This window comes from Bradysia coprophila, unplaced genomic scaffold (assembly GCF_014529535.1).
Source record: "Bradysia coprophila strain Holo2 unplaced genomic scaffold, BU_Bcop_v1 contig_176, whole genome shotgun sequence".
Classification (NCBI taxonomy): Eukaryota; Metazoa; Arthropoda; class Insecta; order Diptera; family Sciaridae; genus Bradysia; species Bradysia coprophila.
Window position 1 is genome coordinate 195,058 of NW_023503442.1, and position 135,801 is coordinate 330,858.

The window sequence follows — 135,801 nt, forward strand, 5'->3', positions numbered from 1 at the left end:
CGTATGGTATCGACGTCATAATTAGGTGGACATCAATTGCCGAACCTTCTTGTTTCTCCATAATTGCACTTATTTTCGAATTCATGTCGGTCAAAGTTATGTAGTGCCCCTTGATGGGGCTACCACTACTAAGTGTCAGAACATATAAAACATCGCAACCACTCTCTCTGTCAGTGTGCTCTCAATATATGCAAGTCGAATGAGTTGCAGTTATTGAGAGTGCTCGGCAGACGGGTTTCATTCCTTGTTCTGCTATCGTAGTGATAACAAGTAAATTAGTTACGAGCAATAAATTGTTAACAAAATATATAATCACCGGCGTTTTAATTAACATAAAGTCACAGGCTTTATAGTATCAACGTCATTCTTCATTTCAATTAAATATTCAATACTCTATTGAATATCCTTTATCATGCCCTCAATGACTGGCCATTTGCTGTGCGAATTGGCGGAATATGATTTTGAATATTGTCCGAATCGCTATTAACTGAAGCCTCAAAACCTTGATCATTGGCAGTTGGCATCTTGAATGTCTCGTGAACTTCTCTTACGAGTTTTACGTCCGATATTGTCCATTTTAATTTTTTTTCAGCACTAACAATGAACTCAATTTATTTTCATGGCTACTCGACTAAATCAAAGATGTAACAACCTTTTAGATTTCATCAACGTGGTAAATGACGACTTCAACAGCAAATTCAATAATAAAATAAATGTTTTTAAATTATTCCACCGAAATTCGAAAGGATAATCGATGAAGCGACTTTTAATTTTAGTAAATGACAACGTCATTGAGTCTTTCACATACGTATCGGTATTATCGGATCTATTACTTCTTTTGATCCAAGTCCAAGGTCATTCAAAAATTTTCGCTTCGCTTCTTTGAACATAACTTTTGCTAGATAAGATATAAGACCTCATTAGTCAAACCTTATCGTTTAACTTTTTGTCGTTATCTATAACAGATGAAGAGTTAAATAGCACTAAGCATTCGTAAAGAATGAATAGTTGTTTGCAATTGCAATGATAAGGGATTGTTGGTTTTCAGTATGTTAGTCCGTGCTGTGTATAAGAATATTGTGAATGTTGCCTGTCAAGTCCACATATGAACAACCATTGAAGTTCCTCACGCAATCTAACTGGAATTGGAGCTTCATCCAATTGATTCACAGAAATGATAAGCACGGCGCCTTACGGCTGGGATAGAACACGCCAATTGGCCTACTCCAATTTTGGATCAATGACAGTGACAGTATCAAAATAAAAACTGCAGATATTCCTTTCTAACAATAATGACTATTATTTTTGATTATTAAACTTACTTCATGCACAGTTGACATTCCAACGCAGTCGCCACCAAACGCCCTTAACATTCTAACTTCAGCAATACTTTCATACGTTGGACCTCCAACACAGACATAAACCTATGAACAGAAAATAAATAGACGCAAAGTAGAAATTCCGTTAAATTCAATTTTGCAGTTTAAAAATGTGTATTTTATAGCTTACGCCTTCGTGCACACATTTTCTGATGTTCATTTCATCGACGATATCTAAAGCAAACGTTTTCAGTACTTTATCGTAAGAATTATTTGCTGGCAGAAATCGCGGCCCGAATCGCGATTCGTTGCTTCCACGCAAAGGACTTATGCCTGATAAACCCAAAAAATTTATATGATCTTTCAGCAACACAATATCTCCAACGTTATAGTTATCATTTAAGCTGCCAGCTGCATTCGTAGCTACCAAATGGGTAACACCAACTAAATTCATCACACGAATTGGCATACAAACTTTGGCCAGTGAATATCCCTCATAATAATGGAAACGGCCCTGCATACACATCACTGTCACTCCGTTTACTTTACCGAATATCATTTGACCACGATGACCAGGAACTGTTGATGTGGGAAAATGCGGAATGTCTTCGTATGGAATAATTTCAGCATTTTCAACACAGTCTCCAAACGCACTTAGTCCTGAGCCGCAAACGATTCCGATTTTTGGGCGATACTTTGTTTTGTTCAATAAAAAGTTAGCTGCTTCTGTCATCAATTCATACGTGCTAAAAATAAAAAAAAATGATTTTTTTTCTTCGTTTAAGTTCTTTGGAAGAGAATTCGGTTTTATTGCATGTTTCTGGAATTCTTACACTTCGGCATTCATTTGATTTTCGCCGTGGAAATAGGGACTGGTCGTGGTACAATTACTCGACGGAAACGGTTTGCTCTCTGCCATTTTTACGAATGAATGAAGAAACTATGAATTGTTTTTGTTTTTATGATGTTTTTTTCATCTATTTGTAACTCCGGTTGTTATGGCAGCAACGAAACGTAACTAACAAAAAAATAAGGTAACGAACAGAGAATTGCGGCGACACAACAAATTTTAACTCTGTATGTCATTTCTGTAGCGGTGATTACAAACGTACAAAGTGCGTTTTGGTATTATTCCAAAGATTAATTCTTTACCTTTATGATTTGAGTAAAATATAATTAAATTTACGCAAGGTTTGATCTTAAAAACGAATTTAGTAAATGAATGCAGAGCTTTGGCATATTAATGTTGCCATGAGTTGTGCTATGAATTCCTTTTCATACAATTTCTACACTCGCATATTAACGATGATCTACCTCAATTCTCCGTCCGTTACCTTACGAGAAAATCAATAAGTTGAAGTCTCAGTTCAAGTTCAACTTATTTTCATGAGAGTAACCGAGCAGACCGGATAAACTTTCCACCGAAACAATATCGAAATAAATGGAATTAACCATCAATTCACTTGGCTTATAATATATTTTTTTTCGGTATTTATCAAAATTTTATGGCCGTTAATTACAACACCGAACTTTTGCACATTAAGGTTTTAATAGCTTTCATATTCCAAATTCAATTTTCGTTAAGTGTTATCTGTGTTCCGATAATGTTAGACTCTATAACCAAACTGCTTTTATCATACTTTTTTCCGTTTACATGATTCACTGTACATGATTCAAAGAAAAAAGTTCACTTACGGAACTGTTAAAAGAATCAATTGATTTTACACAGCGCAACTGCCAAATATGTACACACCCAAACTGTAACTGTCAGAATCAAATTAGTTCGTGAATTTCATTGGAGCTAAATATGTAAATTGGCGGCGAACAATGCACATAAAAATTGAATTATTGTTAATTTTAGTGTCATTTGTTCTCGACGAAAATGTTGTGAAACATGACGATGCAGATCAAAAAGTTACTCAAATAGTTTTTGTATGAATGAGTGACCAGATTATTTGGTTTGCAGAAGCATTTTAGACCTGTACGAAGTACCAAAGTCTGATACGTTTGGTACTACGTACTTTCAACCAGTAGTTTGGTACTACGTTTGTAACACGTCAAGTTCGAATTTCTGAGTAACGTGGAAAATATCTGAACTGACAATCAGGAGAAACATTTTTGCCAAATTTATCCGTACAGTGAAGATAGGCTTTTTTACCTTTATGTAGAGGTAGTCGAGGGGCCATGAAAGGTGCAGAGAATGTGTTAATTGATTCTGGTCCATTTTAGTACCTAGATTAAGGAAAACAGGAAAACTTCATTTTTCGGTGTTTTTGGACATGAAGTTCAACAGATAGAAAAAAAATTTCTTCGGCAATATTATAGGATATTAAATTGTGCATCTTAACTCCGTCGACGAAAATTCTGTAGAAATTACAGGGTGGGCCACAAAATCGGACAAAAGTGAAAATATGTAAAAAAAAGGGCAATTTCATACGCTTCTTCGAATTTTCTTCATGAACGCTTTGTATCATAGAGATCGTAATCACTGTGAGATTGCTCATCGTGAAATTCTATACAAATTTAGTATTTTACCACTTATGAATACAGGGTGGCCCATATTTTTCTTTAATTAAAACAATTGAAACAATTGCAGCATTAAGTAACCTTTCCAAGCAAATAATTTCGATTTGGTACAATATACAATTGCTAAAAGTTTCTCATGTGCAGAATGAGCACCAGCTGAATATCACCAGCTGGTGTACAAACAAAAACACTTTGTATTGTATACAATTCAAAGACAACCTACACACAGGGCGGCATGTGATTTTTCTTCAGAAAATAGTGAAAAAGTGATCAAATTTTCCGAAAATAGTTGGTATTCTCACTATCGATTGATTTATAAAAAGTGACCGAATAGTGAACAAAAACCAGCTCTAAAACGTGAATTTCAAGCACACACGTTTGCTTTCTACTAAGAAAGAGTAAAGTACACTTTAGCGCTTGTTAGCAGCAGGCGGGAGGTTTAAAAATCTTGAAAAAGAAGCACGAAATTCGATTATGATTTATTGGTTACTTTATTGAGACAAAGCCTTTTTCTTTATCACAAAGTGTGATTGGGAGATCAGAAAATAGTAATAAACTTATTTTTGACGATTTGACTAAGAACTCATTGTTATCTGATTACTTGTATTTGTCCCTTAAACTGACATGACTCACAAAATGCAACTTTATTTTTACAAACATTTTTTTAGAGCAAATATATACGAGACGATGAGTTATCAAAATAACTCCATAATACTTAAAACTCAACGGCACATGTTTAAACAGACACTTTTATTAAATCGATAATATCTGAATGTACCATAAAGGACAGTAAAGGAAGGTGATCAAAAATTTAGAATTGTTTATGGGAAAGATAAAATATCGAAGTTATTTCTCGCTTACCTCATCAAACTGAAAGATTGCTAAAAACAAGAGTGACTAGTCCTTTAAAATTGTTTACCTTCGCTTGATTCAAATAGTACATTACTTACCAATGGAACAAATGCTGGAAATGGCACTGCTTGTGCGGATTTTGGCGATCGAATCGTAGCCGAGGTTGGTAAACACACAAGAATTGCCATTTACACCATTTATTCCATTGCCAACTTGGCAATGCTAAGTAAGGTATTTAACTCAAAAACTTGATTTAAAATTCGAAGCCGAGGTCGAAGCTTGTGCGGGTAAAAGCAAAATAAAATCTGGTTTTTGACAGTTGAAATTCAATTGTCAAAAACTAGACTTGATCGTTTTATTTTGCTTTAATTTTATTCCGAAAACGTACGAGTAGAGCCGTAGCTGGCACAGCAGAACATAGCTCATTTGAGAGGTATTTCAATTCATTATAAAGTAATAGAAGCATTGGAAGCAGAAACTAAGTTTTGTATTGTCAAGGTCCAAGGTCAAGGTCCTCTATTTTGAATGTGTTTTTTGTTAAATACAATTGAATTTATGTCAAAAAATCGCATCAGCTGGAGGTTTTCCAGGAGATGATTTTCTCCATTCATGTATAGTCACCCTATTTTTGAACCTTGTCAACACAAAAACTTAAAATGTTTTAAATTTCTGCTTCTTAATATATTTTTGTTTGAATTTCGTATGGGGATGGGGACATCTAGATTGCGTTCACAATAAAACCTTTGCAGAAGCATCTGTAGGATACTGGTCGTCTTACCAGTCCCAGAATACAGCTACCTTAGGCTACTTTCTGTTCGACTAAAAAAAATTCTCAGCGAATTTTATTTTCACATGGGATAAGTGGGCTACCGTAAACTACTCTACGACTAAAAAACAGAAAAACTGAGTTGCCCTAATACGTAGGAAAATCGGAAAATTTTCATATAAGGTAACTGACTGAAAGTTGACCTAATTTGACAAATCTCAAACACATTGAATCGTGAGTTGTCCTATCTATACAAAAGTCATAGGACATATCACGGTTTATTGAATGTTGAGTTGACCGATAATTTTTTCTTCATACAAATTTACACGGAAAACTTAAGATCACTTTTCCACTAGGTCAACTTTCAGTCAGTTACCTTACTACGTACATCTTTGCGCCGCAGGCAAATGTGATGTCTTTGTGTAATAAATATTTAGTTGGAACAAGAAATGGTTCCGATTTTCAATACTTTTTCCAAAATAGTTAGAAAAGTAAAAAACAAAAAAAAAGTAATTCACTATCGCTTCTTTAAAAAAAAAGTCGGAATTAGTGAGAAAAGTAAGTCACATGCCGCCCTGTACACACCGTGCATTTCGTTAACGTCATCTACGCGCACATAACACGTATGAATGAAGTAAACACATTGTTAAGAATGTGTTTTGATTGTTTATCATACAATAAGTGTGTGTTAGCAGATCCAGCTGGTGATATTCAGCTGGTGCTCATTCTGCATATGAAAAGTATTTACAGGCTGTAGCACCGAAAAATGAAGAAAAACAGAATTTGGGCCAAAATCTTACCGATTACTCGAAAACCGCCAGGAGTTCAGCTCGGCACCCGAACTTTCCATAATCTGGGTACTAAACTGGACCAGAATCAATCAACATATTCTCTGCACCTTTCATGGACACGAGTTGTTCTATGGCCCCTAGACTAAGCAACATGGCCGTATCTAGATGGGGCGCAGGGGGGGCGGCGCCCCTCCTAGAGAAGTCATTTTTTCATTTTTTTTTAATTTTTCCCACACAAAATAATTTTTTTGGACCTTGCGCCCCCCCCTAGCGCACTCGGATTTTGAAGTCTGGCTACGGCCAAAAATTTCATCCAATTTTCATTATTTTCGGCGCCGGAACAAAATGTCCACTAGTAATCATTTTGGATTTTAGTAGAGTCGGAGCAAAGAGGGTATTATTCAGGGACACGGTTTTCTGTGAAAGAAAACAAATTCTCTTAACTTTTTGTTCATAGCGTTCAGAAAAGATGGTTGTGCTTCGGCCAACTTCTACGACTTTTTTCCTAATATAATCGCACATTGAAATCATTACCTACCACATCATCCAGTATTCAAAGACAGTGTAACGACTCCAGTACGTCCTGTTTTTGACGCCTCTTGCAAAACAGGTCGAGCTCCATCATTAAACAATTGCCTGATTAAAGGGCCAAATAACATCGAATTGTTATCAGATACGTTAATGAGATTCCGGATGAAATTGGTGAGAGGACTAGCAGATATCATAAAGGCATTCCAGATGATAGATGTGGATGATAATGATCGAGAATATTTACAATTTCTCTGGTGGGAGGATGCTACACAACGAAAAATTATTTGTTTACAACACAAACGAGTAGTATTTGAGTTGATATGCAGTTCTTTTCTTCTAGCAGCTGTTCTATAACATCATATCTTAGCCGCACCGGAAAAGAAAATCACGAACCTATGGGCGAATCTGAAGAAACGAAAGTATTGGGTATGGTATGGAACAAACGACACGACACTCTCTGCATTAGCGTTCCGACAATCGAAATTCCTGAAAAATTCAAAAAGCGAAGGATCGCATCCGTTTTACATAAGTTCTTCGATCCAATTGGCCATACGTATCCAGCTTTATTACAACCGAAACTTATGCTTCAGAATGCTTGGAAGAAAAATGTTTCGTGGGATTGTGAATTGCCAGAATTATGGAGAAATCAATTCCAACGGTGGTGCGATAAGGCGGTTCTTCTGAAAGAAATACAAATTACACGATTGTGCCAAATTCCGAATCCGTCCAGTCAACAACTTCATACGTTCACTTATGCAAGTCAAGATGCACATGTATGCGGCTGCGGCAGTTGTATTTTTACGAACAGAGAAAGACGGCCAAGTGGAATTACAACCAATTTAAGCGAAAACCCGAATAGCACCGATAGAAAAAGCAACAATTCAAAGACTTGAGCTATTTGCATGTTTGGTTGGCTCTCGTCTTGGCAACAGTGTCATCGAAGCACTAGATTTGAAGAATGTATCAACGTATTATTGGAGTGACTGCACTACAGCCCTTGCATGGATACGACGGAATGACAACTGGGGAACATTCGTTGGGAATCAAGTGCGAAGAATTCTGCAGACCACAAACGAAAATCAATGGAATCAAGTTCGTGGCACACTAAATCCAGCTGACCTTCCATCCAGAGGTTGCAATGCAAAAGAATTGTTGGAATCAAGATGGTGGGACAGCAAAAGTAAAAACGAGATATGAATGTTCGATACGACCGCTGCAACGACTTCATCCATTGGAAATGTCAAAATCTGATTCAAAGTCGAAAAATATACCAATTCAAGCAAAATGTCAGGATGAAACCGAAGCAGAAACCGAAATTGTGACGGTGAAAAATTAATTGAAGGAAGATGAAACAACCACCCGATCTGGACGAAAGACAAGGAAACCTATCAGATATGGATGGAATGAATAATTATTTTTTTGAATTGGTGGGAGTATGTTAGATTCCAACCCTTTTTTACTTTCAATCACTTGCTCATGTAAAATCACTCTCTAAATTATTTGTAAATCTACTAAATCAAAGTGTTCTTTTGAATTGAAAGTAATCTAGCAGACTATGAGTTCGCCTATAAATACAATGTAATTCATAAAATAAATTCATTCAAAAACGAATAATCAAAGTGTTCATATCGCGGTATAAGTAGAATATTGGGTAGAAGTAAGAGTTTAACGCTTGAGAGCGGGGACAATATCCCAATAGTATTTGAGGTTTGTGTTAGAGATGTGCGGGGCGTTCCGTCCAAAAATGTCGGGCCTTCCGAGTTTTTATCCGACCCGACCAGGCTCAAGCTTTGAACGAAAAAGATTGGGCCGCCCGAAAAAAATTAAAAATGTAAAAATAATCTAAATCTACATTTTGGAAATAACTAACATATGCATGCACCATCATCGACTATCAAACAATTGTAAACACGAACTTGAAAACAAAAACGACGACGATTTCATCCAACCTCAACTTTTATTTGTAGAAAATTGAGCTGCCGTATTGCTCAGTGTCGAATTTCACAAAGTTGTATTTTTTCTATAACATTGCAAATATTGTGAAATTTGTAAGACACTTCAGCGGAATTTTTCTTTTCACAAATTTGCAATTTGTCTAAAAAAATTTATAAGTTTCATTTGTTGGAAGTTGTGGATTGGCTGCAGGATATTGCGGACTTACAATAAAAAACAACTTTGCCTTTCGGCTGTTTATTGAAAAGTGACTAAACACAATTTTCCTCTTAACTAGGGTTACTTAGTCCTCAAATTCATTCGGTCTACTTCTCTAAATTATCAAGTACAATTATAACAAGTGCATATTCCAACATCATTAATATTCGGTCGTATCAGTCAGCTGACCTCATTTGATCTTGTAGACTGTAAATTATTTTCAGATTGAACTGAAATTTATCCGAACTGAATCTGATATGAAAATTTTGATCTGATCTGATTTAATCTGAATGATCTGAAGCGATCTGAAACCTTCTGGTATTAATTTTCAGCTTAGAAATACTAGAATCGAATTGGATTTGAAATAAAAATTTTGATGTGCACGGGTGAGACACGAACTCATAACCTTCAACTTGCCGGGCTGATGCTCTAACCAATTGAGCTACCGTGGACATTTTTATTTCAAATCCAATTTTGAACCGTTGGTACAACACATGATGTGTATGTTCTTTCTTCTATGTGTATTTCAATCTCCATTAGATGTGTATGTGTTACTAACACATTGTGTTAGTTAGTATACATCATATCGATATATTTTTCAGAAACTCTAAACACAGAAAACACCGCTTGCAGTACAGAATGTATTGGAAATATTTGCAAACCACGTATGGTCTTAAATTAAAAATGTAAAAAATTAAATCTTTTCTTACTTATTTTGTATTTAATCAGTTCCTCGTTGCGCGTAGAGCGTAGGCATGCAAGATTTTACAACAAAATTGCATTTGTTGGGTCGTAACGGTTTTCAGATTTCAGATTGATCCGAAAAATTTCAGATCAGATTCAAATTTTCAGATTTCAGATCGTTCTGTTTCATGTTTTCAAATTTCAGATCAGGTCGCTAGAGATCCGAAACTGAATCTGAAAATTTCAAATTGCATTTTTTTAGATACAGATCAGGTCAGAACGAACTGCTCCGAGCCCTAACTGTAATCAAATATGACTTACGTCTAAGTACTTGAAAGTGCGACGATGGTATACGATGGAATGTATTAGTTATACGTCTCCTTTTTCAAGGTTTAAAAAATGAATTTCGGGCCGGGCTTCGGGCCGGACGGGCTTCAAGAAAACCTCGGCATCTCTAGTTCGTGTTCGACCTGTAAGAAAGATAGTCTTTGAGGTTCGTGTTCGACCTGTTAGGAACATAGATTCTGAGGTTTGTGTTTGACCTGCAAAAAACACTTGTTGAGAAAGCCGTTCATACTTTTACGAGGAGGTAAATTTCACTGAACGCAACAAATTGTAACAAATTTGCATAATATAAACAGAAACGAGCTACCATAAACATGTCCCTAAATTGAAAAACCAACTATTTTCCTATGTTCCAGTTTTTTGTAGCAGGTTTAACAAATAATCAAAAAATTCACCAAGTGTCAGATACACTTACAGTGACGTCAGGACGCTGAATAGGTGCCATAAGATCAGCCAAACTATCGTAGTGATTCCATCTTCCAGGAAAACCACGGTACACAATTGAAATGTGTATATCTGTACTACAGATTCTGTAGTGACGTCCCCATTCGTTACTGTGGTATGGTACCCGCGCTCCCGGTACACGTGAATCACACACGTGAAAATAGTTGCTAGAGCGAGTAGCGACTCAGAAGCGCCGTAAACCCTGTCTCGTGATAGAATCCGGAGAAAAGTGTCGAAATCAATGCTCCGGATGCCAGTTTGATATGTATGAAATTCATCTCTCATCCTCAGTCGAACCAACTCTTGATAACGATAGCCAGTGAAATGCGGCCGCGTGTGATCGACAACCATGATTCGCAGAGCTCTTGTGTGAGCGATATGCTGAGCAGAGGGTACGGGAAGCTGAAATAATTAATGACATACGGCACCGAACATGCAATTCCCGTCGCCTGGAATGGTTTGCACTTTGCCGTCTAATGTTACTCCCTCCATGCTACAACACGATTTGATAGCTATATGAAGTTATGACTAGAATGAAACATGAATGAGAAGCAGAGCTAAATCGAAGAACAACATTACGTATGTACACACGTGAATGATGATAACGGTATGGAAAGGATTCTATCTTTAATGAATTGCGATTTGATCTACGGATCTTGGAACGAAATAATGAAATGATGAATCGCAACGCGATAAAGACAAATAACTGAACAGTCAGAAATAGACAAATAGAAGAGAAAGAAATCAGCCTACTCACGATGATAAGACGATAAGATGTTAAACAACGGTAGTAAACGCATACACAGAAATACGTGAACAAAACAGGACATTTATTGTCACTAGCTTAGTGCCACTAAGTTGAATTCAAAACGTCCAAAAACTCCAAGCAATACCGATATTGCTTCTGCATCTCCTCCACTCTAGTGGTAGATTGAAAGTAATGTATAAATAGATACCATTTCAAAAGCACAAACTTACAGGCAAACGAGGAAAATCTTCCGTTGCGTGATCCAACCGAACACGAACATGCAAAGAATGAATGCACTGCAGATGTGACTGTCGATTCTGCACCACGAGCACGGGATTGCATACGTGCATAAGCCACTTCGGGGGACGAGTGTAAATACACTGGTGAGAAAGGTAAAGATTACAATGGATGCTGATGAAAAATGAAGAAAACAAGAACATCGTACCTATAACGTGAGGATGGGCCTTGAAGTCTCTTAGCATCTGATCATACCACAGGTCCAGAACGCTTGCCGTGGTGGGATCAATGACTCCAGTGTGTCTCATATGCTCCAGGAAAACGTGACTGTTCAGGAATGTGTGAAAAGGTTAAGGGTCGAGTGACAGTGCTGTGTCGAGGTACCGTGAACTGAGCAACGAACGCTCAAGGATGCGCACTTCCTTGCTTGTCTCTTTCTGACAATTGTCGTATGTGGTCATGCCGGCGTATAGCTGGAATGGGACACCCCAACGTGATGGGTCCTCGTAGAATTTAGACTGTGAAGATAGTGATGGGTGATGTAGTGTAGAAAGTCTTAGCACATTAGATTGATTCAAAATTACCAGCAGGTTGACGCCATTAACATTCTCCCATTTCTCTACGGGCTCAGGATAAACGGCGTAGTTCGGCAAAGAAGCACAATATCCGAGAAAGGTGCTCTATTCCGAACCAATATTACCTTACACTGCGACTCTCATGCCACTTGCACTTGAATAAGAACTGGACACGAATATTATATAAGGACCGAAAACCGTGGGATATTGCGAAGTATGGTGTGTCAATGAATGAAACAATGAATGGTATGAAAATGAATGAAAAACAAGATTTAAGTACTCAGGACACTATGATTGACAAACAAACAAACTTGAACAGAATGATCATTGACACACGACAGTGATTAGTAAGTATGTGGGTTGCGGACTAAGGTAATTCACTGTAATAAACTGAAATGAAAGTAGATAGTCCGACCATCTGAATCAATACAGCGTGAATTCGGTTTTACCAGTCCTGACTGACTTGCGTGCTTTCAAGGTAGAGGATGAACATGTACTGTGTTCATTGGATTATGAATCAATGTACACGAACATTGATGTCGACGGTACGCTGACCATCATTATCGAACTGTATTACCTCATCGAGTTAAGCACGACTGTACCATGCGCTGTGTTCGTTAAGTGCTTGAAGTTCTTCATTGAAGATGCAGCGTTTTTCGGAGCTCTTGGTCGGATATTCTCACAGCGAAAAGGATTGGCGATGGGTAACAGGCTTGCCCAGTCACTAGCCGCAGTCCGTACGGACCATGCATTGATCATTGCTTTAAAGAGTTTCGATGCCTCAGCTATTTCGTTTCTTTACAAGTATGTCGATGACATGTTTGCATCAATCCATCGTGATTTCGTGACTCTTGTATGTCAGGCTATTTCCAGTGCAACCGGTATGACTCTTACGATTGATGCTGAGAATGATGACTGCGAGGTAGTCTTTCTGGATTGCACTTTCAATCGTAACCGTGACGGATCTATCACTTACAAGTGGTACAAGAAAGGCTGTTCATCGCTCCAAACTCTAAATTACCACTCGCACCACAGCTATACAGTCAAACATGGTTGTACCTCGAATCTCATCGAATCAGCGATCTTACGCACCTCGAGCGAATTCTGTTACCAAACGTTGCAATTGACAAATCAGGTTCTTCTCAACAGCAGTTATCTGGCAAAATACATAACGAAGTTGCTGCATGGCGTCACTACGCTGAAACCAGTGCAACCTGAGAAAGCTTATGATGATGATAATAGTGCTCGCTATGTCTCTTGTCCGCTTTTCGAGCCTGTTGTGAAAGGAGTGAAGAATGTTATCAAACGAGCGCAGCTACCAATAAGGATCTCTCAATGCCCGTTCGCAACCAACGCGATAAAGATTTTCTCTAAGCTGAAGGATCCTGTGCCAAGTCATATGAGAAAGAATTCGCTTTTCGAGGTGAGTTGCGCCGATTGCAGTTTCACCTGTGTTTTGACTTCCACGTCTTTTGACGTTGGTGAGACGATTAAACGCAGTCTCGCTTCTGATGTGCCAAAGCTGTCTTCACATCTACGGGTTTTCCCGAGTCACCAGTTGAATGATGCGGTCACCTTGATGTTCACCTTCCGCAACGAATGGACCGCGTTACGTTCACCCGAATATGTGCCAGGAATGCTTGCCTTGTTTTCACGCTGTAAGTGAAGACCTTATACTGGATGTGAAAAGAAGGATTTTCTGATTAAAATGGTTTACGCTGCTGAATGGTTCTTGAGTTTTCATTTTTCGGAAGGACTTTTGAAATTGGCGTTCCTAGTACAATTCTTGCAGCTGGGAATTTTCTTTTTCAAATTGACAATTTGATCGCTGATGTCGTGTGTCAAAAATTCGTTTGTGCTGCAACGGGGTCTAACCTACAACGTCTTGTTCTACTTCTTCCGTCCGTTAATCAAGACCTGGCTTACTGTTTCGTTGCGCTGCTGTTTTCATCTGGATTATTATTAAGTCATTCTTGGATTGAACGCTCGGCTCTTGGTTGCAAAACCAGAATTAAGTGGTGTGCTTATTGTTTGTTTTCTGCCTATGCGCACGACGTTAATGCTGAAAATGTTTGTTTCTTGTAGTTAAAATGTCGTCGGTAATGATGTCTGATGGGTATCGTGTAACCATTGCGAACGGCAATGGAAAGAATGATGACGAGTTGGTCTACTCACCGAGGATCCTGCGCGAACTAGTGCGCTCAGTTGAAATGAAATTAAATATAAAAGAGGCAGCATGCAAACGGGACGCGATTGCACGGGTAATCAATAGACCAGTGTTGTTCCCCTACGACATCAAACACCCTGACGCCGACCTGAGCGATTGTGTGGACAAGTTGCTGGGAAAACCTGCGAAAGTCCAGCCGACCTTTTTCCTTTCGTCGGAACTGAGCCGTCGCAGGATGGATTTGTCTTCGGATTTAGCGAAACTAATTCGCGAGTCCAATGTTGTGGCAAGGTCTTACGCTACGATGATAAATGCGACCAGTGCAGCTATCTCGCGATTTTTAAGCAGTCTGGATTCAGTCCTGAACCCTTTTGCTGACAGAAAAGCGAATCGTCTAGCTGAGTTGGCCGCTGATGAATACTTCACGAAGATGCGTGTCAAAGACATGCTTGAGGCTTTCCTGAATGATGTCAATGCGAATCCGAACGCCATGGTGTTGTCTGACGAAGCGTATAAGAGTGTCGAACCAGAATTTGGGTCAATGTACTCTGTCAATCGTTCTTCGCCTGTAATTGCCCAAGTCAAGCGCATGAATTTTTCACCGTTGGGATCACCACCCACATCACGACCAGTGCCAGTACCGGCGTTATCCGTGCCAGTGAAGCGTAAGTTGGAGGAAAGTTGTGAGAAAGCTTCTGTGCATATTGGAAAAGAGAGTTCGCGTGGTGACGCAACCGAGTCAACGAATCCTGCTGTTGAATGTGGGCGTATGACCCCGAGTCAGGTGGTAGCTGGCGTCAGTGCTGGAATCTTTGCGGATTTTTCCGCTGATGATCTGAAGGTGATACTCACCTCGATCAAACATAGAGTGCAGCCGGATGATTTACTCTGAAGGCTGGATCGCTGTTCCTGCTTTCGATTATTTTTTAATTTTTGGGTCTCTATGACCTGGGCTGTGTATTTTGTTGGTTGTAGAGATTTGGAGGTTTGAAATAAAGATTTGTTCCGTTTTTGCTTGAATGTTCTCTTTTGTTTCGCTCGGCTCTGTTTCTGTCTCACTCGTGAGTGCTTGGTTTAAAAGTTGTAGAACTAAGTCGACGTGCCAGCATGCCATGAAATTGAATTTCGTCTTGCTGTCCGGTTCTTTCTGCCGTTGAGTTTCCGATGTGGCTTTGCTTTCCGCTTTTATGAATTTTTGTGAGTTTCTGTGAGGTGAAGAAAGTCGAGCGGGGTGCGAGTTGATGTTGGGTCTGTTTCCGAGGCTCAACCTGATCGAGGTTTCACTGCGAGGATCGAACTAGGATTGCGTCCATGGTCACGAGTGAGTACGTTTTGTTGTTGCGTTTATTCTCTTATGCTTTGTGTTGTGCTATTGATGAGCCAATTGCCCGTCTTTTCTGTTCGGTCTTTACGCTGCGCTATGGTTTGGGATGATTTTCTTCATAGCAGCCATCGTTAAACTAATTTCCTCCATCAGCAGATGGCACGTTGTTCTCTTCATGGAATCATTTACCACTTGTTCAACATTGTGATTCCACAGCTGTCTTGTGTAAGGGACCAGCAGAAGCAACTGAAGATGGCTAGACCACGCTAGCCTCAGACCGCTGCTGGTGCCCGAGGTCGAAACAGCCGTTCTATTTTGTTCCACTTCACGTGATGAGTGGGAAAGGGAAGGGCCACTGCCCCGTTCGTTTGTTTTTTCATTGTCTTTTCATGGTTTTGTCTCCCGTTTATTGGTGTTTCGGTTGTCTAGTCTGCCCCTGACCTGTAGACTCCCAGCCCTAGACTAAGTTGGTGACCAATAAATAAGAAAAGGAGAATTGAAACGGTTTTTGATTTTGTTTTTATGAATAAACGATGAGGAAGTGTTCGTTTTGTCGGTTTTCATTTTTCATTTTGGCTTTTCTTAATAAATTGAACGGCTTGTGGTTTTTGGTGTTTTATTGTCTGTCTGATAGGTCCTGACTACCCACTGTTTTTTGTTTTGTTTTGTTAATATGTCCTGTCTGAGCTCCTTGTATGTACAGCAAGCCCGTTGCTAAAGCGTAACGTACAAAAAACCCCGGTACTTCAAAATGGTATCTATGAATGCGACGGTGATTGTTGTTAGCATGTAAGTCTACTGCATACCGAGTAGCGACCCAGCGCTTTCTTACTGTGGATTTACATAGCAACGTAAAAGTGACAGATGCAAAAATTTTCTCATACGGCAACTCGAAATTTCATTCATAATTTTAATTTTATGAATGAAATTTCGGGTTGCAGTATTTAAAAAACATTGCATCTGTCACTTTTACGTTGCTATGTAAATCCACGGTTAGCAATAAGAATTGTGAGTGTAAGAGGGAAAACTCTCTGGGAATGTCCACAGGGGCCAGCTCGGATGTTGCTGTTGCAAAGTCAAGGTCAAGGCAGGTTTAACAAATAATCTGCTTTAAAAAATGACCAAAAGTTTTTTTTTACAAAAAAATTCTCATTTAAAATGGCTCAAATTTAACTTGGCATGTTAGATGATTCATTCGATTGATAAAATATCGATTATCGATATTTTCGAAAAATCAATATCAATTAGAGATGTGCCCAGCCCGGCCAAGACTAATTTTTAATGCCCGAGCCCGACCCGACCCGTGAATTTTATAGTAAAGCCCGGACCGCCCCGACTCGGCCCGTATTTTTTTACTGAACGAAAAAACCTAAAATTGGCGCGCCTAACAAGTGGAAATCGTTCGGTTACCTATCGTTATAATAATGTAGTCTCACAAATCTATCGAACACTTGAAAGTAGGCTTACGTTCGGACGTTCGTTAAAAGACGCACAAAGTCTGGCCGGGCCGAATCTCTGTTTTTGAAACCCGAGCCCGACTAATTTTTGAAACCTGGACCGAAGCCCGGTCGGGCCGGGTAGGTGAATTTCGGACGGCCCGCACATCTCTAATATCAATCGAATGTTTCATCGATAAATATCGACTGACAATCGATAAATAACGGCTAATAATCAGTAAATATCGACTGATGATCGATAAATGTCGACTGATAAATCGATAAATATTGACTGATAATTCTATTATCAGTTGATATTTATCGTGTATCGATAAAAGATTCTGTATAAAATCCATACGTTTCTTCTCGACTCGATAAGGAATTTTATTGATTTTTATCTTTGGCTACAATTTTAAATGTTTACAGTCCAACGGCTATAATAATAAGGAGAAGGAAGCCCAGTTTTCATTTACAACACCAAAACCACAGATATCGCTGGTCGCGCATATGATTCCGACGTTTGGAAAAATTTTAAAGTAGTATCTTCGGGGAAGTAGTGGCTAATTAAATACTGAACAATACTACAAAGAAATATTTTATTTTCAGAACACACTTTTACAGATATTCATCAAATGGCTTCTTCAATTCAAGCACAATTTTTAACGTTGCAATTTGACAACGGAGTAAATAGACTAATATGAAAGACCGAAATTCAACCACATCTCCTCTTTCCCTTACCCCATCATTCACGTGAAGTGACTTTGATGAAATTAGTCACCGAAGCAAAGACACTGATTCGGCCGTAGACAAGGTAGTGGCCCCAGAACAGTATAGGACTGTTCATCATCAGTCGTTGCTACCGCTCCGTTAACGAGACAGTCATGATTTTGTATAACATTGAAGTAGGCTGTGAAGGAGTGCGGTCGCGAAAATTTTTGCTCCGTGAAAATAAATTAAAAATTCAAATAAAATCGCCTAATTTTTATTAAATATTAATCTTGTGGTGACACAGAAATCTAGTGTGCCAACTAAATGTAAACAGCCTCAGTAATCCTCGTCTAGGGTATAAATACCCAGTAGCTTTTCTAAATAAATTCATTCAATATTCATCCTCGAAAGAGGAAACATCTATGAGTTTTCCTTGTAGTTAGTTGACTGTAGATAGAATATCATATATGGTCGAGATTAGCTCCCATAATCTCGGAAGTATCTTGGACAGTTGGCCGCTATGTTTAATGGTGAAATTATATATGATCTGTTGGTGTAATTTGCGTGAAGCGCCGCTCGATTTGTTGTTTGTACTGTCGACTAATTTTCGGTCCGTTTTGATAAAAGATTTAAGATTCACGAAACTATGTTAGAAGATTGTGAGAGATAACTGCTTCATTCTGTGCATAAGCGAAATTTTTGAGCACCAGCTATTTTGAGCTCGAGCAGTTGGTTCATCTTCCCACTGCCACTTAGGATGGGGATCCATTATATGGATCCCCAACTGGACTAGCATATTTTTTGAATGAATATTTTTTGCCAGGCGCAAAGCATTTTAAAGAAAAATGAAAAATGAATACAGATCGACCGTGCTTCACCTGGAATTTACCACTTGTAGACGCTCGAATGAAAATTGACAGTTAACAATCAAGAATAAAGCAATAACCACAAAAAAATGAAATGAAATTTATGCACATTGCACATACATACACGGAAACCTCTGATTCCGAATAATTATCTAGCAGTCCCAATTTAAGCTTCACACTCTAATGAAACAATGAAACAGGAAAAACGATGTTACTCACGGTATCGACATATTTTTCATTATTTAAACTTTGACTAAATAACGAATGTAATAATAATAACGCTCCTGTAATAATATGAAGACCTCTTCCTAGCTTCTATGAACTTTCACATGTAAACATAATAGACAGGAGCGGATCGTATATTTGACATGTTAACCATGATTAGAAAACTTAATACTCCGCAAGGAAATTAGATCGCTCCAAACAGGTCTCGTGCCATCCGTATTATAGAAAACTATTGAATATTGAATAACATACAACCTCTGAAGTCTACAATAACAAAAATCGCCCATTTCAATTATCAATTTTCAATTCAACGGTACAACTGCCTTACTGGAAATAAAGAATCCATTAATTGACTCCAGGGAGACAATCCATGTACCAGAGGTATCAATGGAATTAACGCTTTAATGTGACAGGTAATGGTGGAGATGACGGAAGTGGAGAGGTAAATAAACTGTAACCGAACATTGAACTTAGAAATTTGTAGATAGTCCAACCTTAAGTCGAGCAACGGTGGTTGTTGTTAGTTGTCAATGTATTCCTACAAAGACATATAAGTCAAACGCATAGCAAGTGGCGACCCGGCACACCAGTTAACTAGGGGGGCAAAAAGGGAGTTCATTAAACGATGATATGGCAACGTTGCATCGTTGGAAGTTCTCACGTTCAAGCCCTACCAAGTCAAGTCAAGTCAAGAACAAACTTTTGCAAATTAAAAACTACACCTGAAGAAAAATTGGAAAATCGGAAAATTTAGGGAAATTTTAGGATTCTGAAAAAAAGCTTGGACCTTCCTCTTTCATTTGAGCTATATATGACTACGATATGTGAAGAAATCAGTTCACAATAATTCATTAAAGTTGCCTCTACAAAGAAAACTTTGAATAGGGGTGAAGGGGTTAAGGGTGGGTTTTTAAGGACTAGTAATCGTTTTTAAAATCTATATTTCTTTATTAATCACTGGTCCAAAGCACATCATTCCACTATAATTTACACTATTTTTATGCGTATGTAAAACTCCATAAAAGCACGACAAATTTCAGAATTGGCAGAGGTGTACGACAGGGTGACACCATATCACCTAAGTTATTCACATCAATTCTTTAAGGAATTAAGGAATTTAAGGATCTTTAAGAAATTAGACTGTAGTGAAATGGGTATCAACATAAATGGAGAATACCTGAGTAATCTCCGTTTCGCAGATGACATGACATCAGCCAGATGGCAGCTGATCTGATCATGTTACAAAAGTTGAATTTGAACTTTAGAATCCCTAATTTTCTCCTTATTTTTGCTCTAAAACCTCGTAAAATCCTTAATAAGGTAGTCTGTAAGGCCTGTAAGTTGATATTTGTACTGAAAATGGTGCATGTCCCTTTGTTGGTTACAGCTGTTTTAGTGGATGAACCAATGAGAAAGACAGCTAAAACCCAGTATTGCACAGCATTCAAACACGTTGATTGTGCTTTTAGACCCGTAAAAAGTACGAGGGTCTTATGTGCTTTCTATCACGTTTGTAACACGTCGAATTGAAGTCCTTGAGTTAGGGGAAACATTTAGTGGTTACCTAGAGACGCTAAATTAGCGATAAAAAAATGTCCGCCTGTCTGCCTGTCCGTCCGTCGGCATTCTAACTTGAGCGTCTTTAAAAATAGGGTCGGAAAAGTGATATTTTGGTGGCCTATTGAAGGTTTCTGGCATAGCATATGGCAAAAAGCTACCGGCAACAGTGATTTACACTATTAATAACAGCTATTGTGCGTATTAATCAGGGGAAAAAAAGTTTGTCAAATTCGGAGCAGGGTATCAGAAGTTTGAGCTCATCTAGTGAACTTGAACAAAGCTACTCGGCCGTACAGTGAAGGTATTGTTTTTTGCCTGTAGCTCGAGTCATCCGATATACATGATTTTTTTTGTTTGAAAGGTATTGACAACCTCAACACTTTAAAACCGTTTTGAGTGTCCTAACAAAATGTCCGCCGGCCGCCATCTTGGATTTTAGTAAAAATGAAGTAACTTCGTTAAATTTGTACATAGAAAGTTCCTATAAAGTAGGAAGTGATTGGTTACGTGTTGGATGTGTTTTAGGCATCCAGTGCATCGACAGCTATATACTATACAACTATATACAGTGTCACGAAAAATCGGGTTTGTTGAGAACCAAAAAGTTTTTATAAAGCAAAATATAGTGGTACCGATACTTAGGTCAATATAACTGTGGCTATAGCTATTTGTATAGTCTTTTACTATATAGTGCTGGCGTTCTTCGTGCGGGACTTTCAATATCACTTTTAGCAATTTTAATAGGAGATAGTTTAGAGATTCGTTAAAATGGAGCACCTAATGATGCAGTGCTGCAGTGTAGTTTCAATATAAGGCAAATATATGAATTGAGTACACATTGTCAATTCGTGCGGGTTCCCGCCATGTTTTCAGTAGTAAAGTACTTGACATCTTATCAAATTATTACTAAATTTATGGCGCAACGTTTTTATAAGATAAACTTTTATTTACTACAGCCACTTAGTTTATTAAGAACTGTGCGCCTGTCTGAGTCGACGCATTCGGCGGCTAAACTTAAGTCGATGGGCATTTGTTTTGAGAAAGATTTCCAAAACTCACTGATGCTTTTCACTTCCACATTCCCACTGAAAACAACAAGTAAATCTTTTTGTCGACATCAACTTCACATCTTACAGTTTTTTGGACATATTGAAGGATTGAGTGTTTCTCCACTAGCTCTTCAAAAAAATTCATTTTTCTTTCACGTGACATCGAAGTGACGACTGAATCCGGAACATGTTCTTTGGTCCATTTTTTAATTAATTGGAACGCAGTTGTACCCGTAGTTCTGAAGAACGTTTTGACATCTAACAAATTTTGACACCGTGGATCGAGCAGTGCAGCAACCGAAATGAAATTTATATAAATTTATGTGTTATTGTTTTAGTCGACTCAGCCGCCGAATAATCATCGGCTTTGGCGGCTTATAGACGAATCGGCGGCGGCTATCGACTTAGGGTAAGATCGGCTAGCTCGGCCGGCGCACAGTTCTAAGTTTATTAATATTTTTATATCTGAATCTGAAATGTATACGGATTCGCAGCAAAACATCTACTTATAAAAGCTATTAACTTTTGAAGTGATTCGTAGTTGTTTTCCAACTTTCTTTGTTGTAAAAATGAAAAAAAATATTTTATTCGCAATTTGCATTGTCATCGGAGCAAAGGTTACGATAGCATGCAACCCAACTCCGACTAGAGTCAAGGGAACTCATGCACCAGGTCAATTCTGTTCCGGTGATTTGATCTTCGAAGACAATTTCGATACTTTCGACTTGAACAAATGGCAACATGCAGTGACGATGGCTGGTGGAGGAAATTACGAGTTTCAATGGGTTGTTAATGACCGAAATAATACGTACGCATCCAATGGAATTCTTCATATTAGACCGACTCTAACTTCAGATTTGTTTGGTGAACAATTTGTTACGTCGGGAACAGTTGAAATACCTGAATGGGAATGGTGAGTCTTTGTTTTTGTGAAATTATATTTCGTCCTATACAAAAAATCAAATCTTTGAGTGCAGTACCGACGCATCGAATTGGGGTTGCAAGAAAACAGGCAGTCCTAGTAATCCAATTCCTCCGATTCGAAGCGGTAGGATTAACACGTATAATTCATTCGGATTTAAATATGGAACTGTGGAAATACGTGCTAAAGGTCCCACCGGAGACTGGATAGGAGCAGCTTTGTGGCTTTTGCCAATCGAATCAATCTATGGCGGCTGGCCTGCTTCTGGAGAAATTGTAAGTTAAATTAGTTCTTCATGAACTAATTCACGCCTTCACCAAAATCGGATTATTTTTCAAGGACATGGTGGAGATGAAGGGTAACACCGATTACTGGGATCCTGGCAGAAATAATCTTCAAGTGGGTGCGCAGCACATAGGATCAACACTGAATTATGGGCCAAGATGGGATGTTAATGGTTGGTCTAGTACAACTGCATCACGAAATCGACGTCCCGGTTTCAATGAAGATTTCCACGTCTACAAAATGGTATGGACTACAGAATCGTTGCAATTTTTCGTCGATGGTGAGCGTCTGCTAAGCGTAACGCCAGGTAGTGGAGGATTTTGGGAGAGAGGAGGCTTCGGCTGGACAGGCTTGCCAAATCCATGGGTGAACGGAACTAAAATGGCTCCGTTTGACAATGAATTCGGAATTATTTTAAGTCATGGTGTGGGAGGCACTTCAGTTTTTAGTGATAATTACGTAAATGGTAACGGTGCAAAGCCTTGGGTAAATAATAATGGCAGAGCAATGGCAGACTTTTGGATAGGAAGATCACAGTGGAAATCCCAATGGGAGTTACATACGGATCAGAGCCATTTTCAAATTGACTACGTTCGTGTTTGGGCTTTGTAAATTAGTTTTCCGTTAAACGTTATGACCGTAATCATGTATTGTATTGATCAAGGTCACAAAATGTTATTTATAAATTGGATCTGGAAAGATCGTAAATGGTACGAAAGTCCAATTTAATTTTTATGTTTTCTTTAATTTCTTTCATTCAATTCACAAATCGTCGGTACATTCCAAGAAAGCAACTGTATATTCATTGCACTGAAGTTTGACTGACGTCCGTTCGAAATCACCCGCAAAAAGAATCCAGCCAGGTCGCGCAGAGAAATCGAAAAGGTCAAATTAAACGCATCAATTAATTGCCATATGAGATTATTTACAAAAAAAATGCGTCACAAAGTGGCAGATGATTATTGTCGTATGAGGGGTTTCCTCAGCATCTGCCACTTGTGACGCATTTTTTTGTAAAACTTTCGTTGTAAAATCTCATCGGTAAACTTCTAGTCGACATATTTTCTTGTTAAAATTTTCTTGGTGAAAATTGATTACGTTGAGGCGCAGAAGCGTCACCAAAACTAATATCATATGTTTTGGAAGTCTAATTTTTACTAGCCTAGCGTCACCTTTTCCTCTTTTCCTCTACGAAATTTCAAGATGGCCGCCATTTTCTTGAAATGTTTTACAATTATATTATACAATTAATTAACCCTAAACACGCATTCCCCATTGAAACCAACACATCAAATATAAAATTCCAAAATGTTCCAAAAATTTTGTGAAGAAATAAATTTTTCAATTTCATAATCTTCGCGCACATTTTATATGAAGCATGGCAACACTGATCTACTACATACACCATCATTATAGCTGTCATAAATATTGCATTGACAAAGTGTTGTATTGCTTTGACTTGACCAAAATTGTTGAAAATTTTTTTTTTATTCAACGAAGGGCGAACGAAACGTGTTACCGTTTACGATTCGTGACGAAACATTTTACCGTTTACAATCATAATGCGGACGAACAACAGGACAAAACAATGCTGATTTCGGCGTATCACGCCATCATCAATGCACCTATGTCTTGCGATGACTATGCGCATATCAGCACGACACAAACTGAAGTGAGCAATCACTTCAACTGTACGAGCATTATATACACTTTTTCGTCATTTGTTAAAACTCTTTGTTTTGTTTTTTGTGCTATATCTCTCACATACAGCTTTTGTGGATCTCTCACATCCGACAATTTGTTTTTCGGTAATTTTAGTGACAATAAATAAATTGTTACTAAAACCGCGTAGATTATGGCAGCCGTGGCGCCACCCACAGCTGCGATGCCAAACTTCAAAAAGCATCGATACAATTATTAATAAAATTGTTGTATTGCTTGGTCAGTAATACAACAATTTTATTAATAAATATTGCTATATGAATGAAATAATGGCTTTCATATAAGTGCGTTTTTTGGAAATGTTCATGAAAATGTTTTAATTAAGTTTACAGAAATTAAGTGAAATTTAGTGAAATTAATTTATGATTTGCCGGTGAAAAAAGTCTTAAGATTGAATTAATATAAGTTTTAGCAAAAGTGCCTGCGCAGACAACAAATGTAGTGGTTCGATACGTATATCAAACCCACATGAAAAATTTCTATTAACTCGAATATGGAGAATGTGCTGAAATTGTGTGAAGATGCTTCATTTCAAGTGGTGTTTTCTCCGGATGTAGACCACCGTTTTTAATGATCTATAGCTCGTTAAACTCGAAAAAAAAATGTCCGTCTGTCCGTCTGTCTGTCTGCACGATAAATTGAGTAAAACGCATCCGATTTTGAAAATTCTTTTTTTTCCCGTTTGGTAATGTCAAAAGACAGGCTAAGATCGAAGATGAGTGATTTTGGATCGACCACTCCCGAGCTGTGGCCCAATAAGTGCTTTACGGTTTTTCGAAGATATCTCCAGACATTTAAGCACTACACTTGTCAGTGATACGTCAAATAAAAAGTATTTACAATACCGATCGACAAAAAAAAAGTTTGAGTGTAAATGGAAGAATCGAAAAGAATGTATAATTGTTGACAAAGTGTTGTATTGCTTTGACTTGACCAAAAATGTTGAAAAAATTTCTTTTATTCAACGAAGGGCGAACGAAACATTTTACCGTTTACAATCATAATGCGGACGAACAACAGGACAAAACAATGCTGATTTCGGCGTATCACGCCATCATCAATGCACCTATGTCTTGCGATGACTATGTGCATATCAGCACTACACAAACTGAAGTGAGCAATCACTTCAATTGTACGAGCATTATATACACTTTTTCGTCATTTGTTAAAACTCTTTGTTTTGTTTTTTGTGCTATATCTCTCACATACAGCGTTTGTGGATCTCTCACATCCGACAATTTCCGGTAATTTTAGTGACAATAAATAAATTGTTACTAAAACCGCGCAGAGTATAATTGTGTTTGCGTTAGTAGATCGTACGATGTATGACAGTATGACTTATGATAAATTCGTAAAATCGCAATCTTGTGATGCGCATTGATACGACTTACATGTTGTAACCGGTTTTGTAATAATCACATTTACTTGATCCCGTTCCATATTTCTTACCTTTTGGCATTGTCTACGCACCGAAAATAATAAAAACAAAATGCATAGTGGTTGTAGCAATTATTTTGTGCGAAAATAATTCTCTTAGATATCCAATTTTATTGCAAACAAACTGTACCTAACGTTCATTTGTGTTAAATTTTAAATATGGAGGCGTAGTTTCAACATATCTCTTCATTCGAAATAAAGTATAGTATAAAACGATGTGCTAAGGAGAGTCAACATCTCGTATGTTATGTTATACATATCCTCGAAGAATACAAACAAAACAAAATTTACTAACACTCGTTCAGCCTGCGGCTTCACTCGTTGTAAATATTGTTTGTTTGTATTCTTCTCGGTGTATAACATACTCAATAATGACTCTCCTTATCACATTGTGTTATAATGTACTATGATTTCTAGTTGTTGTCATGTTTTTATCACAATGAGTCGTTTGTTGCAAATTTTGATTGAAACGAAGTGAATTGATACAAGTAAGGATAAAATTGAAATTTGCTCAAATGTTACGTTAGCCGTTAATGTGCAACGAATCATTATTAATTTGAATTTGCTTCAACGATTGTTTCTGTTTGTCGGTAAATGCGTGTAAGGTAAATGATTTGAACGAAAGGAATTAAGCAAGAAATATTACGACGGATCATAAAGAAACACTAGCCGTAAGTTGCAATTGTTGGTTTCAGTGATTTACGATGATCTAGTAATCGACCATATCAGTTACTATGCTTTGGAGAAAATTGTTTAATGAAAATTCACTCAATTGTTACACTCATCTGAAAACAGTTTACAATAAAACTGCTCCTCATTTTATAAGTTTGAGTCACAGAAGTCACCAAATCTAACAGGTTATCGGCCCAGGAACGCAATAAAATGGCTGAAAAAGAAGGATTTACGAAACGCTTCCAATTCGACGGCACGAATTATTATAACTGGAAGTAGCGAATTCATGCGTTGTTAGACGGGACTATAGAAAGCATCTGAAGAAAGAGAAAATTTGCAAGTCATTGTTAATTAAACATATAGCAGACCCCAGACAGTCAACTGGAGTATATCAAGGACAAAACGATGGCGAAGGACATCTACGATACCCCAAAGTCGCCATTCGAACGTAGCGTTGCCGGTCAATTATTACTTCGAAAGCGGTTAAGCACTCTGAAATACGACGGTCACAGCGAAGTGAGTAAACATCTTTTGGAGTTCGACAACATCATACGCGAGTTAAAAGGAATTGGGGCAAAATTAGACGAAATTGATGTCATTTGTCAATTGCTACTCACAATGCCTAAGACATACGATGCACTCGTAACGTCGTTGGAAACGCTCCATCCGAATACGCTCAACATTGAATTTGTGAAGATCCAGCCGTTGGACGAGTATGGGAAGAGAAGTATCGAGAACAGAAACGGAACATTTTACAGTAACTGCGCATTGAATGCCATGAATACATTTCGATTTCAATGTCACAACTGCGGTAGAGTGGGACACAAGAAGTGGCAATGTCCAAGTCTGAATGATGATAACGATGGAAATACAAAGAAATGGCAAAGCCAAACACCGTACAACGACAAAAATGATCAGAATGGAAATCGAAACAAGGCCGCAGCAAATGTAAGCGAAGCAAATTGGAATTGAAAAATGGAATTGGAAATGGAATTAGAAATGGAATTGGAAATGGAAATAGAATTGTTGGAATTGGAAATGGAATTGGAATTGGAAATAGAATTGAAATTGCAAATGGAATTGGAAATGAAATTGGAAATGGAATTGGAAATGGAATCGGAAATGGAACTGTAATTGGAAATGGAAATAAAATTGGAAATGGAATTTGAAAAGAAAATGGAACTAGAATTTGAAGATCGTTTCGATTCACCTTGTAAATGGTATTCGCTAGATCATCTAAATTAAGAGGATCTAGTAATCGACCATATCAGTTAGTATGCTTTGGAGAAAATTGTTTAATGAAAATTCACTCAATTGTTACACTAATCTGAAAACGGTTTACAATAAAACTACTCCTCATTTTATAAGTTTGAGTCACAGAAGTCACCAAATCTAACAGCAATAGCTTAAGAATTTTAGAACGAATTTCTAAAATCTGTTTGTTTTAGAATTTAAAAGCACCACCACACACATTGTGTTTCATTTCATTTCATTTCATTTATTTCTGATAAATTTTCCTAATTACACGAATTGCGTAGCTCCAGTATGTATTCACAATTCAAAGGAGCTACCACATACACAATCATAGCTTCTATTGGAATAAAACAAAATTTGATTTAAAATTCCTAATATTAGCTGGTATTTAATGGTTCCTTACTGTAGATAAACAGACATACATTGGGTGTTTATAATTCCAGCTATTCATTGGTTGCATTTTGTTTTTGAAAATGACTATACTTACTATACATCCAGCCATTCGTTCTTGCAACAAATGTTGCATTTATTTCGTGTATAGCGTTTTTCAGTTTTCTAAGTATTTATCCATGCATATTATACGTTAGCAGCGACTTTAAAGACATAAAAAGTGCTACATCACAAGTACTGACATAAAATTGATTTAACCGGTTGTCAACAGCAGATGTACTTTTCGTTCAAAGGTCTACGGGTTTTTTTTCTGGTAATACCGATTTCTGTACTTATTTCGTTGAATAGAAAATATTGGATTAAGATTATAATATCGAGTTTTACATCAATTTTCGTTATACTGATTTAGTCACCGTTTGCAACTCAACTTGGTTTTATCGCGCAATCAATAAATCGAAATTTAATTTCATTTTCGTTTAGTGGAGAAGTGTTGTTGCTGTTTTGAATTTGTTAAGGTTTGTTCGCACTCGTGTGTATGTAATGTTAATTAAGAGTGATCATGACTAATATAGATAGAGTACTTCGCCGAAAGAAACGTAGCCGGTGACCTCAAAAGCCCTTATGATGTGTGAGTGCGAAGCAACGATATGATTTTTATTTTGATATTATGTCAACAAATGAATGTTTGTTGTTTCTTGGACTATAGCGGCGTTAGGCAATTAAAACGTCGTTTGTTTACAATATTTCGAGCTTTGGATTGGCTCTTCTTCAGGCTCTTTAATAGGAAAAATAAAAATGAAAATTACAATTTGTACTAGACTACATCACTGAATATCACAAAAACGATTTTACCTTTAAACTACATGAAATTAATCTAAAAATTGATTTTGAAAAAATACATATCACAGCTGGTCTCCTGATGATAAACAATTTTACACATTCTTCTTCTTCTTCAAAATTTCAAATGTCACAACAACAACCCACATCTACCCATATGATCAAATAGCATTCACTTTTTAGAAAACAGGTTCACGTAATAATAATAATAAATTGACTTACAAATGTGCATTTTCTCGGCTATGTTCTGCTGATGATAGTTGGGAATGTGTTCTAATATTTTAACTTTATCGAAATCGAACCTGTGTTTCTCTTTTACCGCGTGAATCGTCAAACCAGTTGTTTCAGTCACTTGCCACGTTCCGTTTAGTGCGATTACGGACAGAGCCATAGCATTTACCAATCTGAAAGAACGTCCAAAAAGCATTGAAACTGTCAAAACTTTACTCAGCGAAAATGGATACCCGAAGGAATTTGTAAACGAAATTGTAAAAGACAGAGTGAACCGATTCTACAATGGGAAGAGCAGTGATCAGACAGGAAGAAAAGTGCGCTATATTGCGTCACCATACGTACCTGGCCTATCGGAAAAGATAAACAAAACTTTGAGAGAGTACGACATGTTGATGGGGTGTAAAGCAGAACACAAAGTCGGCAACGTAACATTCTCAAAAACGAAGTGTCCGGTACCGAAACTGATGAAATCTAAAGTGGTGTATAGTATTGACTGCCTCGACTGCCCTGCTAAGTATCCTGGTCAAACGAAACAGAAAATTGGCAACAGGACTGCGAAGCATAAAAGCGACATTAAGAAAGGTAAATTGACTGAAACAACTGGTTTGACGATTGACGCGGTAAAAGAGAAACACAGGTTCGATTTCGATAACGTTAAAATAGTGTTCTAATATTTTCTAATCATCAGCGGAACATAGCCGAGAAAATGCACATTTGTAAGACCGAAAACACGGTAAACCTCTTAAGTGACACGAATGGGTTGCAAGAATCTTACGTGAACCTGTTTTCTAAAAAGTGAATGCTATTTGATCATATGGGTAGGAAGACCAGGCCTTTGTTGATGTTACATTGAAAATTTCGAAGAAGAAGGAGAATGTGTAAAATTGTTTATCATCAGGAGACCAGCTGTGACATGTATTTTTTCAAAATCAATTTTTAGATTAATTTCAACAGAACAGAAAATTTGTTAAAGAAAAATTTACAAACAGAAGTTTGCGTCACAAGTGGCTGATGATTCGGTTTTCTTCCGTTTAAATTCTTTCAGTACATTTTTTAACCATTTTCCTAACAATAAGTTCCTGAACATCTGCCACTTGAGACACAAATTTTTCTTTCACAAATTTTCTGTGTCAATTTTTGTTTATAAAACTTTTGCGTACGGCGCACCATTGTCCGGCGTCACCCTCAGCGATATCAGTATTTTGTAAGTAGAAGCAAGGACTTGCGTCACACTTTCACCCTTTAGAGTATTTCCGGCGGATATCAGTGCTTTTGGAAGTTTAGTGATAAGGGACACTAGTTTTGTAAGCATCTCATGTCGACAATAGCTCAAATCCAACAAAAAATCCGATGGAAGTTGGAAAGTGCCAGAGGAATCATCATAGCCCTACATTAGTAAAGGGCCGTGGCGCAAGTCCGTTTACACTGAAAAATTTGACAACAAAATTTTCCGCAAGACTGAGGAACATACATACACGAACTTTTTTTACTTTCCCTCTCCGCTCCTACTCCCCCCAAATTTATTTTATTCTGCCACTTCTTGACGCAAATTTTTAGCCCCGTACGAAGTACTGGGGGCTTATACGATTGATATGTCGTTTGTAACATGTTGAATTAGAAGCAGATGGTTACGGCAAAGCATTTGTCTATGTTCATAGATAACGAATCCGCAATAAAAAAAAATGTCCGTCCGTCCGTCCGTCTGTCTGTCTGTGACCCCTACAACTCGAGTAAATCACAACCTTTTTTTAAAATTCTTTTTTTTTTCGTTTGGTAATGTCAAAAGAGAGGCTAAGTTCGAAGATGGACATTATTGGGTCAACCCCTCCCGAGCTGGGCCCCCATAAGCGATTTTGGGTTTTTCGAAGATATCTCCGGAAATTTAAACGCTATTATTAATGATGCGTAAAATGAAAGGTATTAACAATGCTCCCTTGGAGTGAGCTCATATCCGGCTACTCGGCCGTACAGTGAACGTGGTGTTTTTTGCCAATATCTTCAGTAGATTTTGACCGAATTTCATGAACTTTTTTTTGTTTGAAAGGTATTAACGAATGTAAATCGTCAGAACTACTTCCGATTTCCTAACAAAATGGCTGCCGACGGCCATATTGGATTTTATTAAAATCGATATAAATCGGTAAAAATGAAGTGAAATTTATCCGTTTTCGCCAATTTTTGTAAAATCTGAGAAGTACTTGCACACTAACACGGTCCCCCTGAACCAAAATAAAGTTTTGATGAAAATGCACCCAAAAATTGATTGCTGTTCTCAATAGAGGGACCCTAGGGGAGTTCAAAACGATGGTCCGTTAAGCTGGACCAGATGCTACCCCAACCCCATACAACTAAGAAAAAAAATATATGGTATGGGGAAGCATCTGGTCCAGCTTAACGGACCATCGTTTTGAACTCCCCTAGGGTCCCTCTATTTAGAACAGCAATCAATTTTTGGGTGCATTTTCGGTAAAACTTTATTATGGTTCAGGGGGGGTGTGCTAAATAGCGTGTTGTGGAAAAATTTCTAGAATTAGGTGCTTGGACTGAGGCCGTTACTCGGCCCTAAGTGTTTTTTGCACATAAATCCAGTAAATCTCAACCGATTTTGCTAGTTTTTGTTTCATTTGAGAGATAATTGAATGGCGAATAGAATAATGGCGAAAAATTTTGGGTTTCTAAAATAATGTCGTAAATTGTTGGTTTTATTTGAGAGGTACTTCGTACGGGCTTTCGTAATTGCGCTATGCGCAATTTTAAAAATGAACAATTTCAGTAAAGTTGACCATGCCCAACTTGACTTGAATTTTGGTAACAGAAGCATTAGAGGGTTGTAGACGTATTAGGGTTCTGGGCGTATTACGGCTACGGACGTATTATGGTTACGGACGAAACAGGATTACGGGTCGTACGGGGCTAAGTCGCAGCAAACGCTCCGACTGTTCTGATGCCCTGTTTACACATAAATCGAGTAAATCTCATCCGATTTTGCCAGTTTTGTTTCATTTGAGAGGTAATTGAATGCCGAATAGAATGATGGCGAAAAATGTTTCAAATTTCAATTTGGGCACTTGGACTAAGGCCACTACTCTGCGCTAAGTGTTTTTTGCACATTGCTCGAGTAAATCTCATCCGAATTTGCTAGTTTTTGTTTTATATGGAAGGTAATTGAATACCAAAGAGAACGTGGTGAAAAAAGTTTCAAATTTGGGCCCTTCGACTAAGGCCGCTTTGTGGCCCTATGTGGTTTTTTGCTCATAAATCGAGAATATTTCATCAAACTTTGCTACTTTTTGTTTCGTTTGACGGATAATTCAATACCGAAAGAAAATTGGTAAACAAAAGTTGTAAATTCGGATTCCTAAAATTACATCGTAAACTTTTGTTTTATACTTGAGAAGTACTTCGTACAGGCTTTTGTAATTGCGCTAAGCGCAATTTTAAAGATGAGCACTTACAGTTAATTTGCAAAAATAGGCAATAATGTCAAGTACGCAATAAGGTTACGGAAGCATTTTGATAACGGACGAATTAGGGTTACGGGCTTATTAGGGCTACGGACGTATAATGGTTTCGGGCAAAATAGGTTTACGGGTCGTACAGGGCTCAGTCACAGCAAACGCTCCGACTGTTCTGATGCCTTGTTTAATTTAATTTATTTCTTAATTTTATTATAGAAGAGATTGACCTATAACCAAAATTTCAGGAAAGTAGTAAGAAACGTTTAGGAGTTCCGCAATCGCACTTTTCCATAAAAACTAATTAACTGACTGACTAACTAACTGACTGACTAACTAACTAAGTAACTAACGTAGCCAATTTGAAAATACTAAATTTTTGCTTATTTTCATACAATCATCAATATTTCGAAGTTCAATATCTCAGCCAATTTTGAAGCTGCAGTGACGTGTTATATCTCGTTGAACTCGTATAGATGCCTACACTCCAAATATGTAAGTTTGGGGGTCGTTGGAGTTAAGGTGGAGAATTCAAAAAGTTGCTGTAAATATGTTCACCGTTCTCAAAAAATAAATTTAAAACATTTTGGTAGTGGACTTGCGTCACGCCCGCTTACTAACGTGCGGGGATGATCTTTTGTAATCGCAATACGAACCTGTAGTCAATACACACTTCCTATAGTTGCGATGTATTTTATATTGACAAGCGTTGAAATTCAATTTTTAATCGATTAACCTATCATTAAACGTTCTGCATTTTCTTATGCAAGTGGTTCACGCATTTTTTTAATTGATTTACAGATATGGCGCTTCGTCTCTTGTCTTATGACATTTCACGTCTACATGCCAACGAGAAAATGTGGTAAAAATCCGTTATAAAATCAACTCTGATCGAAAACTTCAATTAAAATACGAACCATCAAGGTCTGGCCGGTTTCTAATGTCCCCTTCCTTGAACTACTTTACATCTGAATAGATTTGCGCTTTTATAATTTTGACATTAATTCTGGTTAATTCGTCTATCAGATATCAACTCACACAAGACAAGAACACATCATGAATCGACAAGATCGTGAACGGAACAGACAACTGTATTCACAAGAAAACCCAGAAACTTGGACGACTTGCAATTACGGCCAACTACCGAAATGGCTTCAAGACAACGACTATCTGCACAAACGGCATCGACCTGCATTGCCTTCGTACCGTCAGTGTTTCGGTTCGATATTCCGTTTGCACACGGAAAGCGGTAATATAATGACGCATTTAATCGGTTTCGTACTATTTATCGTCATGGCAAGAACGTATTTCGTCAAAAACGAATTTACATTGATCGACAATTTAATGATCAGCATATACTTTTGTGGCGTAATGCTTTGCCATTTGTTGAGTACAGTTTATCACACATGCAAATGTCATTCGCCGAACGCATACCAACTGTTCCATCGGCTCGATTATTGTGGCATATCGATGCAAATCATTTGTTCAATGATTCCGGCATTTTATTACGGATTCCATCACAAATACATCCAATGGTTCTATCTGTACTGTGCCATCGGGTTGATATTTTTCACCGCCGCATTGGTCATCTCAATCAGACCGCGATTCGGTACACCAGCGTACCGACCGCTCCGGGCAACAGTGTTCCTAACGTTCGGTTTGTCGAATTTCATACCCGGCTTCCACTGGTACCTGATTGCTGAGCCAGACTTTGTGTATCCAGTCTACTTGGTGGTGTTGCAAGGTTTACTTTATGTGGTCGGAGCAGTCATCTATGCGTTACGAATACCAGAAAAATTGTATGCAGGGAAATGTGATCTATGGCCGCAATCACATCAAATATTTCATATATTTGTCACGGTAGCAGCTATCGTACACTTTAACAGTATTCATCAAATGGTTCAATTGAGACAAATTGCTGTATAGTTTGAAATTTTCAATAAAAATTATTTGTATTCACATTTTTATCGACATAATTATCACAAGTACAGAGCTGTTCCTCAATCAGCCCCAAGATTCTTTCTATTAACGAAATATTCCCGCCTATATATTTAGTCTACTTTAATTTATATGCTTTCGTTACACAGGTACCGAAATTTTTTATACCTCGTCGCGTCGTACGAGGTACGGTGGTCTTATACGTTTTCTACCACGTTTGTAACACTTCAAATTAGAGTCCGTGAGCAAGAAACATTTTGCAGCCAAATCAGTAAAAAACAAGGTTTTATTTACTAATTTAACCTTAATTTAAACGAGCCGTCAGAACAGCCGGAGCGTTTGCTGCGACTGAGCCCCGTACAAACCCGTACATCTATTGCGCACGTGACCCTAGTTCATCCGTCGCCCTACTCTTACCGTAAGTCTACTGCGCCCGTAAATGTCGGTAAAGTAAAATTCTTATGGAATGTGTACGTCTTAAAAATTGCGCATAGCGCAATTACGAAGCCCCGTGCGATGTTCCGTTCAAACGTAACACAAGTTTCAAATTGACCTAAAATTTCCTCAGTCCTATATTAACCTATATTCACCTATAAATAAACAATTTACTGATAAATATGCTAGTATATAGCTCAAAATAACTATCTATACCGTTATATAGCTCAATATAGCTATATATATTTATATACAGATATCCATATTTGGGATCCTTGAAACACCCCACACACGTAACCACTCACTTCCCACTGATCAGTGACTTTGTAAGTATCATTTTCACCGATTTATATTGATTTTACAAAAATCCAAAATGGCGGTTGACGGCCATTTTGTTAGGAGGTGGAAAGTAGTACGACTGCTTTACATTCGTTAGTACCTTTCAAACAAAAAAAAAATCATGAAATTCGGTCAAAGTTTACTCGAGATATTAAAGACCACCTTCACTGTACGGCCGAGTAGCCGGATATGAGCTCACTCCAAAGGACCTAGCTCATGCTCCGGTCAACCTAATTTCATAAACTTTTTTTTCCCTGATTGGTCTATCAAAATCCGTTCAAATTTGGCCAGCCTACAAGCAAAAACGGCTTGCCGCCCTGTACCTGGTTCACACCGAGGGGTCTAACTCACGAGTCGGTCATCCAATTTTCATAAACTTTTTTTTCGTCGATCGGTATTGTACCTTTCATTTGACGTATCATATACAAGTGTAGCCTTTAAATGGCCAGAGAAATCTTTGGAAAACGTTAAATCACTAATGGGGCCCCAACTCGGGAGGGGTCGACCCAAAATCGCCCATCTTCGAACTTAGCCTCACAATTTCAACTATCTTTCAGGGATTTTTTTTTTTAAATAGGATTTGATTTACTCAAGATATCGACGTGACAGACGGACAGACAGACAGACAATATTTTTATTGCTGATTCGTCATTTATGAACATAGGCAAACACTTTGCCCTTACCGCCTGCTTCTAATTCCATCAATTACACACGGCACCGTAATCCTATAAGCCCCTTCGTACTTCGTATGGGGCTAAAAACATGTTCTTTGTTTGTCTTATGGAGTTACGCACTCTGGCTCTGTCGTTCATTACCATGGCAACTACGTCACTTGGATTTCATTGGTCAATTTGATATGTGTTTGTTGTCAAGACCAAAGTATATAAACACTGAAGTTATTTGAAGCATTTCTTACATTAATTACGTGTATCTGTAGTCGGTTAAAGCTGATTTCGCTACATGTTAGAGGAAATTTACCCTAAAAATATGTGGAAATAAGCTTTATCCGACTCCAGATGCACGTAATCACTGTAAAAAATGCTCCAAATAACTCAAACCACTTATTTATGAAGAACGGATAACAATACCACTCATCCTAAAGGAACTGGCACTTGAAGATGGATGATAAATTGAAAATTTCGTCATAGAGTAAGATCACTCGAAACGAAATGTCGTAACAGATACTTGTGGTGTGGCTGGTATGGAAAGTTTGGTATCGTTGTAAAGCTAAGACTGCAGGCTGATTAGGCATTAGTGTTTTGATACAAGAAGGGTCTACCTGGGTATTACAGATGAGTGGAAGTTTCGCTGAGGATGATGAAAATACAATTTTTCAAATATTGCAAATAATCCAGACAACTTTTGTAAAATCCATTCACGGCGTTTAATGGAGTATGGAATCATCTACCATTATCGCCATTCAAAGAGTCTAAAAAAAATCGTTTTAGACATATCACCATTCAAAAATTTCGAAATTTCGACTTTAGCTGGCTGTTGCTCCGTGGCCAGGTTGTTGAGAGAAGCAATTTTGACACGAATTAACTTACAATTAGTCAGTCATGAGAGCCGAAAAAAAATCGTCGGTGGCGTCCGCCCATTGCGAATCGCGAGTGTGGAATGCTTTCGTCGTTTCTGTTGACTTTCAAAATGTTAATTTGTTTGATCTTTTTGGTGGCCAAAATGAAATTATAGCTAAATTTCCCAAAGTTCTGAAAGTTACTTATTAACATATCGGACAAGCTGAATATTGGCAAAGTGTTTTTCGTTTGATGGCTGTCGTCAATTTTTTGTAGATATTACTGAGGATTTAATGGACAACAAAATATAATCACGCCCCAAATGAATTAAGCAAATTTTTCGTTTCAACCGTTGAAATGACCTTATGGGTAAGAAATGAAACTAGTTGTTTCTCCTTAGACAACCAAAATCAGAATGTTGTAAGTTGGAACGAAGCAAAAAAATTACAAATAAAATATTTGATCGAGGCGAGTTGACGCGGGAGTCGTAGATAGAATGGAAGAAGCGATTGCTAACGATATACGCTGAACTAAGTATTCGTGTGATGAGGGATCTCCACTGGCTTCGTAAATTTTGGGGTTTTGCGTTTGATGCGAGCTCAGCTACGCGACCGGCTTGTCTGCGTAAAACGTTGAGATAACTGGGGGCCAGAGTGTCCCAACAAGTAGCGTCCCAAACGACGTAACGACCACGGACCCAAGGAACGAGGGTCAAGCCGTCCGGTTTTTTCCCGTCGTCTCTGAAAAGACCCGGAGGTTCTAGCGTCGAATTAATGATTTGATGAACGCCTACTGAATAAATTGAAATAACTGACTACAACTTTCCCACACAACTTCCAATCGAATCAAATATTCTAATATTTTCTGTGTTTATACACTATAATGCGTTTTGCAAATACGGCAGCAAAATCCGCCAGACATCGATCCCGAAAAACTCATTCTTAGATTTTGTTCTTTATTATCAACTGAGGAAAGATATTTTGATCTTAGTAACACAAAAAAACAGGCGCTTAGGCACTCAGAATGAGTATTGTTTGACGTGTTTAGCCCCGTACGAAGTATGCCCCGTACGACAGAGACATTAAAATTGGTGATACTGTCATTGAACGAGTCGACAGTTATGTGTACCTAGGATACAAATTGAAGTTGGGTTTGGACAACCAAACTGCAGAAATGAAACGTAGAATTGGTCTTGCATGGGTAGCGTTCGGAAAACTCAGGCTAACTTTCAAAAGCAAAATGAACAATAGTCTGAAACGTAAAGTGTTTTATACGTGTGTCCTTCCTGTGCTCACATATGGAGCGGAAACGTTAAAGTTAACAAAAGCTTCCGAAAATAAACTAAGACTGGCACAAAGAGCCATGGAATGGAGGATGCTTGGAATTACGATCAGAGATAGAATGACAAATCAATGGATTCGACAACAAACAAAAGTCGTTGATGTCATGGAAAGAATAGCATCTCTGAAATGGAGCTGGGCGGGACATATTGCAAGACGGACGGACGAAAGTTGGACCAAAAAGATCATGAACTGGAGACCACCTAAAACACGACCTAGAGGTAGACCACCAGAGAGATGGAATAATGGTATAAAGAGAATTGAAGGCGCAAATTAGCAACAAGTTACAACGAACAAGTGGATAGAAACAGGCTGAAAAAGAAGAAGAAGAAGAATACGAAGTACGTAATCCTATTGTGTACTTGACATGATTGCCAACCTAGCTCAAGTACGAAATTGCGGAAGCCCGTCCAAAGTACCTCTCAAATAAAACAATGACAAGCAAAATCGGATGACATTTAGTCGATTTATGTGACTTACGGCCAAGTAGGGGCCGGTTCTGTTTTACTCAAGTTAGACGTTAGAGTGCCGGCAGACAGACAGACAGCAATTCGTTTTGTTGCTGATTCGGAATCTCTAGGCAACCACTAAAGGTTTCCCTTTACTCAGGGACTCTAATTCGACGTGTTACAAACGTGATAGTAAAAGCATAAGAACGTCATACTTTGTACGGGTCTAAAAACAAGAAATAAAATCAAAGCATTCGGATAATTTCTTAGTTGAATCTTTTTCATTTTAAAACAGTGACTAAAAATGATTACCTAGAAATTGACCTCATACGAAGAAGACTTTGATTTCTTCACCATTTATTTTGAGCTTCACTCCTTCCTCCCACAAAGTCTTGAATATACTTATAAGACTGTTGTATATCTTTTCGGTGGTGTAATCCTGGTGATGTTTCGCTGGATAAAATAGGTTAAATTAGTCTAATTATCTATGAAAAGCATATTTATCATCACCTGGGTAGATCTGTGCCACAATATAGTTTTCTAATCGGGAGTGGAATTGGCTCGGAAGTTTTGGAAATCAGAGGTAATTGAACTGTAACTCGCCAGGTTTAATGTGAGGACCTAAAGGGTTAACAAAGATTTTAAACACAATAATGAAGGGTGATTGTTATTAATTTTACCTAACGGGTTATTGATTTGCGCTACATCACTGTAAAAATGAAACGGTATAACCATTTGATCAGGTTGAAACATCTTTGCTTTTTCACACTTCCCCGTTGATGTAGTGATTGAGTTTTTTTTTCTCTTTGCAATTTCAGCCTGTTTGCTTTCAATTTTTCAAATACGTTTGGTAATTCGAAGAATTTTTTGATTTGGAACACGATCGCCATAACTAGCACCTCGCCTATGTTAATTGTGTTTAAGGAATGAAAATTATATTTTTACACTCGCCAACCATGAAAACACTGAATATCATGCGTCAAAAGTTATCGAAAACCACACTTTTTTAGTTCTCTCCAGGCCAAAATAAAAAATTGGAAAATTTTTAGATCCCTTCGGGTCGGGCGATAACATCCCCATTCGTCAAAATAAACATAGCTACGCGGAAAAAAAAATACGGTCTGAGACATCCAGCTACCACTCACTCGTACATAGCGAGGACAGAACCAATGGTTCACACAGACGTACATTTACTTCAAAATCGACCAATGATGCTTAACTTTGGCGATGTTGCTGCTGTCGACGTTACCAATGCTGCTGCGGGACACGAAATGAAACAATCGGTTTGATCAATAGCTGAATTTATTGATCTCGTAAATTGGTATCAGAGATGCTCATGTCGAGACATCCCGTCGATGACTAGATTCGTATGACTATATGAAGGTGTGAGTAAGCGGGTGGTGAGTATCGAATACAACTGTGATACGAACCGCCGCATTACACCCCCTTCAGAAAATTCTTAGCAAGAATAAAAAGGAAAATTGAGATTTTATACACAAAAAAAATCTTTGCGAAAGCTTTGTTTACGTTACGTTAAGAAATTTCAACTGACAATGAAATTCACACATATCGTTGATTTCGCTAGCTTCACGGCTAGTTCTCGTGTAACATTTCGATTGATCGTTGAAAACTGAAAATTGCTTTTTGAATTTGCCTGTTTTCGGTAGGTCGTTGTTTGAACGATGGGCCATATGCGCTAACCCAGGTTCGTAGTCGCTGTTGCTCGTTCGATTGGAATCATATCCATAATGTTGCCAACATCGTAGTTGGTTTACCATCGGGGGATACGTTTGTTTTTCGGTCGATGAAAATTCTCGTTGAATCTCCATGGCGTAATCGTTCGGTTTCGGTCGATGAAAATTCTCGTTGAATCTCCGTGTTGAAATCGTTCGCTTCCGGTCGATGGAAATTCTCGTTGAATCTCCGTTGCGTAATTGCTCGTTTACGGTCGACGGAAATTCACGTTGACTCTCCGTTGCGTAGTTGCTCGTTTTCGGTCGATGAAAATTCCCGTTGAATATCCATGACGTTTCGAATGTTTCCACTATTAAAGCTGGATTTGTGTTGCGTATTATTGTGCGTAGCTTCTTTGAGTCATCGATTTTTGTAAAATTGATTGTTGAGACTGGATGGACTATATCGTTTGCATCGAATAAAATTTAAAAATCGTCCAAAATGGCGTGCGGTGATGATGAATGGTGGTGAGAACAATGGATGATTTCGATCCGTGCCATGCGGTTTACGAAAAAAATCTTTGCGAGACGTGTTAAGCGGGATGACAACGTTTCAATGATAATTTTGCGTCCGACGAGCCAGTTGTTTGATGTTGCACGAATATGTTTGACTGTAAATCCATATTGTCCATCGGTGTTTGCGAAGTTTAAAACTTATGACGAACATAAGCGCCGTAACTACATTTCAGTTTTTTGATCACTTTCCGACTTTTTACGTTCACGTATCCACTTCAGATTAATCGTTTTTGTTGCAAAAAATGTTCATTTTGTTAATTAACAAACGTCTGGGGTCACCAGTGCGGGACACGAAATGAAACAATCGGTTTGATCAATAGCTGAATTTATTGATCTCGTTAATTGGTATCAGAGATGCTCACGTCGAGACATCCCGTCGATGACTAGATTCGTATGACTATATGAAGGTGTGAGTAAGCGGGTGGTGAGTATCGAATACAACTGTGATACGAACCGCCGCACTGCTATTGAAGATACATGAATATGATATGTTGTTCTGTTCCTAATTGTACACCTGTCCATGTTGCATTATTCTTTATGTTAAACTGAATAAAACTGAATAATTTTCAAATTTGGCAACAGGATTGTATTTAATCTGAGTTGCCATGCTTAATATCATCATTTATAGTAAAATATAGGTAATATAGGCCTTATACGTATAGGATTTTATTAAATTTGACTTCGTATGGGACTGTCGACAATGTCTTCATGCATGATAACAAGGCAAAGAATGGGCAATGTAAGTGATTTTAGGGCTCATGGCGTTCTAGCAGAGAAGAGAATGAAGTGAGAAAGATGATGAGTTTCACATTAAAGATACGAGTAGGTGTTTCGTATGGGTCGACGTTAGCTATGTTTCAAATAAATTTTTCGTTAGTGGTACATTTTCATTTGAATGGTATGCCTAATTGGAAAAAGTCAATTTTCAGCCAGTCCTGGCCTGGTGGTTAATAGAAGGAACACCAAGCTTTCATTTCGATGTTTGTGACTAGCAATAAGCTTTTCAAGTGGCCTACTAGATTTGCACTGTGATTGGCTGAATTAAAAAATAAAAAGTCTTTTTAAATTAAACGCTGAATTCTTAAGTCGAGTTCGAGTGGGCAACGAAAATAACTATGTCACCGATGGTAAATAGTATGGAAATTGTACGAAATCAGAAGGCAAATGCAAAATAAAGACACGACTTGCCAGTGTCGTTTCTCCCTCAACATCTTTGTCGAATTAGTAATTGTAATTACCAAATCCAATTAGATGAATGACTAAGTAGTAGGCGTACCTATCCTCGGACGATTAACTTTTTTTTCGACATTGTTTAAGTATTACAAAATTACAAGCTATTATTTTGAATAGCTTGTATTTTCCTCAAGACGAAAATTTAATTAAAATTCGTTTTATGTAAACTTCTTCTTCTTCTTTTTCAGCCTGTTTCTGTCCACTGCTGGACGTAGGCCTCCCCAATTCTTTTCCATTCCGAACGATTAGTTGCCACTTGTTGCCAATTTGCGCCTGCAATTCTCTTTATACCATTACTCCATCTCTCTGGTGGTCTACCTCTAGGTCGTGTTTTAGGTGGTCTCCAGTTCATGATCTTTTTGGTCCAACGTTCGTCCGTCCTTCTTGCAATATGTCCCGCCCAGCTCCACTTTAAAGATGCTATTCTTTCCATGACATCAACGACTTTTGTTTGTTGTCGAATCCATTGATTTGTCATTCTATCTCTGAGCGTAATTCCAAGCATACTTCGTTCCATAGCTCTTTGTGTCACTCTCAATTTATCTTCGGATGCTTTCGTTAAAGTTAACGTTTCCGCTCCATAAGTGAGCACAGGAAGGACACACGTATAAAACACTTTACGTTTGAGACTTATTTTGCTTTTGAAAATTAGCCTGAGTTTTCCGAACGCTGCCCATGCAAGACCAATTCTACGTTTTATTTCTGCAGTTTGGTTGTCTAGACCCAACTTCAATTTGTAACCTAGGTATGTACACATAACTGTCGACTCGTTCAATGACAGTATCACCGATTTTAATGTCTCTGTCGTCGTCAATGTTTGTCATGATTTTCGTTTTTGACAAATTCATCTTGAGGCCGACTTTGTTTGACTCCTCATTCAGCTGTTGCAACATAATTTGCGCCTGATCTAGATCAGCTGCCATCAGGGAGATGTCATCTGCGAAACGGAGATTACTCAGGTACTCTCCATTTATGTTGATACCCATTTCACGCCAGTCTAATTTCTTAAAAACACTCTCCAGAATCGATGTGAATAACTTAGGTCATATGGTGTCACCCTGTCGTACACCTCTGCCAATTCTGAATTTGTCAGTGCTATTATGAAGTTTTATACACGACGTAGCGTTTTTATAGACGTATCGAATTGTGTTGGAGTATCTTGAGTCTACTCTGCACTCGTCTAATGAGTCCAATATCGACCATGTTTCCACTGAATCAAAAGCTTTTTCAAAGTCTATGAATATCAAGACCACAGCAATCTTGTATTCATTGCATTTCTCAATTAACGTTCTCATCACATGTAAGTGGTCGTTTGTGCTGAATCCTGATCTAAATGCAGCTTGTTCAACAGGTTGGTAGAAGTCGAGCTTCTTGGTGTTCCTCTTCGTAACTATTTTCATGAACAACTTGTAGAGTGTTGATAAGAGACTTATGGGTCGATAGTTTTCCAGCTTTGTTATGTCTCCTTTTTTATGCAGCAATGTTATCACTGCATTTTCCCATGCTTCTGGTACTTCTTCCCATTGAAGACAATGATTAAACAAAGTCGTTATTGCACCCAATAATGAGTCGCCACCTAGTTTAATGGCTTCCACTGGAACACCATCTTCACCGGGAGACTTTTTGTTCTTCATTTCGGCTACTGCAGCATGTACTTCATCAATAGTTATGTCAGGCAGATCTTCCGATCCTACATTCCTTATTATTGGTCTATCTTCAGTGGTAATCGTCGGATCTGGTCGAACTGATGAGAATAAATCTTCGTAAAATTCCTTTGCGATATTTAATATCGCATTTCGATCCGTTTGAATTGTTCCTGTTTTGTCTCGTAATTTGAAGATTTCTTTCTTTGCGTTCGTCATTTTTGACCGTAGGACCTTCATGTTGCAATTAGCTTTGTTGATAATTTTTGTCAAGTCCTGGTATTCTATTGAATCTCTTTTTCCGTCTTTTATCAACTGTTTATGTAAACTAATCAAACTATTTGTTTCAGAATTATTTTTAATGAACACATTCATTCGGCCGAACATGAAAATCCAATCGTCGGACACCTCTATTTCAATGTTCGGACACTAACTCAATTCAACAATTTCACGGGTTTTTTTCATTAAAGTAAGAAAAGTTAATTGTTAATCATACAAATACACCACAAATGAAGTGATAAATAAAACCATTCAAATTACAATTTACAAAGCATTTTTGAGTCACACAATATTGGTATCATTTTCGGTGCATTTCACATGGCATACGTTGAATTTGACACTTCTAATGTTTTCCATATAGTCCGACTACTGAATCAAAACGAAATATCCGGTTGGTATCAACCGGACACCCGAAATACCGTAGAATTAATTGTTTTCGCAATTCCGGTCCATAATCATCACCTTTCCATGCATCCATTTAATGTCGTGTTGAAGGTATTTATTTCACAGTGCGTTTTTGATTATTTTTTCGCACTTGGGCTTTTTCACTTTTTTTTCGCACGCTACATAGCTCAGTACCTTTAAGAAAGACTAAATTTTATAAATAAAAACTTTGCACAGACCAGGATTTGAACATCCAACACCAAAATTCTTCCAAACACCAAGCAACGACCATAGCCATTCGGCTACAGAGTCACACAATTATACAGAACGTATTGTTGAAGCGTACATACTAAGCATTGACTACTTGATTTTATTTAGCGCGTCTCTATACATCACATTGCAATGTGTATATAGAACAGGTTGCTTGATCGTTCAAATGAATTCATGTTTGCATGTGAATGTTTGGTAGAAATTTTGGTAATATTTTGCATTGGAAAGGTGATTATGGCCCGAAATTGCGAAAAACGTTGTATCTGCCACGGTAGGTATGCCGGTATTTTTTCGCACACGACGTCTTGTCGACCTCGGCTTCGCCTCGGATCGACAATCGACATCTAGTGCGAAAAAATACCTTCATACCTACCTTGGTAGATAAATAACTATTATAATCGTGTTTGAGTGAAAATAATATTAAACTGAACATTAATTAATCTCAAAAACAATAACACTGTGCAATATAAGTAATTTTCAACTAGAAAAAAGAATTGTTTTGATCACCTCACAAACTATTTTTCAGGTAGAAAATTACACTTTTTTGTACGTAGTGCCACTGTTTCAATGATTAAAATTACACAGTATTCTTAGTGAATCTAATTTTACGATCAATCGATAGTGAAAACTACAAATTACAACTGAAGGATAGTCATCCACAATATTTTCGAGCAAGAAGTTAATTAATTTACTTTTAATGTCAAAGTGTCCGAGCATTGGGGCGTGTCCGAGGACTGGTACGCTTACAATTATTATGCCGCGCAGCGACATTTTTTGCATTTCACTTGAAACTTTTTCTACAAAACACTCAAAAATTCTTTGCCTAACTTCACTAAAGTCTAAAGGATAATTTTTATTATTTCACGTCTCCCAGCGCCTCATTTTTTTCCAGCGCCTTGGACCATGGTAAGGTACGTGGCTTGGATCTTGTTGATTTTGTTCGATGATAGTGTAGTTGACAAAAACCTAATTTAAAACATTCGAAGACGTGTTGCGAAAATCCGACAGTTGAGACAATGACAAACTGACCATTTTGTCCAAAAAATACAGAGCATCGGTTTGGTAGCTTGATATGCTCCCATTCGCAGTGGCATTCGTTAACGTGTGTGGCAAATATCCATTGTCATCATCGTTATCAGCTGCCCAAACAATACCATGAAGGTTGAAGTCACCGACAACTATGATCTTGTGCATACGGTATTTTTCTACGATGAATTTAACACGTCGATAATGTTTCATTGCTACTTCTAGGTCGAATGTACTTTGGTAGCAAACGTAGACCACCATTGCCTGGGGCTTGATGAGTATTTCAATAGCCACAAATTCACTGTTTAGGTCGACGTCATCAATGAAATCGAATATAACTGCTCTGCTGTTTAATGTGTGAAGGACCAAAATAGCAACTCCACCTGCTCGCCTTAAATTCTGGATAATTCGGTCATTACGGTACACTTTAAAGGCATCAGGAAAGTAAACATTGCTCGCAATACTAGCGTCCGCCTTAGTTTCGGTGAAACACAGCACTTTGTAGGTCGACAGTCCAATTTTCATGCTGATGTTGCGTTTATTTGAAATACTAGGGACGTTGTTATAGTATATCGGCATCGAATCCATGTATTCGGTTTGGTTTGGGCAGGTTTGAGCGGTCGGTTCGGTATCATTTCCAGTTGAACTTCGGAAAAACGTCGTGATGAGCGGTTGATGCTTTCTCTTGCGATCACATACGGTAGTAGAAAAACGATTCAAATTACTCGGGGTAGTGTCATAATTTGCTTGGCTAGAACATATACTGTTTAAAGTGTTACCTGAGAGGTAATCTCCTATGCCTGTAAATGTGTCTCCATTACTGGTGCTACTGGATTCTGGGGACCTAGATCCATCAGTACGGGCGTTTTCGGTTCTTCGTTTTTTGATTCCGGTTCTTGATTGGCAGACTCTTGATTGCTGGGCTCACTATTGACGGGTACTTGATTCCATTGAAATTTCGGTACAGCTGACGTTTTCAACTCCAAATCGAATTCACGTATTCGACTGGTTTCAGGCTAATATATCGGGTCCATTAGTTTAGCGAAATTGGATGTCGAACATTTGATGCAGAACGAAACGAAAGAGTAAGTCGATAAGTCCCTCTCTTTCTTGACCAATTTACGGACCTCTATGTCTGGTGACGTTATTCCAATCGAATTTTTGATGTAATCGGTTATCTCGTCCGAAGTTGTTTCCCGATGCACACGTGAAAGCCAAATAGCTTTTTCTGGTTTAGTTTTGAAACGGTTTAAAGGTCTTCCAATCACATTTTTCGATGTACCAGACATAACTGGCTTGTCTGATTTGGGCGTTTGTTTAGACCTCGACGTTGTCCCTTGTATGAGACAATACCTTGTTTGGCTGCTTCGGCATAAGATTTGTTGCTATTGACATTCGGCACCTGATCAAGCGTCTTTTTAATCGACGAGATGTTTTCATTATTGACTTTAATTGACTCTCCAACAGCTACTTTTTGCAGCGATACAGTTTCATTAATCGTGTCGACTGATGCTTTCAATCCTTCAATCGTTGATGTTTGAGTTTCGATCTTTTGGACTAAAGTTTCAATTACGGTTTGTAGTTGTTGACTATTTTTGGCGGTATGAGACTTTGACGGTGTCCAAGCTGGTGTAACGGTTACGGTTTTAGATAGCGATAATACGGGATTCTGAACATCGATGGTACTTTGAACCAAGTTGACGGAAGCGCTGGATTGTTTACGTTTCGGTGATGGCATTTCATTTGGTTCTCCTAGACATTTATCGCAGACCATCACAATGTTGTCGATGAAGAAAATCTCCTCCACTGTCTTATCAACTCCATAGCATGGCAGATGAATCGGGTCCTTGCAGCGAAAACAGAAACGTAAACGATCAGCAGAAACTCAAAATTTGAACAAAAGCTTTTAAATGGGACGTTACATCTTCCAGGCGAAAAGGAAATTAAATACGGTCCCAATATCCCGCACTATTTACTTGGCGACGAAATGTTTGGTCTCAAACCATATTTGATGGTTCCTTATCCTTACCCAGGTAAAGTTGTGAGCAAGTTAATCTATTTCTCTTAGAAACTTAGAAGTATGCACTAGGAAACAACAATCACATTTAAAGATAATGTTTTGCATATTATCCTTACAAACTTACTCCATGATATATCATTTCGAGATATAGTTTTGGGCCATTCACAAATTACGCACTCACCTAAGGGGGGAGGGGGGTCAGAAATTAGACATTTTTATATGAAAAACGCGTGCGAAACGGGGGGGAGGGGGTCAAAAATTAACCGTCCACCGCGTGCGTAATTTGTGAATGGCCCCTTTGCAGATTACCTTAAGTAGAGGGAATGATACCATTCAATCAGATAAACTTAAAAATCGGCTAAGAAATTGTCCTAATTAAATTCTATTTTTCAGGTCGTGGAACTGGAAAGCTGACCTACACTCAAAAAACGTTCAACTACCGGCATGCTCGAGGAAGAAGAGTCATTGAATGCATTTTTGGCATATTCGCGCAAGTTTTTGGTATTTTCTTGACATGCATTAATGCACCTCCGGAAACAGTCGACTTGATCGTAATGACTGCTGTATGCCTTCATAATTTCCGAATATCGCAAAATGAATCAATCAATTTCGATGAAAATCGCGATTATCGAGAGGGAATGCAATTTCGTATTTGAAGTGGGAGTTTCAAACTCCACTATTTCGAGTTCACCACAAGACATCAACGATGACTTAGCAAGATATTTCCAGGATAATGAAACTCCACCTCCATTCGCCAACAGCGATTCTTTGAGTTTAGCGAGAGACATTAGAGATGAACTAGCTGAATATTTCATTACTGGTGGAAGAGTTCATTGGCAGGATCAATTTATTCATTGATTGATGAGTTGAAATGTTTTTAAAATTATTTATTAAAGTTTCACAAACGAAGTTTAGTTTATTTGACAAACGAAACAGGAATTTCAAATTTACGGACGTCCAATAACATGCTCGCATAACAACAACTTATAAAATCAATCTTCACATTCTTCACGTTCGTGAGACTGCAATATTCGGTTTAGTTTAATATATACATCCTCCTTGAATTTCAACTTCTCTAACTTTCTCAAATCTGGTAAAATCGTCAATAAAAACGCTTATGCTGAAAACAAACGAGACATTGAAAACGTGTTTTGGTCCTAGTTTTCATTGACAAATGCAGCAATCGCAATTTTCGATAGAGAAATTTCTAAATTTATTTGACAGTTGCGACAATTTCGTCATGAAAACAAGGACCAAAACACGTTTTGAATGCCTCGTTTGTTTTCAGCATTAATCCGGATCGTATTCGATTTGTACTGCAAGTGTACTTGTTGGAACTGTTTGCACCTCTGAAGCATTTTGAAATTTTGTCAATATGTTGTTAGCATTTTCAAGGAAAGGCGCAATCGCCGAATCATCTTTTGTCGTCTTTGATCTTTTAGATTTGGGTGGTTGCAATTTAAAACCTTCAGGCGATGTGGTTGAAAGTTGTTTTCTCTTCTGGTTTAGGCTGTCCAGTTGCGTTAAAAGTGCATAATGCTTAGGCATGTGCGGTAATCGATTTGACCCGGATCCACTGGGAACGACTGTTTTATTCGAATACTCCAAGTACAGAGCATAGTAATGCTTCCAAGTGTTTTGTATGTGCTTCCATTCCAACTGCCCATTTGCTCATGGATGTGATCAGATATAGCCTGGAACATTTTCGCCACTAAATCTGGACTTCTGTACTTTAAATCGAGCTTGTAATTATATAGTTGAGGACGTGCCAACACTTCCTCCCAAATGACATGCTCCACATCGTATATTAAATCTTCTTGTTCCAAAACATCCTTTACTTGCAATAAATTGTTTGCTTTTCGTTTCATTTGAGCTAAAATAATAAATTATTCAAAAACAAAATTTCATAACATTGGATAGTTCATTACCTGGTGGAGTGACTGTTATTTGTACTGTTGGATGAGATTTGCGACCTGTAAGAGGGATAACAAGCGAAAATATCGCTTTATTACTAGAAATCAATCGAAATGCACGACTCGAATGACCGAACTCGAAAAATTAAAGTTGGCAAATGGACGAAGATCGAGAATAAAAGAGATTGTTCAAGTCAACAGTGAGAAATAATGGAAACATAAATTAATATGTCGATGCCGCCTCCCCAACTACTTCCTCTTTGGCACCGACATTCTATATATCATACGTTTCGAGTTCTAAAACAATTTGAATTATTGTACTCGGGAGTTCAAAACAGCATCTTTGAATACGTGAGGAGTCACAGTCATATTCCATAGTGAAGAAAATAATTCATTAATTTCTTACCCGTCTTCAGAGGAACAGGATTCAATGAATTGTCTTTTTCGCTGCTCTTTAAATTCTCACGTTTCCAATCAGATAATCTTAATTTGGCTTCGATCGCTCCAGAGTCGAATGGCACAGTTTCTTGCACCTAAAATATTACAAAATTTCTATTTGAAACCAAACAATTGTGTACAACTTCAACTAACCTGATGAGGAACATCGTCGTGTACGTCATTGCTGACTTCTCCTTCGGCTATCTGCTCAGTACTTGGTTGAACTTGTTGCGTTGAGCAATTATTTTGTTTCAATTGAGTCGGTGAGTTCAGTGCCTTAAAGATACAAATCCATAAATGAGAAACGAATAAATTATTGTGTTCATTCAGATCTTCTCGTAACTAACCTTCTAAATAGATGAATGTTTGCAATATGTGTCTGTATAGGTGATGCATTGAACGAATGCATTATCTAAGACCCCGAGCGAATCAAACAGTATTATATATGTATTGATACCTGAATCTCTTCATCAGTTAACGGTTCCAAACCCGTTTTCTTTAGTAACTCTAAATGATCAAGCAGTATCTTCGGTCCGTCTACGAAAATATTTTATTACTGTTTCTGGAATTAACTAACAAACAATAAGGACTTACTTTTACTTTTAATTATGTCATCGTTCTCCTTACATTTCGTGATTGCGAATCTGTATAGGCGCACTCTCACCATTGCGGCACACATCTCGAGTTATTTTTTTTTGTTTGAATATAACTTTTGCTGTTGATTTTATTTGTTTAAAGTGTAAAATAAGACCCACGAATTTATACTTTGCCGCGAATCACTGCAACTTTATCACATCGAAATCCGTATTATGTTCGAAATTTATATTTGAAAGAAATTTTGTGTACACACTGCACGTTTTAAATTGAGGTTATGACGAAATTTTTCAGATGTCAAAAATGACGACGTCAAAAATGTCAATGTCAAAACTGTCACTTCATGACAGAAAGTTTCGATTTGGTTTGACTCTAATTCTCGACCAAATGAAAATTGTCCATTATTGTAGTGTCAGCCCTCTGCTGAAGAAACATCAATTGCAGTGTCAGCTCGTTGCTGACCAAACTGACTCGATTGCAATCCATTATCTGTTAAATATTCACACGGGTAGCAAGTAAAAGACGAAATATTCAAAAAGTAATATTTTTTAGTCAGCTGACCGTCGTTGTTATAAGGAGAATTTGAGTTTGACAGGTAAAAATTGAATTTTTAAATTTAATTCCCGTGAGCAATATCTGGTCGTCGATTCTCGATAACTTTAAGAATTCGTAACTTGACAGATCTTTCAACACTCAACTGTCACGTTACGAATGCTTAAGGTTACGAATGCTTCGAGAATCGGCGCCCTGTACTTTGACACCAATTTGGTCTCACTCTGCAATTTTCTCACTCTGTAGAAGCTGATTTTATTGTTCAACGTTCTTTTATGGCTTTCTCATTTAACGAGTACTATAACGACAGTCATATTCACTGTTTTATGTGTCATCGACCAGGAAGCAGTATGTAGTGGACAATAAAACAGTATAATCAATCCATCAGTTGAACGAGCCATCGGAACAGTCGGCGCATTTGGTGAGCCCCGTACTAGCCCGTATATCTATTGCGTACGTGACCCTAGTGCGTCTGTCACCCTACTTTCACCGTAAGCCTACTGCGCCCGTTAATGTAGTTAAAGTAAAATTATTATGAACTGTGTACAACTTAGAAATTACGCATAGCGCAATTACGAAGCCCCGTACGACGTTCCTTTCAACTGTAACAAAAATTGCAAAAGCCTTAAAATTTTAGTTTATTGAGAATAAATACACATAGGGCCCTAGTAGCAGCCTTAGTCCAAGGACCCAAATTTAAAACTTTTTTCAACAACATTCTATTCGGCCCTCGATTACCTTCCAAATCAAACAAAAATTAGGAAAAACGGATCAAATTTACTCGAGTTATATGTAAAATACACATAGGGCCCAAGTAGCGGCCTTAGTCCAAGGACCCATTTTTTTTCAACAACATTCTATTCGGTGTTCGACTACCTTTTAAATGAAACAAATATTAGGAAAAACATCAAATTTACTCGAGTTATATGCAAAATACACATTGGGCCGAGTAGCCTTTCACTTCTAAGGCCCTAACTCACGGTCCACTCACCTGATTTTAAAAAACTTTTGTTTTCTGGATTGGTATTGACAATGAGATCGATTACATCATAACTGGCTGTAAGTCAACCGTTAAGAACGTTACGGTCCTAAACAATTTTTCAACAGGTAGTGATCACCGAATGGTTCGTGCAAGAGTCACGTTAAATACCAGATTTCAAAGATCACAACTAGTTCAGAAAAGTGAAAGGATTGACGTACAACGGCTTTACACACAAAATGAAGAATTTGCTACGAAAATGACTGCCGAATTAGATAACGTCAACAATCAATGTGAAACATTGGACGAATTGAATACCAAAATCGTCGATACAATAATGGGTTTCATGAAATCCAAATGCAAATCCGTCCAAGGGAAAGAATCAAAACTCAGCAGAGAAACATTAGACCTGATCGCAAGCAGAGCAGAGTTGGTAAAAAACGGAGGACGAGATTCGGTGGAATACCGGAACTTGTCTAAAAGTATCAACAAAGCAAGGAGATCAGATGAAAGAAAATATAATGTCCAATTGGCTCAAAACATAATTGAAGCTAACTGTAATATGAAAGTCCTACGGAGAAAAATGACAAACGCCAAAAAAGAAATCTTCAAATTACGAGACAAAACAGGAACGATCCAAACGGATCGAAATGCGATATTAAATATTGCAACAGAATTTTATGAGAATTTGTTTTCTTCAGCAAGACAGAGTCCAACGGAAGAAACCGAAGATAGACCAATAATAAGAAACGTGGGATCGGATGATATGCCCGACATAACTGTTGATGAAGTCAAGGCCGCAGTAGCCGAGATGAAAAACAAAAAGTCTCCAGGAGAAGATGGTGTTCCAGTGGAAGCCATTAAACTAGGTGGAGACTCCTTATTAAAGGCAATCACGGCTTTGTTTAATCAATGTCTCCAATGGGAAGAAGTACCAGAAGCTTGGGAAAATGCGGTAATTACATTGCTGCATAAAAAAGGAGACATAACAAAGCTGGAAAATTACCGACCCATAAGCCTATTGTCAACACTCTACAAGTTGTTTATGAAAATCATTACGAAGAGGAACACTAACAAGTTCGACTTCTACCAACCTGTTGAACAAGCTGCTTTCAGATCTGGTTTCAGCACAAACGACCATTTGCAAGTGATGAGAACGCTTATTGAGAAGTGTCGTGAATACAACATCGACATAGTCTTGCTATTCATAGACTTCGAAAAAGCTTTCGATTCAGTGGAAACATGGTCGATATTGGACGCATTAGACGAATGTAGAGTAGACTCAAGGTACTCCAACACTATTCGATATGTGTACAAAAATGCTACTTCATGTATAAAACTTCATAAGAGCACGGAGAAATTCAGAATTGGCCGAGGTGTAAGGCAGGGTGACACCATTTCACCGAAATTATTCACGGCGATTCTGCAGAGTGTTTTTAGGAAGTTAAACTGGAGTAAAATGGGAATAAAGATAAATGGAGAGTACCTGAGCAATCTCCGCTTCGCTGATGACATTGTACCGATAGCAGCGAATCTAGGTCAGGCTCAGCTTATGCTACAACAGTTAAGTGAAGAGGCAAACAAAGTTGGCCTCAAGATGAACTTATCGAAAACAAAAGTCATGACCAACATCGGGGACGATAGAGAAATCAAAATTGGTGACACTGTCATTGAACGAGTCGACAGCTACGTATATCTAGGACATAAGCTGAAGTTAGGTCTGGACAACCAAACTGCAGAAATAAGACGTAGGATTGGTCTTGCATGGGCAGCGTTCGGAAAACTCAGACTAATTTTCAAAAGCAAAATTAATAATAGTCTGAAACGCAAAGTTTTCGACACTTGTGTCCTTCCAGTGCTCACTTATGGAGCGGAAACGTTAACTTTAACGAAAGCATCCGAAGAAAAATTGAGAGTGACACAAAGAGCCATGGAACGGAGTATGCTTGGAATAACACTCAGAGACAGAATGACGAATCAATGGATTCGACAACAAACCAGGGTCGTTGATGTCATGGAAAGAATAGCATCTCTGAAATGGAGCTGGGCGGGACATATTGCAAGAAGGACAGACGAACGTTGGACCAAAAAGATCATGAACTGGCGACCATATAAAAGACGAGCTATAGGTAGACCACCAGAGAGATGGACAAACGGAATTAAGAATATTGCAGGTACAAACTGGCAGCAAATGGCAATGGATCGTACGAAATGGAAAGAAGTTGGAGAGGCCTACATCCAGCAGTGGATAGAAACAGGCTGAAAAAGAAGAAGAAGATTGACAATACCTATCCTTTGCCGTGTCATTTACATTTCCATCGTTTATTTTGCCATAAATATCACCAAAAGATCTTAAATCACTTAGGTGGCCCTAACTCACGAAGGACCGACCCGAATATGCCCATCTTCGAACTTAGCCTCACTATTTCGACTATCTTTCAAATTTTTGAAATCGGATTTGATTTACTCAAGATATCGACGTGACAGACAGACGGACAGACAAAATTTTTATTGCGGATTCGTCATCTATGAACATAGGCAAACACTTTGCCCTTACTGTCTGCTTTGAATTCCATCAATTGCACACGGCATCGTAATCCTATGAGCCCGTTTGTACTTCGTACGGGGCTAAAAACAATAATTAGAGTACTTCCTCTCTAACTTTAAATCAAAACGAATATAAAATGAGTACATCCACAGAATGAACTATAATTGTTCTCGATTGGAAGTCGGTATAGGATTTTAGTTTCTCTCTCACTGGTATTTCGTTTAAATAATGAATAATAAAAAAGGATGGTGGAAAACAGGTAATTTCAAATGGAGTCGAATTCTGTTGTGCATTGTCCTACTTTTCGTTCCAAGCTGGGCCAGCATTCCGTATGAGGAAATTAGATATAAACTTTTCGACGGTACCAATCACAATATTGAGGCTGAAATATTGAAATCGTTGCAAACGACAAAAAATGTATTTGCTATACCAGAAGTTAAAAATGCAGTGCTGCTTTCATTTCTACCTGGACTTCTCTTTGAGGTGTGGGTACCGATATCAACTATTATATTTGTTATGGTAAATCTTCTGGCGAAAGAGAGTGATTGGCGGGACGCATTTTCGAGAACAATCGCAAGTGAACTGGAGCGTGGGATAGCTTTAGGTCATATTTTGGCGATGAAAGCGACAATGGAGACAATTAATACAAAATTTGATTTACTGAAAGAGAACGAGGACAATCCAGAAGAACTACGAAGGTCGATCGCAAGCTTTATTCATAGAGAATGCGACATAATGTTAAATTTATTTGCTGCTCCTGATTCATACGTCAAAAAGTCTCCACTTCTCGGAGCTCCACTGCTGATCGAATTGGCTCAATTAGTCACACTTTTTCAGCCTATTGCAAAGGCACTCATCAGCAGAGAAGCAAAGAATCCAGATCTTATATGCAAAGCGAGAAATATCTTGGCAGACTACCGGCCTCGTACAATTAATGCTCGACTCGAGAAACTACATGAAAATTCTACCAAAGCACTTGTGAGATATATAAACGAGTTAAGTCCAAAACTATCCGAGGTGATGTCAATTGCATATAATCAATATGGTTACAATAAGACAACACCTGCCACTATAAATTGTCAAAATCGTTGTAATAGCAATGATTGTTTAAGAGATGATTTTGGGGATTCTTATCGTGTACCTCCTTGGTCATGTGCGGAAGACTACGCCTTGTTTCTGAGACACCGCATTGAAGAGATGTTTAACATCGACTTACTGGACAGTTTATGCGTTGACAAACCAACAGCAACAGGTACTTTTAATTACATAAAATATTTTTTACAGCGGAAGGCAGTGAAATTTGTGAATGAAATAGATTGAATAAGTGTAACAGCTGAAACAAATTCCTTCACAAATTGGAAACTTCACTGCCCGTGGCTTGTGTGTTGTTTGTATTGAGGCTATTTAAGTACTCTGCGTGCACTAACGAATGGCAGGAAACGATATATATGTATAACTTTGAACACTGACTTTTCGTAGATTGCTAATTGAATAATTTTTCCATAGGTTTCGGCTGGCTAACCATTAGGATCAGGGAGTTGAGAGGAATTAAATTATCGAACGACAAAATTTGTGAACATTTTAGTCCATGTGATCCCTTCATAAGGCTGACAATTGGCGGCAACCTGTTCGAAACGCAATCTAAAACAGATACTTATACGTTTGACGTAGATGTTGTCTACACATCGCCAAAAATTTCTAAACAATCAATGATGAAAGTTGAATTGTATGATGATGACGGTGATGACAACCCAGAGTTAATCCTTAGAGCAGAAGGAAACATTGACTCATTCCTGAGAAGGGGATTTAGAAGCTTTCCAGTTGTTCATACAACTACTAGTGGAAGAAATATACAGCTTAGCAACTTTGTTGATACCGTTTCATTCTGGCAAGATGAATACGATTACAAAAATGTATCCAAACAAATAAATTGATTGAAGTCATGCTCAGTCTACAAGACTCAGCAGTGTGATTCTTGATATGAGACTTTGCATTGATTAGAGTTCTACATTTTATCGATTAAAATACCAACGATAATATTAAACTGCAAGCTTGAAAGCAACTGGAAGTTCGAAAGCAGCTGCAAGTTCGAAAGCAGCTGCAAGGTCAGACTTTTATTTATTTTGTTAAATAGAAATTCAATAAAAACAAGGCATCAGAACAGTCGGAGCGTTTGCTGCGACTTAGCCCCGTACTACCCGTAATCCTATTTCGTCCGCAACCATAATACGTATGTAGCCGTAATACGCCCGGAACCCTAATACGTCTACAATCCTCTAAAGCGTCTGTTACCAAAATGCAAGTCAAGTTGGGCATGGTCAAATTTACTGAAAGGGTTCATTTTTAAAATTGCGCATTGCGCAATTACGAAAGCCCGTACGAAGTACCTCTCAAATAAAACCAACAATTTACGACATTATTTTAGAAACCCAAAATTTTTTGTCAACTTTCCATTGGGTATTCAATTGCCTCTCAAATAAAACAAAAATTAGCAAAATCGGATGAGATTTACTCGATTTATGTGCAAAAAACACTTAGGGCCGAGTAGCGGCCTTAGTCCAAGGGCCCAAATTTGGAACTTTTTTGCCACCATTCTATTTGGCATTCAATTATCTCTCAAATGAAACAAAAACTAGCAAAATCGGATGAGATTTACTCGATTTATGGACAAAAAACACTTAGGGCCGAGTAGCGGCCTTAGTCCAAGGGACCAAATTTGAAACTTTTTTCGCCACGTTCTTTTCGGTATTCAATTATCTCCTATTTCGTCCGCAACCATAATATGTCCGTAGCCCTAATAAGCCCGGAACCCTAATACGTCTACAACCCTCTAATGCGTCTGTTACAAAAATGCAAGTCAAGTGGGGCATTGTCAAATTTACTGAAAGTGTTCATTTTTAAAATTGCGCCAACAATTTACGACATTACAATCGCTAAACCGAACTGGTGTGCATACGTTATTTTGCACCAGCTGGTCACATACAATTCCAAATGGGACCAGCTGGTGGAAAATAACGTATGCACACCAGTTCGGTTTAGCGATTGTATTTTAGAAACCCAAAATTTTTTGCTAAATTTCCTTTCGGTATTCAATTATCTCTCAAATGAAACTAAAACTAGCAAAATCGGTTGATATTTTCTCGATTTATGCGCAAAAAACACTTAGGGCCGAGTAGCGGCCTCAGTCCAAAGACCTAATTCTAGAAATTTTTCCACAACACGCTATTTAGTGTGCAAGTACTTCTCAGATTTTACAAAAATTGGCAAAAACGGATAAATTTCAATTCATTTTTACCGTATCATATTGTTTTTAATAAAATCCATAGCGCAATTACGAAGCCCCTTACGATGTTCCTTTCAAACGTAACACAAATTTCAAATTGACCTAAAATTTCCTCAGTTCTATATTAACCTATAATTACCTATAAATAAACAATTTACTGATAAATATGCTAGTATATAGCTCAAAATAACTATCTATACCGTTATATAGCTCAATATAGCTATATATATTTATATATAGATATCCATATTCGGGATCCTTGAAACACCCCACACACGTAACCACTCACTTCCCACTGATCAGTGACTTTGTAAGTATCATTTTCAGCGATTTATATTGATTTTACAAAAATCCAAAATGGCGGCCGTCGGCCATTTTGTTAGGAGGTGGAAAGTAGTACGGCTGCTTTACATGCGTTAGTACCTTTCAAACAAAAAAAAATCATGAAATTCGGTCAAAGTTTACTCGAGATATTAATAAACGAGCCATCAGAATAGTCGGAGCGTTTGCTGCGACTGAGCCCCGTACAAACCCGTATATCTATTGTGTACGTGACGCTAGTGCGTCTGTCACCCTACTTTGACCGTAAGCCTATTGCGCCGGTTAAGAGTTTCCGAGCGTACGCTGAAATTGTAGCCTACATTTCTGTGTTTCGAAATTTTTGATCGCTGATATCTTTTTACGAGAGCCCTTTTTGAAAAATGTACGACCACATTTTCGAGTAAAAATATTACAACTTTGAATAAAAAATAAAATTGTCTGTGAAAGTTCCATGTGCTTTGAGAAAAGTGTACCTTTGATGCAAATTTGGGGCATCGGTACAGTTTTCTCAAAGCACATGAAACTTTCACAGACAATTTTATTTTTTATTCAAAGTTGACATATTTTTACTCGAAAATGTGGTCGTACATTTTTCAAAAAGGGCTCTCGTAAAAAGATATCAGCGATCAAAAATTTCAAAACGTACAAATGTATGCTACAATTTCAGCGTACGCTCGGAGCCTCTTAATGTAGTTAAAGTAAAATTATTATGAAACGTGTACATCTTAGAAATTGAGTTACAAACATTTTTTTTTATTTTTTATCGATGGAGAACCTAATTAAAGACACTTTGTCTCATATCATATGCCAAAAAAAGTTAAAACTTTTTTTATAAATCATTTTGAAAGTCACTGAAAACACGAAAATTCGAATCGAAATACAAAATTTTTTGATGACATACTGTATTTCTATTCGAATTTTCGTGTTTTTAGTGACTTTCAAAATGATTTAGAAAAAAAGTTTTAACTTTTTTTGGCATATGATATGAGACAAAGTGTCTTTAATTAGGTTCTCCATCGATAAAAAAAAAAAAAAAATGTTTGTAACTCAATTGCGCATAGCGCAATTACGAAGCACCGTACGACGTTCCTTTCAAATGAAACAAAAATTTCAAATAGCCCTAAAATTTTAATTTATTGAGTATAAATACACATAGGGCCTAGTAGCGGCCTCAGTCCGAGGACCCAAATTTAATTTTTTTTTCAACAACATTCTATTCGGCCTTTGATTACCTTCCAAATGACACAAAAAATACGAAAAACGGATGAAATTTGCTCGAGTTATATGTAAAATACACATAGGGCCCTAGTAGCGGCCTTAGTCCAAGGACTCAAATTTAATTTTTTTTCAACAACATTCTATTCGGTGTTCGATTATCTATCAAATGAAACAAAAATTACGAAAAACGGATGAAATTTACTCGAGTTGTATGTAAAATACACATATGGCCCTAGTAGCGGCCTTAGTCCGAGGACCCAATTCAACTACATTCTATTCGGCCTTCGATTACCCTCTAAATCAAACAAAAATTACGAAAAACGAATGAAATTTACTCGAGTTCTATGTAAAATACACATAGGGCCGCCGTCTGGTCCGAACTCCTCAGTGATGCCATTAATTATAATCTACTTTATCGGCAAACATTTTAAAAGAAACAAAAAAAAAATTCAGCTGATCGATGGATTGAAAACAATTAGAAACAGGTTGGTGAACTGAACCATGATACACGCATTTGACCATTTGACTCTTATGTAATGACCACGCGTCTAACCATTTGTGTTAAAATGTGTTGTAAATTTCGGACCAATTTAATGTGATTCCCGGATCGTGGATAATGATCTGTTGTGCATGAAACGTTAAGGCCATACCAAACAATGATGACCAAGCAAAGTGTAGTTTTGATGCTGAAAACCAATTGGCTAAGTTTATTGTTCATACATAAATACGAGATGAAACTTCCCTATTTCTTAACCCTAGATCTGGAAATGAGTTAAGCTAGGGACTAATAACGGCCCCATATGGGTACTGGATCATGGTGGATGACTTATTGTGTTGAGTGGAAATATACTGGATGTTGTGTATGATGTTGCCAACTGGATTCCACGAAGCTAAGTATTTGTGTGAAATTGTTTACATCTATAAAACGTTCTTGTGTTTTAGCCCCAGTGGTGAATGGTAATACTAGGGATAAATGCGACCCACTTGGGTTAATATGGACATTGGTATACGCATTCCAGTCTGGTTATTCCATGATGGTAAGAAAATTGCTTGATTAAATTTGTGTACGTCCATACCACCTCTCACACCCATCGTCTCTGTACGCCTTCAAACTCCTTCCTCGCCAACACTTGTCGGCAATAAACGTAATTTAGTAATCGGCCGTACTAACTCGGTTACTCGACCCGAACTATTAATGAGTTTAACTGTCGCCGATCTCACATTTCCGTCCTTACTCGGATGCACCTTGACTATTCTAGCTAACGGCCACTTTATTGGTTGAATATTGTCCTCTAGAGACAGGACCATATCACCTTCCTTGAAGTTTCTTCGCTGAATCATCCATTTTTGGCGAGTCTGTAGTTCATTGAGATACTCGTCGCTCCATGCCTTCCAAAATTCCCTTTGAATCTTTTGTACCAAATGCCATCTTTCTCTACCGTTGACCTTTTTTGTAATCGAATCGTTCTCCGGTCGTGCCACAATTGGTCGGCCAATCAAAAAATGACCCGGTGTTAAGGCATCCAGATCCTCCGGATCATCTGTTAACGGACACAGCGGTCTGGAGTTTAAAATCGCTTCGATCTTCGCCAAAACTGTAGCCATCTCCTCGTACGTTAGCGTAGTGTCACCAATGATTCGCTTTAAATGGTGTTTCATTGATTTGACGCCAGCTTCCCAAATTCCTCCTTGATGTGGCGCTCTTGGTGGAATGAACTGCCAGTCAGTTCCGCTCTTGGTTATATGGTTATTTATCATGTCGAAATCTAGCAGGGAATTCTCCTTTTCCAATGATAAAATTGCTTCAGCTCCAATAAACGTCAATCCATTGTCGGAGTAACAACATTCAGGAAAACCTCTCCTCCCGGTGAAGCGATCAAATGCAGCCAAGAATACTTCGGTAGTCTTATCACTCACGACTTCCAAATGAAGCGCCTTTGTTGCTAAACATACGAATACAGCGATATGACCTTCATATACGGGCACTCTTGGTATTGCCTTCTTTATTTCCCCATTAATGATCACCGGTTTTATCCGTAATGGAGGTGTTCTCACGTTGGACGCCTTAAGATTGTACGGTCCTGCATAGTCGATCCCCACGTGAGAGAATACTGGTGAAATGTTTACTCTAGACCAAGGAAGATTAGCCATCAACTGTTCGCTTGACTCCTTTCTGAACCTGCAACATTTGACACAAGTGTAAATGTACTTTTTGACTTGGTTTCTCAAGTTCATAATCCAAAAACGTTGACGAACTAGACTCATCGTAAGCTTGATGCCACCATGCATTGATTTGTTATGCATATCTGCAATGATCATCGTGGTGATGCTTCCTGATCCTAAGATAAGCGGATGCTTTCGTTCAAACGGTAAATTTGCTTCGGACAATCTTCCACCCACTCGTAAACAGCCATTCACATCCAGGAAAGGGTTCAACGGAAGAATTTTACTCTTTTTGTTGATCGGGTGTTTACTGGCCAAGTGATGGATTTCCCTTGCGAACTCCATACCTTGACACAATTTTATAATTCTCTTTTCTGCCTTTTTTAAATCTCTGGTTGTGATGATCAGTTGAGATTTCTGGGTTTTTGCCCTGATGTTGTTTATGAAAGTGAGACACAAAGTCGTAATCCGGGATTTCTTTGATTCATTTGATTTCTCCAAGAACTTCAAACAAATTGCTGTGATTTTTACCAAACGCTCAAAACTCGTGTACCTGCCGAACAATTCGTCTAGACCGCCACCTGAAGTGATCACATGCGACGATATAATCTTCGTTTTCAATTCTAATGTCGTCTCTGGAATTTCTAAATCTTGGATCCACGACGGTGTGTGTTCTTTTAAACAAGCCGCTCCGTTCCACCACAACTCATGATCAATTAATTCAGATGGATTTATTCCTCTAGAAGCACAATCGGCCGGGTTTTTCGTTCCTTCAATATGGTGACATTGGGTTATGTTGAAGGTATTATGTACTTCCACGACTCTATTCGCCACAAATGTTTTCAGTCTCGATGGGTTTGTCCTTAACCACCCCAATACGATTGTAGAATCTGTCCAAGCGTGAGTGTTATCACAGCATACATTGAGCGCCTTTTTAACATTTTCCATTAAGTTAGCCAATAAGACAAATCCACATAACTCTAAACGAGGTAGAGTAATGGGTTGAATGGGAGCGACTCTCGTTTTTGAAGTCAACATAACGACTTGAATGGAACCATTTTGTTGTACCGTGCGTCCATAAATAACTGCTGCATATGCTTTCTCGGAGGCATCACTGAACCCATGTAACTCGAAGCTCACCGACAGCAAATCTTTCCCGATCCACCGATCAATTTTAATGTGCTCCAAACAGTACAACTCGTTCCTAATCTCCAACCATCTTTGCGCTATGTCTTCGGGTAACTCTTGATCCCACGATAAACCAGCTTGCCAAAGACCTTGAAATAATATCTTCGCCTTGATGACAACTGGGGCTAGCCAGCCCAGCGGATCGAATAATTTTGATGTTTCTGATAGCAGACTACGTTTCGTAGGTCTTTCATTCGTGACTTCTAAGTTTACTTTAAACTGAAACACATCGACTGCTGGATGATAATGAAGACCCAACGTTTTCACCGAACTTTCCAGATTTATTTCCATTGGTAGCTTTATCTCTCTATCTTGTTCGGGTATACTTTCCAACACCTTCGTAGAATTCGATATGAATTTCCTTAATTCAAATTTTCCCTTGGCTAATAGCTCTCTCAAATCCTTGCACAGCTCGATGCAACCTTGCTCATCGTCTGCACCCGACATACCGTCATCCATGTAAAAATCATTTAAAACGACCTCAGCTGCTTTCGGAAGTTTTTCGCGCTCATCCAAGGCCAATTGCTGTAGGGATTTCACGGCCAGATATGTTGCCGATGTCACCCCGAAAGTTACCATATTGTGTTGATACACTTGAACTGCGGCTCCTTCCTTCTTTCTGTACACGAATTTCTGATATTGTCGATCTTCAAGCCTTACTTCCACTTGACGATACATCTTAGTTATATCGGCGGAGAAACTAAATCGATAAATTCTCCATCTCAGCAAAATCGATATCAAATCTTGTTGCAACGTCGGTCCGGTCATTAATATGTCATTCAATGATAACCCTCCGGTACCCTTTGCTGATGCATCAAATACGATTCTGGTCTTGGTTGATGTCGAAGTCGGTTTGAAAACAGCATGGTGAGGTAAATAGTAACTGCAAGCATCCTTTTGTTCGGTCAATGCTCCCAAATGTGTTGTGTGCTCCAAATCTTCATATTCCTGTAGGATCGTAGTATATTCACTTTTCAAGCTTTCATTCGATCGGAATCGTCGTTCCAAACTTGTTAGACGCGAAATTGCTTGACCTTTTGAAGAACCAAGTGTTTCTGGACTTTCCTTGAACGGTAATGCCACTACGAATCTACCATCTTCCCTTCTCTTGTATGTTTCCATGTAGAACTTTTCACAAGCGATTTCTTCTTGGGTCCGTACTCTTTCTTTCGATACTTCCTCCAAATCAAAAAACTTTTTTAACTGTTTATCCAAATCTAATCTCAGGTGAAACGTTGAAATACTTCGGACTATCGGCGTTTCTCTCACTGGACCAGACAAAATCCATCCAAATTCGGTATTCTGTGCGATTGGTTCGACAGATGAGGCCTTGACGAGTCCAGGTAATAATAAATATCCATACACTGGAGCACCTAATAATAAATCTATCCTTGAAGGTACATCGTATTGTGGATCTGCCAATTGAAGTTGCTGTATGTGTTGCCAATCACCTTTAGTTATAAACGCTGATGGTAACGGATTCGTGACTTTTTTAACCACCGGACCTTGCACTATCATACTGAAAGATGGATTACGTTTCGAGCCAACCTCGAACTCAACCACATGTTTTATTTTTCCTGTTGTAACGCCCCCAAGACCGGACGTATTAGCAATTACATTCGTTTTGATCAACCCAAGTGTTTGTACTAAAAATTCACTAGCATACGACGCTTCGCTGGCTTGATCGATGAGTGCTCGGAACGGGTAAAACCTTTCGTCTCTATTCGATTTCACTAAGACAATTGCGGTTGCCAACAGTACCTGCTCGTCCCATGCAATGACTTTCGGATCTCCGGGTGTACTATTGGACGAGGTAGCGTCTTCGACGTGATCAGTATGAACGTGATGTGATTGAAGGTTAGCTACCACTGCTTGGTTTTGATCAGGAGGTTGGATTTGTGAATGGTTGCTACCAGTTGACGATGTTGCGTCCGGATGAAGAGTCGTGTGGTGGTAGCCGTTACATTTATGACATCCCGGTTGTGAATAACATTTGCCTCTATGATTTTTTAGACAATTTCTGCACAGCTTGGCACAAGTTACCAAGTCATATTTGGTGTCTACATCGGCTTTCAGAAAACGTTCGCACTTCAGAGCATCGTGTGCCTCACTGCATCTGAAAGGACATTTTGTCTGTGACTCAGTCGAACTATGAAAGCTCTGATGACTCCTAGGTGGAAATTGCGCTCCTTCAGCATGAAGTTTAAGGTTGTCTGCACGATACTGACGATTACCATACGAAAAATTCCTTTTATTCGTCGATTCCGATGTCTGCTGACTGCTTGATTCCATGGAAAATCGGAATTTCTGTTGGCAACCTAGAGCATGATAACGACCCGCTAAGAACTCTAAGAATTCTCTAATGGTAGGACGGGTCTTAGGCTTCAAAGTTTGCTCCCACAAACGTCTCGTTGCTGAATCTAGCTTCTGTACCAACAACAATAGCAAAATTGGATCCCATGAATCTGTGTCGATTCCCAGACTCTTTAGAGCTCGCAGATTTAAGGTTGTGACGTCCATCATCTCCTTGAGACCTTGACTCGATTCCGATTTCAGATCAGGTTGTGCAAGAATCCTGATTACATGACTGTCGATCAATATGACTTCATTGTTGTAACGGTCCTTTACTGCTTCATACGCTGGTTCAAACGCATCTTCCGTGATATCAAATTGAGATATCAGACGTTCTGCATCTCCGCTTAAACATGATCCCAAGTAGTGCATCCTTTGAAGATTGTTAAACTCTTTGTTGTTGACCACTAAAGAGTCGAACATATTTTTGAATGAGATCCACTTCGTGTAATCGCCACCAAACACAGGTATGTCGATGGCTTTGAGCTTAATTCTCGATTGATTATTCGTTTGTAACACCAAGTTTTCCGGCAGCTGCAACGGTTGTACTCAAGTACTCTTTACTCAAGTTTTGCATAGCCGTACAAATCAGAATCGTGACCTTGTCGAACATTTCAAACGCGCGTATATACTCTTGTTCCATTAATCGATGAGTCAATTCAAAATCTGGGCCCACTGTCACCTTCAGCTCTGATGTTACTCCTTCGACGATTTCTTCGTTAAGCGAATTTATTCTGGCCCACAGACCATCGATCACCTTTCCTTTTCCTTCCAGCTATCCTTTCGACGTTTTAATTTCTGGCGCTTTACATACATGCTCACAAAAGTTCAAAAACTTGTCAATGTTCGCCCTCTGGGCTTTTATCTTGCCTTCCATGGTGCAAATTACGTGCAACGGTACAGTCTAAAGTTCAATGACCGCCACGAAAAAACGACAAAAACGCCTTGAACGCTTCTAAATTGATTTCACCACACGATGCACGATACGATATTACGCCTCGAGATATGCCTTCACATTCGCTACGTATGCGACCTTATATACTCAGCTTCAGTTTGTGTGTTGCAAATAACTTTCCTTTGTCCAAACTTTACGCGCGCATAAAAATTTCTTTGTTCATCTGGTCGCTCGGTTGTCCTTGCCAGTTAATTAAGCGTAGTTGGATGAAATTTCTCTTTGCCTTAATAATTTCCCACTTACTTCGTTCAAATTCGAAAGGAACACGACTTTATCGTTTTTAAACAGGTGGCGTATTTCGCACCCTGAATTTACACTTTTACACTAAAAAATCCAAAACGAGTGCCAATTGAAATCTGGGATTCACCCACTGATCTTAGAACCTCGTATTAAACGAAATTCACATGAGCATTCAACGGTAATCTCGCAACAAAGAAATTCGACGCTATATACTTTCTGCACTATCATCCAGGTATACCGTACAACGTTATTCTCATACGCTTGCCGAACTTTTATATACACACTTTGTTCGTTCGATCGTTCGATTTATTACATTTGCACTCTTTATATTAAGTCTTATTTGACTACACTTCTTATTATTGACTATGAACGCAACATTTTCATGATAACGGACCTTCTAAATTTACTGCCTTTGTTAATGACTTCACATAAATTCGATATGCTCAACTTGCTTTAAATTATTAATTTATTTAGTGGACTGTATACACATTACTTATCAATTTTGGCCTCGAAGGACCATGTTTAAAACTCAGAGGTTTTTTCTCTTACTTTATATCTTTATTACTATGGAAATCAAATTCCGAATAAGTGCTACTTAGAACATCACCCTTAGGTGTATAAGATGAAAAAGAGGTCGAGAGCTCAAGTCCTCCCGCCTTTATGCATACAATTTACTTATAATAACTTACAATAATTACACACAGGGGTCAGTGTTAATGCTAATGTACGACGTAACAATCTAAATAATTCCCGCGAAACGTTCGAATATTGTACAGTAGTGGCCTTAGTCCAAGGACCCAAAATTTTTTTTTTTTCAACAAATTTCTATTCGGCGTTCGATTACCTTCCAAATGAAACAAAAATTACGAAAAACGGATTAAATTTACTCGAGTTCTATGCAAAATACACATAGGGCCCTAGTAGCTTTTCACTTCTAAGGCCCTAACTCACGGTCCACTCACCCGATTTAAAAAAAAACTTTTTTTCCTGGATTGGTATTGACAATACCTTTCATTTGCCGTGTCATTTACATTTCCATCGTTTATTTTGCCATAAATATCACCAAAAGACCTTAAATCACTTAGATGGCCCTAACTCACGAAGAGCCGACCCGAATATGCCCATCTTCGAACTTAGCCTCACTATTTCGACTATCTTTCAGGAAATTTTTGAAATCGCATTTACTGATTTACTCAAGATATCGACGTGACGGACAGACGGACAGACAAAATTTTTATTGCGGATTCGTCATCTATGAACATAGGCAAACACTATGCCCTTACCGACGTGCTAAACCTTTGTATGAAAGAAAGAATGGCGTAAAATAGTATGCTGTTTGTTATAATTAGCACCAGAACGAAGGAACGTAACAGCGAACAAGTGACGGATGATATAGTCCATTGCCGAAAGAGGAATTTACTTTTACGCATTTTTTAAAGACAATCAGGCCCGTAGCTACGGGTGGGCTGGGGTGGGCTAAGCCCACCCTGGACTATGTCTGAGCCCACCCTGGCGAAGGAGAAAAATAATAAAGTTGGGAAAAATTTAAAAGAAGTTAACAGTCTTAGTACAGAATGTGGATTTTATCATTGTTGCTTTCGTAACTTCAGCAGCTAAAATCCTTTAGTATAGTACTTTTAGACTCATAAAATCCCTCCAAGATTCTAGACCAAAAACTTATCTGATTTCATAAACTAATATTGATGAAAATTTAGCCTTGACGAGTGTAGGACACTAAAGTTTTTGAACAAATATGATGAAGTCGCCTAAAAAAGTAGAATACTCAAATTAGCAATCACTGCTAAAATCAACATTTCAAAAAGCGAAGAATTGGTTATCAATTAGTTTAAGTTTAGTACACAAAATTTGCTGGTAGTTTAGGATTCCTAGATGTTTGCAAAAATTATCATTAATGAAAAATTTGGAAATGATTTTTACCACGGCAGAGTAAAATAAACCGGGCAGGAGCGGTTCATTTTTGAAACGTCAAATAAGGGACCTAATACACTGTTTGAAAATTAACTCAAATGAAAACTGACATAAATTGAAAAATTTTATTCGCAAAACACAAAGGCTACTAGATAATACAGGTCCCTAGTCAAGTCAAGCGCTCGTGCCTGGTTTACTTCACTCTGCCGTGTTTTTACGAGACAGTGATTTTCTTTTAATATAATATAATACCCTCAGCAATACAACCGTTTCCTGAAATTTAATATAAGGTATTTGACCGATAGTTGGGAGAATCGAAATATTTTCAATTTCGAAGAGCAAATATTACTTTTACAGTAGTTAATTAATTTTAAATAGATTTTTGCATTTGCATTCAATGTTTTGAGTACATTAAGACTTGCGTTATGGTGACCGTGGCTTGTGGTATTTCATATAAAATCGACAGACCAATAGTTAGAAACGTCATAGTACAAATTACGGTTTTCGTGGATTTTTTCAATATGTAAATTTCCATAAGCATCTCAAGATCGCACTCGCAACTCCGGTTAAATACCTATATACCTTGCACTAGAACTTCATTAAAATTCATTTAATGTCCTTTCGAGTAGGTCGACTTACCCACATATTTAAGATCGTAAAGAATATAGCGAATAGGACAAGTTTGGTATTTTCGGAATATCTATGAGATGAGATATAGTAGCAGTTGAAACTATAACCAATGATAGTTAGACAGGGCAAGGAATCTTTCCGATGGTGATAAAATGAACAAAGTCAAGATGTTAAAATAAGTACTAATTGTTGCATATAATTGTTCGCCAGATCAGAGGCCACCAGTACGTAGCAATTAATTTAACTTTCAAACTTTCCATACATTTTCTTTAAAAAATCTCTGGAACGTGGGCACCCAAAAGAACGTTTTTTTAAAAGATTTTTCGAAAAAATTGAAAAACTACTTCGCAGTGTTTTGATATGTTAATTTAGTAGCGCAGGTCTTCATTTTATTTAAGCCAATAAAATGAAAAATCGTGGGGGATAATTGACAAAACCCTAAATTTGTACTTTGATGCCTCATCCTGACTCACAGTTACAACCTTTACGAACAGACGATATTTTTATTAGAAACGTACATCAATTCTCTACAAACTACCAGTAGTTCAAAATCGACCTGGTCACTTAATTCCTGTGTATTATCTTTTTTTAAATTCATGATTTTGAAATTTTTAAATTTTCCGAGGTGACCAAAATATTTTCACATTGAGGATACAATAGATGTCTGAAAAAAATTGTAGCATCTACCATCTACGGTGGTTTTACGAAAAAAGCTTCCAAAAAATCGCCTGCGGCGCACTTCGCATTATATTTTTAATTACAAACAAAGAAAAATTGTATCGGGCTTGAGCCCACCCTGAGATTTCACCCTAGCTACGGGCCTGAAGACAATTCATAAACAGAGTCATAAATCTGTTCAGAATGATTTTAAGAAGACAGATAATTTGAGATCTGTTAAATCTGTAAGGCCACCGGTTATCTGCCTTTATGAGTTAGTATAACATCGTTAAAGTAAATTTTCAAAATGTTCACTTCGTTTCCCTTTGCTGTACTATTTTTTCTACACCAGCATGCCTGGAAACTCTAATGTTCGTAAATTAACAACCCGTTTTCATTGTGAATAATTTTCTGAGTAAAGATGCTAAAAATATTCGAAGTTTCTGTTCCTTGAGATATTGAAAATGTCATCAAATATCCGGTGTTGGATGTGCCTCCAATCAGAACAAAGATTGGAGCTAACGGTTTGTGGCCATATCTATTGCCGAAGGTGTTTGTTTCCGCGCATTCTACAATCGCATAACTGTCCGTGTGGACAAATTCAATCGATTGGGCAGTTAAGATGAGTGTATGTCAACGATCGGTGCAGAGTTTGTTTGGAAACAAACTTCACAGTTGCAACGGTTTGTGGACATGTATTTTGCCGCGAATGAGTGGTACCAGCAATATTGCTAAAGAACGAGTGTCCAGTCTGCCGTCAAAAGTTGGATAATCGGCATCTTACAACCGTAATGTGTAATGTGAAGAATGTGAAAAATAAATGTCCATCATTAGCAAAATGTTTTACTGTAGAGTCTGTAGCGGTCTGCCATCCCCAGTTATTATAGTCGGTGTCCGTGTCTCAAATGTCTTACTTTTATTGCTTATTGCAGCTCAACTGCATCTTTCCACCTTGTTTTGGTGTTCCTGCCTGTGGTTACACTATTGATCGTACTAGAGATATGCAGAGTTCACACTTGAGGTTGTGGTTTAGTGTTTCTGATCAACACCGATTTCCTGTTCGATGCAAAATAGCTATAACATTACCACTCTTGATCAGCAACCAGACTCAATTAAGCTGCCGACATTCTCGAATTGTTTTCCATTCACCTTCAGCTCATAGCTCGTAATTTCAAACATTGTTCAAACAAGTAATTTCCTATACAGACACAACAATAAAATCTTCTCAATAAAATGTTTTTGAACCGGACAACATAACACTGTTAAAAACAACATAAATTAAATACAAACTGAAGAACAATAACAACAGTTACCGAAAAACAACAACACAACTTATAAGCAATTGAAATTAAATTCAGTTTTTTGTGTTTGCCATTTCTATCGTTCTTTTTCACAACAGTTGAGTTGCTCTAAAAACCACAACACCTAAAACTTCCTTTTGACGTAAGTTGTTGTTTTTTTGTTGCAACAATCGTGTGTCGAAAGACAAACAAAATTATAGCCGAACCTCTTCGAGAGCGTTGTTCAGTACACCCGTCGAGACTCAATATAGAAAATAGAAACGCAGAACTTACGGTATCAGAAATAAGACTGTTCCGTAATTTTGACATCGAAATTCAGAGAAACATTGAAATTTTTAACACAAATCAGCGTTCTCGACTAATAGCTATCTCTATAAATTCTCAGCTCTTTTCTACTGTTAACAATTTATCAGTATTTTTCTTGTCGTGACAACAACAGTGAACTTAACTACACACGAGAAATTATAGAGGAAGTAGTGGGGATTCCCTAGTAAAAATAAAAGTCTCAAAGGTTCGAAAAGGGACGTCTCGCAATACGAAGGATTTACACAGTAAATTTTCGGAATAATTGTTTTGGACTTTTGTCTGATTTGAATCAATGAATAATAATTTTATTCTCTACTATGTTCTAGCCGAGTACAAGGCATACATAAGAATATCACAGATATAAACATAAACATAAATAAATTCAATAAATCCAATTAAGCGTAAGAAATTAATCATTCAAATGCAAGAAGATAAGCAGAAACACAAACAACGAAAATCAATATTAATCAAAAGTCCACCAAGGTGGTACGGTCAAATAACCTAATTATCAAATTGAATCACCAAAAAGGTGTCGTCAAATAGAATAAATGAAAAAATCGAAAAATTCATCATCAGCAATCAAATCAAATTAAATCACCGAAACGGTGTCGTCAAAAAGAACAAACGAAATTATCGAAACATCTGTCGTCAGTAATCAAGTCAAAAGAAGCAAACAGTATTTAGCAGGATGAAAATGAACCAAACGTTGAATCGTCAAGTTCGATAACATTTCGGCGAAACTCTCGTGAAGGTAACGTTGGGTCAACATGGGCGGCAGCAAAGTTGAACAGACGACATGCAAAAATAAACGGAGAGTTCGTCAGGTATTCACGTCTGTATGTTGCTAAGCGAATCAGTGGGGGGTTGCGTAATGCTCTGGATCCGCTGTACAATTCAATACGATCTCGAAGTGGTTGAGAGTTAACTTTCCCAGTCAACACATCGTGAATGAAGAAAACTGCTGCGTTAACACGTCGTCTTGCTAGTGATTGTAAGAGCAGCTCACTGGATCTATCAACGTATGGACGTAGATGACGGGTTCCATCATTCGAAGGGATGTATCGGATGGCGTTGGCGTACAAAACAAACTGCCTTTGTACGCTTTCAAACGTTTGGATGTGAACATCGTGCCGCGGCAACCAAACCGGGCAGGCGAATTCTAGGTGAGATCGCACGACTGAGTTATAGAGCATTTTTGCAGTGTTGGAGTTGAAACGCCCATAACATTGGCGTTTGACGAAAGATAACATGGAGTGTCCTTTGTTCGATGATAGCTCGTAGTGTGCGTCAAATGAAAAGTTGCCTCTGTAAGTTACGCCGAGGTTTTTCACGTTGTTAACTCGCTTGAGTGGCTGACCATTTATAAGAAAAACGGCAAGGACCGGGCGCTGTTTACGGGAGATCGTCATTATTTTGCACTTGCCCGCATTCAATTCGAATCCAGTATCAGTAATGGTGGAAATTTTATTGTGTATAAGCTTTTTGTCGTCGGCGAAGTTCAGCCCTCTGGTGGCAGTAAGTGAAGCGTGTGAGTCATCGAAAAACACCAGGAAAAATGTTGGACCGATGATTGAGCCTTGACCAACTCCAGAAAGTACATCAATTACTACGGACAAGTGAGAATTTATCTTGACCGCTTGTTTGCGATTTTGGAAGAGCGATCGGAACCATAACAACAGGCGGTTACTCAGTCGGTATATATATTTGTCAGCTGCTAATTAGAAGAGTAGGAGCACTTGGAACAAGTCATAAACCAGAACGGAGAATTCAAATAGGTTAGATTCCACTCTCCTCCCTGGAAAGAATCCATGTTGAGTTGGCGATATGTATGGGTAGATGTTATATCTGAGCTGAGCGAGGATAATGATGTCCAAAACTTTTGCCAGATTAGGTGAAACATTAACGCCTCTGTAGTTGGTCACGTTTGATTTGTTACCCGACTTGTGAACAGGAGTAAGATGGCCGAGTTTCCAAATTTCTGGATATGTTAAATCAGCTAGTGACTTCGGGTAAATGATGGAGAGAGGTTGGCATAGTAGATCGGCGCAATTGCGAAGAAATAGTGGGGCCATCTTATCAGGGCTAATGCCCTTGCTCAGATCCATTCGCAGTAGAACTTGATGTACTATATCGGGTGTGACTTCAATGTTAAGATCGTTTCTAGCGTTAACGAAAGACAGAAATGAAGCGTCGTCGTTGTCTTCGTTCGCGTGCTTTTTATAGATCGTAGCGAAAAACTTGGCGAAGAGGTTGGCTTTATCGATATCGGTCGTTACATTCTCATCGTTATCATACATTGTGGCTGGTAGAGATGTTTTTTTGTATTTCGAGTTAATGTAGTTCCAGAATTTCTTCGGTTGTTTTTTGTAATTGGCGGCTAAATTTTGTAAAAACCCGTTGAAAAGAACGTTTTGGTGCAATTCGAAGTCAGTTTTAGCAGCTAAAAATGTAGTCTCGTCTGCAACGCCACCATGTTTCTGACGATTGTTTAAGAGCTTACGGTATGCGCGGTTCCTTTTGTTCTTTAGGTTTATGAGCCTTTTGTCATACCACACGGGGTGGTTGGATACGCGAAGAGAAGCTTTCGGAATGTGCTCATCGAAGATTCGGTAACAAGATGAGTAGAAGGCATCGACCATTCCATCGACATGCATATTGGTAAACAGCTGTTCGTAATTAATGTTCGAAATAGCTTCGCGGATTCTGTCGAACGAAGCTTTCTTGAAACAGTAGATTTTTTCCGTCGAAGGAGTCAGCGGACAGACTGATGGTTCGCATTCGATCATGCAGTGAAGAGGGACGTGCGCTTTGTCTTGTTGATCGTCAGATATGATCGGCATGTCAGCTTTGGCAACAAGAGCTAATTCGGGCATATTTGTGAATATTAAGTCAAGCACGTTACCTGAATCGTTTTCCAAATCGGTTAATTGGAAAAGGCCGCTTCCTAATAAAGTCGATGAGAGGCGTCTAGCAATGTTCGATTGTATAGATGTTGAGTCGCCGATCAACGGTAAATAATCAAAACCATCATCGTTTTTGATCCAGTTAATGACGGGCATGTTGAAGTCACCAGTTACCACGAAAATATCACGTTGTTCCAATAATGACTGCGCTTTGATAATTGATTCGACATGAGCAGCATAGATTTCTTCGGGCGAGCTGGGTTGGATGTAGAGTGCGTAAATGAACAATCGCGACTTAGAGGAATTGAAGTGCACTTTCACACAATTTGCTTCTAGCTGTGCCAGTTCGGGAAAGTCGACGATGTCATTGTCAAACTTAGAGTCCACGGCAATCAACACTCCTCCACCTTTTGATGCATCTATGTTCGCATCTTGGCGATCTTTTCGATAAACCGTAAAGCGAACATCGAAGAACTCGCCGCTGAATTTGTTGCTGGCTAGCCAAGGTAGCCAAGTTTCGATTAAAACAATTATGTCGTAATCCGATGAGGTCGATGATAGTAGGATCTCGTCTTTCTTACCGGACATCCCACGGACGTTATTGTAATACAGTGATATGTGACGCGGTGGAGTACCGCTTGACTGAGATGGATGAGAGTGTTGTGTATCCGTCGTTTGCAGTTCAACCGAGGCTAGATTACCTATGGTTACGTCGATCGGTTGTCTAAAAAAGACGACGCTAAGGTAGAAGAGTCCTTTTTGATCCAAGGCTTGATATTCACATGACGGGGCCAGAAGTTGGGTTGTACGATCAATTGACGAATATCGTGGCTTGTCTCAATCTTGACATAGCTTAACGTGGAAATGTCTCGCCACGTCTCACTAGTCGATGGATCCGTAACTGGTTCTTGTTGACTTGGGCGTTTTCAGCAATATAATCCGTTATGTTGTCAGGTGTGACGTTAATGTCAATCGGAGACAAGTGGTAGTGGTTCTCGAATGGCTTGTGTGAAATCCGTTGTCCCAAGAGATGAGTACTTTTCGGTAGTGCTGTATTATTTGATTGATTGATGGGCATTGAGTGATAACTCGGTGAGGTAATTGGAACCTGTGTCTCTTGTACCGTATCGTTGGCGACAACATTGTCTTCGAATGGGTCAAGTTCTACCAGTTTGATAAGCCGCTCTCGTAGCTGTTGCGTTAATTGTTCATCGTCACCGTCGAAATGGTTTACTGTATCGTGCGAGTTCAAGTTGGCCACCTTCGTCGCGATACCATCGCATTTGTCACTTATCGAGGTAATTCTATTACCAATTGATTCACATTTGTCTTGGATCGTTTGCAACGCGTCAATCCGAATTGAGTCGATTACTGGAGATTCTAAACGCTGAGAATTGTCTTTGCTGTGGATCGTCTTACAGATCGATTCAATGTTTGACACGATATCCGTTGTGGAATCAAGTTTGTGTCGTAAATAGTCGAAAGAGATCCAAGTATTTTGCTCAAAATCCGATAGCATCTGATATAAATCATCGTTATTATTGTTATTATTTCCAGCGACTGATGAAGAGTGATTGAACGAGAAGGACCAATCTAGAGGATCTCCATACTAGACTCACTGAGTTGCGCGAAATTATTGTCTAGTCGTTTTACTATAGACAATAGTTCAGATAGCATATCGTCGTCATTACGCTCTGTACCAACACGATTATTAACGCATGCAGTACTCACAATCGTAGATGCGTCGTTCGATCTGCGTTGGATGTTTTTCAGCTTGTTGATACGATCGATGCATTTGTAGCACATGAAAAGGGCATTGTTAGTGTAGGCATTGTTAACTCTAATAAAACATTCGATTGATTAAGTAACGATTTTTAATAAATTTGTAAGCGATTTGATTTTAGCAAATTTCGAGCAATATGAAAGTTCTACGGAGAAAAATGACAAACGCCAAAAAAGGCATCTTCAAATTACGAGACAAAACAGGAACGATCCAAACGGATCGAAATGCGATATTAAATATTGCAACAGAATTTTATGAGAATTTGTTTTCTTCAGCAAGACAGAGTCCAACGGAAGAAGCCGAAGATAGACCAATAATAAGAAGGAAAATGCTATTCGCAGGCTCCTACCAATAGCCTTTTTTTTAAGTGGAAAGGCTAACTTAAAATGTGAATAGTTAATAAGGGGCCTGATATTCTTGGCAGGCGCATGCAAATAGCAACGTCGTTTCTAAGAAGGCTTTTGTCACCTACGGTGTCAGCTAGTCTCCAAATTCAGTCGATATTTTCTGATTCCATACTGTTGTCAGTACAACTGTTCTTTATTACGTTAATGGAGATGACACGATAGAATTTGGCTGCTACGGACAACGTGATCAACTCAGAGGTACAGGTTACGTCGCCTCTGAGTTGATGATGTTTTCCTTTCAGGTCGGTATATTTGATCTTTAAAACAATTACTGTGAATTCTAGAGAATGCAACGTGTCATTATGGAGTATTTGGAGATTCTTTAAAAAAAATCACAAAAATTCTTAAAGTAAGCCCAAGAAGACATTTTGAAGATGCTTTTCACATAGTTGCATACAACGTTGTGTGTAACAGAGGTAATAAGGGGCGACTATTTTCCGCTTTACGATTTTCGGGAAAATTGATTTTAATAAGAAGGAAGCAATAAAAAAAACAAACAGGAAATAGCCTTTTCATTTTGTTAATTACGTTAAGCGAATGCATTAAATAAAAGAGTACGTTCTAAACGCTAAAAAGTATCAGAGCTAAGTAGACTTTTTTAAGATTGACAAAGTGTTGTATTGCTTTCTTCTTCTTCTTCTTTTTCAGCCTGTTTCTATCCACTGCTGGATGTAGGCCTCTCCAACTTCTTTCCATTTCGTACGATCCATTGCCATTTGCTGCCAGTTTGTACCTGCAATATTCTTAATTCCGTTTGTCCATCTCCTGGTGGTCTACCTATAGCTCGTCTTCTATATGGTCGCCAGTTCATGATCTTTTTGGTCCAACGTTCGTCTGTCCTTCGTGCAATGTGTCCCGCCCAGCTCCACTTCAGAGATGCTACTCTTTCCATGACATCAACGACCCTGGTTTGTTGTCGAATCCATTGAATCGTCATTCTGTCTCTGAGTGTTATTCCAAGCATACTCCGTTCCATGGCTCTTTGTGTCACTCTCAATTTATCTTCGGATGCTTTCGTTAAAGTTAACGTTTCCGCTCCATAAGTGAGCACTGGAAGGACACAAGTGTCGAAAACTTTGCGTTTCAGACAATTATTCATTTTGCTTTTGAAAATTAGTCTGAGTTTTCCGAACGCTGCCCATGCAAGACCAATCCTACGTCTTATTTCTGCAGTTTGGTTGTCCAGACCTAACTTCAGTTTATGTCCTAGATATACGTAGCTGTCGACTCGTTCAATGACAGTGTCACCAATTTTTATTTCCTCAAAATACTCTGCAGAATCGCCGTGAATAATTTCGGTGAAATGGTGTCACCCTGCCTTACACCTCGGCCAATTCTGAATTTCTCCGTGCTCTTATGAAGTTTTATACATGGAGCAGCATTTTTGTACACATATCGAATTGTGTTGGAGTACCTTGAGTACCTCTACATTCGTCTAATACGTCTAATGTCGACCATGTTTCCACTGAATCGAAAGCTTTTTCGAAGTCTATGAATAGCAAGACTATGTCGATGTTGTATTCACGACACTTCTCAATAAGCGTTCTCATCACCTGCAAATGGTCGTTTGTGCTGAAACCAGATCTGAAAGCAGCTCGTTCAACAGGTTGGTAGAAGTCGAACTTGTTAGTGTTCCTCTTCGTAATGATTTTCATAAACAACTTGTAGAGTGTTGACAATAGGCTTATGGGTCGGTAATTTTCCAGCTTTGTTATGTCTCCTTTTTTATGCAGCAATGTAATTACCGCATTTTCCCAGGCTTCTGGTACATTTTCCCATTGGAGACATTGATTAAACAAAGCCGTGATTGCCTTTAATAAGGAGTCTCCACCTAGTTTAATGGCTTCCACTGGAACATCATCTTCTCCGGGAGACTTTTTGTTTTTCATCTCGGCTACTGCGGCCTTGACTTCATCAACAGTTATGTCGGGCATATCCTCCGATCCCACGTTTCTTATTACGAAGTGACTAATGGCACGCGCGTGCGATTAGTGTATAATAGCCAATTTGCACGCGCGTGCGATTAGAGTTTAATAGACTATTCGAACGCGCGTGCGATTAGTGTATAATGGACTAATCGCACGCGCTCACAAAACAAAACGAAGTCAACTAGTTATTCCTTTTACAAAATGACCGAGGTATAACTACTGATCTCTTCTACAAAATAAAACGAAGTCATCTAGTGACTCCTTTTACAAAATGACCGAGTTACAACTAATGATTCCCCCACAAAAAACAATGAAGTCACCTAATGATTCCTTTTACAAAACGAAACGAAGTCAACAGTGACTTCGTTGACAATATGTCTAAGACACAACTACTGATCCCTTTTACGAAATAAAACGAAGTCATCTAGTGACTCCTTTTACAAAATGACCGAGACACAGCCACTGATTCCTTCTACAAAAGAAAACAAAGTCACCTAGTAACTACTTTTACAAAAACATAAGCTACGTCGACCCGTATGAAACACCTATCAGTGTCAAAGCTTCAATCATATTACAATATTACACTGTAAAACTGCATCTCTAAATAATTAATGAAAATCGCTTGAAAATGACTCAAAGAAGTGGGCAAAAACACTAAAATCCAATATGGCGGCAGCTATTTTATTAGTGCTCTAAAAACAATACCTTTGCTTTACAGTCATACATACCTTTTAAACTAAAATAAAAAATTCACGAAAATCAGATGAAATTGACACAAGATAGAAGCAGAAAAAGCAACCCTAACTTCCGATCCCATCATCCGATATTGACAATTTTTCCCCTGTTAGGGGAGGTATAGATTTCGTCAGCTGTGCCTAACGATGCCATTGGTTGCATAGCTCCGAAGATTTATATGCGAAAAACCAGTCCCCTATAATAGCTCTAATTTTACGATTGCGAAACGGGAGCAAAACAGTTTATCAAAATCTGAATCGATTTACTCAAGTTAGAGCGGTGACAAACATTACAGAAGGAACTATTTTCTCGTTGATTTCGCATCTCTGGACAACCACGTAAGGTTTCCCCCTACTCAGGTAATGCCAAATATAACTGAATACTACATCTTCAGAATTGCTCCGAACTTTGCACCATCTGTGACTGTCATAGGCACAATTATTCGAAAAAAGTTTTAACGTGTGACTACAACCACAACTCTGCTACTAGAATGAAAATAAGAAATATTTGGAGTGTAAATAGAAACACACAACCCATCAACGCACTTCAAGCATGAGTCGTACTCTGAATAGGGTACTGAAACTTCGCAATATGTCACACAACTAAAAAACACCGGAGAAATATTTTCATGTAAAATAGAGTACTTTCTGCAGCAGACCACTTTAGCGTGGAGTGCGTTGAACACAAGCAATAGATATCTTTGAAAATTTGAAGGCTTTTTGTCGTTGGAAGAATGAGTGTTCAATGAACACTGTTCATGCTAGTAGCAGTGCTGTGCTACAACACATTGTATATGCAAAATAAACTACAATTCTAATACTTTCTGACTAGCCAAAGATTAGGGCGCGTGCGAATAGTCTATTCAACACTAATCGCACGCGCGTGCGAATAGTCTATTCAACACTAATCGCACGCGCGTGCGAATAGTCTATTCAACACTAATCGCACGCGCGTGCGAATAGTCTCTTAAACACTAATCGCACGCGCGTGCGAATAGTCTATGATACACTAATCGCACGCGCGTGCCATTAGCATCAGCCAACCGAAAACCCCGGTTTTCTTGATAAAAAACCGCGGTTTTTTAACGCCCAAAATTGCCCGGTTAACCGGTTCGGTTTAAACCGGTTTGCAATCCCTAAACATGAGACATGCCTAATAGTAATGAACAAAAAAAAGACTAAAAAAACATGTGATAGATCTGTTTGCATTATGATGTTTCTTATAATGCAGCCAATTATATATTTCATATAAGTAAATCAGTTAATAGAACAATTTGAACGCTTTAACGGGTCATGAGACGAAGCAAACAAAAAATTCTGTTGTAATATTAGTTATGGAATAATAACGTATTTCACCAATGGTTTAGGTTTAGCTTTTGACCGTAATATGTGCAAGTTAAATGAAATAATAAATAATTACCGTATAAAGCGAATTTACTTCATCTGGCGCAATAGGTTTTTATTCCATAACTACAAAAACATATACCACGTGTAACGAAATTAAAATAATTCGAACGGCATTTTACATGGCATTGTCAACAGTAATTTCTGTTGTTCTATTACGGAATAAACACCGATTTCGCGAAACGATTTAGATTAAGCTTTAAGCCGCAATGTGTGCAAATTAAAAGAAATAATTTTGCACGTATTGCCGTTCAAAGCTTATTTCATCTGGCGAACGATTTTTTTCTTCTTCAGAAATATCAGAATATGGACGATTTTCATACGAACGGTCGTACGAAAATAGTTTGCATTGTCCCCTTTGCTATACTTGCATCTTTCTGGTGCGGCGCTATAACATGAAATGATGCGGAATGATAGCACAGATATTATATCTGCACGTAGCCGAAAGAGTGGGGTTACATATACACACTGCATCAATTCGTATTCGTTCGTTCGAAATAAAACAAACAACGAGAGAGTTTGTTGTGATTTTCGGCATTCTTGTATAGCGTAAGAACTGAGTATATAGAGAGTATTTGTAGAACCGCAAAGGCAGAGACGAAATGGGAATGAGGTTACTTAAAACGATAAAATTACAGATGGATGAACGGATGGACGGATGGACGTGTTCGTCAAAGATTGATAAAAATTTTAAATTTAGGTCCCTGGACTGAGACCACTACTCGGTCTCTTCTATAAATCAAGTAAAATTTTATCCGATTTTGCTAATTTTTGTTTTATTTGAGAGGTATTTGAATACCGAATGGAAAGTTAGCAAAACATGTTGGGTTTCTAAAATAATATCGTAAATTGTTGGTTTTATTTGAGAGGTACTTCGTACGGGCTTTCGTAATTGCGCAATGCGCAATTTAAAAAATGAACACTTTCAGTAAATTTGACCATGCCCAACTTGACTTACATTTTGGTAACAGACGCATTAGAGGGTTGTAGACGTATTAGGGTTCCTGTCGTATTAGAGGTGAGCGGGCCGAAGTTTTTTCAAAGCCCGACCCGACCCACGCCCGACCTGAATCAATTTTTAAAACCCGAGAACCCGAAACCCGACAGATACTAAAACCCGGCCCGACCCGAAATAAATTTTTGAGACCCGATGACCCGAAACCCGACAGATACTGATACCCGTTAACCCGAAGGATATTGAAACATCGAAAATATTTAGAAAACGCAAAAAATGATTTCATTTTGAAACAGTTTCTTGAATTTCTTCCAAGAAAAACGAAATTGCCTAAACTAGTGTCATTTGTAAGTGTTCGAAGCGATGACTTTACATAGAAAATTTTAATTCGGGTCGGGTTTGAATTTTAAATTTAAAACCCGAACCCGCCCGAGCCCAAAACGATTTAAATTTTCGAAACCCGATAACTCGAAGCCCGTTAAAATTGAATCGGGTTCGGGTTCGGGCCGGGTCGGGCTCGGGTCGGACGAGGTTTTTGGCCAACTTCGGGTAGCCCGCTCACCTCTATTTTTCCAGCATATCTCTGGATGTCTTCGCTCACAAATCGTGTGTGATATGTCAAATGAAAGGTATTGACGAGACAAATCTAAATAAGTAATGTTTAGAAAAATTAAACTTGTCGATCAGTAACTATTGGTGAGAAAGCAGGAAAAACAGCTAATTGTTTTGTTTATTCTTCACCAGCTTTCCAGCATATCTCTGGATGTTTTTGCTTGAAAATCGAATTTGATGCATCAAATGAAAGGTATTGACGAGACGAAACAGAAAATCGAGCTGGTAAACAGCAGGTATAGGCGAGACAGCAAGCAAAAATGCATATTTCATGTTTTCCCGCATCTCCCAAACTTTCCTTACAGGGCAGATTCTGCCAATAGTAATCTTTTGCGATACACATTTTAAGACTGAAAACTCAAGATTTAAGATGACTTTCGGGTATGGAAAAAACCGGAACAACCATTATTGGCGGAGAAAATTTTTTTACAGCGGAGTTAGGCCGCTATGACCGCTAAGATCAATAAAGTGGCTGCTTCGCTTCAGCCTACGAATATCGTCTTACCAAGATGCTAATGATGAGAAAAAAGTTTCATATTTCAATAAAAAGAAGATTTACTATGAAAACCATTGAAAAAAATATTTAATTTTTTTTAATAGAAATTATTGAAAAATATTGTTGCCATCCCGATGCCATCCCACTTATTAGAATCTTAGTGAGAATCCAATTAGAACGAATTAGAATGGTTCGGATATCCTTTTAGTTTCATCAAAATTACAGCTTTTAAAGTGAGATATAAAATCAAGCACACATTTTTCAGATATTCTGTTTACACTTTTGTTCTACAGAATAATAATCTAAATCAATTAAAAATAAATTATTTATACTGCACACGGTCTATTGCCTATGACGCGAACAGTAATACTTTGTTAAGTTCATTGAATTTCGAGACACCAACATTTTCACATGGAACTTCATCCGATAATGCTGTACGTGATCCTGACTGTGAGACGTACTATCCAACGAGTAAATGAATATGTTTACGTAGATTCAATTGTATTTTGTCTGTGGCTCGCTTTAGTTTTTACGAGGCGCTTGAGACAATTGTTCCCTGATTACGAGCCTTACCACAACCGGAATCAAAAATGTCGGCGGCGACTAAAGTTGGCTGAGACTAGTGTCGACGGCGACTAACTTCGGCTGGTTAATTTTAATTTTCGGCGGCGCTCTTTTTTGACCTTTTTTCGACTGGCGCACGGGTCTAGAGGAGAGTAAAACGAATTTTCGTATTGCATTTGAAGACCAGTAAATAATCATAATTTAAATGCAAAATAAAATATGTAAAGCGTTCGATGAGGATGTCCTAAATGTGCATTTTATGAAATGTTTGTCAAAATTCATGGACTTCAGATCCTTCGGTGGCTCTGCAAGAAGAATTCAACTCTTTTACTGCGTCTTGTGAGTACTTTGATAAAGTAAAAGTACACTCCGACACATCATGTTACTGTTAACTTTTCGGGAATCCAGCTCTTCCAATGAACAAATACATTTTTATACGAAAATATTGATTTGATGAACGCCTACTGAATAAATTGAAATAACTGACTACAACTTTCGCACACAACTTCCAATCGAATCAAATATTCTAATATTTTTTGCGTTTATGCACTAAGATTCATTGCTTGATCGGATATGACGATCAGCAGATCTATAAACTTATGAACTTATAATTTTTACTTTATCAGTAGTCGACTTATAACTTATAACCACGTGATTTATAAGTTGACTAATAGCCTATACGTCATTTGCGCAAACAATCTATATCTTAGTCATTAAGTGCTTACACGACGTTTACAAGGGCGTTGATAAATACGTTAAATCCGTTAATTGTATCTACTACATCCACCGAAACTAATCAATCGTAATCCGATGCGTTCATTGTCCATTGTTTAGACCAATGTGAAAAACACGGTGCTCCTAAGTCTCTCATTACTTTGGTAACATTGCGTATTTGAATCTTGATGTAACCTGCATCAGCCTTCAAATCACCTGTCATTCTTGTAGTTCTTAGGGTTAGAAAGACTACATACCCGTATACATCTTTTGATGATCTACATTTTCTACCCAGGCAAGAGTACCGTTTCGCGGATGGCCTCTAGCCAGCCTCCCTCACTTGTTTTTGTATATCAGAATATAGTGCGCAGTGACGGTGCACGAATGGTTGGCGGTATAGTCGACGGTAGGTCCTACAACGGCAAGTATTCGCTCTTAAAGTTATGCCACCAAATTTCGGAAAAGTATTTGATCCTCCTCCCATTTCTACCTTTCATCGTATATGAACGAATAAGCCACTCCAATTTGTCTTCATTCAGATCCAAGTTTCCTCGAGAGTTTTGCTTCGGGTCGGACTGATTCTAATTTTATCAATAACCAAACATTTATACATACCTTACACATCCACTAATTTCGCTAATCGACGTACAAAAACAAAACAAATAGCGATTTTCCAATTTCAATTATTTTCATTCCAGGTTAAACTATGGGAAATATAATAGTTTTGGGGGATAGGTCTTTCAGACAATTTACAAAATGTTAAATATTTGTTGTTGAAAAGATCGTTTTCGTAATGGCTGTGAAAGATATGGGAGATTTGAAACTCAACCGCAGATAGATTTAAAAGCTGATTGTCAGATCTGTAACACGAAACAAAGCTGACTGAATCGGTTCAAGTCAAGTGCAGTTGGGTGTAGAGCTTTTGCATGGCTTACCGGCAAAATATTGCTGGACAAACCGGTAGTCAACTCCTACTAGTTTCTCTCCTAGATCATAGATGACACTAGGTTTGTAGGTTTGTTCCTCACCTTACCACTAGCACAGTAAAATATGTCTTGCTGATGGATGGGTCTCAAATAGTAAAAACATAAGTGGTGAAACTAGAGTTGTGCGCCGCCGGATGGAGGTACTCAGCCGAGCGCCGCCGCCGTTACATTAAAATGACATCGGCCGCCGCCACTTTTCATCGGCTGGACAACAAAATAAGTTTAGGGCCTCATTCAATTAAATATCACGATTTTAAATTCCTCCGATGAAGTTTAGCTTTTCTTTCTTCTTCTTCTTCTTTTTCAGTCTGTTTCTATCCACTGCTGGATGTAGGCCTCTCCAACTTCTTTCCATTTCGTACGATCCATTGCCATTTGCTGCCAGTTTGTACCTGCAATATTCTTAATTCCGTTTGTCCATCTCTCTGGTGGTCTACCTATAGCTCGTCTTTTATATGGTCGCCAGTTCATGATCTTTTTGGTCCAACGTTCGTCTGTCCTTCGTGCAATATGTCCCGCCCAGCTCCACTTCAGAGATGCTATTCTTTCCATGACATCAACGACCCTGGTTTGTTGTCGAATCCATTGAATCGTCATTGTGTCTCTGAGTGTTATTCCAAGCTTACTCCGTTCCATGGCTCTTTGTGTCACTCTCAATTTATCTTCGGATGCTTTCGTTAAAGTTAACGTTTCCGCTCCATAAGTGAGCACTGGAAGGACACAACTGTCGAAAACTTTGCGTTTCAGACTATTATTCATTTTGCTTTTGAAAATGAGTCTGAGTTTTCCGAACGCTGCCCATGCAAGACCAATCCTACGTCTTATTTCTGCGGTCTGGTTGCCGAGACCTAACTTCAGTTTATGCCCTAGATATACGTAGCTGTCGACTCGTTCAATGACAGTGTCACCAATTTTGATTTTTTTTCTTTGAATGGTAGCAGTAGTAAATCTTCGTTCTTAGTGTTAGAATTAAATGGTATTTTTTGTAGTTCCGCGTGTGATAATGTTTCTCAAATTACGTTTTTTCCCCATAATAATATCGATGAACCTTTCCACTGTAAAGTCTTTCACAAGCGGTAATGTATGTATGCTTAAAGCTGATTATTAAAGACTGTTGTTCTGTTGTTGGGACAAAAGATGCTACTTGTTGCCGTGCGAGACTGGTAGCTCTCGTCAATGCCTTTGAAAATTTTGAAAACAAGTTTCAGTCGACTTCAACCTCACCTAGCATTTCAAACATTTGAAAAGTTTTTTTTAAATCTCCAGGTAGGAGAATGCCTTTCATAAAATTTTATTTCAAAAAATTAACTACATTCATCAACGAACATCATCAAACTTTTTAATGCTCTGAGGGGATCCACAAAGTCTGCATTTTCCAGACTTACCATTATATCTCGTAACTAAGTTTCCATATATTTCTGAATATTTTGCACTCTCAAAACGTCCAAATCTACCTATGACTCTTTCGCTTACGTTCTTTATGGACCTCTGCATATTATGAAACATTAACTCGAGGCACACCACTAAAGTAATTAGAGAATACTATAGGCTTTTGACAATAAACTTTAGAAGTTTTGTTGTTCTCTAGACTATTAGCACAATAGATAAAAATTTGAAAGAAATGAAGGTTTATGTCAGACTATCTGCAAAAAACATTGACTTTTGTATGAGTTTTGAGTTTTTTTTTGTAAGTTATTCGAAATCTATCGGCGCACCGCGGCTGAGCCGAGCCGCCGGGAAATATCGTTTTCAGCGCGCCGTCGCTGACACATCTACACTCGGCTAGCCGCTGCCGAGAATTTTTGACCGGTGCACACTTCTAGGTGAAACTAGTTAAAAATCAACTTTCCACTAACCCTTCGGCGGGTTGCTAAGGTAGAACATGATTATGCCGTGTATCTAACGGGTCTCGCTGTGTCGCATATTCTTTTACATTGGCTACTGACGTGATTGTTATGCTGTTATCGATAATATTTACTATCATTGAATAGATTGAAAGCTACTTTAGATTTGGGAAATAAATGTTAACCTCTGTAATGGCGGCGTAGTAAATTTTTGATTTATTATGATCTTTTCGTTATATCTTTCCGAAAAACAAAACAACAACAAGGCGTCAAGTGGTATTACATATATATTAAAAATTGTTCACATTAGCCAGTACGTCCAGTTTACAATTGACTTTCAAAGCTTTCAAATCGTTGGTTAGGGAAAAATACCCATAGGTTTTCGAATTCATATCTGCAGCAATTTCTTATTTACCATCTGTAGAGTAGTGAACCGAAGAATAAAAAAAAGCAATCAAGCAATGGTAACACGCACTGCAACAACTTACAATTCTGAGTTGAAAATATGGAGTGGACCAGAAGGTGGTTACGAGTCCAATGTTGCGTTGGGAACGTACATTTTTAACTATTTGAAGTCAGAGGTCGTTAAACATCCGGAGAAAGTGATTCAGGTTAGGAAGAAAGAAAAAAAATTTAATTCCCGGCAGATTCTATTTAAAGTGCCGAATTCTAAAGAGAGAAAAGAATTTGATTTGTGATCAAGTAAAACGGGTAAAAGGAGAAGAGAGAGAGAGACTGAAAAAGGACATTAGTTAATTATAGTTAATTCTTGTAAATTGTCCTTGCTGAAGACTACAAGTGTAGCTTAAAGCATACAAACAGAGAAGTTAATACGCATTTGCTAAAGAGACCCTACTTTTAATAGAGTTTAAATTTCTTGCGAATTGTCGCATGAGATTTAAATTTGTGTATTCTGATAAAACGAACAGAGTAAAATGACCTTTCATGATGATTTAAGAAAAAAATACTTTCTCAAAAGTACTGTTGCTACATCTACGCATGATACAGGAATCATAAATACTTTGACACATTCGTTAATTACAGTGGAGGTGTGACGCAAGTCCTTTTATTCGCTTACAAAAGAAATGATATCGGTGGGGGTGACGCTAACAGCTTCGACTAGCAAAAATAAAGGCAAAAATTTTACCAAAAAAATTCTAGAAAAAAAATTGCCAAAAAAAACTGCGTCACAAAGTCGCAGATGATTCGGCTTTATTTTCGGGTTTCCTTTGTTTCAGGACGTATTCTACAATTTAACAATTTTCTTAATAGTACTTTCCTCAACATCTGCAACTTGTGACGCAAAATTTTTTTGGTAATTTTTTTTCGTTCAAATGTGAATTTCCAATTTTTCCCAGACACGAAACAAAAACATTAATTCGCCAAACCATTTTTGAAAACATAAACAAAGTGAAACTTTAAAAAAATACGTTTAAATTCCGATGAATAGCGTGAACATAGTGCCACACCCGCGGTGACAGTTGAAACGAAAAAAGTTCTCATATCTGCCCACGGGAAAGAAAACGCTGCACTTTCCTCAATAGCAATTTCATTCGACCAATCGCCAACAAAACCCTATTTTCTCATGACCTATTATTGGGAGAAAATAAGTTTAATCACACCACACACATGAAAAAATTATTTTTCCCTTTATAAAAGGCAAATTCAACATGTTTTATGATCTGGGAGTTGTTGTGGTTTGTAAATGATTCCACACAGAAATTTTTCAGTAAATGAGAATCTAGATCTCTAATCAAAAAACATATTGAATTTCATTTTTTTCTACCTGTAGCGTAAAAACCAGGCAAAAATTTTCCGAGCTTTACGGACTCACCAATGACCTGCCTGCCCCAAAATAACACCCGAAAAAATCTATGTCTGCGAACATGAACCTGTGAATTTTCCATTCTAGTCTAGTTGTTGTGACGATGATTTTCCATTCCTTTGTAGTGTTTTCGCAGGTTCTCCACAGACATTCCCGTCCGTAGTATTTAGTTCTGGATGCGGACACGCATCGGAAATCGAGCGGTTTAACTGTTTTTAATTTTTAACTCTATAACTGCATGTAGATACACCACGAAACGGACGAAAAAGTTACAGTTGCCGATATGCATGGAAGAAGTATTCGACTGGCTGTTGCTTTTTCAGAAATGCAACTGAAAGCTGGAGATGCAGTTGTCATCGTTTCACGAAATATTCCCCTACTAATGCCAGTGTCTGTTGCACTTCAGTATTTGGGAGTGGTCATAACCTATTTGGATGAAAGTACAGTTCTACAAAACGGTAAGTGTACACTCGCACTGTTACAGACGAAATTAGTTCAAAGTCGTTTTGAAATGTCAAACGTCATCCATACTTCCTCACGAACGTTTTGACTAAAGCAAAGCTGAGGTTGCGCTGGAAAACTACTGCAAACAGGTGGTTTCGCATAATTGCATATTTGATGCGTGTGAAACATGGCGGCGACGTGACAGATATTTACATCATTTGGAAGGAGACGACGAAGTTGCTAAATGCCAATTCAAATTTAAAGATGGCGCTTTTGACGCATGGACATGTACTGCTACGTCTTGAGGACACGTGTCAAACGGAATTTAGTTTTCATTATATTTCATTTTCGTTCGTCCGTACCCTTTGCTTAAGTTTTCATATTTCACTCTCCCTGAACACTCTATAGCGACAATGATTCATTATAAGAAACATTCGACTTCAGCCAAGCATGGCAATTATCACACAAGTGTTGTGCTTTATCGGAATCGTGCATCAATTGTTTTCGATAAAGTTTACACTCATGGTCAATGTTTATATTCGTTGGTAACATGAATGAAAGTACTGTAATCGATGTTACACTTTACTATCAATGTTAATCAACTTGTTTTTCGATTTTATCTAAAATCTTTATCATTTTTGCAGTATCCGCCTCTGATTTATGAATGAGTGTTGTTGATTGAAATACAACGCCGGTAGCGCGATTATTATATATAGATATTGCATCCTAAAAGCTACACTAAGGGAATTTTTCAAATTGTCCAGCTTATGTTGAAATTGTTAGCCCCGTACGAAGTACAAAGGGGCTTATAGGATTACGATGTCGTGTGTAATTGATGGAATTCGGAGCAGACGGTAAGGGCAAAGTGTTTGCCTATGTTTTAGATGACGAATCCGCAATAAAAAATTTGTCTGTCCTTCTGTTCGTCTGTCTGTCCTTCTGTCCGTCTGTCTGTCCTTCTGTCCGTCTGTCTGTCCTTCTGTCCGTCTGTCTGTCCTTCTGTCCGTCTGTCTGTCACGTCGATAACTTGAGTAAATCAAATTTCAATTTTTTTTACCTGAAAGATAGTCGAAATAGTGAGGCTAAGTTCGAAGATGTGCATATTCGGGTCGGCCCTTCGTGAGTTAGGGCCACCTAAGTGATTAAGGTCTTTTGGTGATATTTATGGCAAAATAAACGATGGAAATGTAAATGACACGGCAAATGATAGGTATTATCAATACCAATCCAGGAAAAAAACGTTTTTTAAAATCGGGTGAGTGGACTGTGAGTTTGGGCCTTAGAAGTGAAAGGCTACTAGGGCCCCATGTGTATTTTGCATAGAACTCGAGTAAATTTCATCCGTTTTTCGTAATTTTTGTTTGATTTAGAGGGTAATCAAAGGCCGAATAGAATGTTGTTGAAAAAAAATTAAATTTGGGTCCTTGGACTAAGTCAACTACTAGGGCCCTATGTGTATTGTATATAGAACTCGAGTAAATTTTATTCGTTTTTCGTAATTTTTGTTTGATTTGAAAGGTAATCGAAGGCTGAATAGAATGTTGTTAAAAAAAATAAATTTGGGTCCTTGGCCTAAGGCCGCTACAAGGGCCCTACGTGTATTTTACATATAACTCGAGTAAATTTCATCCGTTCTTCGTAATGTTTGTTTTATTTGGAAAGTTATCAAAGGCCGAATAGAATGTTGTTGAAAAAAAAAATAAATTTGGGTCCTTGGCCTAAGGCCGCTACTAGGGCCCTATGTGTATTTTACATACAACTCGAGTAAATTTCATCCGTTTTTCGTAATTTTTGTTTCATTTATAAGGTAATCGAAGGCCGAATAGAATGTTGTTGAAAAAAAAATTAAATTTGGGTCCTTGGACTAGGGCCGCTTCTTGGGCCCTTTGTGTATTTTACATATAACTCAAGCAAATTTCATCCGTTTTTGGTAATTTTTGTTTCATTTGGAACGTAATCAAAGGCCGAATAGAATGTAGTTAAAAAAAATTAAATTTGGGTCCTCAGGCTGAGGCCGATACTAGGCCCTATGTGTATTTATAATTTTTTTTTCATTTGAAAGGAACGTCGTACGGGGCTTCGTAATTGCGCTATGCGCAATCTCTAAGATGTACACATTACATACAGTCTTTAACATTTCAGATGTCTCACTGTCAAACTTTTCAGAGAATTTCATTGTGTCATTTGAAATGTTAAAGCCTGTAATCATTTTACTTTAACTACATTAACCGGCACAGTAGGCTTACCGTCAAACGAGGGCGACAGACGCACTAGGGTCACGTACGCAATAGATATACGGGTTTGTACGGGGCTCAGTCGCAGCAAACGCTCCGACTGTTCTGATGGCTCGTTTTCAACACGTGACCTGTTCACAAAGAAATGGATTTAATTGAGGGATTTAATCTATGTTAACGCATTGAGCTATAGGTCTGTTCCATCATACTGTATAAACGATCTTTGATAAGCAGAAAACAAAATGATGTCATTCACAAAACGTCGAGCTTTTGTATTGCCCGAAAGCTCTCCAAAGCACAAATAAAATGCGATACCTTGTTTTGAGATTTAAAGTAGTTATCATTTTGGGACTAGGGAATCCAACCGGTCTTTATCATTTGTTGAAATCCACGCCATTAATCGTATAAATTTATACGTCAGAGAGAGCTTTTTTCTCCTTTGTTACGATCTGTCAGTTTTTCTATTTTGCGATTTAGTATGGAAATGTTTTAAGTGGTTTTTCATATTTTTTTGGACCAAAATGTTTTAAAATGTGTTTGGAATCGATTGGCATTAACAGATTGTGTGAAAATATTTTTTTCTTTTTTATTATTTTGTTAATGTCAATCGATTCCAAACACACTTTAAAACATTTTGGTCCAAAAAAATATGAAAAACCACTTAAAACAGCAAAGATATTTCAATTTTAGTTTTCATTTCCATACTAAATCGCAAAATAGAAAATCTGACAGATCGTAACAAAGGAGAAAAAAGCTCTCTCTGACGTATAAAATACGATTAATGGCGTGGTGAATGACTTGACGCTAAAAATAACTTGTTCCGAGCCTTTCAAAGGAGAGGCTTTTGACACGATCTCGTACGGGTCCGCGTAGCTTATGTTATTGATATAATATTGATAAAGGGCACACTAACGCCTCGACGTAAGCACTTCTTTGATAATGTTGGTGAGAATTGTCTGGTCTTTTGAGTATGCTTCCAGTTTGTTTATCAATGTCCCACTTTTATGTTGGACTGTTGCAGACTATTTTCGTTGATAACGTAAATAAGTTAATCAGTTTTACATTTTGAAACCTGTTGAACTATTTGATAATCACGATTATTTTATCTGATTAAAAATGTTGGCAATAACAAACTGAAAATTTACAGCCGGTAGCAATGATACCGCCTTGAAGCGAATCGCTCCGCGTTTCGTAATTTGTCAACATTCGTACGCCGAAACTGTGCTAAAAGAAGTGGTGGCCGAAAATATATTAACTTTCGACGGGAATGATGAAGGATTTTTATCAGTGGAAGGATTATTGGCAAAAATTTCATCAATTGATGAAAAATTCAGGTACGGTATTGCATTGCCATCAAAAATTCAATATTCTCGTATGAGGCCGTCGGGGCCAGCCAAAGAGATATGGAGATTATCCATTGAGGGCGTCCCTTGGGGCTTCCACATGATTTATGTGCCCTTTCGTCAACACCATTTCAATATCTGTATCACGACATGTCACACTTTGCGAGAGCCGCTCCCCCTTAGTGTGAACGTTTTTTATAGATGACTTTATCTGGTAGAAATGTTTATAGATGGCGTTATTCGAATCACACATGAAAGTCAAAAAAGACGTTGACGCGATTGACTTCTTCCTCGCCAGTTTCTTATTATCTAAAACATCCACCACTTGCCGAGTCGTTCTCATCCATTTGTGTGGACATTCTTAATGGACTTTAAGTAAAGTTGACAAGTTTTTGTCATATAATCATCAATGCGTCATTTTCATCTGTACTCTGTAGACTCTGTACGAAGAGAAATGCTAACACCACTGTGTATAGATGTTAGATTTATCGGGTTAGGATGGTCCGGTTCCAGGCCATGAATCGCAGATCAAGTGTTCCTTTGTTTCTTCTCCCATTCATCACGTAAATCGCCTAAGCCTTCCAGTTTCGGACTTTGGGCATTCACAAATACCGTGAACGCCCGTTTCCTCCTTTAAGCCACAGCTGCATTTGGGATCGTTTGAGATCACCATTCTCTCCAGATGTTTGTTCAGGCCACAGTGCCCGGTAATCGTACCCACCTTTCCCGAGATGCGATCCCGGTCCATGTCGAGCAGCTTTCCGGCCAACTTTTGCGCTCCAACACTTCGTGGATTCGTTCCACACCCAACCTATTATTGCCCTTTCACAAAATGATTGTGAGATTGGGATAAACGGTACTGGTTCGTTTGTCACACGCCGGTATGGCCTGGACTGTGTATAGGAGGAGATGTGGTGTTATCACTCCTCTGTTGCGAAATTTTATTGAACGAAATTAATTTTTGTGACTTCATAGACCAGTTACTATAGATCAGCCAGACAAAGTCACGGCTGTTATGCTTACAACTAGCGGAACAACTGGTGCATCGAAATTTCTATGCCTGTCGCATGCTTCTATCCTAAATCAATGCTTAAGATGCCAGTAAGTAGAACCCAATCGGGTGCAATGGAACGAAGTCTCAGCATCGCAATGATCTCTCGTTTACATTCTAGCAATTTCGTCAACTATGGAATAATATTTCATTTTGTTCCAATGAATTGGATCAGTGGACTTGACGGTGGATTTGGTGATTTGATCAGGGGAAAACTACGAATCACAACCGGTGAGAGACCCACTCCGCCCATCTTTGTCGATGTCATTACAAAGCATCGTGTGACCGAATTATTTTTGGATGCCGGAACATTGGCCGTACTTGCTCAATATTTCCATCAGACTCGGCCGAATTTAGATTCGATTAAATTGGTGTCATGCGGTGGCACAAGCGTGTCCGATCAATTGAGACTATGCATACAAGACTATACTCCGAATGGGGTCACGATTATAGGTTATGGGATGACAGAAGTAGCTGGAGTGTTGGCTGCTTGCTACAAACCGAAAGGCATTTCAGTGGGCTTACTGTGCGAAGGCATTCAAATTAAGGTACTTACAGTGCAAGTGACACAAACTGAAGGACTGTTTTATTGATCGTCGAGTGTTTGTTGGGAAATTCAGATCTGTAGCCCAGATGGAACGCACCTTGGTCCACATGAAACTGGAGAAATTTGCGCTAAGACTCCGCATGAATTTCTGGTAAGAATGTCGCCAAGCAACATTTCGAATAATCCAAAATATCATTCTATACCGAATAGGATTGCCTGAACAACAATCCACCCAGAGAAGAGTTTTATGATAAAGACGGCTGGTTCTTGACAAATGACATTGGATACTTTGACGATGAAGGCTTCCTGTATATTCTTGGAAGGAAGCAGGATATGCTTCAACATCTTAACCATTTGGTTAATCCCATTGTTGTCGAAACGATTCTGGAGAGTCATGAAGGAGTATTTAAGGCTTGTGTTGTTGGTGTCACCATACCGGTATATTACGATCTTCCGGTTGGCATTGTGCAAAGAGCTGAAGGCAGTACGGTGTCAGAGAACGAACTGCATGATTTTGTTAAAGGTTGTTAAACAAAAGAAAGAAAGGAGATCGGAACCGGTTAAGTTGAAATGATCTGAAACATGCTGTGACTACCTGACCTAACTTGATCTGAAAGGACCCGAAACTAAGACACGAATAGGGGCCATCCATAAATTACGCACGCGGTGGACGGTTAATTTTTGACCCCCTCACCACCGTTTCGCACGCGTTTTTCAAATAAAAAGGTCTAATTTCTGACCCCCCCCCCCCTCCCCCCTTAGGTGAGTGCGTAATTTGTGAATGGCCCCAAAAGTAAATTCGCTTGGTATATTTTATCAAGGGAAGACATACCTTCCTCTAGCTTCACTATCTTCCATGAGTGAACAAGGAGAAACGACAAATTGAGGATACAACCATTCGTAAAATTCGTCTCTTTAAATATTAATATTCTCTAGTCCGACACAAAATTTTAGGCAAGTTCGGGTTTAAGGATCTGGGAGCCCCTGCACTCTACATGGGCCTGACCTAACCCGATCCAGCTCAGTCGGAGATCGTAAGACTCACAGCGTATGGGACACGGGTTCGATTCCATGAGTGAACTTGCTCATACGGTTTTTCTTAATCATGTGCAACAAAGACGCACAAACAACCAAAAATCATACGGATTTCTCATACATGACCACCATGTTGATAGAAAAATGACAGAAATACAATTCACAAGTAATTAATTTCACGCAGAAATCATTTACATACCAAATTTCAAGTTGAATTGCCGTCTCGACGTCACAAAGACTTACGTTGGACAGTGGTTCGAAATCCACTCTAATCAGTAGGTCCAATTTAAAAAAAAAATGGCAAGCACAACAGGCCCAACTGAGGCTTATGGTTCGTCTCACCCCTCGTAATCTAATCTAACCCGATCTGACATGACAGTTTTTGCGTTCATTAGGCAGGGCCGGCTTTATCCAAAGGCTAAGAGGCCGTGCATATAGAACGTCCACGTTTTCTACAGATTTTCGACGTCCAATTCTCCCTTGTCACACTATGTCCGTTTTCGAATACCTTACCCCTTTTTCCGGGCGACGTCAACTTTTATTTAAAAGCGAATTTTCTTCATTCGAAAAATTCGAACAATTTCGTTCCGACTGGTTTAATTTTCTTTAAGCACGATTTACTTTATTTACTTGCACCTTTGCACCGAAATATTTTTAGGTCATGAAACTATAAAGAAACGTCAAGAAATAAAGTGGACGTCCGAATTTCGTTCTACCCCCTCCCCCTAGTCACAACGCGTCCGGTTTTAGGGAACACTCCCTTCTCCCTAAGCGCTGACGTGTAAAAACAGCACACAAAAATGTAAATTTTCTCACACTCGCGCCGCTCGCAACTTTTTTTTAATCGATAGTCCAGGGCGCTGAGATCGTTATATCGGCCCTGTCAATGTGTCAGTAGTTTTCAGGTCACCTGCTTTAGACTCCGATTCAAGTAAACTTGACCTGTTAAGTAAGTGACATAAGTCCAACAAAGAATATTTTTTTCTGCGCAGATAAACTTCCGGATGAGTATCACAGACTGAATGGAGGTATTTACTTTGTTGATACGTTTTCTCGCACGCACACTGGCAAAATAAAGAGACTAGATGTGAAAAATTTGGCCTTACAATTGTACACTGAGAGAGTGGCTGCAGAGCTAGCAAAACATTAGGTGCAGTAGACTTAGTATGATAATAAAATTCGTCTATTAATGTGTCAGATGATGTTTCATTTTTGCTGTTGTATCTTCTTCGTTTACATCCTTTATATCGTCCACTGTGCTGGATTGAATCAACTTATCCCGGACCATTGTCATTCGTTGCCACCTGCGGTTCTTATGATGTTGTTGCTAATCGTTTCATTGTGATGCCTTCGTTATTGGGAGAGTTTCGTCTTTGTATGCCAATAGCCTTTTCTTTGTGATAAACTTGCCTTACGGGAGGTGCGGGAATTCAGAAAAACCCAACTTTTAGCAAAATGGAAGCGGTTTATCAAGGTTGGTAATGGGTATCTTATCATTGAAAGAAAAAGTGATACCTTGCAACACTAAAACATTATAGTTATTAGTGAAATTATGAGTCGCCCGAAATTTCCTGTCGTCGACAAAATTGGATTCGTATGATAACAAGCTTCAAATTGGAGAAAAACATTCAAACAATAATGATTTCGTTCTATCAAAAGGAAATCTAACGTTTCGATGTTTTGCCCACTTACATTTTTATGTCAGTCAATACCGAAAAAGAAAAAAAACATTTTTTTTTCGAAATCTACGTATTCTCGTGTAATTTGACCAAAAACAGATTAAACACGAAAAGAAATCTGCTTCAGATTTTAACAACAGCGTTGGTGTCGTTATTTTAGTAACAGTAAGTCTAGAGGTGTGCACCGCCGATTTTACGCCGGCTAGCCTCCGATTTTTGGCTCGGAGTGCCGCCGCGGTGTACAAACGAAAATACCGCCAGGCGGTGTACAAACGAAAATACCGCCAGGCGGTGTACAAAGGAAAATACCGCCAAGTCGGTATACAAAGGAAAATGACGATAAGGTACATGAAAGAAAATACCGCCAAGGCGGCGTTCAAAAAAAGGCGGAAAATCCTTTCACAACATACACAAATGTCGCCCGGCGCTATACAATGGAAAACACCGCCAAGTCGGTATATAAAGAGAAATGCCGACCAGATCGGTATACAAAAGAAAATGGCGGTAAGGTACATAAAAGAAAATACCGCCAAGGCGGGAAATACTTTTGAAAAAATTGGATGACATTTGTACCCGAAATTCGCTATATATTCTTCTTTCGTCACTAATACGCATCACTAAAGTATATATCATCTGCTGAGCCATTAGCATCGTTTTAAGAATTTCAACTCAACTGAACCGAAATCATTGCACAGATTTACTAACTAAATTACTGATTTTAGTCTGAACAAAACTGTGTTCTATGATTGTAGTTGAATTCGCTCTATGGATCCGTTCCGGTTGGGGTTTCTGTTGGTTTTTTTAAGAAGTTTAAGTATGAAAACTGACGAAAACAATTGTCAATGAAAATGATAAATTTATTCGCTTGCATACTGTTGTAGTGCCACTATGTACTTGCACTGTATCCCCTGACTAATTAGTTAAGCTTTAGTTCTTTCATTAAGTATATATATATATTAACCATTGTGTGCACCATTGGATTATGAATAAATCAGTTTGAATAACCACCATCAGTAACCACCAGCCTGAATAGACCCATTATACTGTCCTGGCCATACAATACTTTCTATCCAACTTAAATAAGGATATACTCGAGTATAGATACTAATGGATCCATACCTAAAGTTCTCACACGCTTTACCGACTGATGTTATACCAATGATTATATATGTACAGTGGTGGTGCTTGTGCATAATTTGAAGTGGTCCACCTGGAAGAAATATGTATGACAGGTAGATGCAGACTATAGTATGAAAAACTGGCAGCTTACGACCGACCTGAATCTCCACGACAAGCGGTATGTCTGTGCGTCGTGGATCCAGCACAAAACTGAGTCGTTTCACGAACTCCTTCAGGAGTTCTGTAGTTTGGTTTGTTTTGTTCACTGCATGTTTTGTGGTCAAACACTTCAATGTGCACTTTCTTCAAAACGTCAATCTGCTGTATCTGCTGTCCAGAACCCCATCCAGTAATTGTAGCGTCGATGCTACCGACAGGTGTTGGTTCTTCAGGTAAGCATGCCGGTCGAATGGCATCGGTAAAATTAACCGAATGTTGGAGTCTTATCAAAGCGATGTCATTGTAATAGTATAGTTTCCGATAGAGCTTATGTGGAAAAAGCTTAGAGACCTTTACGTCGATATGTGTGGATTCATTTGGATTGCTTTGATCGTGTTCACCTAATCGAACGTGAGATATTGGGCCGCTAAAATTCATTTAAGTTTTACAATTCAGCCGATTAACTGGGGACTTCAAATAATTTCCAATTTCATAAGTCGATTACAAAGCCTAGCCGTACCAAAGCAACTCTCTAGAAATTGGAGAGCTGCGCAACTCATGCCTTGTCTGTTGAAAAGCAATTTAAGAAAACGATTTGACAATTTTCACTTACTATATAGGATGGTTAAGGCAATGCGCCGCAGTGAGCACGAATTGATCACTAATCAATATGCCACCACATCCAAAATTATCATCATCTCGCCAAGCGATCAGAGCCTAACGTTAGTTAGTTTACTAGAATAAATCAATAAATTTCTTTGGATTGCTCAAATGTTACCATATGCGGAAACTCTCGTCTTTGGGCTACTTTACCACCAATGATGACCGGATGCGTGTTGTAGGCACAATTCGACACTTTCGTTTCGAATACTATCCGATCGTCAAAGCGTGACCAGTAATATGGCGTACACGCCAGCTCTTTATACTCCAGGCATTCTATATTCGAAATTTTGATATGGTGTCAAGTGATGGATATTTTCGCAACAGCGGTGAAGCGAAAGGAGCATTTGCAGTTTTACACATCATCACATCATCATTGTGTAAACTGCCACTATGCACCTCTATGAGAACTTATGTCTGAAGCATAGTAAATTGTGAAATAAAATTACTTGCTGCACTGATTGACTTAGTGGGTCTAACTTTCGGACAGCAGACAATGGGCACCATTCGTCTCCCCGTTTTCTGGCACCTCTCAAATATCATCTCTTCATTGGCACACGGCTTTTCACATTCTGTTATTTTTGTACAAATACCCTCTTGTTGCGTGCCATTAATGACACAATTGTCTCCTAAGTTTTTGGAACGACACCGGCCGGATTAATTTTTCTACAATCGAAAATTATGTGCGGACAGTCAATATACCTTCATTTCCATCGAGACCTTGAGCCCTCGCTTGAACCGTTGTAGCTAATGCTAAGGCAAATATAATGGTAATTAGGTGAACACTCAACAACGAAAACGATATTTTATTAAACATTTTAAATTCAAATTTCATTCAATGACCTATACCATTGGTACGTCTTACGTTGACTGGTGCTATGCTTATCAGAAACTATATTCACTCTACTTCGCACTAAGTCTAGAGGTGTGCGCCGATCTTAAAATAGTCGGCGGCGGTGCGTCGGACTGGTAAGGGATCGGAGGGATCGCACCGGGAGAAAGAATCATAAAACTTACTGACATATTTCTGGCCAAGACATTCTTGAAATCGATTTTTCACCATGAAGCCATGATGGCTCATTTTTTGCCAAATGGAGAAAATTGTAGATATGGTTGTGGTCTACATTTTTCTCCATTTCACCAAAAATGAGCCAGCATGGCTTCATGGTGAAAAATCGATTTAAAGAATGTCTTGGCCAGAAATATGTCAGTAAGTTTTATGATTCTTTATAGTCGGCGGCGGTGCGCCGATCGATAAATTTACAAAAACATTCGAAAAAGCGTGCGCAATCCTTTTTCCGAATACTGAATTCTTACTATCTTGCGATCTGAAGTATCAACTACTTATACAAGAAGTATCAACTGAGACGTATCTCACCTTTTATATTTTGAATGTACAATCACTGACCTATTATTTTAAAAACATCTAATTTAATGAATCCAAGAATGATTAGTGAGTTTGCGTAAATGACATATAAGCTATAAGTCACATCTTCATACTAGATCGAGGGGTAACCGACTCGGGTAATTGACTACACACCCTCAAAGGAATTGCCGGAGTATCCGGTAAATAATTGTAATTGATGGAATTGACTGGAATTGACCAGAATTGACTGGAAATATGTGGAATTGTAAGGAATTGAAAGTAAATGAGAGTAAATGCTGATAAGTGTGATTATCGGAAAGAAGTACCAGCGAATGCAAAACCACATTATTTCCTTTTTGTTTTAATTTCAAAAGCTCCCGCGCAATAAATAACAGTGTACAGTGTTGATCAGTTCCATTTTAGAACAAGTCCAACGTTCTTTTAAGTTCAAAAAATGCACACTGAAGGATTCTTCTTCAGAGGATTCTTGTGAGTCAGATACGGGAGAGTTTGAGCCGCAACAAACAAGTGAATATTCGTCGGAGGAATGTTAGGCCGGGGCATTGCCGATGCGAAATGCTCCAGTTTCAAACCAAATTTACAAAAAAATGCATCACCGACAATATCATCTATTCCATCAACTTTTCAAAAGCCTAAAATCTTACGATGTCGATCACTTGAACGAAACAAAAAATTGAATACCTTGGTTTTTGCTGACGTGTGCTGAACAAATCCATTTCCTGTCGAGGTACGGACAACGTTTTGTGCATCGGACAACTGAAATAGACACAACACATCAATTTACTTGAAAACATACACACTTCACATTCACCATATCAAATTAAATCAATCGTATAGTCATCAAAAAATTCATGTAATTCCTTTCCCGCACAATAAATCGTAAAGAAATGAAGTTTTTTTCATGCCTTGGGCATAAATTACGGAATTTTCTCGTAACTTAAGCCCTCAGCATGAAAAGTTGTATACGCATCTGTTGTGGACGGTTTATTTTAGGCACTTTCGCGTGTCGCCCTCACTTCGTTCGCGCTACAATCCTCGAAATTGCCTAAAATATACCGTCCACAACAGATACGTAAATAACTATTCCTGCACGATATATAGTTCGGGAAAAACTGATATTTCTTAATGAAAAATCATGGCAAAATATGTCGTATTTCAGTTGTCGGATGCACAAAAGTTTTTCGTCATTTCCTGACTTGGTACGAAAAATACTATTTATCTAAAATAAACAACGATGTGCGATGTGAAATCATTTTAAACAAAACTGCAGTCAATTGGACGGTTTAATCTAATTGAAATTGAAAAATCTCATCTAAAAAGTATCCCACAAAAACCTCAAAGAGGAAAAGGTGACGCTAGTGTAGTAAAAATTAAACTTCCAAATCATTTGATATCGGTTTTGGTGACGCATTCTGCGCCTCAACGTAATCAATTTTTACCAAGAAATTTTTAACAAGAAAATTTGTCAACGAGAAGTTTACCGATGAGATTTTACAACGAAAGCTTTACAAAGAAATGCGTCACAAGTGGTAGATGCTGAGGAAACCCCTCATACGACAATAATCATCTGCCACTTTGTGACGCATTTTTTTGTAAAGCTTTCGTTGTAAAATCTCATCAGTAAACTTCTCGTTCACATATTTTCTTGTTAAAATTTTCTTGGTAAAAATTGATTACGTTGAGGCGCAGAATGCGTCACCAAAACCGATATCAAATGTTTTGGAAGTTTAATTTTTACTACACTAGCGTCACCTTTTCCTCTTTGAGGTTTTTGTGGGATATCAGTTGTTTTGGATGTTTTGGGTTTACATAGAGTTAAGCAAGCTCTGCAAGTGACAATTTATCCCAAGTCTACTCTACATACCGTACAATTACAGTGGGCTTTTTTTGGTTCGGAACATTTTGAGACATTTTCGAATTTTAACAGTCATCGATGTTCCCAGTCAATTAAGTTGTTTCCACTTATGATATTTTGCGCCAAGTTATCAAACACTGGAAATCACTTAATGCACTGGGTGCGTCGATGGACATTAAAACTCTGATAAATGATCTAAAATTGTGTTTTCTTAAGTTGAACATGCAGTATCGCCGAAAATATTTCAAAAATACGAAATTTCAAGATAACCGCCGTATTCTCGAAATGTCGATAAAAGTTTACCGTCAACGAAACTGTACAAGTGACACTTTATCCCAACTCTCTACATGCCGTATCGCCGAAAATATTTCAAAAATACGAAATTTCAAGATGGCCGCCATTTTCTTGAAATATCGATATAAGTTTACCGTCAACGCAACTGTACAAGTGACACTTTATCCCAACTCTCTACATGCCGTATAGCCGGAAATATCTCAAAAATACGAAATTTCAAGATGGCCGCCATTTTCTGGAAATATCGATAAAAGTTTACCGTCAACGAAACTGTATAAACGATACTTTATCCCAACTCTCTACATGTCGTACAGCCAGAAATATCTCTAAAATCCGAAATTTCAAAATGGCCGCCATTTTCTTGAAATATCGAAAAAAGTTTTCCACCAACGAAACTGTATAAACGATACTTTATCCCAACTCTCTACATGCCGTATAGCCGAAAATATCTCAAAAATACGAAATTTCAAGATGGCCGCCATGATCTTGAAATATCGAAAAAAAAGTCTTCCGTCAACGAAACTGTACAAGCGATACTTTTCCCAACTCTCTATGGTCGAAAATATCTCAAAAATACGAAATTTCAAGATGGCCGCCATTTTCTTGAAATGCCGGAAAAAGTTTTGACGGATTACCAATTTACTGCAACTATGTATGTGCCATATAAGCCAAAATACAATAAATACAAAAAATTCAAAGAATTTCCAAGATGGCTGCTTTCCACCATTTTGTTGGACATTCTAACCCTAAAACAAATTCCACATTGAAACCTGAAACTCCCAAAATGATCTAAAAAATTTTGCGAACAAACAAATTTTTCAAATTCATAATTTCGCGCACATTTTATATGAAGCACGGCAACATTGATCTACAACACAATCATTATAATAGAGATGTAGCTGTCATATTTTTGTCATATGAATGAAATAATGGCTTTCATATAAGTGTGTGTTTTAAGTGTGTTTTTGGTTTTTTGCATGAAAATGTTTTAATTAAATTTACAGAAATTAAGTAAAAAACTTCAATAAAATTTATTGATTTGCCGATGAAAAAGTGTTAAGATTGAATTAATATAAGTTTTAGCAAAAGCGCAAACAGATGTAGTGGTTCGATACGTATATCAAACCCACATGAAACATTTCTATTTAACTCGAATATGGAGAATGTGCTGAAAATGTGTGAAGATGCTTCATTTCAAGTGGTTTTCAAGTGGTGTTTTCTCCGGATGTAGACCACTGTTTTTAATGATCTATAGCTCGTTGAACTCGTATTGACGAGCACTTTCGTGTGAACATAATTTTTTTTTGATTTGGTTCAGTATGGAAAAGTTAAAATGTTCGCCTATATATAGGTTCCTTAGTCTTCCGTTGGTTGTTTTCTTTTCTTTGGGAGTCGACTAGAGATGAGCGGGCCGCCCGAAATACATCGGCCCGACCCGGCCCGACCCGGCCCGATCGGGTTCGGGTCCGGGTTTTGAAAATTCATTCGGGCCGGGTCGGGTCGGGCTTTGAAAACAAAAATTCGGGCCGGCCCGACTTAGAAATACAAATTTAAAGTAAGCCAATAAAAGCCTATAAAGCATGAAACACTAACTTATTTTATTATTTTACTTCGCGTATAAGATTATTGCAAAGCTTTTATGCGTAAAAAATGATTTTTCATTAAATTTCTTATAGTAAAAAAAAGTCGGGTCACGTCGGGCCGATGATTTTTTCGGGTCGGATTGGGTCGGGCCGCGAAGAGAAAAGTCTCGGGTCGGGTCGGGCTCGGGTTCAAAAAATTGGATCGGGCCGGGTCGGGTCGGGTATTGAAAAAACGTCGGCCCGCTCATCTCTAGAGTCGACTAGCGTCACGAACCTCCGCTATCGCTTCGGTTCATGATGAGTAAAAAATAAAGATTCTAACAAAATGAGTCACAAATGTAGGACAACATAGTTGTTCCAAATTTTATCTGACGATTCTTTTTCCAAAATGCTTAAGGGTTTAACTTTGACTTTAAATTTATATATAATTGAAAATATCGAGCAATTATTTCGAAAATTCGTGGAATTGAAGGAATTGATTGGAATTATAGGAATTGAAGGGCGAATCCGGCAAGTAGTGGTGTTAATCCGGTAATTAAAGAAATAAAAGGAATTAAGAGCAATTAAAGGGAATTGAACGTAATTGAAAGGAAATTGAAAGGGAATTGAAAGAAATTGAACGGAATTGAAAGGAAATAGAGCGAATCCGGCAATTAGACGAGTTGGTCCAGTAATTGAGGTAATTAAACGGAATTGAAAGGAATTAGAAATTGATTTGCCACCATTTTGGCCAGTCGGTTACCCCTCGTACTAAATGTTCTGCAGGTTTCTTATTTCCAACTAATAATTTAGTGTCATTTACGCACTACTATTATCTTTCGATTTATGCAATAACCGTTCGCGTTGTATTTAGTCCATCTTCGATGTAGGAGTGATAGCGTAGTAGAAGGTTTTCGCAAATAAGAGATTTAGATAAACTTAAATTTATAAGTAATAAGTGTATAGACTACGCCAAAATGATTTTTTCCCCAAATTTTTTACATAAAGCAGCTAAAAATTGAAAATAAAGATATCCGTGTCTCGTCTTTTGACGAAAAAACTTGAAATCGGAAAGATTTTCCACTTTATAAATTCCTGAAACATGTGATTTGCGCCATTTTCCACCCAATTCCACATAAGGTCTTAAGTTTGCCACTTTACAATTACAGTATTATTCACCCAGTTTTGACTGATTCACTGAATTTTGTTCTCTTTCTTCTTCCTCTTATCTGCATCAACAGACAATAAGAGAAACGTCGTCTGCCGTCTGCCGCGCTCCATTCCATTGCACAGACAATAGAGTAACGTACCCAAGGGTTCACGTTAAGGGAGGATACAGAAAAGACAAATGCTGTTTCGACCTCGGGTATCGATGGCGGTCCCAGGCCAGCGTGATCTGACCATCCTCAGTTGTATCCATCGATACCCTTCCCAAGACAGCAGCAAACTTTTTCTTTGGACTAGTATTTAAAAATTTGCATAAAACACTTGCCATCTACTGATGGAAATATGGTACGTTATAGGAAGCTACTTCGAAGATAACCCTATCGTAGCATGAGAAACAAAATCACCGTCGTACAGTGCAAGTAAGAAGAAAAACCCAAAGTTCCAACAAAATTTTTTTAACAAAAAACTCCTTTCTACGCATATAGAAACATAGCAGCAGAAACCTGACTTATAAATTAAGAGAGATAAACATTTGCTAAAACCTTGTACTCAGGCACACATTTTTGTATAGATTTTTCAATTTAAGTTTATATTGCCGCCCATTAAAATGGCTGAAAACACTAAACGTATAAAATTTCTGCGCAACGAAAATACAATCGGCGGCGGCGGCATGAGCTATTATTTTTCGGCGGCAGCGCGCCGAAAATTTAGCAAAAAATCGTCGGCACGCCGGCGTAAAATCGTCGGTGCACACCTCTAACCAAGTCTTAATAGTAGATTATACAACTGGGGAATTTAACAAAAATTATGCTTCAGTACACAATATACGAACGAGCGACAGCGAGTGTTGTATATTCTGTACGTAAGCATAATGTGAGTGTTCCATAGTTGCATATACTCATATAGTACAATGATAATGAATAAAAGAGATGTCATTGCACCAAGTGTGTGTTCATCAAAAGGCGACTATCGCAATTCTATTCAGATGTATGTTCTAACTCAACTTTCGATAATTCAATTCAATTTATTCAATAATTAAGAACAAAAAGGAGGATCCTTATACAAATGTTCTGTGCGAAAAACAAAAAATAGCAAATTTACAAATTAATTAAACGACATATATAAAAAGAGAAAAAGTCGTGTCAAAAACGAACTATATAGACGGAAAGTAGACGTTAGAGTTTGGTTACAGTAGAAGAAAATAAACAAAAAAAGAACAAAAATTAAATAAAAACTAAATTGACTCACATTAACACGCACCGGATAGTCACACCAACTCGCTTGCAAAATCCTAGAAATAAAACAGTAAAAAGGAAACGTAAAAGATACAAAAGACTCTGATCACATGGGTGGCAGCACGCCCAAGCAACACCCAATCGAAATCTACAACGACGTAAAATATGCCATACTAGCGTCATTAAACTTCGCCGCCGATGGTAGCCCCCCTAATATGAACCGGAATAGAGTTATAATCGGCTACTGACCGAACGAAAAAAGAGCGGTTGTACTGAACCGAAGAATGTCTGGGTAGTACGTAATTCCGACTGCGCACCGAGCTACCGACACATAGCATCTCGTAGAGAAAACCACGCTCCCGCCGTTTCGCCACATTATAGATGACGGTAGAACACCGCAGCCTGAGGTAGGTCATCAAAGAACACCCAAGGACATCATTGTCGTAGCCACGAGTACTGTCGTAGCGTCTCAAGCGATAAACAAAACGCAAACATGCAGAAAATGCTCCTTCTAACGACCGAATAGCAGAAGCAGAAAGGTTGGTAGAATAGACTGAATCCCCATACGTAAAGGCAGGTAAGACAAGAGACTTAACCAGCATAATCCGAGTCTTTTGAGAGAAAAGATGACTGCTCTGCCACAGACTACGAAGCCTTCCAAAGACTTTCGAGCAAACATCGCTCACTTGATCCGTAAACGTCATTTTTTGTCCATAACGAGTCCAAGGTTCTGCACTTTATCAACATAGGGGATAACAATACCATTCAACAAGACACGAGGGATCAGACTCGGAGAGGGAAGCCCATGACTTGTTTCAGAGAACCAGCGACCGACAGCATAAAGGTCCTGGTTGATTCTGAAAACGCCCTCATTAATCTTACTCTTGGCACATGAAAGGAATAATTGCACATCATCTGCAAACATATGGTGAAGGGCAGCTTTGAGGCAGCTGGGCTGGGCAGATCATTGATGTACATAGAGAACAGCAGTGGGCCAAGGACAGATCCTTGGGGAATACCGACATCGATCTCACTAAGCTCGGAAAAATGATCACCAATGCAGACACATTGGAAACGCCCAGAAAGATAGCTACGAACAAGAAACACAGCAGACGAAGAGAAGCCAAACTTGGAACGCAACTGAACTTATACAGGAGTCTACCGTGATTCAGAGAATCAAATGCCTTGAAAAAGTCAAGCAGCACCATAATTATCAGAAATTTCTTCTCGAATGACTTCCTGATTTCATCAGAGACACGCAACAAGACTATGGCACGCCCGAAAGAGCGGCCATCTTGAAATTTAGTATTTTTTAGATATTTTCGGCTATAGAGAGTTAGGATAAAGTGTCGCTTGTACAGTTTCGTTGGCGGAAGACTTTTTTCGACATTTCAAGATCATGGCGGCCATCTTGAAATTTCGTATTTTTGAGATATTTTTGGCTATACGGCATGTAGATAGTTGGGATAAAGTGTCGCTTGTACAGTTTCGTTGGTGTAAATCTTTTTTCGATATTTCAAGAAAATGGCGGCAATTTTGAAATTTCGGATTTTAGAGATATTTTCGGCTATACGGCATGTAGACTCTACCACCGCCATTTGGCCGCCATTTTCTGGAAATATCGATAAAAGTTTTCCACCAACGAAACTATATAAACGATACTTTATCCCAACTCTCTACATGCCGTACAGCCGGAAATATCTCAAAAATACGAAATTTCAAGATGGCCGCTATTTTCTTGAAATATCGAAAAAAAAAAGTTTTCCACCAACGAAACTGTACAAGCGACACTTTATCCTAACTCTCTACATGCCGTACAGCAGGAAATATCTAAAAAATATCTACATTGTAGAGAGTTGGTATAAAGTATCGTTTGTACAGTTTCGTTGGTGGAAAACTTTTATCGATATTTCCAGAAAATGGCGGCCATCTTGAAATTTCGTATTTTTGAGATATTTACGGCTACACTGCATGTAGAGATTGGGATAAAGTGTCACTTGTACAGTTTCGTTGACGGTAAACTTTTATCGACATTTCAAGAATACGGCGGTTATCTTGAAATTTCATATTTTTGAAATATTTTCGGCGATACTGCATGTTCAACTTAAGAAAACACAATTTTAGATCATTTATCAGAGTTTTAATGTCCATCGACGCACCCAGTGCATTAAGTGATTTCCAGTGTTTGATAACTTGGCGCAAAATATCATAAGGGGAAACAACTTAATTGACTGGGAACATCGATGACTGTTAAAATTCGACGCATTTTTTTGTAAAGCTTTCGTTGTAAAATCTCATCGCTAAACTTCTCGTTGACATATTTCTTGTTAAAATTTTCTTGGTAAAAATTGATTACGTTGAGGCGCAGAGTGCGTCACCAAAACCGATATCAAATGTTTTGGACGAGGGGTAACGCACTTCTTCAAATTTAATCCATTTAATACATTTAATCCAAGAAATACATGGGATTAAATGGATTTAAATCCATTTAATCCCGAGTGCGTCACCCCTCGGTTTTGGAAGTTTAATTTTTACTACACTAGCGTCACCTTTTCCTCTTTGTGGGATTATTTAGTTGGTACAGTAATTCAACTGAAAAATGTGTATGTATTGTGTCAAATGAAATTGATAGCTTCGACTAAATTGAAATACAGGACATACTTATTGTATTATTAGCTTTCAAAGCGCTATGGGTTGTTTAGAACAAGAAACTCTTAAACCACATCGAATAATGAAATCTTATTTTGAATTCAGTTTAAGAAACATTTAAATTGAATAATTTTAAATTACACATTCCGCACGAACAATATACAAACCTTACGAAGTGACGCGTTTTTAATGAAAATCCTCGACCGAATTAAGTTAATTTGTGTGACCTAAGCCATGTGCAGAGTAGAAAATTGTTTGTAATTCACTAATGTCCTCGAATTATTAACATTTTCCGGCCCGAACAATTCCAGCGATTGAGAACAGTAACTAAAATGTACGGTACCAAACAAAGTCGTTCCAGTAAAAACAGTTCGTTTGCATTATACATTCTTTCCTCCCTAAGGGAATAAACAACATGGATCCGAATATTGAAAAAATTGTAAAAACATTTTTCTGGCTCCGAATTTGGCGAAATGAGAATAATCCTCCTTCAAAGCTATACACGTCCGTCCAAATATTAATTTTCGTGGTGTTCTATGTGCTGTACTTTATGTCCTTAGCGATTGGGGCTGTCATCAGCGATAGCTTAATGGAAACAATGTACCTGTGCGTGACATCTTTGTCTGTTTTTTTAATGTCGGTCTATCTGCTCACATTTTTGTGGCGACAACACGAAGTGGAAGCAATTCTACATGACATAGCAATTTACAAGAGCTGCGGATCAGAAGATGTCAGAAATAAACTCTCAACTTTCACAACATTTTCCAATTCGTTTAAATTTCTGGCTGTTTTTGGATCAATCATTGGAACGGTGCTACCCGTGTTCCTGGGCTCTTTGCCGTTTCAAATTTGGTTCCCGCTCGATTCAAAGGGCAACATAGTGTCGTATTGGCTGGCCGTTGCTTATTGCCTCATTTCGTACACATTTAGTATTGTGACAGCCGTCTACTTGCGACTGTTCGTATGGTTTGTGATGCTAAGTTTGTCATTGAAATACGAACTGCTGGGCATTCGGTTTAAGGCTCTCGGTGAACACAAACGGAGCGGAAGTATGAACGAACTGAAAGAATGCATAATTCGCCACCGCGAACTAAGAGAGTTAATCTATTGATTTGATAACGACAAGCGACAAGCATCGAATAAAATTTTATTCTTATCAACAGAACGATCCGCCGATTCCGCAATTGTTTCGCCCACATCTTTTTATTTCAACTGATGATTGGCGCCTTTTGCATATGCTGTCCCGTTCTACTCATGTCTACCGTTAGTTCTCTTTTTTTTAATCTCTGAAAACGTTGAAATCGTGAATTAAACACGTTAAGGGAAACACCGACGTTTTTGGCTACATTTTTTATCCGTGCTTGATCACCTACATGGTTGTGGACATCTTAACCATCACCTTCTTCGGCAATGAAATCACCATCAAAAGCAATGACTTATCATGGTGCATCTACGAATCGGATTGGATAAATCAGACGCTCAACTGCCGAAAAAACATTCACATTTGCATGGAGTTCCTTGTGCATCCACAGAAATTGGTTGTCGGCGTTCTGTTCTCACTGGATTTGCGAACGTTCACCTCGGTTAGTTTTGATTTGATTTTGTCACTGTAACTGCCGTCGCCGCAACTCACTTTCATTTTCAGATCTTAAATTCAGCCTATTCCATGTTCAATTTATTGAGGAATCTGTAGTGCATTCGTTTCGAGTACGAAACTCTTCCTGATGGGATTCAAACCGACCTTGTTTTTGACAAAAAGAAAAGAATAAAAAAATGAAAATCATTATCCGATCGCATCAAATGTACAGCTGAATTCTTTAAAAAAAATAATTTTTGACCGTTAAAAATTTGAATTTTGTATGAAAATTCAAATTTTTTTCGTTGGTTTGTTGGATTTTCATACAAGCCTGTCTGTCAAAATTATTTTTATAAAAAAATTCAGCTGTATATGTAGGCCAATGAAGTCTTTCATTTTCGGTGATATGTTTATCCGGACACAATATCAATACCTCATGGGAGGTAGAGGTGTGCGCCGGTCAAAAATTCTCGGCGGTGGCTAGCCGAGTGTAGATGTGACGGCGGTGGCGCGCCGAAAACGACTAGTGAGCGGCTAGGCTCTAAAATATTCTAAAAACTCACCAGCTACCGCCAGTCACTCTAAACCAATCGCAAGCTACAGCCAGTCACTCTTAACCAACAGCCAGCTACCGCCATTCACTCTAAACCAATCGCCAGCTACCGGCAGTCACTCTAAACCAATCGCCAGCTACCACCAGTCACTCTAGACCAACCGCCAGCTACCACCAGTCACTCTAAACCAACCGCCTGTGAATATTCACCTTTTTACAAAATACCATAAAGAGGATATAGTCAATAATCAACGAAATTCATCCTTTTACGAACCGCCTCTGAATCTTTACCCTTAAACAAAATGCCATAAAGGGGATGTAGCCAATAACCGACGAAATTCATCCTTTTACGAACCGTCAGTCACTAAACCAACCGCCAGCTACCGCCAGTCACTCTAAACCAATCACCAGTCACTCTAAACCAACCACCAGTCACTCTAAACCAACCGCCAGTCACTCTAAACCAACCGCCAGTCACTCTAAACCAACCGCCACTCACTGGCGGTAGATTTATACTGACTGGCGGTACGTTTATAGTCACTGGCGGTAGGTATAAACTGACTGGCAGTGACTGGCGGTAGATTTAAAGTTACTGGCGGTAGATTTATAGTTACTGGCGGTAGGTTTATAGTTACTGGCGGTAGATTTATATTGAATAAAAAAAAATCAAAAATATAGAAAAAATTAATAAACTTTGAGTGGCCGTGGCTCCTTGGGGAGGGGTTTCACCACCAAAAAAAATTCAATCCCATTTGTTCACCTAAACTGCATTTTTGCCCTGCTGGACACTTATAACTTACCGCTGGGCATTTATATCTTACCGCTGGGGACTTATAAGTTCAGCTGGGCACTTACAGCTTACCGCTGGGCATTTATAAGTTACCGCTGGGCATTTATAAGTTACCGCTGGACACTTGTAAGTTATCGCTAGGCTCTTATAAATTACAGCTGGGAACTTATAACTTACAGCTGGACACTCATAAGTTCAGCTGGGCACTTATAAGTTCAGCTGGGCATTTATAACTTACAGCTGGGCACTTATAAGTTCAGCTGGACACTTATAAGTTTCGATGGGCACTTGTAAGTTATCGCTAGGCACTTATAAATTACTGCTGAGCACTTATAACTTACCGCTGGGCACTTGTAACTTATCGCTAGGCACTTGTAACTTATCGCTAGGCACTTGTAACTTATCGCTAGGCACTTATAAGTTACCGCTGGGCACTTATAATAATAATAATTTCCATTTATTTAGCATTCTGCTACTAAAATCACAAAAAAAAAATTACATTCATCATAATAAATTAATCACACTTCAGACCAACTCTTCTTTTCTCAAACTGATCTCTTACTCCTCCATTTCTCATCTTTTTCACCTAATTCATCATTCTATTAATTCTATCCTCTATTGCACCATTTCACATATTTATTTTTACAAAGTCTTTTATTTTCCTGTCAAATTGCACTTTTATCTTTTCACTTTTTATGTCAGCTGGTAGGTCGTTGAACTGCTTCAGTCCTTTGTATAGCATTGTGTTCCCAGTTTTCGTTTTGTTGATTTTTGGCAGCCTGAAGTCGTCGCAATTTCTTAGATTTCGGCCATGTATTTCACTCGTCCTTTGCGTTTGCTCGATTAAGTATTGTGGCGTCATACCATTCTTGATTTTAAACACCAGTTTCAGCGTCTGCATCCACATTCTTTGTTTGACGTTTAGCATTTATAGTTTGTCTAGCATACTTCTAACATTTGTGTCCCTTCTGCATCTGAGAATGATTCGCACTGCCTTGTTTTGGAGCTTTTGCATTCTGTCCATTTCATTGTTGTTGGCCGTTAGAAGAAGTGAAGCACAATAGTCGAAGTGTGAGGCAATGACTGATTTGTACACATTGATTCTAGCTCGGAAAGACAGGTTCTTGGAAATTCTACTGAAATCGCCATTTCTTTGTGCTATTTTTTTACACAGCAGTTGGACATTTTCTTTCAGATTGAGTTTTTGGTCGATCTTGATACCTAGATACTTTATACTGTCAACGGTCTCAAGTTCCACGTTGTTGATAGTCAATCTTACTACACTTGTCACTCTTCCACCTTGAATTTGAATAACTTTGGTTTTATGTTCGTTCAGTTTCAATTTATTCACTTTAAGCCACTTCTCGACATTTTTTAATTCACGATTCATTCTTTCACTCAGTTCGTTTATATCAGCTCCATATACATATAACAGAGTGTCGTCGGCAAACAGGTTAATTGTTGCATTCATTAGTGTGTCCGGCATATCGTTGATGTAGAGTATAAACAGATAAGGTCCAAGAACCGATCCTTGGGGGACCCCTAGATCGTTCGCAATCTCACTTGAAGTTGTTCCATTTACTATCGTACATTGTCTTCTGCGTTCCAAATAACTTTTAAACCAATTAACAGAGTTATCATCGAGCCCAAACATCTTCAGTTTATCCAACAGCCTCTTCCTATCTATCGTTTCAAACGCTCGCTTCATGTCCAAAAAGACCGCAATCACGCAGAACTTTTTGTTCAATAGTTTTTTCCAGTTTGATATAACAAGATTTAGCGCGGTTTCACATGAATGCTGTTTTCTATATCCCGATTGCCACATAGACAGTAACCCATTTCGTTCGATGTATTCCACCAACTGGTCCTTAACTATGGTCTCCAGAAGTTTTTCCAATGTGCTGAGCATGTTGATTGGACGGTACTCTTCTGCCATTTTTGGCATTTCAAAAAGCATATAATAATTATTATGTGGTAGGAGGGGTAATGAGATCGTTACACTTCTGTGCATAACACGAACGAGCATTAGCGAGTGTGTGTGTTATGTACAGACGTGTAACGATCGAGTGTAGCCCTACTTGCACATATATGATTTTATCGTTCCGGGGTGAGTATGTCATACATAAACGAAAACTGGAAAATATACTGATACACACATGCACACACACATTGTGCAAAACAAAACGTGTCAACAAATCCATTTCATTCGAAATCTCAGTAGCCGAATCGGTTAGAGCGCGTCACTTTTATGCGATGGTCTTGGGTTCGCTCCTCGTCAAATTTTTGTTGTTTTAAAAAAAAATAATTTTTAATCAAATATTCACGTAGACTCTTCAAACTAATTTCATTTTCAATCGAAACGATATCTGTTTCGATGTATGACTCAACAAAACGTGTTATTACGTCGTACACGTTGATCACATCGAATTTTCAAAGGTTTGTATCTCGGCAGATATTAATCCGATTGAAAAACTAATTACGTTACAGAAGTCCTGTGATCACGTACCACACACTGGCATTTTGTTTGATTGAAATCCGTTTAGTCTAAATTTAATTATTTTCGTCGTAAACAAAATACAAGAGAAAGGGTTCACATATCAACTACACACACACTACGCCATGAGTCGTACACGTTATGTACTTTTCGAATTGAATCACATTAGCCGCGAGAATCCAACTAGCAATTTAGCAAATCGTACGTATTCGAAGACTCAGTGGTCGAATGGTTAGCACTGCTTGCTTTCACGCAAAGTTTCCGAGTTCGGTTCTCGTTGGGTACAGGATTTTTTTCCGAGTTTCTTCCATATATGCGAATGCAACACAACATTTGAACAGTTTAGTTTCTTTCATTTAAATGCAGAGTAAAACAAAACTCCCTAGGGACTGGTCGCGGTCGACGATAGATTAATGTATCATATAAAGCTTACATACAGAACCGTTTAATGTATGAGATACTCACTCCGGAACGATAATATATATTACACACTTGTCAGGAAGAAGTCGAGGCTTGCCGAGACTGATAGTGACAAGTGTGTACTCTATTTCATCACATAAGCGAAAACGAGACAACAGCATAGAACTGAAGTGTAATTTTTGAATAACACTTCTAGTGAAGTAATTTTGACATCCGAACACCGCGCGTATGTGATAAAATACATTATCACATACGCGCGGTGTTCGGATGTCTGACATCCGATGTCAAAATTACTTTACTAGAAGTTTAATTCAAACATAGCTAACGCCGACCCGTATGAAACACCTATTCGTATCAAACGAGCCGTCAGAACAGTCGGAGCGTTTGCTGCGACTGAGCCACGTACGAACCCGTACATCTATTGCGCACGTGACCCTAGTTCGTCCGTAGCACTACTCTTCCCGTAAACGTCGGTAAAGTAAAATTCTTATGAAATTTGTACGTCTTAAAAATTGCGCATAGCGCAATTACGAAGCCCCGTACGATGTTCCTTTCAAACGTAACACAAATTTCAAATTGACCTACAATTTCCTCAGTCCTATATTAACCTATATTTACCTATAAATAAACAATTTACTCATAAATATGCTAGTATATAGCTCAAAATAACTATCTATACCGTTATATAGTTCAATATACTACATATATCTATATATAGATATCCATATTTGGGATCCTTGAAACACCCCACACACGTAACCACTCACTTCCCACTGATCAGTGACTTTGTAAGTATCATTTTCACCGATTTATATTGAATTTACAAAAATCCAAAATGGCGGTCGACGACCATTTTGTTCGGAGGTGCAAAGTAGTACGACTGCTTTACATTCGTTAGTACCTTTCAAACAAAAAAAATCATGAAATTTGGTCAAATTTTACTCGAGATATTAACAAAAAACACCACCTTCACTCTACGGCCGAGTAGCCGGATATGAGCTCACTCCAAGGGACCTAGCTCACGCTCCGGTAAACCGAATTTCATTTTTTTCCCTGATTGGTACGGTCAATACCTATCTAATAAAGCAAAATCCATCAAAATCCGTTCAAATTTGGCCAACCTACAATCAAAAACGGCTTGCCGCCCTATGCCTAGTTCACACCAAGTGGTCTAACTCACGAGTCGGTCATCCAATTTCCATAAACTTTTTTTTGTCGATCGGTATTGTGAATACCTTTCATTTGACGTATCACTTACAAGTGTAGCCTTTAAATGGCCAGAGAAATCTTTGGAAAACGTTAAAGCACTTATGGGGCCCCAGCTCGGGAGGGGTCGACCCAAAATCGCCCATCTTCGAACTTAGCCTCACAATTTCAACTACCTTTCAGGGAAAAAAAAATTTGAAATAGGATTTGATTTACTCAAGATATCGACGTGACAGACGGACAGACGGACAGACAAAATTTTTATTGCTGATTCGTCATCTATGAACATAGGCAAACACTTTGCCCTTACCGCCTGCTTCGAATTCCATCAATTACACACGGCACCGTAATCCTATAAGCCCCTTCGTACTTCGTACGGTCAAAATTTACTCGAGATATTGACAAAATACTCCACGTTCACTGTACGGCCGAGTAGCCAGATAAGAGCTCACTCCAAGAGACCTAGCTCACGCTCCGGAGAACATAATTTCATAAACTTTTTTTCCCTGATTGGTACGGTCAATACCTATCTAATTAAGCTAAAACAGACGAAATATGTTCCAATGTGGCCGACCTACAAGCAAAAACTGCTTGCCGCCCTGTGCCTGTTTCACACCAAGGGGTCTAACTCACGAGTCGGTCATCCGATTTCCAAAAACTTTTTTTTTGTCGATTGGTATTGTAAATACCTTTTATTTGACGTATCACTGACAAGTGTAGTGCTTAAATGTCTGGAGATATCTTCGAAAAACCGTAAAGCACTAATTAGGCCACAGCTCGGGAGGGGTCGATCCAAAATCACTCATCTTCGAACTTAGCCTGCCTTTTGACAATACCAAACGGGAAAAAAAAGAATTTTCAAAATCGGATGCGTTTTACTCAAGTTATCGTGCAGACAGACGGACAGACAGACGGACATTTCCCCTTACTCAGGGAGTCCAATTCGACGTGTTACAAACGTATGCGTAAACCTATCAGACCCCAGTACTTCGTACGGGTCTAAAAATAGGTGGTACGCAAGCGTTTTTGGGAGCTAGGGCTACAGGAAGTTTCCATACCAATCATCGGTGCATACAATTATAGACTGGTCGAGAGAGAATTAATAATCGTGTGGTGGATTCAACAAGCAACTCAACGTACATCCGTGGTGAATTAAAGGCTGGCTTCTTTTACGTAGAAATTTCCTGGGTGGAAGTTAAAAAGAATTCAAAGGTCATCATGGAGTTCACACTAATATCAAGGGTAGCGTCAGCCGGTTCGGTTCGTCAAGGTCGTCAAGTAAGTTTTGGATTAAAAAAACAATCAGTCGACACAGTTGAAAATACCGACACACCATGGTACAAGCATTCCAAGGAAATTGTGGTAAAATCAGCGCAAAGGATTGACTTAGGTATCTGGCATGTAGTCGAAGAAGAGAAACGAAGAATCAACCGGGGAGGACGCCCATTAACTGTAAATTCAATGATCGTACACGTGTACCGGCGAGTACTGAGTAATCATCTGCTAAATATTTCAATTCATCGATTACCTACGAAAATATGCAACCACACATGGCGTAAAGGTGGAATGGATTGAAATTTTGAGTCGTTTGCGAGACTAATTTGGATAAGTGAATTTAATCGACTTGAATTCCTTAGAAAATTTTTGTATATTTTTTTGGTTAATTGAGTGTTTGGCTAAGAGTAATTATACCTAGAGAGGAAATTTCGAACAAAATTACGTAAAATATGTGGTCCCAACATCAAATACGAAATGTTTATTGGTATATGTGTTTGCCCTCTTAATTAAGAGGGCAAATTGAACTATACAAAGCAAACGCATACATGTATTGGTGTAAAATTATACGAAATTGTATCTTATACAAACTGATGTTGGGACCACATTTCGTCGTACCAATTTCCTCTCTAGGTATAATTACTCTAAGGTGTTTGGTGGATACAATTGTTTTGTATAAGTTTCGTTAATTTCAAACAGATTTCTCTATTAGTCGCTTTGCTGAAAGGGGAGTAATGTTGTGACCCGTAAACGAGGCTCACACATACACACATGTATCATATCAAGCGGCGTCATATTATGTAATGAGAAGTAGAGTTAGTCTACCACCGGTAATCGATCAGTTAACAAGCTCAAATAAATAGATCAAACAAATTACACCGATTCGTCTTTTATCATAATGCCAACAGCATTATAGTTCCTAAATTTTGGGATGACAGCTGATTCCTCTGACACTTCCTAACTTCCATCGGATTTTTTGATGGATTTTGGTTACTTTCGACATAAGTGAGGTGTTCCACGGTTGGTTCCTAACTTTTGGGATGACAGATGATTCCTATGGCACTACCTAACTTCCATTGGATTTTTCGATGGATTTTGGTTATTTTCGATAAAAGTGAGGTGTTCCAAGGCTGGTTACTAAATTTTGGGATGACAGATGATTCCACTGGTACTTCCTAAGTTCCATTGGATTTTTTGATAGATTTGGGTTAAGTTACATCCCGCGTTTTTTCATAAGTAAGTTCGGGGAGGGAAGTGCTATTCAAGTAAACAAGTTTTAGCAGAATCCCCTGAGCTGTTTCTGAGAACCAACATCAGCGCCAGCCAGGGCTTGTGAAACACTGAGGACTTAAGACTACTGACATTGGAATTGATAGAGGGACAAATTCTACGACTTACAGTGTAAACATAGCTAACGCCGGCCCGTACGAAACACCTATTCGTATCAAAAGCCTTTAATGTGAAACTCTTCATTTCTCTTACTTCATTTTCTTCTCTGCTTAAAAACTATTCTTCCTTTTAAATCACTTACATTATCCACTCTTTGCCTTGTTATCATATACAATTAAATTGCCGGAGGCAATATAGACAGCCCCGTACGAAGTCAAATTTCATAAATTCCTATTTAAACAGCTATATACCGCTATATTTACCTATATTTCACTGTAAATAAACATTTCACAGAGGAATATGCTATTATATAGCTCTATATGCCTGTATATAGCTCAACATAGCTGTATATAGGTATATATAGATGTCCATATATGGAATTCCTGAAACCCCTCACACTTAACACATTATTTCCATGTTAACAGAAACTCTCTAAGCATCATTTTTCCCACTTTATATCACTTTTAATAAAATCCAATATGGCCGCCGGCAGCCATTTTGTTAGGAAACCGAAGATAGTACCGACGCTTTACATTCGTTAATACCTTTCAAACAAAAAAAAATATCATGAAATTCGGTCAAAATTTACTCGAGATATTGACAAAATACTCCACGTTCACTGTACGGCCGAGTAGCCAGATAAGAGCTCACTCCAAGAGACCTAGCTCACGCTCCGGAGAACATAATTTCATAAACTTTTTTTTCCCTGATTGGTACGGTCAATACCTATCTAATAAAGCTAAAACAAACGAAATATGTTCAAATTTGGCCGACCTACAAGCAAAAACTGCTTGCCGCCCTGTGCCTGTTTCACACCAAGGGGTCTAACTCACAAGTCGGTCATCCGATTTTCATAAACGTTTTTTTTGTCGATCGGTATTGTAAATATCTTTCATTCGATGTATCATTTACGAGTATAGCGTTTAAATGTCCGGAGATATCTTCGAAAAACCGTAAAGCACTTATTGGGCCCCAGCTCAGGAGGGGTCGATCCAAAATCACTCATCTTCGAACTTAGCCTGTCTTTTGACATTACCAAACGGGGAAAAAAAGAATTTTCAAAATCGGATGCGTTTTACTCAAGTTATCGTACAGACAGACAGACGGACGGACGGACGGACGGACAGACGGACATTTTTTTTCTTGCTGATTTGGCATCTCTGGACAACCACAATAGGTTTCCCCTTACTCTTACCCTTGGGAGTCCAATTCGACGTGTTACAAACGTATGCGTAAATCTATAAGACCCCAGTACTTCGTACGGGTCTAAAAATTGTTGGTCTCGACATTTTCTTCATAGAGCAATAGCTGTATGAAAATTGAAGATGTTGAGAATCAACTGCAAGAAATGCGAAAAGCTCTAACGACATTGAGATCGACAACTGCATCTAATGTGAAAGAAGCAGCACAACTGAAAAAATCCAATAGACGTGAAAGCAACGGTAATCTGGATGAAATTATTCTGCAAAACAAAACAATAATCGAGACCAAAAATGAGTAGCTTCGAGAACAACTTAAGTCGTTGAAACCAGACCATATAACTGCAAATAAGGCAGCGGCTACGAAACGCAGGAATGATCTTCAGCAAAAGAAAGGAAGAGGCACGTAGGACTACAGACGTGTATACGGGCGATCTGCAGTGTGTAAGCAATAATCTGGAGTAAAACTCAATAAGGTGCACCCTATCATAGTTAAAGTTAGTGCAAAACGTGCAAAACCAAAGAGTACCAGCCCATAATAATCGACAAAGTTCAATATTAAGTTTGTCTCGGAAAAAGGCAAAATACCGCTGAGATTTGTATAAAAATCTATCCAAATGGCGGCCATCATAATACCGACAAGGTAATTGTTTAAATAAATAGAAAAAATGCTCATTTGCCGAGAGGCTCTCTGGGTTTACATACAGTAAACTTTCTCATAGTTTATGCACAACAAACTCTCACACAGTGGTTTTGCCGAAAGGTTCATTATGTTACTCTAACTCTCTTAACAGGATATTTCTGAGGCGCGAAATATTTCGTTCTCTCACAGAATACAACATAGAACAGATCTATTCAGTGTTCAACCTTCAACAAAGCAGCTCGTTGCTAGTGCGGTACAATTATTGTAAAATCAGTTTGACACACGAACAGCCACTTAACCATCAAATAATTGGACATCTTCAAGCTGGTACAGCTCTGGCTTGTTTAAGAAAGGTAAGAAATAAATTTACGAACATAATGTGCTCTACGGAAAAAAACTTTTCTGTGTACAACGGCAGCATCTAACACAATAAGCCACGTGTCATACACTAAGCAAAGTATAAACTGTTTCAGGCAATTAGGACAGAACCACTTCACCAGTATAAGGATAATATCGTCAAACTGCAATTTGCGGATTCACATCCGGCAACATTTCCCACCGTTCTTCACTGCACATAGCTTCACTCCGGAAGGTCCCCCAATTCAACCACAGTTCAAGGTGCATACCCCACCGGTAGCCAAAATGTCTCACTCGTATCCAACATCAAACTCAGAGGGGGCCATTCACAAATTACGCACGCTCTTAAGGGTCAAACCCCCCGACAAAAGCGTACGCTTCATACATTTTTGAAATTTTCTCCATACATTTTCGCGTGCAAGGGGGGACGGGGGGGTCTGAAATTTCGAATTTGGTGCGTGCGTAATTTGTGAATGGCCCCAGAGGATTATTTGTTGCAGGAAACCGGAATACCTGCTGAACTCATAGACATTGATGAGGATTTTGACGAAACCCTAAATCTGACGGTCACGGATGAGTATATAGCGGATATAAGTGTCATCGCAGCAAACCTGGAAATTGAAAGCACCCCGAAGGATTTTACGAAAGAGGATAGAGCAGTTACAAGTGTCATCGCAGCTGTAAGCACCCCTCCGCTGGAGTCTACTAGTGATAATTGTGAAGCCAACGTGGTCATAACCACTCACTCAGCAGGCCAGAAACCGCGAAGCAAGCGAGGACGGACCGTCTGAAAGTGATACACCCGCAAAACCTCCAGCGAAGAAACTGAAGAGAACAATGGCTCCACTGGAAGAGCAAATCGATCAAAAGGACCAAATGGTGAAACACTTAGTAAGACTGATACCAGACATGGAGGATATCTCTAAAAATTTTGGAACGTAGCGTTAAGAAAGCAATCCGAGAGGTGAAAGACGCCAAGATCAAATATAATTTTTGCCAACCCGAAAGAGGCAGATTTAAATGTGTCTGTCCGACCGAAAAAGCCAAAGCGTTCGCCATGAACATTGTTCCATTACTCAAGGACCTCTGGAAAGATTCAAAAATCAAATCAGTCGATTTTGGTCCAATTCCAAAGATGATCAAAGCATCAATCACTTTCAAAGATCCGGTTCCCGAAATGTTGGATGTCTTCGAAGACATCGACCTGAAAAATGATACCATCGACACGAATGATTAAAGGCAAGAGACAGACCATCGTATTCATCGGGGTAGACGAAAAGTCCGAAGCGGAGTTGAAAGCCATTGGTTCCAGACCATATTTCGACAGCGGCCGCATAAAAATCAATTTTGAACAAAGAATACAGTGCCACAACCGAGAAGGTTGCCTCGCCTTCTCGCCTATGCAATCTCGAAAAATATTTCCGCAAATTAGTTCGGCCCTCAGCCACTCCCACATTTTCCATTCTTATAGCCACATTGGCTTTGATTATAAAACCCCGTCTGGGTCTATGGCCTACGGGCATTAGAGTTAAGAATTTCTCTTCCAATAAACACTTGAACATTCACTTCAAAGCTTTTGATCTTTCATCGCTACAAGATAAGTTCGTTTATGGGATCATATCTCCAACTAAATACTACGCAAAAATACCAAAATAGCTCTCTATACCATTGTGAGGATAGGTAAGTGTGACCATGAGGTAGATACTATAGGATCACTTAGTGCGGACAAAGAATTCATAGCCAAAGCAGCTTCTCGCAACGGTAAACTCTACAATATAAATGGATAAAGAGCCGGAATTTTTCCAAATTAATTTGCATAAATCATATGCTCCGACCACAGAACTGAATGATAGGCTAAGGCACAGGAACTCATTCATTGTATTTATCCAAGAACCGCCGACAAGATCAGGCAATATCAAAGGCTTAAATAGGAAAAAAGGTCACATAATACATGCTAGCAATAGCATTAAGATTAGGGCAGCTATATATTGCTCCAAAAATATTACACTCTATCCGCTATACCAAATTAGTACAGGCGACCTCGCCGTAGCAATGATTACCATCAAAAAAGATGGCAGTGACAAGTAATAAGCTCTGGCTATTTTCCTTACGACCCAGCTGACAATCCACCAAGCTCTGAATTTATTGAGCTATATGAATACTGTAAAGTCAATAATCTACCACTGCTAACAGGTATAGACAGCAATGCACACCACTTGGCTTGGGGTAGCACGAACAAAAATATTAGGGGAGAAAGCTTATTTGATTCCATCTTAACGACAAATCTAAACATTCTGAACGTAGGTAATAAAGCGACTTTTAAGAATAAATTAAAAAGGGAGGTCCTAGACATTACACTGTGCTCGCAAGATATTGCACCTTGTATCAGTGACTGGTCAGTCAGTGACTACATTCAAACATCAGACCACGAATGTATAACCTATAAATTAGGACTAGTTAACCTTCCCCAAATTTTATTTAGAAACCCTGCCTCCACCAATTGGCAACTCTATACACAATTAGTAGAAGATAAAGTTATTAGTACAATAACAGATTTTCCGAAAAGCGATTTAGAAATAGAAAAAGCGTGCCCCACTCGCAAGCATAAAGCAGGTAATTCTGTACCGTATTACACAAATGAGGATAGAAAGCAAACAAAGATTGTTCGCAGGAACTTCAATCAATGCAAGAGATCAGGGATATGGACTAGCTACTATGAGGAACTCAGAAAATACAATAAAATTCTTAGATTGAGAGAAAGAATCGGTTGGAGGAATCAATGCAGTGAAATAAATAGCGTCCACGACTCAGCAAAAATGTTTAAGGTTCTATCAAAAAATCCCACTCAATCTGTGAGGTCTCTACTGTTACCCTAGGGGGCACGGCCTATTTTCGATAATTTTTTCGATAATTTTTGAGAATTTTGATAATTTTTCGATAATTTCGATAATTTTTTGATAATTTTCGAGAATTTCGATAATTTTTGAAAAGTTAAATAATTTTTTGATAATTTTCGATAATTTTATTTCGACGAAAAAACAGGTAGTCTCATCATGTCCGGAGCGATAGCGGAGGACTTGACGCAGTCTAACTTCCAAAAAAAGAACGAAGAAAATTTTTTGAGACGCGGCAACTATATATAGGCGAGAATTTAAGTTTCTTTCCTTTGACCTGTATCACCACAAATCCTATTCTATCTTATTCGCGCTTCAAATACGAGCAAAACGAGCTATCACTCGACTATGTAACTTTAAAATTGCCGGAGATACATCGTTTTGAAGTTGGTCATTTTGATAGAAAATGCACCAAATTAACGTTTTCCAAACAATCAAAATCTTTCAACTTACTCTGTATGTTTCTATCTGTCTATCTGTCTATCTATCGACGGTCGATCTCGGAAACTAGTCAGCCAATCTCCATGAAATTTTGCAGGAACCTCAGGGTGGGCATAAAAATGAAAATGTGATACGCCATTACCCCAGGAAAAACCAGAATTTTGTTTTATTGGCCTCGAAGTGGTTTCTGAGTGAGGTTTTCGAGGGTCGGGAACGCGTTTTCGGTTGTAGCTTAGCTGTATTGAAACCTGCAGAGGCGTGTGACCCATCAAATGAAAGGTATTCGTAACACGATTCGAACAAAAAAATAATTTAAAAAATCGGGGCAGATTCGTTTGAGCTAGAGTGATTAGAGTGACCAAATTTTGAGCTACTCGAGCGTAGGATGAAAGGACTAATATTTTTTGGGTTATGAGAGATAGAGAATTACTTTCTTCGGCAAAGTCTCAGAGTTTTACGAGTAGAAAAGAGGGGCATATGTGAAAAATGTCGAAAGTTGGAAATGGGTGTGTCAATTGGGGTTTTGGAGATATTTTTTGAATGGTGGCAGATAGAGAATTACTTTCGTCAAATTTTCTGAATTTCGTCAGATTTTGGAATTTCGTCAAATTTCGTCAAATTTTCGATTTTCGTAAAATTTTTGAATTAAAACTGTAAACTGTTATAAAAAGCAGTGTTGACTAAACTTCTAAAACGACTGATATACCAACAAAAATCTCTTCGAGAAAAGTGTGACGCAGTCTTTGAAATACAATTTCTAAAATGAATGATATCGCTAGAGTTGACGCTTTCAGCTTCGTTACGCAAAAATTAAATTTTACAGCCAATTAGTTCAAACAAGCTAGCTTAGGTTTTCTCATCATCTGCCAAATAATTTTTACAAAAAAAATTTAGACTGGAAACAACCAAAATTTTACCAAAAAAATCTGCGTCGCAAAGTGGCAGATAAATTTTCTTGCTGGTCTGTTCCTGAACATCTGCCACTTTGCGACGCAGATTTTTTTGGTAAAATTTTGGTTGTTTCCAGTCTAAATTTTTTTTGTAAAAATTATTTGGCAGATGATGAGAAAACCTAAGCTAGCTTGTTTGAACTAATTGGCTGTAAAATTTAATTTTTGCGTAACGAAGCTGAAAGCGTCAACTCTAGCGATATCATTCATTTTAGAAATTGTATTTCAAAGACTGCGTCACACTTTTCTCGAAGAGATTTTTGTTGGTTAAAAACAATAGTAGGTAATCAAGGTTTCATCATCGGACTAAATAATTTTTACCAGTACATCAAATAAGATTCAAATATTCAACCAAACTCGGAAAATTATAAGAAAAGAGATGAATGAATCTCGACGTAGATTTTAGCTGTTTCGTGTTCGCTTATTGATCGGAAAATCAGTTGAATAATTGACTGCAGCCTTCCTTTTGCGACCTCCTCGCCGGTATTCGTTCGAGTCATTTCGATCGTCCTCGTTCCGATGGAAAATGGAGTTGTTTTGTTCCCCATCACAACGACTTGCTTCCAGATTGCTATCATCATTGTTAGATGAACTGTCTTGATCGGGCGGTGAGGTAGCTTCTGTGGTGGATTGATCATTTTCTTGTTCTTCATCGGGCGAAAAACAATCCTCGTTCTCACTTTCATGAGAGGAGGTAGCATCATCATTGTCGGACTGGTCGTATTCAGGAATTTCAGAGTGGGCCTCTTTCAAGTGTGCAGAAAGAGTGGAGAAGCGCCACCTGTAACCGCTAAAACGAACACCTTTTTTACGTTTCGCTTTATACGGACTCTTGTATCGTTGCCATGTGACTCGGAAGTTTTTGTCGCAGTCAGGATGCGGACAATTCAAAACGACCGAAACGGAATTACCATCTCGTGTTTCATAGCTCCCCGTTACCACTTGAAAGATCAGTTACCCTTCAGGAATCTGCAAAATATATAAGACTGCTTTGTGACAAAACCTAATTTTATTATTGTGACTAAAATAAGTCTGCTACCTGTAAAGTGGCATGATTTCTCATCCAAGAAACCACCGAACGCTGCAACTCAGCAAAATGTTGTCTTTTGGCATCTGAAGCTGATTTTACATTTTGTTGTGAATTGGAGCCCTTGTCGTCATTTGATAGTACGTTTGCACAAGCGTCCGAAATCAATTTGAGGATAATTCTTTGTCCGCTCGAAAATTTGAATTTACGTTCCCAAATAGTCGTCGAGCACTCGCTGGTCGGGAATCATAGCTTTCTCTAGCTCAGTTCTTACGAATTCTTCGATGTCGGCAATACATTCATCATTCAATTTAGAAAAAACAGACGCTGAGTCAATATCACGATGAATTAAAATTAGTCGTAAGCACTGCGGTATTTTTGTCTTGATTCGTATTTCTATTTCTTTAAAGAATTCTTCGCCACTTAGTGATTCCAAATTTACTGTACTCATTTTTACAAAATCTCAAATTTAATCTCTGGATCAAAACTTGTTAAGGCCAGTTCATACTCGCATACATTTTTGCGATATATGCGACCATGAACTGGCCTTAAGGCCAGTTCATACTCGCATACATTTTTGCGATATATGCGACCATGAACTGGCCTTAAGGCCAGTTCATACTCGCATACATTTTTGCGATATATGCGACCATGAACTGGCCTTAAGGCCAGTTCATACTCGCATACATTTTTGCGATATATGCGACCATGAACTGGCCTTAAGGCCAGTTCATACTCGCATACATTTTTGCGATATATGCGACCATGAACTGGCCTTAAGGCCAGTTCATACTCGCATACATTTTTGCGATATATGCGACCATGAACTGGCCTTAAGGCCAGTTCATACTCGCATACATTTTTGCGATATATGCGACCATGAACTGGCCTTAAGGCCAGTTCATACTCGCATACATTTTTGCGATATATGCGACCATGAACTGGCCTTAAGGCCAGTTCATACTCGCATACATTTTTGCGATATATGCGACCATGAACTGGCCTTAAGGCCAGTTCATACTCGCATACATTTTTGCGATATATGCGACCATGAACTGGCCTTAAGGCCAGTTCATACTCGCATACATTTTTGCGATATATGCGACCATGAACTGGCCTTAAGGCCAGTTCATACTCGCATACATTTTTGCGATATATGCGACCATGAACTGGCCTTAAGGCCAGTTCATACTCGCATACATTTTTGCGATATATGCGACCATGAACTGGCCTTAAGGCCAGTTCATACTCGCATACATTTTTGCGATATATGCGACCATGAACTGGCCTTAAGGCCAGTTCATACTCGCATACATTTTTGCGATATATGCGACCATGAACTGGCCTTAAGGCCAGTTCATACTCGCATACATTTTTGCGATATATGCGACCATGAACTGGCCTTAAGGCCAGTTCATACTCGCATACATTTTTGCGATATATGCGACCATGAACTGGCCTTAACGTAATGTTATGCTTCCACAAAGTAAATATGCCCAATGAAATAATCGTTATATGGGCATGGACAAATAATGCAAATCTAGAAATTAAGGTTTGCAACTTCTTCAACGTGCAGAAAAAAATGTTTTCGTCTCAATGCATTACATGAAATACTGTTTGCAGATTCTTACAACAAATTGAAATCAACGGACAGAACAGCTTTGAGTGGATTGACTTTATTCAATTATTTATATGCAAACGTGAATATGTCAACCGTAGATGAATTTGACCCAAGTCCAACTGTACAACTTTAGATGTTAAAAAGAACAGCCACAATAATCCAATAATATCCTTTTAATGTCAGAATTGTTATTTATTTCGTCGACATCGCTACATAAACTAAGTTGGAATATCATAATATAATTCGTTTCATTAGTTTTGTATGAAAACTTTCACTTTACACTTAATTTTAGTGACGAAACCGAAAAATTTTCAAATTCGCAAGTTTGATAATTTTTTGAGAATTTTCGATAATTTTGATAATTTTTCGATAAATTCGATAATTTTTGAGAATTTTGAAAATTTTCGATAATTTTTGAGAGGGGGAGTCCTACCACCATTCTTATGGTGTTTAGTTATTAACGAACTGCTAACCATCTTAAACGACAAAGGCTTTCAAACGGAAGGCTTTCAGACGACTTAGAAAGCCTTGTCAGAGGTAAACACGTACATACCTTATGTAACCTTGTACAATCTATCCTAATCATTGTAGCTAAGTGGTGCGATGAAAACAAACTTACAATCAATCCAAAAACGACAAAAATGATCTTATTTAATAGAGGTAGAAATATGGTAGGTATCGAAATACCCAAAATCAAGGGAATCGAAATTTTATTCGTTAATTCCGTTAAATATTTAGGAATAACCTTGGATAGCAGCTTATACTGGATCCTTAATTTAGACGACAGGTTACAAAAAGCAACTATTGCACTATGGCAATGCAGAAGAGCATTCGCCTAAAGTAATGTTCTGGATATACACAGTACCTGACTGGCTCGAAAAAGCCCATCGGGGGCTCCATGCAACTCAATTTAAAAAGGCCCACAAATTAAAAATTCTCATACAAAAATCCAAAAGGCCCATCGGGAATTCCCCGAATTCACCATATGGCCAGTCCGGGCCTGGATATACACAACTATCGTAAGGCCAATGCTAACATACGGATCTTTTCTCTGGCAGCACATCTGCAAGAAAAAGTACGTACAAGAAAAACTGAGCAAATTCCAAAGAATGGCTTGTAGAGCAATAACAGGAGCCTGGAAATCAACACCTACGGCAGCTCTAGAAGCGATGTTAAATCTACCACCCCTTCACATATTTATTGAGACTGAAGCTATTAGTACATTGAATAGATTAGATAAAATTAACAAAACTCAATTTAGCAGGACTCTTTTGCGATGACCCACCGGTAACAGTCTCTATTCCTCTGGGGAAACATTCTTCCATATTTCTTGCAGAAATTAGAGCAATACTAGAATGTGTGCACCACATTGGGAACCTAAACATCACAAATAGACAATTTATATATGCTCAGACAACCAAGCAGCGCTGAAAGCTCTATCGGCATTCGTGTTCACTTCAAAATTAGCTCTAAACACATGGTGTTTGGGACGATATGAAATAATTACTGGGACAAATTTGTATGTTAATTGACAGCTCTGAATTGTTTCTGTTCTTGTATTGAAGTTTTAGTTTTTGTCTGAGATTTACCGAAGCACGGATGTGCCAATAAACCAATTTAATTTACAAGAAAATGTTGGATGTTTAATTTAAATTGGAAGGAAAAGGCAACCGTCATTATATGTCTATAATTGATTGACTGGATTGAATGGCTGAGACACCATTCACCGTGGATTTGTTTTGGATTACGAGTCAATATTGCTTCGTTAATAGGAATTTGCAGACAATAGAACACACGTGGACATTGTGTAAAAATTCATCGAGCATACGGTTCCCATCATCTGTTCCAGAAATATAGTGTAATATTTCTGTTGATGGTTGTTCGTGTTATGAGTTTTATGGTCACACAAGTTTACATTGGACGATCTGAATTTGAGGTTATGTTCAACACATTCAAATCATTTGGATTCCTAGCCACTCTTGCTTTGAGGAAAATGAAAGAGCGGACGAACTAGCCAAAATGGGAGCTCTTAATTCATTTAATGGGCCAGAACCAGTGATAGGTATACCTGATTCTCTCATTAAAGCAAAAATTAAGAAAACAAGGGAAAAAACATTCACACAATACTGGCAGAATATTCGTGGTAGTCGACAAGCAAAACAGTGTATCAATATAAATAAGAAAAACTCAAAGTATCTAATAAATATCAGCAGAACAAGACTAAAAATATTCACTGGAGTGATGACTGGATATTATGGCTTCAACAAACACTTATATCTTCTTCTTCTTTTTCAGCCTGTTTCTATCCACTGCTGGATGTATGCCTCTCCAACTTCTTTCCATTTCGTACGATCCATTGCCATTTGCTGCCAGTTTGTACCTGCAATATTCTTAATTCCGTTTGTCCATCTCTCTGGTGGTCTCCCTATAGCTCGTCTTTTATATGGTCGCCAGTTCATGATCTTTTTGGTCCAACGTTCGTCTGTCCCCCTTGTCCCGCCCAGCTCCATTTCAGAGATGCTATTCTTTCCAGACATCAACGACCCTGGTTTGTTGTCGAATCCATTGATTCGTCACTCTGTCTCCGTTCCATGGCTCTTTGTGTCACTCTCAATTTATCTTCGGATGCTTTCGTTAAAGTTACCGTTTCCGCTCCATAAGTGAGCACTGGAAGGACACAAGTGTCGAAAACTTTGCGTTTCAAACTATTATTCATTTTGCTTTTGAAAATGAGTCTGAGTTTTCCGAACGCTGCCCATTCAAGACCAATCCTACGTCTTATTTCTGCAGTTTGGTTGTCCAGACCTAACTTCAGTTTATGTCCTAGATATACATAGCTGTCGACTCGTTCAATGACAGTGTCACCAATTTTGATTTCTCTATCGTCCCCGATGTTGGTCATGCCTTTTGTTTTCGGTAAGTTCATCTTGAGGTCAACTTTGCTTGCCTCTTCACTTAACTGTTGTAGCATAAGCTGAGCCTGACCTAGATTCGCTGCTGTCATCAGCAAAGCGGAGATTGCTCAAGTACTCTCCATTTATCTTTATTCCCATTTTACTCCAGTTTAACTTCCTAAAAACACTCTGCAGAATCGCAGTGAATAATTTCGGTGAAATGGTGTCACCCTGCCTTACACCTCGGCCAATTCTGAATATCTCCGTGCTCTTATGAAGTTTTATACATGAAGTTGCATTTTTGTACACATATCGAATTGTGTTGGAGTACCTTGAGTCTACTCTACATTCGTCTAATGCGTCCAATATCGACCATGTTTCCACTGAATCGAAAGCTTTTTCGAAGTCTATGAATAGCAAGACTATGTCGATGTTGTATTCACGACACTTCTCAATAATCGTTCTCATCACCTGCAAATGGTCGTTTGTGCTGAAACCAGATCTGAAAGCAGCTTGTTCAACAGGTTGGTAGATGTCAAACTTGTTAGTGTTCCTCTTCGTAATGATTGTCATAAACAACTTGTAGAGTGTTGACAATAGGCTTATGGGTCGGTAATTTTCCAGCTTTGTTAACCTAGATGGACCAAAATACACAATGATAGGTACAATATCAATGCCATGCGTGTGTCGGCAGCTCGGCAAAACATTCCGTGGGGAGACGTCTATTTCCAACAAGACGGAGCTCCGGCACATTATGCTTGTTTGGTCAGACTAGGCGTGGGCGATAATGAAAATGATTATCGATAATTATCAATTATCGATAATCGATAATTATCGACTTTTTTTATCGAAAATTATCAAAAAAAATATCGATAATCGATAATTATTGATATTTTGATAATTATCAAGATATCGATAATTCTATATATCGATATTTCGGTCCGAAAATCCGATATTTATCGATATATTCCGATATATCGGTATATTATCATGAATTTTCAGATAAATATCAAAATATCGATATTTTGATAATTATCGATAATTATTAAATTATCGATAACGACATGATTAATCGATTATCGATAATTTCTTTCGATTGATATTATCGATAATTTTGAACGCCTCCCATCCCTAGGTCAGACCATACTTAGACATAGTGTTTCCACATCGATGGATTGGCAGATTAGGCGGTATTCTATGGCCGCCTAGATCCCCAGATCTAACACCGTTGGATTTTTTTGTGGGGATTTCTGAAAGACAGAGTCTATCGAACCAGACCAATGAGTATTCAAGAAATGCAGGATCGAATCTGTTTAACTATCGATGATCAAACGTTCGATAACGTTAGACAATCGTGTGCAAACCGAACTCTCCTTTGTATTCATGAAAATGGCAAACAATTTGAACACTTACTGAAGTAATCCGGTTTTTATTCTACTATTGCTCTCGTTGTGTGTTGTTATTCTTGTCAATTTTTAGCCCCGTACGAAGTACGAAGGGGCTTATAGGATTACGATGCCGTGTGTAATTGATGGAATTCGAAGCAGACGGTAAGGGCAAAGTGTTTGCCTATGTTCATAGATGACGAGTCCGCAATAAAAATTTGAGCCGTTTGTCCGTCTGTCCGTCCGACCGTCCGTCTGTCACGTCGATATCTTGAGTAAATCAAATCCGATTTGAAATTTTTTTTTCCCTGAAAGATAGTCAAAATTGTGAGGCTAAGTTCGAAGATGGGCGACTTTGGGTCGACCCCTCCCGAGCTGGGGCCCCACAAGTGATTTAACGTTTTCCGAAGATATCTCTGGCCATTTTAAGGCTACACTTGTAAGTGATACGTCAAATGGAAGGTATTTACAATACCGATCGACGAAAAAAAAGTTTATGGAAATTGGATGACCGACTCGTGAGTTACACCCCTTGGTGTGAACTAGGTACAGGGCGGCAAGCCGTTTTTGCTTGTAGGCTGGCCAAATTTGAACGGATTTAGATAGATTTCGTTTTATTAGATAGGTATTGACCGTACCAATCCGGGAAAAATTCAGTTTACCGGAGCGTGAGCTAGGTCTCTTGGAGTGAGCTTATATGTGGCGACTCGGCCGTACAGTGAAGGTGGTGGTTTTTAGCCCCGTACGAAGTACAAAGGGGCTTATAGGATTACGATGCCGTGTGTAATTGATAGAATTCGAAGCAGACGGTAAGGGCAAAGTGTTTGCATATGTTCATAGATGACGAATCCGCAATAAAAATTTTGTCTGTCCGTCTGTCCGTCACGTCGATATCTTGAGTAAATCAAATCCGATTTCAAAAATCCTGAAAGATAGTCGAAATAGTGAGGCTAAGTTCGAAGATGGGCATATTCGGGTCGGCCCTTCGTGAGTTAGGGCCACCTAAGTGATTTAAGGTCTTTTGGTGATATTTATGGCAAAACAAACGATGGAAATGTAAATGACATGGCAAATGATAGGTATTGTCAATACCAATCCAGGAAAAAAAAGTTTTTTTAAATCGGGTGCGTGGACCATGAGTTAGAAGTGAAATGCTACTAGGGCCCTATGTGTATTTTACATAGAACTCGAGTAAATTTCATCCGTCTTTCGTAATTTTTGTTTCATTTGGAAGGTAAACAAAGGCCGAATAGAATGTTGTTGAAAAAAAATTAAATTTGGGTCCTCGGACTAAGGCCGGTACTGGGGCCCTATGTGTATTTATACTCAATAAATTAAAATTTTAGGACGATTTGAAATTTTTGTTTCATTTGAAAGGAACGTCGTACGGGGCTTCGTAATTGCGCTATGCGCAATTTCTAAGATGTACACATTCCATAATAATTTTACTTTAACTACATTAACCGTCGCAGTAGGCTTACGGTCAAAGTAGGGTGACAGACGCACTAGGGTCACGTACGCAATAGATATACGGGTTTGTACGGGGCTCAGTCGCAGCAAACGCTCCGACTGTTCTGATGGCTCGTTTGTTAATATCTCGAGTAAAATTTTACCGAATTTCATGATTTTTTTTTGTTTGAAAGATACTAACGAATGTGAAGCAGCCGTACTATTTCACCTCCTAACAAAATGGCCGTCGGCCGCCATTTTGGATTTTTGTAAAAACAATATAAATCGATGAAAATGATAATTACAAAGTCACTGATCAGTGAGAAGTGTAGTTTGTGTTACATTTGAAAGGAACGTCGTACGGGGCTTCGTAATTGCGCTATGCGCAATTTTTAAGACGTACACATTTCATAAGAGTTTTACTTTACCGGCGTTTACGGCCGCAGTAGACTTACGGTAAGAGTAGGGCGACGGACTAGGGTCACGTGCGCAATGGATGTACGGGTTTGTACGGGGCTCAGTCGCAGCAAACGCTCCGACTGTTCTGACGGCTCGTTTCATAACTAATCCGTTGGTGGTGCGTTGAACATTGGCTTCAGGAAATTAAATTAAACCATCAAAAACAACGAACGTAACCATAGCCGAGTAAAACAAAAAAAATATTCTGATTCATCAATTGGATCAACGTTTACACGAGTGGCATCATTTTCATTTAATTTTAATAATTGTCCAAATTTTACACGAGTGCCATTCTTGCTATTTGATTTTGTTAATTTTGTCAATAATTATTCAAATTTTACACGTGTGCCATTAAATTTATCACAACATCAGCCAAGCATCATATACGTATTATGTTTTAATGCCAGCGGAATGTGAAATACTGACACAGTGATTGTGAATGTGATTCACTTTCCACTAGCATCTAAAATTGATCAATTTTCCTGAAAATGTGTTCCTTTCCTATAATTCTAGAGAAACCACTCAAGATGGACTTGAAAATTTCGTTGGTTGTGTAAAATCATGCAACCAAAATAACAAAACAACGGCGAGTCAGTACCGAACTCGATATGGAACGATGATTATAAATAATATTGCGGGAACGAATTCGTTGAAATCGAAATTGCCAACCTGTCGATTCCTCAGTACTTCTAACGAATTTACACGAGTTCCTGTCTGTGTGCAGTACACACTGTGTAAAGATCAACCGAATGATTCGACCTTGTTATCGTACCCAGAGCCAACGTCACTAGGTTCTGACTAGTTTTTTGTTCAACCTGAAGCAGATGACCTTGATTCGCTTGTGAGCTTCGATCCGGAGGATAAGGATGATGAGTTTATTTCTCAAAATGATCTGATCACTCTCTGAGAATTCGACAAAGGCTTAAATTCACAGTTCCTTGAGACTAACTGTGATCTGAACCAACACACAATTATTTCAAATGGAGGAAGCAAAATCTGTCAAAAACTATTGAAAACAATGAGCTGTACGGAGTTCACAGAGAACTTGGAGCTAACGGATGATAGTGATACGTAGGCGTTGCTTAGTGTCGAAAAATTTCTTGATAAATTGACTAAAACTATTTCTGATATTTGCTCCCAAGATTTCGTTAAACAACAATTTGTGAAATTTGAGAAATATTTTTTAAATTTGAGAAATTTTTAGTAAATTTGAGAAATAAAACAAAAAATTTCGCGAAGATGTCCTTTTCCATATAATCATAATGAAAATACAATCATTTTTTCGCTCGTTTGTTCTTTGATGGAACACAGTCAGCAGACAATCGTTTTCTGCGAATTCATTTGTCTCTCTTATGAAGAGATGTATCAGGTCTAGCCTGATCCTGCTCAACACTATCAAGGCTAGCTAGTTCAATCAATGGTTCAGCTGAATTGTCTTCAACTGTCGGCTGATGTTCGTTCGGTTGAGTAATTGGCGCAGCTAAATTGTCGTCAACTCACGGCTCCCCTCAACCGAAATAAAGTTTTTTTTTTGGGTACCCAATATATGACTCTTGATATGGATGAAGGGACCCCTAAGGAGTATAAAACAGGTTTCCTTCACTCCAGGTTTGCTGATCTCCCCATACGAAAATTTTCAAAATTCGAAGGTTCAACAGATAAGTTCTCTAACTTTAATTTTTTTAACTTAAATCTACTTGTATTAGATAGATTGAGGTCTTAACTATGTAATAAGACTTTAGCAATAGCATTCGATCTGATTCAGGCGTATATTGAACGCATAAATGCTAGTAAAGTCGACCTACGAATGTACGTGGATTATGAACTAACTAATATCTTTTACCAAAAAACAGACAAATTATATTGGTTTCCGAGTGAAAATTAAGAATGTAGAACTTAAAATGTAGAAGTACGGCCGGCATATACTGAAGAATCACCCTATATTGATGGAAAAAAATTATTTTGAAATTGAAACACTCTGTTTTAGTTGGTTGATGAATTGT

General features: G+C 38.4%; 5 protein-coding genes and 1 long non-coding RNA gene across 10 annotated transcripts in view; 4 read left to right on the forward strand and 2 right to left on the reverse strand.

Moving 5' to 3' along the window:
* Window positions 1–3,011, reverse strand: part of LOC119075079 (purine nucleoside phosphorylase-like) — a 4,890-nt gene extending 1,879 nt beyond the window's left edge. Inside the window, exons 1-4 of one of the 2 annotated variants that reach the window (XM_037181472.1) lie at window positions 2,654–3,011; window positions 2,153–2,337; window positions 1,510–2,065; window positions 1,323–1,424 (exon numbers count right to left, since the gene is read on the reverse strand). In XM_037181472.1, coding sequence (XP_037037367.1) covers window positions 1,323–1,424; window positions 1,510–2,065; window positions 2,153–2,238 — 744 coding nt within the window. In that variant the 5' untranslated portion in view covers window positions 2,239–2,337; window positions 2,654–3,011. Of the gene's footprint in view, window positions 1–1,322; window positions 1,425–1,509; window positions 2,066–2,152; window positions 2,338–2,633 lie in introns of both variants that reach the window. The other variant, XM_037181471.1, reaches the window with a different exon arrangement.
* An 18,813-nt stretch (window positions 3,012–21,824) lies between these two features.
* Window positions 21,825–23,426, forward strand: LOC119075078 (beta-1,3-glucan-binding protein-like). The gene is made up of 3 exons (XM_037181470.1): window positions 21,825–22,217; window positions 22,282–22,501; window positions 22,566–23,426. Exons 1-3 carry the CDS (start codon window positions 21,874–21,876, stop codon window positions 23,121–23,123), a joined length of 1,122 nt encoding a protein of 373 aa, XP_037037365.1. The 5' UTR covers window positions 21,825–21,873; the 3' UTR covers window positions 23,124–23,426.
* A 4,807-nt stretch (window positions 23,427–28,233) lies between these two features.
* LOC119075083 lies at window positions 28,234–34,473 on the forward strand. Of its 2 annotated transcripts, none has more exons than XR_005087304.1 (4): window positions 28,234–28,299; window positions 28,396–28,614; window positions 33,314–33,436; window positions 33,539–34,473. It is a non-coding gene; the product is annotated as an uncharacterized LOC119075083 (long non-coding RNA). The 2 variants fall into 2 exon arrangements; XR_005087303.1 differs by having other exon boundaries at window positions 28,396–28,501.
* Window positions 34,474–54,803: 20,330 nt separating this feature from the next.
* Window positions 54,804–56,723, forward strand: LOC119075076. Its single transcript, XM_037181469.1, has 2 exons — window positions 54,804–55,910; window positions 56,165–56,723. Exons 1-2 carry the CDS (start codon window positions 54,887–54,889, stop codon window positions 56,590–56,592), a joined length of 1,452 nt encoding a protein of 483 aa, XP_037037364.1. The 5' UTR covers window positions 54,804–54,886; the 3' UTR covers window positions 56,593–56,723.
* Window positions 56,724–86,982: 30,259 nt separating this feature from the next.
* Window positions 86,983–96,187, forward strand: LOC119075058 (probable 4-coumarate--CoA ligase 1). 3 transcript variants are annotated; one of them, XM_037181451.1, is made up of 8 exons: window positions 86,983–87,142; window positions 88,601–88,814; window positions 92,182–92,368; window positions 93,353–93,478; window positions 93,550–93,976; window positions 94,049–94,126; window positions 94,186–94,498; window positions 96,003–96,187. In XM_037181451.1, the coding sequence occupies exons 1-8, from the start codon at window positions 86,993–86,995 to the stop codon at window positions 96,158–96,160; spliced, it is 1,653 nt and encodes a 550-aa protein (XP_037037346.1). In that variant the 5' UTR covers window positions 86,983–86,992; the 3' UTR covers window positions 96,161–96,187. The 3 variants fall into 3 exon arrangements, with proteins under 3 accessions (XP_037037346.1, XP_037037347.1, XP_037037348.1); XM_037181452.1 differs by having other exon boundaries at window positions 93,353–93,472; XM_037181453.1 differs by lacking the exon at window positions 93,353–93,478.
* Window positions 96,188–97,537: 1,350 nt separating this feature from the next.
* On the reverse strand, window positions 97,538–99,533 carry LOC119075059 (serine protease snake-like). The gene is made up of 6 exons (XM_037181454.1): window positions 99,330–99,533; window positions 99,077–99,256; window positions 98,746–98,903; window positions 98,581–98,684; window positions 97,967–98,394; window positions 97,538–97,899 (listed from the first exon to the last, which is right to left on the reverse strand). The coding sequence occupies exons 1-6, from the start codon at window positions 99,460–99,462 to the stop codon at window positions 97,700–97,702; spliced, it is 1,203 nt and encodes a 400-aa protein (XP_037037349.1). The 5' UTR covers window positions 99,463–99,533; the 3' UTR covers window positions 97,538–97,699.
* Window positions 99,534–135,801: the final 36,268 nt, after the last annotated feature.

What these genes read in the sequence shown, in the direction of transcription:
- LOC119075078 (XM_037181470.1), top strand. Translation starts at nt 21,874, where the DNA reads ATGAAAAAAAATATTTTATTCGCAATTTGCATTGTCATCGGAGCAAAG. An exon ending in GAAATACCTGAATGGGAATG is followed by an intron (nt 22,218 to 22,281) that starts GTGAGTCTTTGT and finishes CTTTGAGTGCAG; the next exon opens with TACCGACGCATCGAATTGGG. An exon ending in GGCCTGCTTCTGGAGAAATT is followed by an intron (nt 22,502 to 22,565) that starts GTAAGTTAAATT and finishes TTATTTTTCAAG; the next exon opens with GACATGGTGGAGATGAAGGG.
- LOC119075058 (XM_037181451.1), top strand. Translation starts at nt 86,993, where the DNA reads ATGGTAACACGCACTGCAACAACTTACAATTCTGAGTTGAAAATATGG. An exon ending in ATCCGGAGAAAGTGATTCAG is followed by an intron (nt 87,143 to 88,600) that starts GTTAGGAAGAAA and finishes AACTGCATGTAG; the next exon opens with ATACACCACGAAACGGACGA. An exon ending in AATCAATGCTTAAGATGCCA is followed by an intron (nt 93,479 to 93,549) that starts GTAAGTAGAACC and finishes TTTACATTCTAG; the next exon opens with CAATTTCGTCAACTATGGAA.
- LOC119075059 (XM_037181454.1), bottom strand. Translation starts at nt 99,462, where the DNA reads ATGAAATTTGAATTTAAAATGTTTAATAAAATATCGTTTTCGTTGTTG. An exon ending in TAAGTCAATCAGTGCAGCAA is followed by an intron (nt 98,904 to 99,076) that starts GTAATTTTATTT and finishes TTTCGAATATAG; the next exon opens with AATGCCTGGAGTATAAAGAG. An exon ending in CGCTTGTCGTGGAGATTCAG is followed by an intron (nt 97,900 to 97,966) that starts GTCGGTCGTAAG and finishes TATTTCTTCCAG; the next exon opens with GTGGACCACTTCAAATTATG.
- LOC119075076 (XM_037181469.1), top strand. Translation starts at nt 54,887, where the DNA reads ATGAATAATAAAAAAGGATGGTGGAAAACAGGTAATTTCAAATGGAGT. An exon ending in TGACAAACCAACAGCAACAG is followed by an intron (nt 55,911 to 56,164) that starts GTACTTTTAATT and finishes ATTTTTCCATAG; the next exon opens with GTTTCGGCTGGCTAACCATT.